This window comes from Eretmochelys imbricata, chromosome 14, assembly GCF_965152235.1.
Source record: "Eretmochelys imbricata isolate rEreImb1 chromosome 14, rEreImb1.hap1, whole genome shotgun sequence".
NCBI classification, from domain to species: Eukaryota; Metazoa; Chordata; order Testudines; family Cheloniidae; genus Eretmochelys; species Eretmochelys imbricata.
Window position 1 is genome coordinate 48,049,474 of NC_135585.1, and position 104,514 is coordinate 48,153,987.

The 104,514-nt window shown below is 51.0% G+C and overlaps 3 protein-coding genes and 1 long non-coding RNA gene across 6 annotated transcripts; 3 read left to right on the forward strand and 1 right to left on the reverse strand.

Annotated features, from left to right (window-relative positions):
* The first annotated feature begins 11,684 nt into the window (after positions 1–11,684).
* Positions 11,685–23,928, forward strand: LOC144275147 (uncharacterized). The gene is made up of 4 exons (XR_013347992.1): positions 11,685–11,790; positions 21,388–21,483; positions 22,245–22,360; positions 23,689–23,928. It is a non-coding gene; the product is annotated as an uncharacterized LOC144275147 (long non-coding RNA).
* Positions 23,929–42,777: 18,849 nt separating this feature from the next.
* On the forward strand, positions 42,778–68,814 carry LOC144274267 (uncharacterized). The gene is given in 8 exon segments (XM_077832931.1): positions 42,778–42,920; positions 42,922–42,958; positions 43,481–43,607; positions 44,350–44,463; positions 44,833–46,356; positions 65,112–65,160; positions 65,245–67,495; positions 67,682–68,814. Coding segments are annotated over 7 exon segments (4,230 nt in total). The 3' UTR covers positions 67,481–67,495; positions 67,682–68,814.
* LOC144274264 (uncharacterized) lies at positions 54,989–103,578 on the forward strand. 3 transcript variants are annotated; one of them, XM_077832928.1, is made up of 5 exons: positions 54,989–55,195; positions 95,758–95,845; positions 96,391–96,517; positions 98,202–98,315; positions 98,669–103,578. In XM_077832928.1, the coding sequence occupies exons 2-5, from the start codon at positions 95,822–95,824 to the stop codon at positions 100,288–100,290; spliced, it is 1,887 nt and encodes a 628-aa protein (XP_077689054.1). In that variant the 5' UTR covers positions 54,989–55,195; positions 95,758–95,821; the 3' UTR covers positions 100,291–103,578. The 3 variants fall into 3 exon arrangements, with proteins under 3 accessions (XP_077689054.1, XP_077689052.1, XP_077689053.1); XM_077832926.1 differs by lacking the exon at positions 54,989–55,195 and adding an exon at positions 92,471–92,594; XM_077832927.1 differs by lacking the exon at positions 54,989–55,195 and adding an exon at positions 92,471–92,594 and having other exon boundaries at positions 98,672–103,578.
* Positions 76,974–84,572, reverse strand: LOC144274272 (uncharacterized). The gene is given in 5 exon segments (XM_077832936.1): positions 76,974–78,648; positions 78,651–80,501; positions 80,869–80,982; positions 83,895–84,021; positions 84,483–84,572. Coding segments are annotated over 5 exon segments (2,175 nt in total). The 5' UTR covers positions 84,540–84,572; the 3' UTR covers positions 76,974–78,622.
* Positions 103,579–104,514: the final 936 nt, after the last annotated feature.

Here is a 104,514-nt window from a genome sequence, read left to right on the forward strand (position 1 = left end):
GAGCTTTCGTGAGCTACAGCTCACTTCATCAGATGCATACTGTGGAAACTGCAGCAGACTTTATATATACACAGAGAATATGAAACAATACCTCCTCCCACCCCACTGTCCTGCTGGTAATAGCTTATGTAAAGTAATCGTCAGGTTAGGCCATTTCCAGCACAAATCCAGGTTTTCTCACCCTCCACCCCCCCACACAAATTCACTCTCCTGCTGGTGATAGCCCTGACGATTACTTTAGATAAGCTATTACCAGCAGGACAGTGGGGTGGGAGGAGGTATTGTTTCATATTCTCTGTGTATATATAAAGTCTGCTGCAGTTTCCACAGTATGCATCTGATGAAGTGAGCTGTAGCTCACGAAAGCTCATGCTCAAATAAATTGGTTAGTCTCTAAGGTGCCACAAGTACTCCATTTCTTTTTGCGAATACAGACTAACACGGCTGTTACTCTGAAACCTGTCATAATAAAGAATGTTTTCAAAGGCAAAAAAGCCATTTATTGAAAATAAAATTCAGTTATTGAAAAGGAACACAATTGCTTGGGAAACAGAAAAGGCAAGGGAGTGGGGTGGGGAATGGTTCAATCACAGATTGCGTATGTCCTGTTCTCATACTCAGTCTTCCTGTCTGGAGTGCTGTGCAATGAGTGTTGCACTTCTGGCTGGCTAAAATGCATGGTGATGGGGGTTGAGTGCAGTGGGTAATAGTTTGCAGGGCTGGGTGGTGTGGTGAAGCTACAGGTGTTGAAGGCAGCTGGTGGCAATAAGAAAAGACAGCTACCTTTTCCGTAACTGGTGGTCTTTGAGATGTGTTGCTCGTGTCTATTTTACAATAGGTGTGTGTGCTTGCCACGTGCACTGGTGCTGGAAGTGTTTCCCCTAGCAGTACCCCCAAGGGGAGCACCCCTGCAACCCCTGGAGTGGCGCTTCCATGGCGCGGTATAGGGGGAGCTGCGTGCTCCCCCCACCCTCGGTTCCTTCTTGCCAGACATCTCCGACAGAGGGGAAGGAGGGCAGGATGTGGAATAGACATGAGCAACACATCTCGAAGAACACCAGTTACGGAAACGGTAACTGTCTTTTCTTCTTCAAGTGATTACTTATGTGTATTCTACAATAGGTGATTCCAAGCTATATCTGTTGGAGGTGGGTAGGAGTTCACAGATTCCCGGGACGGAATATGGCCCTGCCGAACCCGGCGTCATCCCTGGTTTGGGAGACAATTGCATAGGGTGAGGTAAACGTGTGAATTAAAGACCAAGTAGTGGCCCTACAAATGTCCTGGATAGGGACGTGGGCCACGAAGGCAGCCGATGAGGCCTGGGCCCAAGTCGAGTATGCCTTCACAATCGGTGGTGGAGGAACACTGGCCAGATCATAACAGGTGTGAATGCACGAGGTGATCCAATGGGAGAGGCCCTGGGTGGAAATCGACTGACCCCTTATGCACTCAGCCAAGGCAACAAACAGTAGAGATGACTTTCTGAACGGCTTAGTCTGTTCCAGGTAGAAGGCCAGTGCCCTACGCACGTCAAGCATGTGGAGCAGTGTTCCTCATTGGACGAATGAGGCTTGGGACTGAGTACAGGCAGGAAAATGTCCTGGCCCATGTGATAGGCGGAGACCACCTTAGGGAGGAATGCGGGGTGTGGGCGAAGCGGAACCTTATCCTTATGGAAAACTATGTACAGGGGTTCGGAGGTCAGAGCCCTGAGCTCTAAGACCCGCCTGGCTGATGTGATAGCAACCAGGAAGGCCACCTTCCATGAGAGGTGAGACCAAGAGCACGTGGCCAGAGGTTCAAACGGGGGCCCCGTGAGATGGGATAACACCAAGTTCGGGTCCCACTGTGGGACAGGGGGCCTAGCATATGGAAAAAGATGGTCCAATCCCTTAAGGAAACGTCCAGTCGTAGCATGGGAGAACACCATGTGTCCCTGCACCGGAGGACGGAAGGCCGATATGGCCGCCAGGTGCACCTTGACTGATGAGGGTGCCAGGCCCTAGGTTGTCTAGGATAAGCTGGATTGGGGCAGCCACTGGGGAAACACACTGCTCTGCAGCCCATCTAGAGAACCTGGACCACTTCACCAAGTAGGTGCAGCGTGTGGAGGGCTGTATGCTTTCCAGGAGGATGCACTGGACCCCCTCCGAACATATCCGCTCCTCCCCACCTAGCCACTAAGCAGCCACACCGTGAGGTGGAGAGCCGCTAGGTTGGGATGGAGGAGATGGCCCCGGTCCTGGGAGAGCAGGTCCGGGCGGAGCAGCAGTGGCCTCAGCATGGCCAGTGTCAGGCCCGTGAGGGTCCCGTACCAATGCTGCTGGGGCCATGCTGGGGCAATTAGAGGACCTGTGCCTTGTCCATTTTTACTTTCTCCAGGACCCTGCTGATGAGAGGGAATGTGGGGAAGGCATAGAGAAGCTGATCTGACCAGGACAGGAGGAGGGCATCTGAGATAGCACCCCGTCCCAGACCCCCCCAGAACAGAACCGGGGGTAACGCCTGTTCTGCGTCATCACGAACCGGTCCACCTGGGGTGTTCCCCACGCTTGGAAGAGCTGGTGAGCCACTTCTGGGTGGAGAGACCACTTGTGTTGGGAGGAGAAGTCCCTGCTCAAATGATCGGCCCGCGTGTTGCGGGCACCCGGCAGGTGGAAGGCCCTCTGGGAGATGTCATGGGCTATGCAGAAGTCCCACAGTCTGAGGTATAAACTGTTCAGGAAGGACAGGTACGGGAGGAAAGGTGGAGGAGTTTCACTGTATGTAAGAGAGCGGTATGATTCCTCAGAGCTCCAGTATGAAACTGGAGAAAAGCCTGTTGAGAGTCTTTGGGTTAAGTTTAGAGGCAAGCGCAACAAGGGTGATGTCGTGGTGGATGTGTGCTATAGACCACCAGATCAGAAGGATGAGGTAAACAAGGCTTTCTTCGGACAACTAGTTGAAATCTCCAGATCACAGGCCCTGGTTCTAATGGGGGACTTCAATCACCCTGACTTCTACTGGGAGAGGAATACAGCAGTGCATAGACAATCCAGGAAGTTTTTGGAGAGTGTTGGGGACAACTTCCTGGTACAAGTGCTGGAGGAACCGACTAGGGGCCGTGCTCCTCTACAGCTTACAAACCAGGAAGAATTGGTAGGGGAAGTAGAAGTGGGTGGCAACCCTGGGCAGCAGTGACCATGAGATGGTTGAGTTCAAGATCCTGAAAAAAGGAAGAAAGGAGAGTAGCAAAATACGGACCCTAACCTTCAGAAAAGCAGACTTACACTCCCTTAGGGAACTGATGGGCAAGATCCCCTGGGAGGCTAATATAAGGGGGCAAGGAGTCTAGGAGAGCTGGCTGTATTTTAAAGATGTCTTATTAAGTGCCCAGGAACAAACCATCCCAAAGTACAGAAAGAATAGGAAATATGGCAGGCGACTAGCTTGACTTAACAGTGAAATCTTCAGTGATCTTAAATTCAAAAAGGAAGCTGACAAGAAGTGGAAATTTGGACCGATGACTAGGGAGGAGTATAAAAGCATGGCTAGAGCATGCAGAGGTGTAATCAGGAAGGCCAAGGCACAATTGGAGTTGCAGCTATCAAGGGATGTGAAGGGTAACAAGAAGGGTTTCTACAGGTATGTTAGCAACAAGAAGAAGGTCAGTGAAAGTGTGGGACCCTTAATGAAAGGGGGAGGCAACATAGTGATAGATGATGTGGAAGAAGCTGAAGTACTCAATGCTTGTTTTGCCTCGGTCTTCACAGAGAAGGGCAGTTCCAGACTGCTGCACTAGGCAACACAGCATGGGGAGTAGGTGAGCAGCCCTCAGTGGTGAAAGAACAGGTTAAGGACTATTTAGAAAAGCTGGACATGCGCAAGTGCATGGGTCCAGATCTAATGCATCCAAGGGTACTGAGGAAGTTGGCTAATGTGATTGCAGAGCCATTGGCCATTATTTTTGAAAATTCGTGGCGATCGGGGGAGGTCCTGGACTATTGGAGTGCCTATCTTTAAAAAAGGGAAAAAAGAGAACCCGGGGAACTACACACCATCCAGCCTCACTTCAGTCCCCAACAAAATCATGGAGCAGGTCCTCAGAGAATCCATTTTGAAGCACTTGGAGGAGAGGAAGGTGATCAGGAACAGTCAACATGGATTCACCCAGGGCAAGTCATGCCTGACCAACCTGATTGCCTTCTATGATGAGATAACTGGCTCTGTGGATATGGGGAAAGCGGTGGATGTGATATATCTTGACTTTAGCAAAGCTTTTGATACAGCCTCCAACAGTTTTCCTGCGAGCAAGTTAAAAAAGTATGGATTGGATGAATGGACTATCAGGTGGATAGAAAGTTGGCTAGATTGTCGGGCTCAACGGGTAGTGATCAATGGCTCCATGTCTAGTTGGCAGCCGGTATCAAGGGGAGTGCCCCAGGGGTTGGTCCTGGGGCCTGTTGTGTTCAGCATCTTTATGAATGATCTGGATGACGGGATGAATTGCACCCGCATACAAAGGTCTATGCTTTAACCCTCAGTTCTCTGTGCTGACCTAAGGACTTCCTATGCTGTTTCCAGATGATTAATAAATCCTACTCTTTAGACAATGTTGTTTGAGTGTCACTGCAAATGCCAGATGAGGTGCATTAGTCTTTGAAGAGTGGACGAGTCTCCCCCAGGAGTCTAGCTCAGCTGGACTCGCTGAACAGAGCTCCTCGTGTGAAGCAGGAGTGCTGGAGCTCAGAGGCTCAGTGTAAGGAGGCGGTGAGACCCCCAAGGGGGTCTGGCACACTGAACTGATTCCTCTTAGAGATTGTTTCAAAGCTGGGGACATAGCACGGATCCTGTGGATCTGTGACACCTCCTAAGGTAGCCAGTGGGTGATGCTGACGAGCAGGATGTGTCCTAAGCCCTGCCCCTCTCACAGAAATAGGTGTCACAGTTCAGAGCAACTGCACCTGTATCTCCCCTCAGTGATTCAGCAAGGGCACCCACTCTCAGGCTCCCAGCTCCCCAGCCATTGCTTCGGTTGGGTGGAGACCCAAGTCATTCTCCCTTCTCACCAGGGTAAGTCCAGGCTGCGCAGTGCCCTGTCTTCACTGTGTAATTCCCAGCCCAGACAGGTTGCCCTCGGACACCTGCTTGCTTTCCCTTCAGAGATGGATACAGTGTAATTGCTACAGGAATAAACAACCACCCAGCTCTTTCTAAGCAAGCTTAGCTTTATTCTTGAGGTAAAAAGATGACATTAAAAATAATAGAAGGACCTACACACATGCTAATAAGCTTATCGGGCATCCCCCCACCCTAGGGGTTTCCTTGTGGTTCAAGCTCCTCAGAGCTTCAGCTCAGAACAAGCACCCAATGTTATGAGGCCTCAGCAGGCCAAGTCCTTCCAATCCTCCCCTAAGGATTGGGGCCCTCGGGGGGACCAGGGTTCTGTCCATTTGCTGGACCAGGAAGAAGGCCCTGTGTCATTTTAAACTCAGGCTTTTATCCAAAAAGCTTTGCTTTGTCTCTGGGTCTCTACAGAATCCAGTTCCAACTAGCATATGCAGACTTGGGGGGTGGGGGAAAGAGCGACTTCAAGGGTTGATAATGGGGGAAGTTCATTAGCATCCCCCCTCCCTACATACAATGCAACAGCAACACTCACACAACTGCAATTTTAAGACAATGGACCCCAAAAGTATTAACCCTAATTCAATGAGGTCTAACTTAATTCAAGAAAGTTTATTCTAATTCCATAAGGTGTGTTTAGATAACAAACATTCTGCTAGTAAGCCAGCAAACATTCTTCCAAAATCCATAGAGTCGCTTGTCAACCATCTTGAATAAGTTCTCAGTTCAGATCCCATGGGGCTGAACTTTCTCATGCCAATTCTTACCCCTGCTAGATCCCCAAACCTTTGCATATAAACTTGACCTGGTTCTCCCCCTCTCTCCTCCCATGCAGTGCCTAAGCTGCCCCAATGCTGGACGGAGGTTCCCCACCCCCTGAGTCAAGGTGAGCTGAATTCCCTCTCCCCTCTGGCTCAGGATCTTTCACCATCTCCCAAGCAGCTTCTGATCCACCGCTTGGGCATTTCTCCCCTGGCTGGGTGCCATAGATTGGCAGTGCTCTGCAGCTGCCTCTGTGTCCCTCCTTGTGGCCTGAGACACTGCCAACCTCATGGTCTGTACAGCTCCTGGGTCCCTCTGATGGGTTAGCAGAGAGTTTAATTCCCTGAGCTGAGCTGTAGGGCCCAGCGGATTTCCCTTTCAGTCAGTAGGTTCTGTCCCTTCTCTGGAGCAGCAGCGATCTCACCCACTTGCCTGCAAACCTGGGGGTGTCACCTAATCCCTCTGGGACATGGGCGGTGGGTGAGTGACCGGCTCAGGGAGGCTAGGCCCCTGGCCACCACTTCCACCTGAGGCCATGGTCCCCACTTCCACTTTCCCCCAAGGCCAGATCCCCCTGCAGCCGTGAGCACTGCCCAGAGCGCTGATTGGCCCCCCCAACCCCGAAGCACTGGGCTGGCAGATGGCATGCAGCCCCCCGGGGCACAAAGCGGTACCCAGCCTCAGAGCAGCAGCCCCCCAGAGCACGGGGAAGGCGCAGACACACACAACCCCCCCAGCCCTGGAGTGGCAGGTGGCAGGCAGCCCCCCTTTGCCCCCAGTTCTGGAGCACTGGGTGGCATGGCCCCAGTGCCAGGGCCCCCCCCGGCACTGGGCAGCCCCAGCTACACCAAGTCCCAGCTGCCCTACCCCCAGCCCCAGCCGGCTTCCCTTCCTGGGAGAGGAGCAGCCTGCCTGGGCTGGGGCCAAGTAGCAGCGGAGGGAGGGGGCCTCTGGGCGGGGCATGGGTGGGGCCATGCGGGGCCGGTTGGGCAGGCTCAGCCTTTCCCTGCCTATTGAACGCGCTGCCCATGCTCTGGGAGTCTAACCAGGGAATGTGACCCCCCCTTTCCCCATCAGCTGTTCTGTCTGCGGTTTTGCTCACATCCTTTTGCCTGTCTGGAGCTACCTGAGGGGGCTGATTCAGCCCTTCTGTGTTCACAGCCAGAACATCATTCCCCACAAGCAAAGAAGGTGGCAAACCGGACAGCACAGCTACAGCCCGCACCCCCGACCCTTCCTGGGGCGTAGAAATCTGTGACACAGGCAGCAGGAAGGCTTGTACACCCGGAGCCTCCATCCATAGTTCACACCCTGGGAGCGTCTGACGGTGTGGGGTTTCCCTGCGTGGGGCTTATCTATGGTCTTAGAAATCCCGGTATCTCTCCTTCCAGTGTATGTATGTCTCCCCATTAACCTTCCGCCACTCCGGTCTCCAGAGCCTGTACTCGGTCGCTGGGGGCCAGGGGTTGCTTGCACCTAATGCCCACATACGCCACCTGCCCACAGGGGAGGTAATAACACACGCTGCATTCAGTGTAATGAACTGAAGAGCCCCCATCCTGCTGCTGGATTTCTGCCTGCATTACTTTGATTCTTGTAAGGGGGGTTGTATGTTTGCTCCTTGTATGTGTTTTTCTTTCTTGAGGGCTGGAGGGAGTTTAGAGACTGTTTGTTAGGTGTATCTGGCTATCACGCTCCCTTTCTAAATTCCCTCACAGAACTCCCTTGTTTGCTGCTTCTCTTCACTAGCTCCTCTGGTTGTTTATGAGCTGGCTTTTTAACCCCCTGATCTCCCTGAATTAGACCTGCCCCCTCATCAAGAGATCCTAAAGGGATCAGGGGAGACGTACATGTGCTGGCTTTGGTCAAGGTACAACACCTAAAATAGCAGAGTAGCCGTGAAGGTGCGGGTGGTGCGATAGGCCAGACACCCAAGTACGATCCCACCCCAGACTCTAGGTAGATACTTGAGCATCCAGCCTCTCCAGCTGCCCCCACTGCCACAGCGACGCTGGTCTTTTTAACACACAAGCTCAGTCAAAGCTTACGGGGTACGTCTACCCCAGCTGGAAATTCCACCTTCAGCTGCAATGTAGACGTCCCCAGAGAGAGAGCTGGGGCTGTGTGTGGGATTCAGTGTGAGGGCAGAAGCAGAGCCGCTGAGCAAGGCAGCGGGCAGGGCAGTAGCAGGAGAGAGAGACAGTTTGTAGTGAAGGAAACTCACATGGTCACCGGGCTTCCTCCTGAAAGCTCCATTGCATGCGAGCAGGCAGGAGGGAGCAGATGCTGACTGTCAGCCGGGGCCTTAAGCAACAGTGGCAGGATTCTCCCCTGTCCTGCCACTCCTGCTGCCATTTACGCCTGGGCAGAGTGGGGGGTAAACCCTGCCAGCCAGACTTCTCCTCTCACTTACACCAACAGTGGCATTTAAACCAAGCTAGCCCTCACTTTGCACAGGTGTGAACGCCGACGCAAGGGGACAGGCAGGGGAGAATCAGGCCTGATGTGTACTAGCGGGAACAGGGTGGTGGCCAGGGGCACTAAAAGGGCTGCCACCCCTTCCTCCTGCCCCAGCTTTCAACCACTGCCAGGGACTGCTGCCCTTAGCTCCACTTTGTTCTAGTCACTAATGTTTTGGTCACTTAATTTCTGTCTTTCCTACTGGTTTCTGCTCTCTGCAGGACACCTTGTGGGCTGTTGTCATCAGTCTGGGATCACAGAAACATAGAAATACAGGGTTGGAAGGGGCCAAAAGACCTCATCAATCTAGGCCCTGAGCTGTGGCAGGACCAAGTAAACCCTAGACCATCCCTGCCAGGTGTTTGTCCAACCTGTTCTTAAACCCCCCCAGTGATGGGGATTCCACAACCTCCCTTGGAAGCCTATTTACAGTCCTCTTTGGAGCAGCCGTTAACAGATTGGAAGGCTGTTCTCAGATCCCCTCTCAGCTTTCTTTTCTCAGGACTAAACATGCCTAGTTGTTTTTTCAACCTTTCCTCAGAGGTCAGGTTTTCTCAACCTTTGATCATTTTTTGTTGCTCACCTGTGGACTCATCTTTCCTAAAGAGGGGCACCCAGAATTGCACTCAGTACTCCAGCTGAGGCTTCAGTGCGGGACAATTACATCCCCTGTCTTACACAGAACATTCCTGTTAATACTTCCCACACTGATATTAGCCTTCTTCACAGTTCTGTTACATTGTTGACTCCTATTATTATTTGTGATCTACTATGACCCCCAGATCCTTTGCAGCCGTACTACCTCCTAGCCAGTTATTCCCCATTCTGTAGTTATGCATTTGACTTGTCCTTCCTAAATGAAATACTTTGCACTTGTCTTAATTGAATTTCATTTCATTGAACTCAGACCAATTCCCAGCCTTGGTGTCTTACAAGCGGAACCTGCAGAGGAAACAAAGGCCGGCTGTAGTCAGAGCGTGAGCTGCAGAGCTATAAATTCTCGTTCAGCCTTGTCACATCCTGTGCAAGGGCTTCGGAAACAAATGAAACAATTCTACAGTTAAAAACAGCCACCACCCAAAATCCCCTTGAAACTGCACTTATGGTGCAAAGTCACTTTAACTGGCTGAGAGTGATCTGGAAGAGCTGCAGATCAGTGACACAGACAGTCACTGCAGCCGAGTGCAATGAGACCTTCAGCCTTGATACTCTCAGGGAGAACCCAGGTCCCATTTAAGTCAGCAGCAGAATTCCCCTTTGCCCTCAGTACTGTGCTGCGATAGGCGGCTGGAGGAGAGGCATTGGCTCATCCCAGTGGTGTCCCCAATGCATCTCTGGAAGGACCTAGCCACAAGCATCCCATGCTCTGTTTGTTCTGGTTTTGTACAGCACCTAGCGCAATGAGGCTCTGGTCTATGAGTGGGGTCCCTAGGCACTACTATAAAACTATTACTCCTCCTCTTCCCCTCCTCACAGTCTGTGAACCTCAGCTTCACACCACACTTCCCCTCCTCCCTTCTGCCTCTGCACCTTACCTCTGGGCAATCTCATTAAAAACCATGGCTTTCATTATCATCTTTATGCTGACAACTCCTAGATCAGCCTATCCACTCTGGGTCTGTTTCTGTCAGTCCAAACTAAAACCTCCAGTCTGTCTCCCTGTCTCTGTCCTCACTGGTATCCCACCATCAGCTTAAATGCAACGTGGTTAAAACAAAGCTCCTAATCTCCTCACATCCACCCTCCCACTCACCCTCCTTTCTCAGTCACCAAGGGCAGCCTCACAGGGGTGGTCACTCAGGCCATGAACTGGGCTTTATCTTCGATTCAGCCCTCTCTGTAGCCCCAAATTTACCACTTCTTCCTTTAAAAAATGTCTTCAAGATCTGGCCTTTCCAATCTGGCCTTTCCAATACAATTGACAGAGTTCAGCAGAAAAATAGAAGTCTGAACTCTCCCCTTGCCTAACCATTGCCAGATGGCAATGGCTGGATGGCACCATGGCACAGGTAGATTAACTATACAAATACAGGGAAGTGTCAGACTTTAGGGTTTCTGCAGCCAGACACAATGTCTGCACTAGAAACACTGTGGCAGCATAGGAGGAAATCCACCTCCCAAGGTCGACAGAAGCAATGTACCATGGACCTAGTACTGTCTTCGCCAGGGGTTAGGTTGGCTTAGCGCAGTGGTTCCCAAACTTGTTCCACCCCTTGTTCAGGGAAAGCCCCTGGCGGGCTGGGCCGGTTTGTTTACCTGCCGTGTCCACAGGTTCGGCCGATCGTGGCTCCCACTGGCCGCAGTTCATGGCTCCAGGCCAATGAGAGCTGCTGGAAGGGTGGTCAGTTTGTCCCTTGGCCCGTAACACTTCCAGCAGCTCCCACTGGCCTGGAGCAGCGAACCACGGCCAGTGGGAGCCGCAATCGGCCGAACCTGCGGACGCGGCAGGTAAAGAACCCGGCCCGGCCTGCCAGGGGCTTTCCCTGCACAAGGGGCAGAACAAGTTTGGGAACCACTGGCTTAGCGGCATCTCTCAGGGGTGTGGATTTTTCACACCCCTCAGCAACGTAGCTGGGTCGACCTAATTTTCAAGTGCAGACCTGGCCTGTGGCTGTGGGCCTGTGACAGCTCCTGCCAACATGGAAACTCCGTGAGCAAACACTCATTTAGAAAGAGTCCTCCCCCATAGAAGACCGCTCCTTGCCCAGGACATACAGATGGTCCACTGGGGTGGGGCGTGGGGGTGAGAGGCTGGTCCTGGCACAGGACAGAACCTGGGTTCTTTGGTGACCTAACTGCTCATTGGCAGACTGTCCAATATTGGGGTTTGTTTTTAAAGTGTCGCCTTAACTTAGAATCTCCAGGCTTTTGAACCTTAGTGGTTTTTGAGAAAACTACAGAATTCCCTTAGTATGGGGAGTTTTCCTCTTCAGTGATACTTCTCTCCCCTGCCGCCTTTAGCTCCAGTTTAACAAAAGCGCCCCCCTCCCCACAGTCTAGAAGTTTCCTCAGGTCTTTGAGAATGGTGCTGCGGGGCAGGGACTTTTCACGGTTTGTTCTGTAGCAGGAATTTTTGCAGGGTTTTAATCGCCAGATCAGGCCCAGATGGGGCTTAAAATGTCTCCACTGGACTCTGCCCTGGGCCCTTCAGCTCCTGCTGAAATAGCAGCCCAGCCTGGCCCAAGACTCTGGCCCTTTGTGCTCCAGAGTGGGAGGTGGATGAGTTAGTATCTGCAGCAGCTGAAGGGTTAAAGGAACCATCTCTCGTGTGTGGGGAGCTGCAGCCCCGGCACTTCCGCAGGGAGGGTGTTTGTGAGAAGAGAGGAAGTGTCCCAGCAGCAGAGAACAGCACAGCAAGAGCTAGGACTGGCAGAGTCTCTTTCCATATAGAATAAACGTATGGGCTCAAAGTTTTAGAACTGAAGGATGGAGCTTCCTGCGCTGAAAATGGGAGCTCAGGTCTGTACCTCCGTTCTGGAGACTGCAGAATGTGCCTGTGAAGGGCCTCACTGCACTGGCTGGTTGTGGGCTTAATCCCCCCGTGGGTCCCTGGTTCATGTGAGAATGAGAGCTACCCTGCCGGTGGAGAAGCGCGTGGCAATCGCACTGTGGAAGCTGGCTACTCCAGACTGCTACCGATTGGTCGCTAACCGGTTTGGAGTGGGAAAGTCGACCGTTGGACTCTGGGCAACATGCGTGACATCGTGGTAGGCTTTGCACAAATGGGCTTCCCTAACTGCCATTTCACTCTGCCACTAATTCTTCCTCCTCCTCCTCCTCAGACCACTGAGGGGGCACAGACCGGCCACAACAGCACCTTCTGCCTCAGCACTGCAGCCTTAATCCCAGCCAAGTGCCGAGGGCAGGTCAGAGGGCAGGGGCCTGGAGAGTGAGCCCAGCTCATACTCATCCTGCAGTAGTTTGTCATGTCCCATGGGGCTGTGCCTGGCTCCCCATTGCGGGCTGAGTGAGGGGCAGGCTCACTCTACAGCCCCTCCCCTGTTTGCACCAGGCTGGGTTTAGGGTCACAGTGCAGAGGTGGAAGATGTCGCTGCAAGTGGTCAGAGCCCCCAGGTCACAACGCCCACAGCAGGGAGCCAGGCCTTGCCCTGTGGGACAGAAAACACCACTGCAGGGTTTTGGGGGTGTCAGTACGCCCATGAACCCCTGATAAAACCGCCCTGCTGTGAACTTTTCCTCATCTCTGTGAGAATCCCATGTCTCATTCTTTACAACCCACTAGATGGGCTCTCTGGCCTGTGAGCCAGACATCAGCAACATTTGCTGTTTGCAGTCGGGATGCTCTTAGCAGGTATCTGAAGAGATGTGCAGCTTTCCGAGTCAGGGCAGACACTGTAAATTCCTCCAACCAACCCGAAGAGCTCTGGGATCTGCGTGCCCCCAGGAGTGGGTCATGGGGCTCCCAGAGGGGAATGTGCCCTAGACGTTGCCCCGCGGAGGTGTGCAGCTCCGAGCATGCTGAGATATATGGCTACAGCTGCACAAACCAGAAGGGGCAGGGGTCAGAGATAAAACCCGACTCTACCTACAGCCTGACAACGTGTGTCCCCAGACTGTGCCATCAAAACAGAGACACTCGGGCTGTACCTTCAAAATGAGATTGACTCTAGCTTGTCAGGGTAAGTTGAAAAGTCTGGACACCAATGGCTTCTGGGAAAACAATGCAGCAGAAACCAAGGTGCAGCACCTGGACCTTTCTAGCAGTTGGCCCCAAGCCCTTAAATTCTATTGCCTATATAGGGCTTGATCCTGCTTCTATTGAAGTCAATGTCAACACTCCCACAGAGCCCACAGAGCAATAAAACTACTGTTACTGCACTAAAAATCCTGCCTCTGGTGCTCCAACCTGAGCTGTCGCCTCTTGATGCTGGTGATGTGGCTGTTCAGGCACCTTAATTCTGGCACTTCACAGTGTTTGCACCCTTGACTTCGCCACCGGAACTTTTTTTTAATGTCGTTCTCTGCATGGAATTGAATCTCAGCTGTGCCATCAGGCAGTGCCAGCCTGCGCTGTACGGCCTGCCTGCAGAGTGCCCTCACTGCGGGCAAGGCAGAGTTCAGGGACAATAGCTTAGTCTACACTTGCAATTGAACAACAAAACTTTTGTCATTCACAGGTACTTAACCTGCCCCCCTCCCCGCCAACGATAAAAGTTTTGCTGTGGCAAGTGCACGTGTAAATGGCGCTTTGTCGACACAGCCTTGTCGCTAACAGCTGCATACTGTAGATGTAGCCTAAATGGTCTCCGGTTTACACTGTCTAAAGGACAGGAGAATTTGGCCAAAGCTTGCCACACAAAGCAAAGAGAGGTTTAAAATGGGAGGGGCTTTGAATCCTTAGCGTTCTCTAGCATTTATATTTACAGAAATTTACAGATAAATTTATATTTACAGAAATTTACAGATATATTTACAGATAAATGCCGGAGAGGGAGAGGAATTATTTAAGCTCAGTACCAATGTGGACACAAGAACAAATGGATATAAACTGGCCACTAGGAAATTTAGACTAGAAATTAAACAAAGGTTTTTAACCATCAGAGGAGTGAAGTTTTGGAATAGCCTTCCAAGGGAAACAGTGGGGGCAAAAGATCTATCTGGCTTTAAGATTAAACTCGATAAGTTTATGGAGGAGATGGTATGATGGGATAACATGGTTTTGGTAATTAAATATTCATGGTAAATAGGCCCAATGGCCTGTGATGGGCTATTAGATGGGGTAAGATCCGAGTTACCCAGGAAAGAATTTTCTTTAGTATCTGGCTGACGAATCTTGCCCATATGCTCAGGGTTTAGCTGATCGCCATATTTGGGGTCGAGAAGGAATTTTCCTCCAGGGCAGATTGGAAGAGGCCCTGGAGGTTTTTCGCCTTTCTCTGTAGCATGGGGCACGGGTCACTTGCTGGAGGATTCTCTGCTCCTTGAAGTCTTTAAACTTCGATTTGAGGACTTCAATAGCACAGATATAGGTGTGAGGTTTTTTTGTAGGAGAGGTGGGTGAAATTCTGTGGCCTGCGCTGTGCAGGAGGTCAGACTAGATGATCATAATGGTCCCTTCTGACCTAAATATCTATGAATCTATGAATTTCCAAAGCATCAGTAACCCTGACTTTCTACCTGGGTTTTGCGACATCCCCTCTTCTCCTGAAAGATCCCCTCAGGGCACTTGTAGCCCTCTGGTGAGTGTGTGTCACTCACACCCCCCTTGATGGCTGACCCACAGGGTTTGTGGGTTTTTACAGCTCTGAACTTCACAGACTGACTCTTTAGCTCCAGCTGTAGGGACTTGTGCGAAGAGCTGTAGGTCCCCACTTCAATCCCCAGTGAGTGTTGGGGTGGGTTAGACAGTTCCTGTCTGTGGGGCAGGGGATATGCTCTCCCTTCTACCCTTACAGCAATACACATCAGATTGGTTCATATTCTTCCCCCTCTCTCCATTGCCCCCTGCTCTCCCATCCCTTTTCCCCACCTCCAACCATTCCTTCTCTCCTTCCCTCTCCCTGTCCTTCCCCCTCTTTTACTCTCATTCAGTTTCAGGGATTTCCCCACCCACCCCCTGAATTTTCCCAACACCCCCCTTCTTAGTTTTGTGAACTAATTACATGCAGTGTTGCCACTTTAGTGATTGTTTGGAAATTTGAATTGAAATTGAAACATTAATACACACTTTAAAAGCATATAAAGTATATGATAAAATACCTGTATCTGAAAAAGTATACTAGATTTGAAAAGTATGAACACAGACTAGCTTCCTTATACAGCTTTTGGGTTTTTTGTGACAATGTCAGTGCATTCATTTAGGTGATGTTGGCCAACCTAATAATTTCAAATTATGATTTGTAAGCAAAGTCTAAATGAGCTCTCCCTGACAGCTAGTGATGAGCTGGGGGCTGGGGGGGGAAGGCTTCAGGACTAGATTGTATTTACAGTCACACCTAATCTACCTAGGTATCCAGCAAACAGAGCTATGTTGCCCAAGTGACAGATTTTGCCTGGGGTTGGGTTACAAACCACTTGACTGTGCGGGGTAATGAAATCTTGCTATTCTTATTGTATGAGTACAGGGCAGTAGAACTGCCCTTAGCCTGTGCTGATTGAGGGCATCAAGGGAGAGGGTGGGGACAGGTGTTTTGCCTGATGGTCTGCCTGAGTCACCAGTACTATTTGACCTGCCCCTCTCCCCTGTTTAAAGACAGAGCTGATTAGGCTTCATAGAGAGTCTTTTGGTTTGTTAAGTGACCACTAGAGCGGAAATCTCTGATAATCCGGTCTAAGTGCTTAGACCTGCTGTGGGACAGTGTTTCTGTGGAAGAGACAGCCCAGGTTCCCCCCACCGAGAGCTGAAATCACTGAGGATCGGGTGGAACTGCGAGAGATCGACTCTCAGAGGTCACAGTGGCAGGTGGCAGCGGAAGGTGACAGCACAGGGCCTTTGGGGCAGAGCAATAGAGCGAACGCTGGCATGACAAACAGTGGCCAGAGCATTGGACTATGTTTTAGTGACTTTTCTCCAGAAGCTAGATTTGTGACTGGGAAACTTATATAAATATATGTTTCCTAGTACGCCAAGATTTTTAAAATGCATTATTTGCCAAGGTCATTATCTCACATCATCGCTATCTCAAGAAGTCATTATCTTGGGGAGTTTCTGTACTAAACTTTTTTATTATTATAATTATGTTTTATGTAAAAACGGCTATATTGGGTCAGATTAATGGTCCATCTATCCCAGTATCCTGTCTTCCAGCAGTGACTGTTCCAGGTGCTTCAGAGGGAATGAACAGAACAGGGAATCATCGATTGATCCATCCCCTGTCGTCCACTCCCAGCTTCTGGCGAACAGAGGCTAGGGACTTTCAGATCATGATGTTGCATCCCTGCCCTTCCTGGCTAATAGCCATTGATGGAGCTAACCTCCATGAATTTATCTAGTTCTTTTTTTAACCCTGTTACAATTTTGGCCTTCACAACGTCCCTGGCAAAAAGTTCCACAGGTGACTGCGTTGTGTGAAGAAATACTTCCTTTCGTTTGGTATAAACTTACTGCCTATTAATTTCATTGAGCGACCCCTGGTTCTTGTGTTAAGTGAAGGGATAAATAACACTTCCTTATTCATTTTCTCCTCACCAATCAAGATTGTATAAGACTCTATCATATCCACTCTTAGTCGTCCCTTTTCCAAGCGGAAAAGGCCCAGTCTTCTCTCCTCATATGGAATCTGTTCCATACCCCTAATCATTTTTGTTGCCCTTCTCTGTACCTTTTCCAATTCCAATATATCTTTTTTGAAATGGGATGACCAGAACTACATGCAGTATTTAAGATGTGGGCATGTCATGGATTTATATAGTAAAAGTGGAGGAGCTTGGTTTGCCAGACTGATCAGCAAAGCCAATACTGACAACCTATATGAAAGGGTTGCAAAACACCATGCCTCTGGACTGCACCAACATGCAGAAAGCCTGATAAGCCAGTCACTGTCAAAGCCAATTTTAGAAGAACTTAATGAGGCTGTTAAGAATGCTGGAGACACAACTCAGTTTATGTGAACCAACATGGCTATTGCATCATACTTTCTATTTAAGCAAGAGATACCACACACTACAAACTAGAGGCCTATGTTAAGTGCATTGTCACTTGTTAATCCTGAAGTTGGATGCTGGTTAAGAACAAGACTGGCAAATGCTCACTCTTTTTCTGCAAAAAACGCAGCTGACTCTCTTGAAACATGTGGTGCAACAGTGAAAGACTCAGGAGTTGAAAAAGTGAAGAATTCTCTCACTATATTCAAAATATGTGCATACATGGCCGACAAATGCACCAATGCAAATAGGCATCAAGTACTAAGTCATTACGTATGTTATCTTGATGTCTGTGGTAGGCCAGTAGATGCATTCTAGATGTTCAGGTTATAGAAGACACATCAGCTGCATCTGTGACATCTTAGAAGAGTTAAATGCTTGTAAATTGAACCCCAAACAGATGGCTGCTTGTGCATTTGATGGAGCTACAAACTTCTCTGGAAGACATAGTGGAGTACAAGCTTTGCTCAGAGAAAAGTGTAACCCTAATCTTTCCTATACACATTGTAGAAGCCATCTACTCCAGCTAGCATTAGTACAAGAGGCAGAATTGTCAAAAGACATTAAAAAGCCACAAATTTAATGGCTTTTTTATACTCTTTTTTTCAGCGAGAGTCCAAAAGGACTGAATATTTTGGAAACAAATAGAAGATACACTGGGACTGAAGTTCAAATAAGTCCAACCTGGGAAAACCTGCTGGCTTTCTCATGACTGATTCTTGGCAGTTGTCTTAAAATTACTGCAACTGTTATTACTGGCTTTGAAAAGTATCCACTAAGATAGGACAGATCTAAGTCGCGAGGCTGGTGGACTACTTTTGTTACGAAGTTCAGAGAAGACTCTCGCCATTCTCTCTCTTGTAAGTCTATTGTTGAATCCACCTGGGTCATTAAACAATGTCATCCAGGCATCTGCTACAACAGTAGTAGATCTTTGTCCAGAAATAGAAGCTATCCTTGGATCAATCAGAGATATCCATTGAAAACGTACTGGAAGAAGCAAAGACTTCAGTCCAGAAGTTGACTAATGAAGGTACTCATATTGACTCCATAAGTGAAGAGGACAATAAATGTTTGTTAAGCCAGATGAAAAAGTACACAGACTTGATTCTTACAACTCTACAATAGAGATTTCTGGATTCTATTCAACCTCCACGTAGCTTTTACAGATGCCTGTCTTATAAAACACTCGCAGTGGAGTGGAGTGAGGCACTCCCAGCAATGAGGCTGCTATGTGATCAGGACAGAATAGAGAATTTTGAACACAGAATGGAATATCATACGATGAACAAATGAAGATTTAACTTCAACTTCTTTATCATTACTAGTGGTTGGACCCAATCTTTGTGCTGTGTTTCCTGGGATGAAAGAAGTAGGAATTCATCTCTTGCTAATCTCAGTCACAACAGCTACAGTTGAGCATATTTTTTCCTCATTGAATAGAATTTTGTGTTCTGAAAGAAGTCGCCTTCTGCCTGATCATGAGCATATCATGAAGGACTGGAAGTAACAGACACACAAGAAGACACCAAAGAGTGCAAAATTACAACAAGAAACCAAGACTGATGTGGACGTAATGCTTCATAGTAGGCTTGAGTAGCCAACTTTAATTTTTGTGACTATTTTAAAACATGAGATAAATCTAATAAAATGGTTGTGAAACATTTTCCAGCTTTTACTATGGTGCCATACAGCCCACCTTTACCCTCACAGTGTCAGCCCTCATCGGCCCTCACCACCACCACCCCCGAATATTCCAACACCCCCCCAATTTCAATTCCTGGGGTAAACACTGCGGGGAATATTTTTCACCACAACCTCCAGGGCGGTAATCTTACAGGTGGGCCCCTTCCAACTGAACAAACAGCATGAGCCAATTCCAGGAAGGGAAACACCCCATTGCTGCTGCAAGCGGGGCATAGTGTGAACTATGGAATAGTGTGAACAGTGGAAGCGGGGCAAGCGGGGCATAGTGTGAACAGTGGAAACAAAGCCTGTCCCACTGTCCGGAGGGAGCCATGGCTGCAGAGAGCCCCGTGGAAAGTCTCCAGGAGGAAGCGACATGTCCCGTCTGTCTGGAGTATTTCACAGAACCTGTCACTCTGGAGTGTGGGCACAATTTCTGCCGAGCCTGCATTGCCCAGTGCTGGGAGGGACCCAACACAGCCGCCTCCTGCCCTCAGTGCAGAGAAACTGTGCAACAGGGAAACTTCAGGCCCAACAGGCAGCTGGCAAATGTTGTAGAAATTGCCAAACGGCTGAGTTTCCAGGCAGCAAAGGGAGCAGGAGGGGACGGGGTGTGTGGGGAACACCAGGAGACTCTGAAAATGTTCTGTGAAGAGGATCAAACCCCCATCTGTGTGATCTGCAGAGAGTCCCGGGCTCACCGCACTCACAGAGTGGTTCCCATACAGGAAGCTGCCCAGGAGTACAAGGTACCAAGTTGCTGTCCGGTCTAATGAGTAATAACTTTGGATTTGAATTACAGGGAAATGGCATCACAAGTTGCCCGAGACAGGTGTAACTGTGTCATTCAGCTGTGTGTAGCCTTCATTGCATGAAATATGCTGTACAAATTAATGATATTCCAGCCTGGCAAAAAAGGCAAGAGATGAAGATTTTAAAATTGTCTGATGTGGGAAAGTTTTCTCTGAGCAGCTGAATCCTTTTCAAACCCAGCTCCCACCAGTAAAGTAAAGGAACTCTCTGCAGACTGGAAGCTATTAAATGACAAATGAGGTTTGACTCACAGGAGCGGCAGGCCAGTCGATGTGAGAGTGCTGCCTTCAGGCTGGAGAAGGGGGAGCTACAAGCTGTGGCTGTTATTACTGATTGTATCACAGTGTTTATTATTGTTATTTGCGTTCCAGCAGCCCCTACAGACCCCAGATGAGATCTGACTTTGATTGTAGGGGGCCCTGCACAAAACCCAGTAAGGGACAATCCCTGCCCTGAGCCATTTACTGTCTAACTGGATAAGAGAGTCAAAAGGTGGGAGGGAAAACTGAGGCACAAAAAGGAGAAGTGACTTGTCCAAGGTCACTCAGTAGGTCAATGTCAGAGCTGGGTATAAACCCCCATTTTCACAAGCCCAAGCCCAGTGCCCTAACCACTAGGCTATGTTGCCCCCTCACCCCCCAGCAGCACTGAGCAGTGATGAAGTGCAGACAGTAGGAGGAAAAGACTCCTTGATAAAAGCCCAAGGCCCAGCAGGGAGAGGAGGTTTCCCACTGCGATTCTGAACTCCCGTGTTGCTCCAGGAAGCGTTAAACTCAGATGCTGCTGGCCTGCACTAGAGGAGATCACCGGGGTAAACACTGTGTGGACTCCAAGCACCTTCAGGCCACACACAAAAGGGCTCCAGACAGTGCACGTCCATGCCAAGTACCACTGGGATTAGACTGGATTGTAGCCAAACTAACCCCAGGCTGGAGCTGACTGGTGCCAGTCTGACCTGTTCTGTTGTGTACGTGGGCAAGGACCAGCCTAAATGGTTCCACTAGTCCCACCAGGCAGCCTTTTGAAATCTCCCAGAATCCACTGCTTCCGGGATTTTTACTAGGGAATGGAAAAGTGGGGACCTGTCCAGGGGCCATTGCCACTGAAAGGGTTTAGGGCAGCACTGGGGCAAACCCCAACCGTTCTTTATACAAATCTGCCTGTCTAATTAGGGCGGCCACTGGGGCATCCCCAGAACATAGGACATGCCCACGCCTGCCTGCATGGGCCCTCCCACACCTGAATCGGTCAGCCTGCGTGGGCCCACCACCACCTTTGTCAGCGCACCCCCACTGGCATCATTCTACATGGAAGTGCTACTCCCACCCCTGCCCCCACCCCCACTAGTGTTCTCCTGCGTCCTCAATCTCCTCTTCTCTCTTTTTCATTGGCCAAAGCCACGTCCAGTGCTGGGTCCCTGCCGGACAGCGATAGGGCTCCACCAAACTGGGACTCTGCAGCTTCAAACCAGACGAGTGGCCTCCCGACGTCTCATGGGGTTTGCCCTGGCGCTTGGACCAGCTCTGCCCAACCAGTGCCATCCCCACGGCTTCAGGGCTGAAATCCCAGCCCATATTGAAACCCTGGTGGCTTCTGGGATTTGTATCACTTGGTTCGTTAAACCTTCTACAAAACAGATATATTGATTCACCCCCATGTGACTTTAGTGTCCTGTTATGTGCTGTACCACTAATCAATTCACAAATACCAGTAAAGCTTGGTTATAATTGAGTCTCTCTCTAATTACTGAAAAGACTGAACCTGAATTGGTAACAAGTCTGAATATGACATGCTCCTAGTCTGCATTGAGAAGGTTTCATCTCCTTGGTGGTCCTGATGACACAAAATGATTAGGACCAACAATCATCTTGGGTTTTGGATGGAAAAACAAACAGCTCCACACCCCTCTCAACCATTCAAATAAAAGCTCCCAAATCATTTCTGTTTCTTCAGGAAAGAATCCAGGCCCATTTGAAGGCTCTGAGGGAAGAGAGAGAAAAGCTCCTGGGATTTAAAGTGATTGGAGAGGGGAAAAGCCTGGAGTATCTGGTAGGTGCCTGTTGTTATTAACCAGCAGGGACTGGCCGTGGGAGGTCTGTTTGGAGGCAGACTCCTGTGTGGCCTTGGGGAATGTGGACTTGTGTGTGTTTCTCCCTGATCATGGATTGCTGGGTTAGATTCATTTGTAGACAAGTCCTTAGCTTCCATTTCAGTTGATGAGTTAATGTCTAGCCCTTGTGGCTTTCCCAGAAATCCTCTCCAGGTGAACTGAATGTCCCCGTGAGGTGCTGTCCACTGTGTCTGGTCATTTCGTGCATTAACATGTTTGTTTCTTTTTTGTCCCCTGGTGTCTCTGTCAGTGTAGTGCTGGCTCCTTCCTCCTGCTGCTCTGGGTCTGAATTCCCAGACATCATGAATAACATAATATGCTAACATGGCAGGCATGGAAACCTCCCTTTCAGAGATGTAGGGGCTGAAGGGGAAGCTGTGTCACCTCCCTGCGGGACTGGCTGCCTCAGGATAGTGGGGATGAAATATGGGCCTTTCACTGCTGGGGCCCTGGTTATCATTCAGCCCAGGGCAGCCGTGGTCAAGAGTCTTTCCCACCTGAGGACTGTTTGGAGACCTGTGTGGAATGAGCTGGGGAGGGGGGAGTTGGTGTCTCAGTCTAGTTCCTAGGGGACAGATTTCTACAGCTGGGGGAAGTCAAGAAATTCTAACTCCAGGCCCATTAGAGCAGCGACTCACTAGTAAGCACTTATCATGAGTCACACAATGAAATATAATCACGTGAAATTGTGTCTCTCCAGGTGGGAGAAGGGGAAGTTCCAGCAGCCAGAGGAGATTTCTCCTGAACTGGAAGAGCAAGTCAGCGATTCCTCCCAGAAAACTCTTGCGCTATTGGAGGCTCTGAGGAAGTTCGAAGGTACCTAGAAGGGATCTAGGAGGGGGAACTGGGATCAGTGTCTGAGACTGTGGGAAGAGAATGGCGCTGGTCTATTGGTTCATAATTAGATGATGCTTCTATTTAATTGTTGGATGAGAATGCCACACACTTAGGGTCCAAGACACTCAGATTGAATAATTCAACCCCTTATTTGTTCCAAAAGCATGTCTTGCTATTACAACTACTACTGAAGTAAAAATGACAGACATAATGAAAGAAATGCTGCCCAGCTACCTTCTCCAGGGGCATAGGCAGGTCATGATGCATTTCTCCTATGATGCTCCGACTACCCCTCACAATGTCTAACGTATTATACGCATCCAGATTATATATTTATTAGTTCTTTTCCAATCACCTTTGTGTGTTATGCATTGTATCGTCTAACTGGCAGGACTTTTGCTGTCCGAGCTATTTTCAAGTTATTCTCGTTTCTGATTCGTTCATTATCAGTCATTACACACTGATGTGCACGGGTCACTTTGACCCTTTTCTCCACATGGGATTTTTTGAACTTTGCTCACTGCTTCTTGGCAGTACATTTTGGGCGTCTGCTGTCTTTAAGCACATTGTGTGGTGAAAACATCTCCTTGTCCTACATAGCAATTTATGAACACATCACTTAATAACTAGGTCACTTAAGGCAACATTTCCCTTATATCAAACACAATGATTTCTGAAAATCTTATTTAATCCTATAAAAGAAAAGGTTCTACCAATCCCAAAGAATCGGACACATCATCTCCCAGGTTAATGAATGTTTCAGATCTTACCCAAATACATGCTACAGCCATTTTTTATTAACTAAACGAAACTTTATTAAAAACAAAAGAGAGAGAGAGTATGGTTAAAAGATGAATACACATACAGACGTGAGTTTGATTTATCGAGGTTCAGATCCATAGCAGAGATGGCGAGCTTTCTAGCTGTAAAGAGTTCTTTCAGAAATAGTTCATAGTCCAATGTCCAATATCACCTTCAGGGCGTACCAGCATAACTGAGACCTCAGTCTTGCGACTCAAACTTCCCCTGATGAAGCCTAAGCAGATCTGAGATGACAGAATCAGGACCCAAGGATCTTTTATACAAGGTCTTTTGACAAGTTGGGAGTTCAAAAGGATGTTGGTTCCATTGCTGAGAAATGCCTAAATGAGAGAGGAAAGAGGTTTCAGACCTTTTTATATTAAATACCCGAGCGTGTCTCTGTTTCTGTGTCATGATGAAAACACATTTCTAGGAGTTCAGAGTGGTGATGTTGTTATAAATATAAAAGCCTGAAATCTCACCTCTCTTATCTTTTCCCCCTCCAGACACTCTGCCGTCTGCACTGGAGAGAAAAAGAAGGCAACCATAGGAACCCACAGACAGGGTGAGATTGCAGCCTCTTCCCAGTACTGGCCCCTCTCTGTGGCCCCAACCCTGCTCCCCTTCCCCCGAGGCCCTGCCCCATGGCCAGGCCAGAAGCCAGAGCTGGGCTCCCACCCAGGGAGCCCGAGCAGCACTGGGTGCACCCTTCACCTGCCCTGGTGTGGCACACTCCGGGGAGCGGGGACATGGGGCGGGGACTGCTCTTAGGCCCCCCAGATACCCACCCAGGGCAGGAGGAGGGTCAAGGGCTCTCCCAAGCAGCCAAGGCTCCCAGCCTGGCCAGGGGTCACAGGCTTGGCGGGAAGAGGAGTAATGGGGCAGGGCCACGGAGTGGGCGGGGCCACTGGTGGTGGGCCCTCGTGTCCCACCCCCAACTTCTACGAAGGGTCCGGAACGCCTGGGGAAATCCAAAGCTGACATCACACAAACGATCTTGATACTGACCTTAGTGCTGAGTTCATGCCCATGCTGATGAACAGAAACACTCACTGAGCAGCACCCAAACAGAGCGCTCTGCCCTGCGGGCTGACACATCCCTCTGCTTCACCCCAGTGCAGGGGGTCTCCCCATCACTCTTCTCCAACATCCTGCCTTTCCTTTGGGCAGGGCTGGGCTCTCCCATGAGAGCTGCTCACTGCTTCATAGACTGGGAAGACGCTCTCTCTCTGACACTGCCATCTCCTCCTTTCTCTCTAGGCTGGGGATGGGGCTACCCCACCCAATGCCACCTGCTACTCTCTGGTTTTAAGCAGCTCTTCCCCAATACTGCATCTTCCTCTCTGTTCCCCAGTGTGGGAGTGGAGGCTGACTTTAGGGGACAGATCTTTCCTCTGAGATATAAAGCTGGTACCTGCCTTCTCTGCTCCTTCAATAAAAGCTTCTGACACCTTCCTGGCTGTGTCTCTGCCACTGGGAATGGAGCAGCCCCAGCAGGGGGAGCAGGGAGCTGGAGCTTCTGGAAGCAAATGAGAAACAGAGTGAGGAAGTGCAGTGACATCTCTGCTCAGTCCCAGGTGCCCAGGACAGAGGCAGCTCCCTGGGATCCAGGACTGTCCTAGCCAGAACAGGGCTGCTGGAGAGTGTAAGAAATGGTCCCAGCCTCCCCCAGGGCTGAGCTCTGCCCCTAACGCTCTGATTCTCTCTCCCCAGTGAATGTGACTCTGGATCCAGACACGGTTTTTCCCCAACTCGTCCTGTCTGAGGATGGGAAAAGTGTGAGATGGGAAAATACACTGCAGCGACTGCCCGACAACCCTGAGAGATTTGACTCTGTGTTCTGTGTGCTGGGCTGTGAGGGATTCACCTCGAGGAGACATTGCTGGGAGGTGGAGGTGGCGGTGGGGGGTGAAGGATGCTGGGCTGTGGGGGTGGCCAGAGAGTCTGTGGGGAGGAAGGGACGGATGAGCTGTAGCCCTGAGTGGGGGATCTGGGCCCTGGAGCGGTGTGAGGGTCAGTTCCAGGCTCTCACCTCCCCTGCGACCCCCTGCCCTAGAGCCGGGCCCCCAGCAGGATCCGGGTTTGTCTGGACTGTGACCGGGGGCAGGTGACATTTATCGATGCTGGTGACGAGGCCCCGATCTTCACTTTCCCGCCGGGCCCCGTCCCTGGGGAGAGAATCCGCCCCTGGCTCCGGGTGGGGGGTGATCCCGGCTCCGCCTGTGTCCCTGAGACATGGGGAGGGGGCGGGGGGAAATATTCCATGGGGGACCCTGAGATCAGCCTCTCTAGCCTCACACACCCTTGTCTCTATGACCTCTGCCTGTGGACTTTCTATCATGCCGCCTCTATGACCATGGAGGTTGCTTCCCTCTCAACTCTGCACCGCCTGGACTGTCAAACCATAGAGAGCATTGAGTGAGCGAGGTAGAGAAGCCGATCTCATCTCTGCCCAGGGATTGTGCAGCCTGTTTGTCACTGTCCTCTATGAGCCAGGAGGACTCTGGGGATCCTGGGTCTGACAGTGCCACTGAGACATGGGGGGGAACAGCCCACTGGGCATGGAAAAATGGGTCTCTCTAGCCACAGTCATCCTAGCCCCTATGCCCTGGAGGACTCCTGTCTACCCAACCCTCTGGCCTCTTAGCTCTATGGCCCCTGGAAGCTCCTCCCTCCTCCCTCCTCGCACCACCAGGAATGGGAGGGGGGAGAACTCCTAGGGGTGCAGGAGGGGGAAAGGGGCCCTGAGGAGCAGAGGTGGGGGCTGTGGGGTCACAACTACTGGAGGGTTGGGGGCAGAAGTGATGTGGGGTTGGGGGGCAGAATTAATGTTGGGGTAGGGACAGGCAGATGTGGGGTGGCAGGGACACCGAATTAGTTAATTGGGATTTGGCATTTTGGGAAGAAGCTGGGAGCTCTGCACCAGCCAGGAGCCTGGGAGAGGGAGACCAAGGGACTGGGGAGTGCGCATTCATCCCAATATCCAGTAGAAATGAGTGGCTAGCGTAGACTCCTCCTACATCGGTAGAAGGGTTTTGCAATCAGTGCAGTAAATCCACCCCTAGGCGAGGCAGTAGCTAGGGCAACAAAGAATTCCCTTGACCTATCTGCATCTACATCAGGGGTTAGATTGGCCTAACTACATCACACAGGGTGTGAAAGTTTTCACAGCTCTAAGCAATGTAGCTAGGCTGACCTAAGTTTTAGGTGTAGACCAGGTCTCAGGAAGAATAATGGTATGTCTACAGTCGCTACTACAGCAGAGCTACAGCTGGGTCACTAAAGTGCCATAGTGTAGATGCATCCTGCATTGACAGAAGTGTTTTTTCCATTGCTCTAGTTAATCCCCTTTTCTGAGAGGCTGCAGTCAGGTCACCAGAGGAATTCCATTGTCTGCACCAGGGGTTAGGTTGATCTAGCTATGGCAGTCAGAGCACACAATGTTTCCCAGCCCTGAATAATGTCACCAGATTGACCGAAGCTTTAAGTGTGGTGCAGGCCTAAGAGTGGTTTCCCTGGAGCTGGCTGAAAACACAGGGGCTGAGGGATGGGCTGGCAGCTTGGTGTGTGAGAGAGAGAAAGCCAAGAGAACCAATCGTGAGTGTGATCCCGGCAAGAAACTGAGTGACAGAGCTTGCTTCAGGCACAGGGTTCCCTGTGTTGGGGACACTGGGGCATGGCCAGTAGGTAACTCGAGGGGATGGAAGACCGCGAGTGTCGATGAAGCCCCCTCACACTAGGCCCAAGTGTCCTTGGCCCCCCCTCCCGCCTGGAGGCACTCGCAGCAGCTCTGCGTACTAGGCCCAGGTGTCCTTGCCCCCCACCCCGCCCCGCCTGGAGGCACTTGCAGCAGTTATGCTGAGGATCTGCAACAATATGTTGCAGAGTCAGACTGCCTGAAACTAAACAAGGCCAAACAGGGCAGATATGGAAGAACAATGCTGAATAAAGCAGCTTTATGTATGGTTTAAGAAATGATACAGAGCACAAGGGCACTAGCTGGGAACTGGATTGGCTGGCTATATGGATACTTGGGGCAGCTTGCTATTGGATAAGTATGCTGGGAAAAAGGATGTATAAAAGCCTGTGTAACTTCCTGCTTTGTGTGCAGGATTTGAGATTTTATTCTCCCTGTACCTTTTTGCAGCTGCAAATAAACTTTTCTGCTTCTCCACTCCGTTGTGATTATTGGGTGTAGCACAGCGGGTAGCAAACCAACCCAGCTGTTGTTCAGCCTCTCGGCACTGGGTGCCGGCAACACCTGGAAGGGGAGACGTGGAGTTCTGAGTAAAGAAACTGTCTGCAGTTGTTTGTTTCTATCATGTTCAGGACACAGGAATGTGTGGACATTGTTTGTAAATAATAAAGATTGCACCAAAGAAATACCTGACTCCTATAATCCATTTCTACTCCCAATGGAAGAATCTAGCAACGCCCCAAACACTGGCTGACTGCTCATGTCAAAGGAGCAAAGGTGCAACCCGAGTCAGAATCTAGACCTATGGCAGCAAATGCGTTGGTGGGAAACATTTTCGGGGAGCTCCAGCAGCAAAGAGCCTGTGCAGAGGGGCAGATCGCTGCTCATTGTGGGCTTGAGCATGTCCAGCTTTGTGTGATGAGCAGGCCCCATTGTCCCATCTCTCCAGCCTCACACTCCTCTGCCCAGAGTCAGCCAAACCCAAACTAGGATCCCTGGCTTGTATTTTCCCCCACCAGACCCAGTCCCCACAGTGATAATGAACTCAGTATTGGCCCAAGGAGAAAAAATGACAGGAAGAGACTGGGGCAGCTCGAACGGGGTGGAGGATTGGGGTGGGGAATGGGTTGGATTGTTACTTTCCTTTTTGTGTTTGGAGTTTTACAAAGTTAAAACCTAAAATCTTCTTTCTAGCTCTTAGCTCTTGTCTTGAATGGGCTGGGCTGTAACCTTTAGACTGCAATGACATAAATCTTAGAAGATTTACCATAAAATCACCCTGTGACAGTACACCCCATAAGGCTTTATGGAATTATGCTTATGAATGTATATATGACATAGCTGGAATATGTTTTATGCTACATATGCCATGTAACATATCTCTGTAAAGGTTATGATCTACTGAATCTATTCCTCCTCTTTGTATCCATGTATCATTTTTGTAGCTGAAGTTATGAATATTGGCTGTGTACTTGCCTGATTTCTAAGTAGCCTTAGTAAAAGCATTTGGCCAGCTTCTTGAAAAAGGAATGTGCAAGTTAAGTGCCCAATCAAGAATCACTTAAGCTAACAATGAACTTTGAGAGATGCCAATCCACATCTGACAGGTTTCAGAGTAACAGCCGTGTTAGTCTGTATTCGCAAAAAGAAAAGGAGTACTTGTGGCACCTTAGAGACTAACCAATTTATTTGAGCATGAGCTTTCGTGAGCTACAGCTCACTTCATCAGATGCATACTGTGGAATGTGGCTTGGCTGGTAAGGAACTCAATCATGCAGGGATATGTGACTTGCCCATGTGACTCGCCCATGTGACTCCAAAACTCCATTTTGTAACTGGATTCTACACAGGGAGAGGGAGGGGTGTCCACCCAGAGGAGAAAGTCTATACAAATCCCTGGGAGACCCCTCCATTTTGTCTTCAGCTGGCTCAAGAGATAGCCTCTCCACCCCCAAGGATACCTGGAAAGAAACTGGAAGAAAAGACAGTAACTACAGGGGGTGTGAGTGATTGCTGGACCCAGACTAGAGGGAGACTAGTCTGTAAAAGGAAGCTTATTGAAACATCTCTGAGGGTGAGGTTTTATCTGTATTCAGTTTTATTACTGTATTAGAGATAGATTTGCGTGTTTTATTTTATTTTACTTGGTGATTCACTTTGTTCTGTCTGTTACTACTTGGAACCACTTAAATCCTACATTCTGATTTAATAAAATCACTTTTTACTTATTAATTAATCCGGAGTATGTATTAGTACCGGGGATGGGGGTGCAAACAGCTGTGCATATCTCTCTATCAGTGTTAAAGAGAGTGAACAATCTATGAGTTTACCCTGTATAAGCTTTATACAAGGTAAAATGGATTTATTTAGGGTTTGGCCCCATTGGGAGTTGAGCATCTGAGTATTAAAGACAGGAACATTTCCTAAACTGCTTCCAGGTAAGCCTTGAGCTCTTAGGGGCTGTGGTTCAGACCTGGGTCTGGGTTTGCAGCAGGCTAGCGTGTCTAGCTCAAACCAGGCAGGGCACTGAAGTCCTAAGCTGCCAAGGCAGGAAAGCAGGGGCAGAAATAGTCTTGGCACATCAGTTGGCAGTTCCCAAGGGGGTTTCTCTGATCCAACCCGTCACACACCCTTCGGCTCAAGTTTTGCTCCAGATTAATGAGTTGTTGCCATTTTCATGCCTTGTCATTACCACACACCAGCTGCCTCTGACCTTAACCCAGGGAGCCGCTGTAGCCTGGCTGGTCCCAGGCGGGTGATTAGATGTTCAGCAACACACAACCAAGCCAAGGCTCCTCTGCACACACATTGTCACTGAAATAACTCAAGGGGGTTTAGTTCCCACCTATAGTTGTTTCAGTGCAAGTCTGTGTGTGGCTGTGGATGCCCTCATTGTGTGTTAATATAAGCCTTCTGCCAGGGGAAGCTGGCAGCAACCAGGGCTGGGTTCAATATCTAGGGATTCCTCTTCAACAATACAACACAGAACTGGCTCAAGCCCCCACCCAGCAACCTGGGAAAATTACACACCACCCCTGGGCACCTCTGGGAGGCAATACTTCCCCTCTCACAAGCACAGAGTCTGAGTGTAGAAAAGAAACTTTTAATGAAAGGAGGAAAATCACACAGCATTCATTTGGGAAAACGCTGCAAGCTGAATTAATAAACATAAAACCATGAGCAAAAGAACCACACTGGAGTACATTGGGCAGTGACCTTTTGTCTCAGGTTCTTAATTCAAGCAACCAAAAGTTCCTTTAATGTACCCATCCCTTCTCCCTCTGCCGCACTCACAGTGAAGACCCAGAATTTAGAGGTGCATCTGCAGAGTTCACCTCTCCCCCTGGTGGTGGTGGGGGGAGGTGCACCTTGCTTGGTCCGCTGTCCAGGCATTTGCTCTGTCACCTGCTGCCCTGCCAGCCACTCACAGCTCTACCTACCACTGCACCAGCTGCTCAGCCAGTTATTGGCTCCCCCGCCCCACACTCTCTGGGATATCTTCAAGTCATACCACTTAGCACAGCTCTCAATGATTTCAGCTGCTAGTGCGGGAGCCTCACTGGTAGCACAAGCAAGGCAGTCTATTGTATCAGAGACACTCTCCCAAAGCAGATCTAATGCTTAGACCTCATGATCAGTGATTTCAGCTCTGTTAGTGTGTAACAAGACTCCCCACTGAATCTTAACCAGCTCTGTAATTGCACAGTGGACACAGAAAGGATCAGATAGCATCCAGAGCTTACACCATCTAGTACACATATCTCACCACCCTCTCACACCTCCACTAGTCCATGTCCCCTGCCCAGCTAACGCAGTTTAGTTGAGGGTGAGCCACTCAATCAGGGTATGCCAAGCACAGTTCTGCTGTGTCACACCACAAGGATTACAACCCTTTAGTACCTCTGTCCCTAATAAGAAACTGAAGGCTTGGCTACACTTGCACCTGTAGAGCTCTTTGGGTTAAACCAGCCTCCGGAGAACGCACTAGGGAAAGCGCCGCAGTCTGTCCACACTGACAGCTCCAAGCGCACTGGCGTGGCCGCATTTGCAGCACTTGCAGCAGCATTGGGAGCGGTGCCTTATGGGCAGCTCTCCCAGCGTTCAAGTGGCTGCAACGTGCTTTTCAAATGCGGAAGGTGGGATGGAGTGTGACAGGGAGTATGTTGTGTGTATGTGGGGGGAGAGAGAATGGGTTTTTGGGATGCTGAGAGTGTGTCAGCAGGCTGTCTTGTAAGTTCAGACCCCCCTCCCCTCTCTGCCTCTCTCTCACTCACTGAAAGCAAACAGCAAATGTTTGCTTTTTCTCAGTGCAGATAAGCAGCTGGCTCTCTGAAACAGAGCTTTGAAAGGGCACTTCTGCATTCCTGTAGCTGATTTCACAACAATGAGAAGAGAGGCCACTTGACTTAAGGGGATTATGGGACGTTTCGGGAGTTCAATCAGAGCGCAGTAACGCAACTCCTCATTCACACTGACGCTGCAGCGTCTCACGCAATACACATCAGACGTTATCCCTCTCAGGGAGGTGGAGTACCAGGAGCACTCTAGCCAGGGAGTCAGAGCGCTCTAAGTGCCTTGCCGGTGTGGACGGGGAGTAAGGGAGAGCGCTCTGGGCAGCTTTATTGCAGTATAATGTGCAAGTGTAGCCAAGGCCTGACTTGTGATCCAACACCAGCCAAAAGTGACCATTTTGGCAAAGCACTCCCATCATGCTGAACACCTAGTCAGGATGGATGTGTCCATGCAAACAAGGTCAGCTCCTGAAGTCCTGTTCCCCAGCTCACCAGTAGGTGTCAGGGGAGAGCTCATTCAGACCCTGCTGACATTCCGAATGTCCTAGTTTGATTGAGGGCACGTCTACACAGCACCTGGGAGGTGTGATTCCCAGCTCGGGTACAGGTAAACATGCTGACACTGCGGGAGCGAGCACACTGCCAATAGCAGTGAGGCTATGGCAGCAAGAGGACGGATTGGACTAGCTGCTGGAGGGGAAGAAGCCCCAGTGCCCCATGGAAGGGGAGTCCCAGTGGTGCAGGGGGGCTGCAGCCAGCGCTCCAGGGCACAGGCTGGTGGAGGGGCTGCCTTTAGGTTGGACAGGTTGTGCTGGAACCCTATGTCCTGGCCCCAGCATGGGGATGGATTTCACCTCCCCATCCCCCGTGCACTTCAGATGGAGAACCCCTGCAGAGACCCAGTGCACTCCTGGCCAAAAAAACCTCCAGAACCAACCTCTGGAGATTGGTCAGGAATGCTGGGGGAGGGACCAGGGTGTTGAGCCGGTGCCAGAGCATGGACAGGACCAGTCGGTTAAGCACCAGCGCTCTCCCCCGGAGGGAGAGGCATTGGAGCAGTCCTGTCCAGCCCCGCAACCTCCCCGTCACCCTGCCCTGTGAACCAGGCCACTTCTCCGGCGGAGACGGATGTGGGGCAGAAAGATAAACGCCAAGATAGAGCAGCGAACCCGCGCTCCACCGGATGGCCTGAAGCATGGGTGGGAGGGAGCTCGCCCACCCTCCTCCCCCAACCACCAGGCCAGAGTTCTTGACCCAGTTGACCCGGGCAGAGGAGGCTGCTGAATAAACAGCTTGGCAGGCCTCCACCCACACCAGGTCATCCGGGTCCTGGACCATGAGGAGCATGTCGTCAGCGTACACTACCAGGACCAGCCGCACCTCCAGCTCACATAGCACCAACCCCATCAACCGCTTACAAAGGAGATGGAGGAAGGGCTCAATGGCCAGAGTGTACAGCTGACCCGACAGTAGACACCCTTGACGCACCCCTTGCCCGAAGCTGACCGGCTCGGTCAGGGTCCAGTTGAGCCTGACCAGACACTCCGCGTCAGCATACAGCGCCTGGAGAAACCCCGCAAACTGTGGCCCGAAGCCGAATACCCGCAGAGTGCCCAGGAGATACCCATGGTCCATCCGGTTGAACGCCTTCTCCTGATCCAATGACAGGAGGGCGAACGACAGACCAGATAAAGTCCAAGAGATCCCTACACCCAAGCTCCAAGAGATCCTGGACCAGATAAAGATTATCGAAGATGGTATGGCCTGGGACAGTGTAGGTCTGGTCAGGATGGACCACGTCCACCAACACAGACCGCAGCCACAACGAGATGGCCTTTGCCACAACCTTATAGTCCGTGCTGAGGAGCGAGACGGGACGCCAAGATCGCGGAGGTCCCCCTTCTTTGGCAGCAAGGTGAGCACCACTTGCCTGCATGACAGGTGGAGGACCCCACTCTCCAAGGACTCAGCCCAGAGGGTGGGAAGGTCTGGGCCAAGGACATCCCAGAACACGTGGTAGAACTCCACGGTCAGCCCATTCATGCCTGGAGGTTTATTGGTGGGCATGCAGTGGAGGGCTTCCGAGAACTCAGCCAGAGCAAGAGGCAGCTCCAGCCGGTCCTGGTTGCCCATGCTGACCATCGGGAGTTCGTCCCAAAGCACTCCGCAGGTATCAGCGTTGGTTGGATCCAGGCAGAAAAGGCTGGCGTAGACGGCCCAGGCCCTCTCACACATCTCCACCAACTCCATGAGGGGGGGTACTGTCAGCCACCAAAAGACAGATGATGTGCTTTTTAACCCCCCCTCTTCTTCTCCAGGGCATAGAAGAAGCGGGAGCCACAATTCATCTCCCGCAGGAAATGGATGCTGGATAGAACAAAGGCACCCCAGGCCTGAAGATCGTCAAGGGCCTGGAGCTCCTCCCAGTACACTCCACAGAGGGGTGGATTCCCGGGGCTGGCAGCCAGACACCTCTCCAGCTCTAAAAACCTCCCGCTCCAACTGCTCTATCACCACATCCCTCCATTGGCTGGCTCCCCGGGTGTGGCTATGGCAGAAGAGCCAGGCATGCACCTTCTCCACATCCCACCACCACTGCACTGAGGGAAAGGCCCACCTCTGGTCCTGCCAGGCCAGCCAGAACTCCTGGAAGGACGTCACAAAGCCCACATCCTCCAGCAGGCTGTTACTGAAATGCCAATAGGCCGGCCCCAGCCTCCCGGAAGCAAGCAAGGGCAGCTGGCTCCTTGAGAATCTCTGCAACTGGCTTAAATAATCATTTAGAGTGAGAAGTTTCTACTCATATCCAATCTCTTTAGTATATAAAGCTCAGATTGTATTTTGTTTATTTCCTAGGTAATCCACTTTGATATGCTTGCTATCCCTTATAATTACTTAAAATCTATCTTTTGTAGTCAAGAAGCTTGTTTTTGCTTTATCTAAAACCAGTGTGTGTGGGAGTCATAACTTGGAGCACAAAGCTGTGTATATTCCTCTCCACATTGAGGGAGGGGGAGAATTTCAGGAGCTTATGCTGTGCAGTTCCCTGTGCAGCACAAGATGGTATAATTTTGGATTTAAACTCCGGGGGAGGGGGTGCCTTAAGAAGTGGGAGGAGCCTTAGCTGTCCCTTCCCATGCAGAGCTGATCACAGAGTCTGTATGAACTCCAGCTGGGTGTGTCCCTACCTGTATGTGTGCTGGTAAAGTGCAGACTGAAGCCTGGGAGAGGGCTTGGCAGGCTGGTCACAGCAGTGCAGTGTATAGGGGGCACAGGCTGGTTGGATGTGGGAGCTCAGTGGTACCCCAGGTCCAGGTGGCAGCCCGGGGGGAAACCATCACAACCCCCACCCCATCTACTGCAGTGTCCTGTGTGGAGGTAAGAGAGACAGTTTCTGCCCCACTCACCCTGCACTGCATCCCTCTTGTGACTAAACCTCTGTACCCCATGTTCACCACTTGCTTATGGTTATGATATATAATGTACAAAGTATGCCTGGTGGGGGATCATTGGAAAACTCATGATCTGCTGAATATTACACTGTTGAAATGCGTGTAACACCAGTGCATGTAGAATGGTGAGATTTTACTCTGTTTGTTACTAGGGTGACCATATTCCAGGTTCTCAAAAAGAACACTGATGAGGAGGGTAGCTGGGGGAGGGTGACGTTTTGGGTGCTGGAGGGGGTACTCACAAGGTGAGGGCAGTGTCAGTCGCTGTCAGTGTCAGGGCTCTGGCACAAGCCCAATACACAGAGACAGCTGTCAGTCAGCGCCTACCTGTGGGACCCCCTCCCCAGGGCTGGGATCTGGGGCCTGGGTGGGAGGGATCTGGCAGCAATCAATCAGCTGCAGAGGCAAGGGACTGAACCAATCAGCTGTGGATGTAAGGGAATGGATCGATCGGAAGCAGACCAATCAGGGCTGTTTCTGAGCTGCAGTGCATCTGCTCTGCAAAACCCCTGGGCATTTGCTGTTATGGGAAAACCCCACTCAGCAGGCTCAAAAAAGAGGCTCTGTCTGGGAAAACTCAGACGTATTGTAACCCTATTTGTTACTCAAATATGTCGTAATTCTGGGGAACACCCATAGACAAACTCCTCAGAGAGGACCGACCATTGGTGTTAGAAAACTATTATCTGGCCATCCACCAATAGGAAGAAAGGGGTAAACAAAGAAATTTACAATTCATCTGAAGGCGGTTTGGAGCTAACGTATGCCACGGAGTTGCCTGACCTCATGACCCAGCAAAGACTTTTCCAGTATAAAGGGTGGGAGTATGAGGGGGGGGGAACCTCTGGCCATCTCCCCCCATCTCTACTCAGAGCAGCAAGATCCCTGGAAAGACAATCACTGAAGTGGGGGGAGTAGTCCTAGCTGGAAGGCTTTCCAGTGAGTATGGACTGCTGAAAGCTTTGGGGTGAGAGAAATCCTTTTGCTTGTAAGGGGACATCTACATGCCAAATCTAAGTTGACCTATATTATGGTTGACTTACAGCCACTACAGTAATTACTGTGGTAGCCAATATCCACACTATTCTCCTTGGGTCGGCGGGGCGCATCCTCACCTGGAGCGCTTCCACTGATGAAGGAGCAGTGTGGGGAGCTGAGACCCCGGTCTCTCAACTCCAGCCACAGCTCCCTCCCAGGAACATGGCTGCCCCACAAGCTCTGGGTGGGCTGCCCCCTGCTCTACTCCCCATTCCCCGGTGGGCTGCCCCCCCCCCCACATTCCTGTTTCCTGTAAAGAGTGAGGGAAGCCACCTGGGGCTTCTGCCCCACTCCCCCACCGTTCCCCTCCCAGTTTGACACCAGACCATTGGTAACTACTCTGAGTTAACTCTGAGATAACTACACTCTGAGTACAGTCTTTCAGCCAGTTGTGCACCCACCTTATAGTAATTTCATCTAGACCAATGAATTCCTCTCTGCTGGTCAGAACCAAGTGTAACCCAGCTGCCCCCTAGTTATTTCCCCCACCATCGATGTTGTAGATGTTGTCCCTGACGTGTTCCCAGAACTTATTGCACATTGGGTGCTGCTAGGGTGGCCAGGTGCCCGGTTTTCGACTGTAAAGTACAGTCAAAAGGGGGACCTGACAGTGTCCAGTCACATCTACTGACCGGACACCCAAAGTCTAGTTACTGCGGGTGGGGAGGCACTGGGTCATCACTCGCACCAGCCCCTACTCAGCCGGGGCTGCTTCCTACCTGCACTGGGCCACTGCAACTCCCTGCCCCGGCTCTACAGACAAGTCCCTCCTGACCTGGGCAGGGAGGGTGGGGAGAGGAGTGGATGGGGGGCAGAGCCTTGCAGGAAGAGGAGGGGCGGGGCAGAGCCTTGGAGGGAAGAGGAGGGGCAGGGGTGCAACCTCGGGGGGAAGAGGCGGAGCAGGGGAGGTTCCGGCACTCCTGCTGGACTGTCCGGTTTTTAAATATTACCAAGGTGGCAACCAAAGTAACTAGCTGAGAGGCTGTGAAAGATATTAGCAAACCTACAAATATCACTTATCACTTTTCACAGGAGCAGACTTACTAGCTAGCAATAAATAAATTATGATTTTCATGTGTATATGTGTAAGGGGATTGTTGGCATCTTACTGAAACTTAATGGGGGGGGGGGTGGTCAGTTGGCCCTCTCCTAGTACCAAAAGAAAGGGGAATGGCCAATGAGGAATCAAGATCCTGAAACTGACAATGGGGAGGGGCCAATGCTCTAGGTCAGCCTGATTGACAGGGCAGGCAAGCCAATGAGGGAGTCAGCAGCCCAGGTATCATCCTCTGTGTCAGCTGGAGCTAGTGGGACCAGAGCAGGGCCAGAGGCGCTAAGGAGAGAGCAGAGCTGGGCTGGGAGCAGAGCAGCACCAGCCAGAAGCAGGGAGGGGCAGCCCAGGGAGCTGAGCTGGAGGCAGAGCAGCAGCAGCGCTGAGGCAGAGGGGAGCTGGGGCTAGGGCAGTCCGGAGCCGGGTGCGGTGAGCAGCTGGAGAGAGTGAGGGGGACCCTGGGCTGAGGGCCCAGTGCAGGGAGGTGCCCCCAGCCAAGGGGCCTTGCAGGCCAGACTTGGAGAGGGAGCATAACCCCGACAGCCGGAGACTGACACTGGGAAGAAGGGTTCTGCCACCTAGAACCTGAAGGCACATGGCCACCACCAGAGCACGTGTCCAACAGGCAGCATCCTTGCAGCACTGCCAGGGGCTGGGCAGGAGGCCTGGCACATGTGAGGAACAGACTGTGAACTGCCCTGGCATCCCAGAGACACCTGTTTGTGGTTCTCCCTGTGCCCACAGAGCAGGATGATGCGTTTTCCTTGCACCTTTCCCATTTTTTCCTTAATTTTTTTTTTTTTATTACTTGCTGTTTAATAAATTGTATTTGTTCTGAACTCTACGCGATGGTCAGAGAAGAGGGCAGGGAAGTTTCCAGAATGAAGAGAGCACCCCACAGTGGGAACACCCTTGCCCCTGTCCTGAGTGATCATGACAAGGTTGGGGGTTGAGTCCCACAGGAATCCTGGGCCCAGCCTTGTCAGGTTTAAAAAGACTCTGCCTCACAGAACAGTGGAAGGAGAGTGCTCGAGGTCAGGCAGGTCTCTGGGTAAAGGGAGTGGGAGCAAGGACTCAGATCCTTCTCCTAGTTGATTCCACCGAGGTGGTGCATAAGCCAGGAAAGTTCCCCACCATAGCAGGACTGTTCCCTCACTTACTTATGTGCAAATCTCATGGGTTTTCCTAAAGTTAATTAAGTATTTTAGGAAAAAGTGTCAGAGCAGCCACCAGCAAGAGCTGCTGGCTGCACTCTGAGGCCACCAAAAATTTGGTCATGAGAACCCCTGGGCTAGATAATTGATTTGTGATGGTCCCTTCTGACTGTAAAAACAATGAGGCGTCCTTGTGGCACCTTAGAGACGAACAAATTTATTTGGGCATAAGCTTTCGTGGGCTAGAACCCACTTCATCAGATGATCATAAAGTTCATGAGTCTAACACAGGGGTAGGCAACCTAGGGCACGCGTGCCAAAGGCAGCATGCGAGCTGAATTTCCGTGGCACTCACACTGCTTGGGTCCTGGCCACCGGTCCCGGGGGCTCCGCTGCTGGCCTGGGGTACCGGCCGCTGGCCCCCTGCCAGCTGGGGTTCTGTCTGCCGGCCCCGCTGAGCCTGCTGCCAGCCCCGGGTCCTGGCCACCAGTCCTGGGGGCTCTGCTGCCGGCCTGGGTTTCCATCCGCTGGCCCCGCTCAGCCCGCTACTGGTCCCGGCCACCGGTCTGGGGGGCTGTGCTGCTGGCCTGGGGTCCCAGCCATTGGCCCGGGGCTCTACAGCTACGCCCAGCTGTGGCCCACTGACCCCAGCCTGGGGCAGTGAGGGGTGCAGACAGGGGCAAGAGGGAGCACAGCTCAGCACCCTCACCTTAAAAATTCCAAAAAATCACCAAAAAATTGTATTAAAAAATACAGCGCCACTGTACTGGGATATTTTTAAGTCCTGATTTGCTGCTTACATCACTCTCACGCCACGTGGACCAGCGCACTGCGTTTGACGTTGAGATTAGAACGTACTTGCAAGAACTGGAATCAGAATTTTCTCACAGATTTCAAGATTTCCAGCGACTTGGCCCAGTGCTTTCTTTTCTAATTAAACCGGCAAAGTTCAACGAAAGCAACGTGGATTTGTCTGTATTTCAGTGGATGGGTGTTGAAGATTTTGAAATGCAGCTCATTCAGTTAACAAGCTCAGAATTGTGGGCATCAAAGTTTGGAGATCTGCGGAGTGCACTTGAATCCACTGAGAGAGATCATGGGGCCTCTATTCTGCCCTGCTGGACACCCCTGCCAGTGAAATTTAACTGTTTGAAGAAAATTGCGTTTGCATTCAGCATTTGAATCCACATACCTGTGTGACCAGGTATTTTCACACATGAAATCTGTCCTCTGTCCCTCTCAGAGCCGGTTAACAACTGATCACTCAGAAGCCTGTGTGCACCTTAAAGTATCCAAATACGTGCCAAACATTGGAAAACTCAGGAAGGAAAAGCAAGGGCAAGGATCACACTAAACTGACAAGATCTGCACTTTAATTTCATTTTAAATGAACCTTCTTAAACATTTTAAAAACCTTATTTACTTTACATACAACAACAGTTTAGTTATATATTATAGACTTATAGAAAGAGACCTTCTAAAAACATTAAAATGTATGACTGGCAGGCAAAACCTTAAATTAGAGTGACTAAATGAAGACTCCACCCACCACTTCTGAAAGGTTGCCTACCCCTGGTCTAACAGAAGCCGGACACAGAGATGCTGCATTTCTTGGGTTTATCGCTAGGACCCAGGAGCAGCTGGGGGGCGGCTCTGGGGGGAGCGATCGCTGGGGTCAGTCCCCGGCAGCAGGAAGTGACTCGCAGCCGCTGCGGGGACTCCGGCTCCCAGGCTCCTGGTCAGATCCCCGAGCCCCGGCGGCTGGTGCTGGGAGCCCGGAGCCCGGGCTGCAGCCGGGAGGGGGGAACCTCCAGCCGGGCCCTACCCGCTGCTCCCCGGGATCCTCTCCCAGGGCAGAGCCCCCAGCCCGGCCAGGGCCCCTGCCCCGGGGGGCCCCGCTCGGAGGGAAGGTAAGAGAGACCCGCCCCCCCCCCGTCACCCCCGGGCTGCAGGGGGCGGGTTTGGCCCCGGGCTGCTCCCCGCGGAGCTGGCTGCGATTCCCTGCCCCGGGCCCGGGAAAGCTGCCGCCAGCCCCCGGCGTGTGCGGGGCCGGGGGGGAGCCACCCCCGGGGGAAGGGGCAGGATAGAAGGGGTCAGAAGAGGGGCGGGGGGCGTCGGCAAGCGGAGAGAACAGGGACGCGTGAGAGGGCAGGAGGCGGGTGAAGGGGGATCCAGGGCAGGATGGGATGGGGCGGGGGGGGCAGTGGTTGCGCTGAAGGGAGGATGGGGCAGTGCCTGGGAATCAGGCTGCGGAGTGGCGTGTGAGGGGGGGGGATTATGGGGCTGAGGGGAACAAGGCTGGAATAGAGGGAAGATGTAAATCGGAGTCACTGCGAAGGAAAGGGGGGCTGTAGGGAGGGGAGGCTGGGGGAAGATGCTGAGAGCAAGAGGAGACTGGCGGGGGAAGGGAGAGCCCAGGGGCAGGGTTAAGGTACAGGAGCAGCTTCCCCACCCCATGGGGTGAGGGGTCTGCCCTGCCCAGCAGCCAGTGGGGATTTCCCCCCCTAGAAATGGCCAAACCAGCAGTGGGGGGTGGGCAGGGTGACCATCCAGCCCGAATTGGGCAGGAGAGACCTGAAGTGCAGAGTGTAAGTCCCTGTCCAGGGCTGAATGACTCCCGCACACCATTTGTCCCGGATTTCTGCCCGAGGCTCAGGGGCACCAGCCTGTTCCCCCTTAGCCCCCCTTGGCCACACAGCCCCAGCCCCTGCTCCTTCTCTTTCCCCCTCCCCTCCAAAGTCCCACCGGTTGGCCAGGCCAGAAGCTAGATCTGGGCCATAATAAGAGTCACCCAGGGAGCCAAGGCTGCAGTGATAAGAGCTGCCTGGGGAGCCCAAGACCTCCACCTCCCCTGGGCAGGGAGCTGGGCTTCCTGAGAGCAGCCCCTGGCCTGTGTACCCACTCCCCAGGGCAGCTGGAGAGTCTGGGGCTCCCCAGGCAGCTCTTATCACATTCTGGCCTGGCCAGGGGGCAGGGCCTCAGGAAGAGGAGGAGGTTCAGGGCGTGGGGCCTTGGGGGACAGGAGGTGGGGCCATGGAGGGGGCAGGGCTTCTGCATATGTCGGGCTTTTGCCTTTTGAAAGGTAGTCACCCTAGGGGTAGGGGGCAGGCAGGAGACTTCCCCGAAAGGGCCAAGAGTTTACCATGCAAATGTCCACCCAGAATCCCTTCCCCCCACACACGCACACCCTGCTCCCAATTTCATATTTGCGTTTAAAGACAATCTCCTCATTTGGGGGGTCTGACACCTGGGTTGTCAGGACTGAACAGGTTCTGGTCTGATTTCAGAGCAGGATTCAGTGTCCAACCAGAGACACTGCGAGCTGCAAGGAGTGGAACTGGGGTTTTGTTCGGGTTCAGTTGCAGTCGGTGTGTTCATTTCCAGTTCAAGACACCCCAAAATAATTCTGTTACCAGGCAGTGCCCGAGAAGGGGGAGGGGGTTGTTTGGGAGCCAGCCCTGTGGCTTGCTTCAGTGGGGAACTGAATTTGGGGCATGGGGCCTGCCTCAGGTGGGACAACTGGAGGGAGGTGCTGCCCCAAGGGGTGAGGACAGGTGAGAGGAGGCCTGCCGAAGGGGAATAAAAATTGAGCAGCCTTTTTCCTTGGGCTTGAAGAGTTAATGTTAACGTCTGGGACCAGGGAGCCCCCCATTTCTTCTCTCCCACCTCCCTCCCTGCTCCTGTGAGCTGCCCCCTTCCCTTCTCCTTCCATTCCGGTAGCGGTCACATGTCTGGGTGTTGTTTTGATGTCTTGTTTTATAACGAGTGATATCAGAGTAGGTTTTATTTTATTTTGTCAACTATGGAGCTGAAAAATTGCTGAAACTTTATTTTAATTAGTGGACATTTTTTTTTTCCCGAGTTCGACTCCGATTCTGGTTGACTGAGTAAGAGGAAAAATGCTGGTTTAAGTCTGGTTCCAGTTCCATTAATAAATACCGGTTCAAAGTGGTTCTCTGGTTCTATTCTGGTGTGAGTGCTGGCGGGCAAATGAAATCCCCAGCTGCTGAATTGTGCCTGGGGTCTGCGGGGGCAGCTCAGCGAGGCCCAGTCATGGGGGGCGCCTCTGGTTTCTGCTAAGGCAGAGGAGGCTGGTGTCTGTCTCTCTCTCTCTGCTAATGATATTAGAGCCCGGGAGTTAGTTGAGCTTCCTGGGTCAGAATCTGCTGTCTCCTCCCTTGTGATCCTGGAGCCCAGACTGAGCAGCTGCTGCTCCCCCAGGAGGGGTCTGTGCTGGGGAGAGACCTCATTAAAGTCCTCTCTGTGCCCAGCCAAGATGGGGACTTCCCCTGGTGGCTGCAACTAGCCCCCTACGGCAACCCTGGGCTTTTCCCACACCAACTCCTGAGCCGGAGCCTGCAGGAGAGGAGAGAGAACTGAGGGAAAGTGCTGGGGCCGGGCAGGAAAGTGACTCCGCACAAAGGGCCCCTTTCAGGGACTTGCAGGTTAATTTTATAGAGGAGGGGCTCCCCATGAGTCTGCGGGTCCCCGAGCTGCTGTTCTCAGTGACACAGCCAGGCTCACCCTGGAGAGCAAACGCCCATGGGAACGGGACAGTCCCCAGTTCTCCCAGGCAGAGGAGGCAGGGATGGAGACAGGAAGGGGAATGGTGAGACCGAAAGGAGCAGCAGGAGCAAGAAGTGGGGAGGGAGGTTCCCAGCTCCCAGCCCTGTGCGGATCCCTTCCCTGCATCCTCCTGGGAACAAGGTGAAGAGCTGACACAGGGACACACTGCCCTCGGGGCCAATGTCAGGGGGAACCCCCCAAAGTGGTTCCTTTGAGTCTGCTCTTTTCTAGCATTTGTCTTAAATACTCTGTCCCTGTGGGGGTTTAAAACTGTCTCAGGGGCCTCAGTGCTGGTGGGAGGAGCCATGTCAGTGTTGGAATAAAGTGACTGAGGGTTTTCCCAGTATGGCAGAGTCCAGAGCGTCTGTCTGCAGAGAGAGAGCCTGGGGGGAGTCGGAGTGTGACATGGACTCAAGCCCCTTCTGAAATCTCCCCCATCATCCTTCTCACCTTGACAGGCTGAGGAATCGCATCCACGTTTCACTGGTGACAGGGCAGGGAAATGGCTGTGATGGAGCCAGCTCAGGTAGGGGATTTTCAGGCAGTTGCAGGAAAGGATGTTGTAGAGGGTGAGGGGCAGGAGAGACACGGGGTGTGATATACTCTCTGGGACACATTGAACCTAGGCCTGATTTTCTAAAATAGGCCCATTGGCAGGAGGGACATTCCCCCATTTCTGAAACAGGAAACACCCCCGTGGGCAGACCTGGGAAAACTGATCAGACTCCCAGTGCTGGAGCCTAGATCCATTACCCAGATGCTGCTGTAAAATACAAAGGGAAACTGGGGGGATTCCTGTCCTGGCTCAGAGCTCTGCTTCCCATATCAGCCTGTGGCTGGCAGGCGTGTGGGAAATGAGAAGACCCTGCCCTGCTCCATCTGCTGTGGGGGCACAAAGATCTCTCACCTTCTCCCCACCCCCTGAAGCCTCCTGGCTGCTCTGATTAAGGTGAGGGTAGGATTCTGCTTTTCTGGACCTCTTCCCCCGTGACTAGTGGGATTGTGGCTGAGGCAGCAGGTGCTGAGTGGGAGACTCTTGTTGCTTCAGATGCCGGTGACCTTTGAGGAGGTGGCTGTGTATTTCACCCAGGGGCAGGGGGCTCTGCTGGACCCTGCTCAGAGAGCCCTCTACAGGGACGTCATGCAGGAGAACTACGAGACGGTGACTTCGCTGGGTAAGCAATTCCCATCCCCTCGGTTATTAGAAGTTGTGGGGTCTGCTTGTCTGACTCTGGTCAGATTCTTCCCTGGTCAGTTAGATTTGAGGAGGAGGGTCGCAGAGTCCACAGCTCTACTGTGAGAGACTTTCATCTCCATAGTCCATTCGAGGGAACAGGAGAGTCAGAAGCCTAATGGACAGGCTAATTCATCCTCATCTCTCCAGCTTTCAAGGGTCCAGAAGCAGAGTATTGCCCTGCCTGTATTGTTTCTCCTTCACACACTGTTAATCTGCCATTTTGGTACGAGCTCCATCGCTGGGGCGGGCTCTCAGTGCTGCAGGCTCCGGGGTGCTGGGACAATCTGTACAGTGGGGGGCTGAGAGCCATGGAACCAAACTGTAAACCCTGGATAGAATGGAAACCACTTCAAGCCGGGGGGTCTCGCAGCTCCCCCAGCATCCCTAGCTCCAGCACCGATGTGCTGGTTTGGAAATAGGCAGGAGTTTAACACCAGAGCTGTGTGAGCCAGCAAGTCCCCCAGAGCTCATCTACCCTGAGAACTCCTCGTGAGGTCATGACAACACCCCTCCTCCCACCTCCCCCCCCCCCCCCCCCCGCGATGTCTGCTACTCCCAAAGGGTCTGAGTTACCACAATCCCACGTAGGGCCAGGCTAAACTCAGGGAATATTCCCTGTAACAAATACTCTACCAATGTACCATGCACCCTGACCTTGCTTGATTTCACTCCCTGAGCAGGATTTCCCATTCCAAAACCTGACCTGATCGCCCGGCTGGAACAAGGGGAAGAACCATGGGTCACGGGTCTCCAGGCCGCTGAAGAAAGGAAGAGTCCGAGAGGCACCTGCACAGGTGAGGAATCAGGGAAACTGAGACAGAAACATCTGGCGAGTAAAGGAAAAAGCTGGGACTCTCAAAAATGTGCTGTGAACGACAGTCCTCAGTTCTGCCCCCTCTCACCCAGGTGAGGGCTGCAGTCAGCAGGTGTCATATGATCAAGGCAAATATCAGTCATGGCTTCCCACCCACCCTGTTAGCTGTCAGGAATTTCCTCCCTCACTTTCCTTCCCTGGGAGTGTTTGGGTGGGATGAGGAGGCAGAATCCAGTGTATCCATCTCCCCAACAGTCACTGTGTTGTGTTTTCCCTCTTTGCTATTCCCCTTTCGGTCCCTTCTCCCCGGCAGAGGCAGTGACTCCTGTCTGGGTTCTCTCTCTCCCAGCAGGTGATAGGACAGTGCGTGAGAACAAGGAGCAGAATCAGCAGCAGGAAGGTCCTGGGAAAGTGAAACCGCAGGGGATGTTTTTGAGAAGAGCTGAAGGGAATTTTTCCCAGTGCTTGGAACAGGGAAATACCTGGGGAGATCAACACAGATCAAAGATGCAGCTGGGAAGCTATCCGGGGAAGAAACTGGATGAATCCATTCAAGGTGGTGGAGGTTGCAAAGATCCCAAGGAAACCACAGTCCAGCAGACAAACCACAATGAAGAGAAACCCTACAAATGCCTTGACTGTGGGAAAAGATTCCGTTTTAGTGCATTCCTTATTAGACATCGGAGAACCCACACAGGAGAGAAGCCCCATAAATGCCTGGACTGTGGGAAAAGTTTTGGTGAGAAGTCAAACTTTATTACGCACCAGAGACTACACACAGGAGAGAGACCCTATAAATGCCTTGAGTGTGAAAAAAGATTTAGTCAGAGATCACAGCTTATGGCACATCACAGAATCCACACAGGAGAGAAGCCCTATAAATGCTTAGACTGTGGGAAAAGCTTTACTAGGAAACCATATTTAATTATACACCAGAGACTGCACACAGGAGAGAGACCCTATAAATGCCTCAAGTGTGGGAAAGGTTTTATCGAAAGTTCATCCCTTACTAAACATGGAAGAATCCACACAGGAGAGAGACTCTTTCAATGCCATGAGTGTGGGAAAGATTTCATTCGTTGCTCACACCTTATTAAGCATCAGAGAATCCACACAGGTGACAAACCCTATAAATGCCTCGATTGTGGGAAAAGTTTCACTGACAAAACAAAACTTACTAGTCATGAGAGAATCCACACAGAAGAGAGACCACATAAATGCTTGGACTGTGGTAAAAGCTTCATTGAGAAGTCACTACTTATTATACACCAGAGAGTGCACACAGGAGAGACACCCTTTAAATGCCTTGAGTGTGGGAAAAGTTTTAGTCAGCGGTCACTCCGTATGGCACATCAGAGACTGCACACGAGAGAGACACCCTATAGATGCCTTGAGTGTGGAAAAAGTTTTAGCAAGAGTTCATACCTTACTAAACATGGGAGAATCCACACAGGAGAAAAACCCTATAAATGCTTTGAGTGTGGAAAAAGTTTTAGCCAAAGTTCATACCTTACTAAACATGGGAGAATCCACACAGGAGAAAAACCCTATAAATGCCTTGAGTGTGGGAAAAGTTTCCGTTTGCAGTCAGGCCTTAGTACACATCAGAAGACCCACACAGGAGAGAAACCCCATAAATGCCTGGACTGTGGGAAAACTTTCAGTCAGCGCTCACACCTTACTCAACATGGGAGAATCCACACGGGAGAGAAACCCCATAAATGCGTGGACTGTGGGAAAACTTTCGTTCAGCGCTCACACCTTATTAAACATGGGAGAATCCACATGGGAGAGAGACCTTTTAAATGCCTTGAGTGTGGGAAAAATTTCATTAAGAGCTCAGCCCTTACCAAACATCAGAGAATCCACAATGATGTAAGAGACCCTAGAAATAGCTTGACTGTAGGAAAAGATTCAAGTTGACTTCCCGCATCAGTGATCCACACAACAAAGAGACCTTGAATGTCAGAGAAGGTTCCTTTTGGTGCTCCCAGAGTATCAGGCATCCGCAAATCCACACAGGGAAGAAACCTCTGAGATATTCTCAGTGTGGAAAATGCTCCAAGTGGAGCTAACACCACATTGGACATGGGAGTCTCCTCCGCACAGCAGGGAAATTCTCTCAAGGCCCTGACTAGGGCTAGCCATGGTGACAAACCCATTTCCTCGTTCCCACAAACATCAGGGGCGTTTGGCTCCCAAGGACCCAGCTGCCCATCACTGCGGTGAGGATCCAGCATCAGCCGAGCTTCAGCTGGTCAGTGACCCTCTGGTTCTGCCTGGTCGAAGCAAACCCCAAGCAGAGGAGGAGAAGCCCCCATGAGCTCCCCCTCCTGCTGCAGCCCTGGCTGCTGAGCTGATGGGCCAGAGGTGGGGGAAGGGAGAGAGAAACCCCTCCAGTCGCTCCCGCTGCGTGGCTGAAGTTCCCCCCTCTCTCTTCTCTTCCCAGCCAGGATCCCCCTGGCATGGAGATGAGGAGAAGGACACTTGGGCCAGGCCCCGTCTTCAGTCTAGACCCCTGTCCCCACCCCCCATCTTCCACCAGGCCCTGGGCTGGGCTCCCCTACTGACCTGGGGCTGGTCCCTGCAGGGGGAGTGTCCCTGGGGGTTGGTAACTCCTCCCCTACCCAAATTCCCCATAGTGCTGGGCTCTGGGGAATCAAATATTGAGGGACCAGGCAGATGGGTTCTGGGGATGACACTGGGGATTGAATGGTTGGGGCTGGGGGAGCTGGGAAGCAGGGGGAGCTGGGTGCTGGGGCTATTGAGTGTTTGGGGATGATGGGATAAGAGGTGAGGGAGAGCACAGGGGTAGAGAGGTGCTGCCTCTCATCACTCTCCCCCTCTGCCCCTTCTCCCTGCCCCCTCTGCATTCAGACAGCACCATTAGCAGAGACAGATTCCTACTGGGCATTTTCTTGGAAGCCTGGATTTCCTACCTCTGCTACAGCAGCATCAGCCGCTGAGAGGGAAGCAGCGTTGCCTAGTGGAAAGAGCACTGGCCTGGGACTCAGGAGACCTAAGCTCTATTCCCCACTCTGCCAGCGGCTTGCGGGGTGACCTTAGAGCAGGTGTCCCCAACACGGTGCCTGTGGGTGCCATTGCACCCACCATGGCATTTTTGTGCTCCTGCAGGACACCCCGCTGCTGAAATGCCACCGAGAAGCGTTGCCGTTTCTCGGCAGCATTTCGGCAGCGACGCTTCTTAACCGGCGGTGGCATTTTGGCGGAGGGGTGTCCGGCGCCCGCCACAGTCTTCTGTAAAAGGTTGGGGACCTGTGCCTTACGGTGAGGGAATCAATTGGGAGTGATAATATCAGCCTCCGAGTGTCTGTCTAGGGCAGGAAAAGTTGGGATTAGCTAGTGCCGTCTCCTTTGTTCCTCCACCCTTTTTGCTAGTCTAGACTGACCCTGAGCAGTTTATTCCAACCCCCATTAGCAAAGTGATGGTTAGAGTCACTAAGTGCCCTCTTTGCAGTGAGATTGTCTCATTCCCAGACATCCTCACACTGCTCCAGGTTATGCTGAAAAGCATTTAATTATTTTGTTCTTATACACCAGAATTCAATAGATTCTAAAACAGCTGGAGCAGGGATAGTAAAATAATGTGGTGTTTTATCTTCTGTGTAGTTTGAGAGGGACTGGATGAGTCTGGGGGATTCCCTCCTGCCCCCATCAACCTCACCCGTCTTCTCTCACAGAGCAGCCTCTGCCCAAGCTGTGGAGAGTTTATCCTTTTCCCTTTCTACCCCTCCACCTTCATCTGTGTCATTTACCGCAGTGTCCTTTGCCCACCATGCTTAGGAATCACGCTTTGATTTTTTGATCCTCAATCAGGCCCCTGGGTGCTGGCGAAGAAAATGCCACATTCCTGAAGGGGGAATTCAAATGAACCCCAAAGCACAGTTTCAATCCGAGCCTCCATCTATTGGTAAAGTGGCATCTGGAGTTTTTCCAGCCAAATCCAGATCATCTGTAGACAGGACGTTTTTGGTTAGGTTTGTCTTTTTTTCCTTTTTCTTTTATTATGATGATGCTAAAACTTATTTAATAACACAGCCAAATAATGCGGCTGTGGTGAATAAAGCAGGTTTAGCCTGTTCAGAAGAAAATGGGTAAATTTGTTCTCCAGATTCTGAGTTTTAAGGTTCTCTGGGATTTCACTTTATGAATGGGGAAATGGTTTGTAGCCCACCCTGCATTGTGGGGTTTTCTCTCTTTCCCAAAGGCTATTCTGTCACATATTTTAATATTAGATTAGTTGAAAGAATGGAGCTCAGATGTGACTTCAACAGACAAATGATCATTTGCCAAAATAGCCCATTCTGATTTTCTTTTCATGTTTCCCGAGCCTGTGTCATGAGATTTTCTTGTTCTTTGAACAATGACAATTATTAGTATCTATCAATAAAAACACTGAGGGCGAGTGCTGGATACGCACTCCGAGAGTCAGAGACTGAAATGGGGAAGGAAGTGATTGCCTGATCCCAGCAGAGATGTGAGATACAATTAGGACGGGGAGAGGGTGGGTGGGTGGCCAGGTCCTTGAAAGGGCACTCTTTGCTCTTGTGAGCCAGAGAGCTGAGGCTGAGAACTGTGAACTCACTGCACATGTCCCAGAGAGAGAGGAAATGTCCTACAAGTGCTGGGTGAAGTCATCCTTGAACTCTAAAGGGCTACTAATGATGCCCCAAGAGGACTGATGGGGAGAGGGGTCGCTGTCTCCCCATTGCTGAGAGGAGGAGGGAAGGCAAATGCCTCTCTCATGGATTGTGAGTGTTTTTCTACTAGCTTTAACTTGTTCCTCTTCCCCTGGGGCCGATGTGTGGCTGGAGCACCAGTGTGCTGGGCTGGGGCTGAAACGCAAGGTGCCAAGCTGGGTTGTTGGATGGTGGTAGTGGGGGTGGGGATTTAGCTTTTATTTCTTGCTTTGAAAAGAATAAAGTAGAATTTAGTTTCTCAAACTCCCAGTGTCCCTTGTCTTTAATAATGTGGCGGGAGCCGTGGGTCTTTAATGGACACAGCAGCAGCCTGGGAGGTGTTATTTTGCCATCCCTGAGCGCCAAATATTGCAGGTTCTGGCTGTGATGTTTTTCCAGGATGCCCTGGACTGTGAATCTCCTTGCTATCCCACCGCTCCCTGTGCCTCAGTGCAAGGAAGACATGCTTCTGCTGAACTGCGTGTCAGTTCCCTGTCACCTCCAGCCTTTTAGCTCCCCACCCAAACTCCCCAGGGCTCTGCCAGTCCTTACTTTGCATTGCAGGTTAACACTAGGCATGACCTCGTCCTCCAGCTCCTCTGATGTGTCCTTCTGCAGTGTCCAGCCCCTCTCCACTGGACACTCAGAAATTCCCAGGTAAGCCGGCCCCAAAGGGACAATACCAGCTTGTTTGATTCAATTGAGGATCAGCCCCAATATAACATCACAGCACTGAGATATAGTTTTAGTGAAAACAAACAGGAGATTATTACCAAGCAATAAGACCAACTGGTTACACATCAAACACAAGCTATAACAGGAGCTTGACTTTAACAAGTAAAATCCACGGCTAAAGCATTCTCCCGTGGTCACCAGTCACCACCGCTGGGATCCCCCTTTTTATGAATGCAAAACGTGCTCTCCTGTTTGCTTCCTGAAGGCTTGCAGGGTGCAATTCTTGTCCCCCAGATATAGTCCAGTAAACTGCTGAAGTGTACCTCCCTCCCATTGATTCTTCTCCAGTGTGCTTTTTCTGTTGGTCCTGTATGCAAACTGGGCTTCAGTTGTGTTCACCTACAAGTCATCATTTACATATGAATCGTGGGAAGCAGATGACTCGATATCCCTTTGTCTGGCAAAACTTGTTTGTCTACCCTGCTTTGATTCAGACTTTAAAACATATTTTCCAGTATATAAACATAGTTCCTTAAAGATCATCTGCTCACACTTCTTGTAATGATCATGAGGAACAGTGTGACATGAGCCTTTATTGGAGACCACCCATGACCCATTGTGGGTAAATACTATGAAAGCAATGCATTAGGTGTAGTGAGTTTGTCAGGCCTGATAGGCGTTGCTGTCATAGAACGATGCTCCCTTTTCCAGTTGACATTGAGGAGCTCTTAGGGTCATGCCAGAGCTTCCAGTTCTTCAGGTTTTCAGACTCTTCTATGGGTCTGTGGGGAAAATTTGTCATCTAAAAGGGAAGTCGCCTCTGGCTGGCATTTCCCATTTGCCTGCCTCCCATGGAAGGAGAGTCAAGCTGCCTGGGGAGGCATTTTTTTGAACCTAGGTAGAGCAGTTGTGGGTAGGAATGATAATAGTGTGTTTTGTCAAAGGGCTGTGAGATCTATTGATGAAAAGTGCTATCTGAGAGCCAGGCAATGTTCAGATTTATTTTTGACCTAGCTCAGTTCAGTCTCCCAGATCCTAATGGAGGAGGCAGCAGCTCGTGACCCAGGATGAACAAAGGGAGAGTTGGAGCACGGCCTCCTCTCTCTGAGCAGGGCCCAGACCCCTCTGGACACAACAGCTACTGAATCAACTCCCTCCACTCCCCACCCCTCCAGACCCCTATCCTGGAGGGATCAAGGGAAGTCCAGGCTGGATTAAGGCATAGGCAACCTAGGAATGAGTCTGGGGCTCCATTCATTGGCTGGGGGTGGGGGTGGAGAGGGCCCTCAGGAGTCTGCCCCACAACAGGGGTAAGAAGGAGCTGTGTTCGCTACCCACTCGGGTTTGGTTTAGGCTCACCCCCATTTCAGGCAGGGGGTGGGAGGAACACGGCTGAGAGAGTGATGTTGAGAGCTGGTCGGTGCGAGGGCTGAAATTGACTGAATGATGCTATAACCTCACAATGCCACTCACTCAATTTTGGACCCAGTGCCCCTCTCCCATTATGATGCGTGTTATGTTGTCAGACGTTTGGCTGCATGTGTGTGTTCTGTTAGTGTGCTGTCCCAGCTCTGCGCAGGTAGCTGGCACAGCAGACCTCGAGCGAACCGCCCAATGACCACAAAATCCGTTAAGGTACGAAGGCACCCAGCCAGGTTTATTATCGGCAAAGCACGGTCCTAGTATCCCTCAGATTCTACCGGACCACTAATGCATGTACGCTCATAACAACGAACCCAGCTCAGTCAGTTGGAGGGACTTTCCACTGCCCCCGAGGCTGGACAAAGACACTTCCTCTGAGATGCATTTTTATACACCAATACGAACAAGTTACGTATTGCTCCTGACGTTACCAGGGTGCCACCCTCTGACATATTAGGGTGCTACCCATTGCCTTGTACGTGTTGGTTCGATCAAAACATCCCTATTGATCATGCTGCCATCATGACCTTATCTTTAGGATGGGTCAGTATGTTCCTTCTATCTCTGGGGAATGTGCTGGTATTGAGGTGTTCTGGTACCACCTTTCTAGAATGTGTTTGCGTGCATGGCCTGTGCCTAGTACTTCTTAGGTATGTGTGTTTCTGTAATATCAGCCCTGTTCTTGCCAGATTCTGTGAGCAGAGCCTGCCTCTTCCTCACAACTTAACATTGTTTATATCAGCCAAGTTTTGACTACTTTAGCCCAGGCCTCAGGCCTCATACCAGGCCTCTGATACATGGACTTATGTTTCAGGCCCTCTTCTTACTACATTCCCCCACTTTTTTGTTTTTTTATGGGGAGGATGTTTACCCATCATCCCAGAAAAACATAATGCATGGACTGAAGATGACCCAGTGGGCTAAACACTGTTATGTGGTCAACTTACTTTGCCATCCATACATTCATGCCCCGTCTGTCCCTTGATCTGCACATTCCTTCATATGATCGATGGACAGATTTTATTTTCCAATTGATTGTAGTCCCTTATAGTGGGCCTGGGAATGTTAGGCCCGGGACCATGACTGAGGAATGTAGTATTATGATTGAGCCTTAGAGGCACGCCCAAATAATTAATATATATGAATAATATGGATATGGCGTATATATTTGTAGCTTATATGGGTATATAGGTATGTGTACATATGACACCACCTTATATCCAAGCATAACCATGTTTTTCCAGTCTGCTGGTGTACTCTGGCCCTTTAACTTTGGTGACACAGATAGAAACACACTCCTATTAGAGCAATTGCAGTTATCACCTGTATCATCATTAGCAGTCAGCTGAGTGTTTTGAAATACTGGGCTAGGCATTGTTATAGGGTGTTCCACAGTGTTATGTATAGGAGAAGTAAAACATGAATTTGAAGTCGTGACACTACAAATGATGCCTTTATATATAAATGTCTTAGTTACTACACAGTACTGCCCATGTATGTGATAAGTTACTCTTACTGCTGGTGGTCACCCTCTGGTAAGCTTTGCTGGGCAGGGAACAAGAGCTGCTAGCTTCTCTGTTCCATGGATTGCATTGCTCTGTGACACACCAGTGGTTGACATAGATCCAGGTAAAAGAAAAGGAGTACTTGTGGCACCTTAGAGACTAACCAATTTATTTGAGCATAAGCTTTCGTGAGCTACAGCTCACGAAAGCTTATGCTCAAATAAATTGGTTAGTCTCTAAGGTGCCACAAGTACTCCTTTTCTTTTTGCGAATACAGACTAACACGGCTGCTACTCTGAAATAGATCCAGTTGTTTTTTATGGGTGCTGCCTTTCAGATAACCTACTGAATGGACAGTAACCAATGGATCAAGTATTGCTGTGTCAGGATGTAGTATTGATATCCAGACACGGAAGAAGATTGTTTTGAATAACATGCGCCTCTGTTAGGATGCAGTGTCACTGACCCAAATTATGACTGGTACGGACAGGCAATTTGTGTACCCAGTTTGTAGGTACTATAACTTTTCTGTTTGTTTGTTTAACGCTTTGTTCTTTCCTTGCCTTCATGTTGTTTGCGGCCATTCATTTGTTAATTTTTACCTGTGCGGTGATTACACAGTTTCGCAATGTTATGTGCCTTGTCAATGATGTACAGCAATACAGTACTCATACGGTTGCTTTTACATAGTAGCCAAGTTTAACTTAACAGACAGTGGTTTTTAGCTGATTGCCAACTTAGTTGTCATAGAGTCATAGAATATCAGAGTTGGAAGGGACCTCAGGAGGTCATCTAGTCCAACCCCCTGCTCAAAGCAGAACCAATCCCCAATTTTTGCCCCAGATCCCAAATGGCCCCCTCAAGGATTGAACTCACAAACCTGGGTTTAGCAGGCCAATGCTCAAACCACTGAGCTATCCCTCCTCCATATAGCCATTGTCCATATATGGTAGACTGAGGTGTATTTGACCAGTCTCTTATTTATAAAGCACTTCATTTTTCATGATGCTTGCGGGTTCCTTCACTGTATACTGATATCTTCTGGTGTTTTTGTGGTACGATATCTTCTGGTCTTTTTGGTCTGTAGGATGCAACCTTAAACAGCTTACGTTAGTTAACATAATAAAGTTTTTTGTTTGGTTGTTTGACATTTCTCTTGTTTTTAGTAACCCAAGTTTAAAACACAGATTAATTTAGTGTGTTTACAATGTAATAGGGACCAAGTCTTTTATAACTCAAGCTATACTTTTGCAATTGTTGTGTAGACATTCACTTTCACTTGAGGTGCATTACTAATATTTTACACTAAGTGGAATGCTTAATGGCTAAACTAGATGCTCACAATCTTCCATGAGAAGGTGCATTGCTTTCCCTTGCTGAACAATTTTTGAGCAAAAGAGTTAGTAACTTAATTTTTACCAAGCTTTTTAGACGTAATTTGCTTGTGATGCCAATTTCACTTTTGTTAACTGCTTAGAAACACAAACGTTAGCAACCACTACTTCCTTTTAACATAAGTTAAAAGAGAATAAAAATTAAACCAAAATGAATTTTAAATACAGGTCGATGCAAATAATTTGAAGGTATAAAAGTTTTCTGACACTTGGTTCTGTTGTGGGAGACAAAGGTGGAAGTGTGTTGAAAAGGTGGAAACCAGTTCAGTGACAGTATTGTTTGCTACTTTCCCCTCCTGTGCACTTACTTGTCCCATTCTGACAGGCACCAATGAAGGTTTAGGTTTTACCGGAACCTGGCTTTTATCATACAGGGATGGTTGCAATGTGGTGGACACTGTTTCAAGCAAGGACTCAGATCCTTCTGCTATTCGATTCCACCAGGGTGGTGTATAAGCCAGGAAAATTCCCCACAATAGCGGGACCATTCTCCTGCTTATCTCTGTGCATATTTATTGGTTTTTTTGTAAAGTTAATTAAGTATTTCAGGGGAAAGCATCAAAGCGGCCACCAGCAAGGGTTGCTAGCCGCACTCTTGAGGCCACCAAAAATTTGGTGGTGAGAACCCTTGGGCTAGATGCTCAGGACGGGCCCTTCTGACCTTCGAGCCTGTGAGTGTAACAGAAGCGGGGCACAGGGATGCTGCAGCGCGGTGGGTTGATCGCTAGGACCCAGGAGCAGCTGGGGGGCGGCTCTGGGGGGAGGATCGCGGGGCTCAGGCCCGGCCGCAGGAAGTGACTCGCAGCCGCTGCGGGGACTCAGGCTCCCGGCGAGATCCCCGCGCCCCGGCGGCTGGTGCTGGGAGCCCGGAGCCCGGGCTGCAGCCGGGAGAGGGGAACCTCCAGCCGGGCCCTGCCCGCTGCTCCCCGGGAGCCTCTCCCAGGGCAGAGCCCCCAGCCCGGCCAGGGCCCCTTCCCGGCCCGGCCCCTGCCCCGGGGGCCCCGCTCGGAGGGAAGGTAAGAGAGACCCGCCCCCCCCCCGTCACCCCCGGGCTGCAGGGGGCGGGTTTGGCCCCGGGCTGCTCCCCGCGGAGCCGGCTGCGATTCCCTGCCCCGGGCCCGGGAAAGCTGCCGCAGCTCCCGGCGTGTGCGGGGCCGGGGGAGCCCGGGCCGGGCTGGGGGCTGGGACAGCCACACGGGGATGGACGGCGCACTGAGGAGGGTGGGAGCCGGGGTACAGGGGGTAAAAGACCCCCAGATGGGGTAAGCCAGCTGTAGTGCTTGCAAAAATAAGGGGGGGCGGGGGCAGAGGGGTTTTTCCTCCCCCTTTTGACAGGATCTCAGCTCCCATTTCCCCGGCCGTGTCCTTAAAGGCCCAGTGCATCGCAGAGCCTGGACAGGGCCCCTCTCCCCTCCTGTATACGATGTTACTGAGCTGTTAGAGGAGACTTGATCCAGTGCAATATTTACAGACCCTCCCCCGCCCCGAAAAAATATCATTGTCACACTGACTTACTTTTAGTGTTTAAAAGAATCCAGTCCACAGTTTCTATGTTTGCATAACGCTGCCCAGTGCTTCATAAATGTGTTTTAGCCAGGGTGGCTGTTCCTCTGTGTTTGACTCCTCTTGGCATCCAGTCTATGATGTTTCACTCCTTTAAATTATTTCCTTATAAAAATATTCTTTTTATTACTCTGAGCTCTTCATCCTAAACTTCATTAGCGTTGTGCGGATGGACGTCATTGTGCCCTGGAATTCATATTTTTAATAGCAAATAATCATGGGAAATATTAATAGATGCTAGTATACCTTCAAATCAGCGGCACTGCTGTGGGTACCACAGTATGCCAACATTTTTATGGCTGACTTAGAACAACACTTCCTCAGCTCTCGTCCCCTAATGCCCGTACTCTACTTGTGCTACATTGAAGACATCTTCGTCAACTGGACCCATGGAAAAGAAGCCCTTGAGGAATTCCATCATGATTTCAACAATTTCCATCCCACCATCAACCTCAGCCTGGACCAGTCCACACAAGAAATCCACTTCCTGGACACTACGGTGCTAATAAGCGATGGTCACATAAACACCACCCTATACCGGAAACCTACTGACCGCTATTCCTACCTACATGCCTCCAGCTTTCATTCAGACCACACCACACGATCCATTGTCTACAGCCAAGCTCTACGATACAACCGCATTTGCTCCAACCCCTCAGACAGAGACAAACACCTAGAAGATCTCTATCAAGCGTTCTTACAACTACAATACCCACCTGCTGAAGTGAAGAAACAGATTGACAGAGCCAGAAGAGTACCCAGAAGTCACCTACTACAAGACAGGCCCAACAAAGTAAATAACAGAACGCCACCAGCCGTCACCTACAGCCCCCAACTAAAACCTCTCCAACGCATCATCAAGGATCTACAACCTATCCTGAAGGACGACCCACCACTCTCACAGATCTTGGGAGACAGGCCAGTCCTTGCTTACAGACAGCCCCCCAACCTGAAGCAAATACTCACCAGCAACCACACACCACACAACAGAACCATTAACCCAGGAACCTATCCTTGCAACAACATAGGGCTCTGGCCACCACTTGCCAGGATACAGAGTGTCAGTCATTCTCTGTGCCCAGGCAGCAAGTCTGCAGTCACCCCTGCCCTGTAGGGGTCTTCACAGTGATCACACACCTGTGTCCCACCACCTTGATGCTTGAGTAACACATTGGGGAAATTGAGGCGCACACACACAGTATTCCAAGAAAACATTAAGAACATCCCCACTTCATCACACCCTGGGATATCAGTTGGCTGCTCAGCACAAGAACATGCTCGTGGCTGATGTGTGGGAAGGGTTTTCTGAGAAGTGTTTTGAAAGGAAGGAGACCCTGATGTTCTTCACATCCGATGAACCCAGGTGCTTCTGCTACGTGTGGCCACATTACAGAGACAGGGCTAGATTCACAATGGCATGTAGGCATCCAAACCCCAGGCTAAGCACATAAATCTGGGATTAGGAGCCTAAATCCCAGTTTAGGCTCCACTGAGAAATACAAAACTCCTGACAAACCCCCTAGATGCCAAAGCTCACTCAGAAGCAGCTATATTATCAGAGTAAAAGTTCCTTAGTTCCTGCCTCTGAGCATGCGCCCTGCTGCCTTCTCCAGGGTATCTGGACCTAGATATCAGTAATGGCTACCACTAGGAAATTGTGCTGGCAGCCGTTTGTGCTGTAACTCTAGCGGGTTGGGTGGATGTGAGAGGTTTTGCCTACAGCACAGTGATATGTTAATGGGGCTTGACAGATAACCCCAATGGCCTAGCAGGGACAGCTCCATGAGCAGAGCCCTGGCTGGGGCAGACATAAAGGGGTTTTGTCTAGAGCCCAGTGAGAGGTTAATCTGGCCCTGCGAATCACCATAGGAAACTTGGTGGCAAAGCACTGACAAGTGACACCTCTATGATCTGAGTTAGGGGAGCAGATCTTGTAGACCAGACCCAGGGCTAGTAGCCAGCGAGCCTGGTGTGTAGACAAGAGACCGTCTCTGCCAAACTGCGGCCTGATCCAATCTCTTACCAGAGCGAATCACGCACAGAATCACTGTCACCGTGAAATGTGTCTCCTGATGTTTTGGGCAGCCTTTCTAGGACCAGGACCCCCTCACCTCAGAATCCCTGTTGATACTGGGGACTCTTAACAATCGTGGGTCCCCATAGAAATGCCCCTTCTCCCCCGTCCCCAGGATCCGGATGTCTCCTTTCGTTGTCCCATTGACTCTGTGACATTTATGGATGATGCCCCCATAGTGCTGTGGCCAGAGGACGTGGAGGCTCTGAGGGGCAGGGTGTGGGGCACGGAGGTTTCAGTGGAATGGGTTTATTGGTAGGGCCCAGAAGGATTTGGAGTGGTGTATCTTAGAGGTGAAAAGAAAAGGAGGACTTGTGGCACCTTAGAGACTAACGAATTTATTTGAGCATGAGCTTTCGTGAGCTACAGCTCACTTCATCAGATGCTGTAGCTCACGAAAGCTCATGCTCAAATAAATTCGTTAGTCTCTAAGGTGCCACAAGTCCTCCTTTTCTTTTTGCGAATACAGACTAACACGGCTGTTACTCTGAAACCTGTCTTAGAGGTGAGTTCTTCTTCTTCCATGTCTTTTCTTTTTCTTCTTCTGATTCTTTCTGCTGGTCTTCTCCTTGGACCACAGTTTATATAGTGAAACTTGAGTCCTGCTTTACTATACCATAACCAATCATTTTACTAAAATTTTACTAACCAATCCTAACATATTGTAACAAAATTCTCTCACCAATCTTACCCCACCACCTTAATTAATTTACACCTACCAAAATTTGTTTCTGTCTGTTACATAATTATCAAAGAACCAGACAGAGACCAAACAGATAAACATAGAGAAGTGGGGACCATAAAGACAAAACAATAAAGAAATGAGGATTTCACAATCACAACTATTGATAAGTGGTCTCTTGCTAGACAGGATGCCATCAAACTAAGTTTTCTTTAACCATCTTAAGATCTGTTTCTTTATCTGGTGATAGTGGGTGCCATTAGGACAGGGTCTCCTTTTTAACATCCTGATATTACATCCTTTTATTGTAATTTAGATCGAATGTGAGGAGTGACTTCCTCCTTCTTAGCTCATGGCTGCTGCTCTCCTAATATGGCTGCAGACAGAGGCCTTAGGCCTCACAATATGGCAACAGGAAAAGGCCTTATCATTACAGGAGCAATCAGTGGAGTCTCTCGTTCGTGGCAGCAGGAAGGGAATCACACTCGTTGCAGTCACTGGTCACTGCTGTGCAGAATCCCCATTCCTTGCAAAATCCTGGAGCCCTGGCTGCAGACAGGAGAGGTGTATAGTGTAAGACAGTAACATTCCTGCTGTGCCCCCGGAGCCTCTCCCAGGGCAGAGCCCCCAGCCTGGCCAGGCCCAGGCCCCAGCCCCAGCCCCTGCTCCCAGGGATGGTGCCGCTTGGAGGGAAGGTAAGAGAGACCCTCCCATTCCCCCCCACCCCTGGAAGCGTTGCCCCTCAGTCACCCCTGGGCTGCAGAGGGAGGAGGCTAAAGAGGTTCAGGGGATGTGTGGGCAGGCGGGGGAACAGGGATGCTTTAGGTGGCAGGAGGCAGGTGATGGAGATTCAGGCAGCAGGATGGGGACAGGGATTTTGGGGCGATGCAGGGGAGTCAGGCTGCAGGTAGGAATTATGGGGCTGAGGGAACCGAGGTTGGAATGGAAGGACAATGTGGTGGGGGGGTCACTGCGAGGGAAAGGTGGATGTGGGGAGGGGAGGCCGGAGGGAGAATGTGAGAGCAAGAGGAGGCTGGCTGGGGAAGGGAGAGCCAGGGGGCAGGGAAAAGGGAAAGGGATGATAAGAGATGCAAGCAATGGCAGCCCCGCTGCCCCATGGGGTAGGAGAGTATGAGGGGCTGCCCCACCCAACAGCCAGTGGGGAACATTTTTCCTGGAACTGGTCCAACAAGCGTTGCGGGTGAGCAGGGGACTAACCCCTCAGGGCTCAGAAGCTACAAGGCAAATATCCACAGCAACCGCTGCCCCTCCCAGGCACCCACCCCCTGCTCTTATTATTTGATTTTAAAATAAAAAAGACACACTCATGATTTTGGGGTCTATCTCCTGAGTGTTTTGGGCTGCCCAGGGCCCTGGTCTGATTTACGTGCATGATTCAGATCTCAGCCACGCTGGTGACAGACCAGAGTCACTGCTGGCTATGGCAGTGGGTGAGTGTGGATGGGCCAATGAGATCAGCCTCTGCCTGCTGTTACCAGATTTGCCCGTTACTATGGGGTATGTTCATTTATTAGGGTTACTCTTCCGGGGACGGAGGGTTCTGTACTTCTATCAAGTGCTTGTGTCACTTGTGTTCTCATCTGGAGCTCTACTTCTCCCTTCTGCAAGTCCCCTCCCAGTGGAGCTGTCCTGCAGGACCTAGGTTCCCCAGGGCTGGGTTCTTCCATCCCAGAATCAGATGAAGACACACACACACTAACAGAGCAAGTCTGAGAGGACCGGGTTAATCAGCACTCCCAGGCTGACCCCTTATATGCCCCTGGACTCAGCAGGCTGGGTTGAGCAGCGTTTCCAAGCTGCCACCCTCCTATGCCCCAGTTTCAGCACGTCCCTATCCCCACTTCCACTTTACAGTTGTTCTGGTAGTAACCCACTTGATGAGAAAACGCCACCGGATTTTTGGGTGCTGCAGGGATCTTTAGTTTAGGTATGAGGAGGAGCATTGCTGCAGAGCAAATGAGGAAGCCAAAAACACCGACGGGGTTGGGGCGGGGGGAGAGGGAAGCAACCAGCTTAGTCATGAAAGTTATTTGTTGCCAGGTAATAACCATAGAGGAGCCAAACAAAAAAAAAAAACAGTTATAATATTAAATATAACTTAAATTTGATTATAAAAGTCAGGTTTAGAAAACTATAACTGATCACACGAGTCAGGGTCAGAGGGCTATACCTAGAGAGAGAGAGAGAGAGACAGGTTCTCACCACTCCATGATGCTTGAATCGATCGGGGTTCCTAGGTGGTGGTGGCAGCTGAGGGTCCAGAGTGCTGGAGACAGGCAGAGCCCCCAGCATGATCAGTCAGAAGATGGAGTTCCAATGGAACTGAAACAGATTTTGGATCTAGGCATCAGAAAACTTACTTGAGTTTGGGCAGGGGGTTTGGTAGGGAAACAAGAATGGTTCAAGGGAGAACACTAGATTTGTTTATGTGTAAACTGATGGCTCAAGGGAATATACCAAAGTTGTATTGTTCAGGCTAGACAATAGTTACTGATCATTCCTGGTTATGGGCAGTGTTCCTTCAAGGGAGCTCACAATGCAATTTGGCAGCTTCAGTATTCTGGATACCAATAAAAGATTTATTAAAGCTAACATTAAAAAAAAATTACATAATACACAGGTTAAGAAAAGAGTCTGTGTACATCTGAGTATAGTGCTTAGAAATATCCACTAATACGAAGTTTGTTTTAAAAGTCAAAGATACATGAAGTACATAGTCAGCAATAACTCAAATTTAGGGGAATAAATTTAACAATACAGTTTAGATATTAGAATCCGAATACTTGGATACATCACTCATGAAATGAGTATACAGAGAGTTGTTTGTCGAAAGCAAATATATCATTGAGTGTAAATTGTCTCTCGGTAATTGAGAATTTGCAGGCGTGGGTTCGTTAACATCTGGAGCAGAGATTCCCCCATCATGCAGTGCTTCCCTGCTTTTCTGGTCCCAGAGTTCAATGTGGTTCTTGCCTTGGAATCTCTGTTCTCCATTCTGTATGCTAATGGAGGTGCTTCCTTGTCCCATCTTCTATGAAAATGAGGCTAGGGGAGTTGCCTTAATCCTGTCACCCTTGTCCGGAGGGGTTTAGGTGTGTCTCCCACCACCTTTTCATTGCTTTCTGTAAGTCTTTCTTCTGATTGGTTTTGGTTCAAGCAGAGGCACCGGGGCGGGGTGGTCCTTGAAGAGTCAGACAGGCCGGATACTGTGCCCTGGTTCCCCAAGAACACAGAGCTGATAGGTAGCACTGCCTGCCCTGGGGCTGGGGGCAGAGTCCAAGGCAGCTCGTTAATTGGGTGTTGCCACCAGAGGGCTCTGGTTATTGCTAAGGGAGAGGAGGAGGCGGGTGTGTGTCTCTCTCTGCTCAGGATATTAGAGCTCTGGAGTTGAGCTCCCTGGGTCTGAAGCTGCTGCCTCCTGTATTTTGACCTGGGAGCCCAAACCTAGAAGCTGCTTCTTATCCAGCAGAGGAGAGACCTTTGTTAAATCCCCATCTGTGCCCAGCCCAGTTGGGAACTTGCTGTGGTGGCTGGAACCAGCCCGTGGGGCAGCCCCGGGCTCTGCCAACACGAGCTCCTAAGCTGGAGCCTACAGGTGATGGGGGGGACCTGGGGGAAAGGGCTGGAGCCGGGCAGGAAAGTGGCTCTGCTCAAAGGGCCCCTTTCAGGGACCTGCTGGTGAGTTTGACCTACGTGGGGAGGGGGCTCCCTGTGTGTCTGTGAGTCCCAGAGCTGCTGCCCTCATGGATACACCCAGGTTCAAACCTCTGTTAGCAGTGGCTGATCTGCCTAATGAGATCAAAGCCCACAACAATGGAGCAGTCACCATTTCTCCTAAGGCGAGGGACAATGATAAAAAAGAAGAGAGAAGAGACTGGAAGGGGCACCAGGAAAAACAAATGGGGAGGGAGGTTCCCAGCTCCCAGACCTGCCCAGATCCATTCCCTGCACCCTCCTGGGCAGACTGACTCTCCTGGGAACAAGGGGAGGAGCTGAGAGAGGGAAAACCAGTTGCTGACTCTGCTGAACACAGCACTACTTGGGAGGGAAAGGGGAGAGTTAGAGGGAGTGACACAACAATGTCAGGGGGAATCCCCCAAAGTGGCTCCTTTGATTCTGCTCTTTTTCCGGTATTCAGCTCAGAGATGCTGTTACGGGGAGAGTTTAAAAGTGCCCCAGTGGGTTTAGTTCTTCTGGGAGGGGCCTGGCCTGGATGGTAATGAACTAATTGGATTTCTTCCCAGCATGGCAGAGTCCAGAGCATCTGTCTGCAGGGAGAGAGCCTGGGGGGAATCAGGGTGTGACATGGACTCAAGCCCCTTCTGAAACCTTCCCAATAGCCCCTCTGGCCCTGACAGATTTCACTCGAGATCATCCCGTCTTCCAGGAGACAGGGAAGGGAAATGGCTGTGATGGAGCCAGCTCAGGTAGGGGATTTTCAGGGAGCTGCTGGGCAGGGGGAGGGAGAGGCAGGGAGGAGACAGGGTGTGATAAACCTGCTGATTTTCTGAGTAGGAGGGGGCATACCACCGTTTTCCAGACTCCCAGTGCTGGAGCCTGACCCCACTGGCCAGAGGCTGCTGTGAAATATGAAGGGAAGCTGTCTGGATTCTTATCCCTGTCCCTGACTCAGAGCTCTGCTTCCCATATCAGCCATATTATATGGCTGGCAGGTGTGTGGTAATTGGTAAATGAGAAGACCCTGCCCTGCTCCATCTGCTGGGGGGGTCAAGGAGCTCTTACCTCCCCACCCCATGAAGACTCCTGGCACTCTGAGCAGGATGGGGATGGGATTCTGCTACTCTGGCCCTCCCAGAGCTTCTGAGATGTTTTTTTTTCTTTCTTCCTTTCCCATGTGACTAGTGGGATTGTGGCTGGGGCAGCAGGTGCTGAGTGCGGGTCTCTTGTTGTTCCAGATGCCGGTGACCTTCGAGGAGGTGGCTGTGTATTTCACCCAAGGGCAGGGAGCTCTGCTGGACCCCAATCAGAGAGCTCTCTACAGGGACGTCATGCAGGAAAATTATGAGATGGTGACCTCGCTGGGTAAGGGATTCCTGTCTGCTCAATTATTATAAGTCATGGTGTCTTCATTTCTGACTCGGGTAAGGTTCTTCCCTGGTCAGTAGATTGAAGGAGAATGGGTTCCATAATGTGCAGCTGCCATGTGAGAGAAACTTTCAATGGGACACGGGTGTCAAAACCTAATGGAGATGCTAAACCATGCCCACCCCTCCTGCATTCAATAGGGCAGAAGTCGTTCATTGTCCTGTCTGTATTGTTTCTTATTGACACATAAAATCCCTCTCCCTTTCCCTTCTTGAGAATAGCTCCAACCCTGGAGAAGACTCTGGGCTCTGCAGATTTAGAAATAGGAAATGGTATATCTCCAGAGCTGTGTGCGCGTCAGCAAGGCCCCACAGCACACAGATCCTGGGAACTCCTTGTGAGGGTGTAACAATTCCCCTCACCTCCCCAGATGTCTGCCTCTCCCAAGACGGCTCAGTGACCATATTCCCGTCCTGTTGGATTCCGTGCTTCCCCAGCAGAGCATGGGGAGAGATACCACTCATGGAATGCCCTTTGTGACAGACACTCTCTCAATCCTCCATGAGCCCTGATCTGGTCTGATTTCCCCCCTGCACAGGATTTCCCATTCCCAAACCTGAGCTGATCTCCCACCTGGAACGAGGGGAAGAGCTGTGGGTGCCCGATCTCCAGGCCTCCGAGGAAAGAGAGATCCCAAGAGGCCCCCACACAGGTGAGGACTGACACAGAAACCATCTGGGGAATGAAGGAAAACGTTGAGAATCCCAAAAATATGGCGTGAGTAAGAGCCCTTAGTTCTTCCTCATCTCAGCCAGGGCAGGGCTGTAGTCAGCAGATATCGCTCATGGCTCTCCACCCGTCCTGTTCGCTGCAGGAGTCTCCTTCCCAACGTTCCTTCCCTGTGAATATTTAGGTGGGATGTGGAGGCAAAATCCAGTTGCTCAGTGTTTACAGTGTTAGCATGTTGGGTTTTCCCTTGGTGCTATTCCTCTTTCTCCCCAGCACAATGACTCCTGTCTGGATTGTCTCTTTCTCCCAGCAGGTGATGAGAGAGTGAATGAGAAGGAGGAGGGGAATCATCATGAGGAAGTTCCTGGGGAAGTGGAACCACAGGGGACCTTTGTGGGAAGAGCAGAAGGGAGTTTATCCCAGTGCTTGAAAGAGGGAGAAGCCTGGGGAAATTGGCACAGGTCAGAGAGGCAGCTGGAAAACCACCCAAGGAAGAAAGTGGATGAATCCATTAAATGTTGGGGAGGAGACAAGGATACCACAGCCCAGCATACAAATCCGAAGGAAGAGAAACACTATCGGTGCCTCGAATGTGGGAAAGGATTCATTCTGAGATCACACCGTGTGACACAACAGACAATCCATACTGGAAAGAAACCCCTTCAATGCTTGGACCGTGGGGAAAGCTTCAATAACCTCTCACTTCTTAATAACCATGGGAGGAGCCACATGGGAGAGAAACCCTATCAATGCCTTGAGTGCGGAAACTGTTTAAATTGGAAGTCAGCATTAATTACACATCAGATAAGCCCAACACGAGAGAGACCCCATAAGTGCTTAGACTGTGGAAAATGTTTCATATGGAGGTCACACCTTGTTAAACATCGGGCATTCCACATAGGAGAGAGACACCACAAGTGCTTGGACTGTGGGAAAAGTTTCATACAGAGGTCAGACCTTATTAAACATCAGGCAATCCACACGGGAGAGAGACCCCATAAATGTTTGGACTGTGGGAAAAGTTTCAGGAACAGATCAGCCCTTTCTAAACATGAAGCAATCCACACAGGAGAGAGACCCCATAAGTGCTTGGATTGTGGGAAAAGTTTCATACAGAGGTCAGACCTTATTAAACATCAGGTAATCCACACAGGAGAGAGACCCCATAAGTGCTTAAACTGTGGGAAAAATTTCATGAGGAGGTCAGACCTTCTTAAACATCAGGCAATCCACACAGGAGAGAGACCCCATAAGTGCTTGGACTGCGAAAAAAGTTTCCTATGGAGGTCAGACCTTGTTAAACATCAGGCAATCCACACTGGAGAGAGACCCCATAAGTGCTTGGACTGTGGGAAAAGTTTCATACGGAGGTCAGATCTTGTTAAACATCAGGCAATACACACAGGAGAGAGACCCCACAAATGCTTGGACTGTGGGAAAAGTTTCATACAGAGGTCAGACCTTGTTAATCATCAGGCAATCCACACAGGAGAGAGACCCCATAAATGCTTGGACTGTGGGAAAAGTTTCAGAAACAGATCAGCCCTTTTTAAACATCAGGCAATCCATACAGGACGGAGACCCCATAAGTGCTTGGATTGTGGAAAAAGTTTCATACAGAAGTCAGACCTTGTTAAACATCAGGCAATCCATGCAGGACAGAGATCCCACAAGTGCTTGGTCTGTGGGAAAAGTTTCATACAGAGGTCAGACCTTGTTAAACATCAGCTAATCCACACAGGAGAGAGACCACATAAGTGCTTGGACTGTGGAAAAAATTTCATACGGAGGTCAGACCTTGTTAAACATCAGGCAATCCACACAGGAGAGAGACCCCACAAGTGTTTGGACTGTGGGAAATGTTTCATTCAGAGGTCAAACCTTGTTAAACATCAAGCAATCCACTCAGGAGAGAGACCCCACAAGTGCTTGGACTGTGGGAAAAGTTTCACACAGAGATCACACCTCATTAAACATGGGAGAATCCACACAGCAGAGAGACCCCATAAATGCTTGGACTGTGGGAAAAGTTTCAGAAACAGATCAGCCAGTGTTAAACATCAGGCAATCCACACAGGAGGGAGACCCCATAACTGCTTATGCTGTGGGAAAAGTTTCACACAGAGCTCAGACCTCATCAAACATCAGGCAATCCACACAGGAGAGAGACCCCACAAGTGTTTAGTCTGTGGCAAAGGTTTCATATGGAGGTCACACCTTGTTAAACATCAGGCATTCCACACAGGAGAGAGACCCCACAAGTGCTTGGACTGCGGGAAAAGTTTCATACAGAGGTCAGACCTTGTTAAACATCAGGCAATCCACACAGGAGAGAGACCACATAAGTGCTTTGACTGTGGGAAAAGTTTCAGAAACAGATCAGCCCTTTTTAAACATCAGGCAATCCACACAGGAGAGAGACCTCATAAGTGCTTGGACTGTGGGAAAAGTTTCATACAGAGGTCAGACCTTATTAAACATCAGGCAGTTCACACAGGAGAGAGACCTCATAAGTGCCTAGACTGTGGAAAAAATTTCATGAGGAGGTCAGACCTTGTTAAACATCAGGCAATCCACACTGGAGAGAGACCCCATAAGTGCTTGGACTGTGAAAAAAGTTTTCTACGGAGGTCAGACCTTATTAAACATCAGGCAATCCACACAGGAGAGAGACCCCATAAATGCCTGGACTGTGGGAAAAGTTTCATACGGAGGTCAGACCTTGTTAATCATCAGGCAATCCACACAGGAGAGAGATCCCACAAGTGCTTGGACTGTGGGAAAAGTTTCAGAAACAGATCAGCCCTTTTTAAACATCAGGCAGTCCACACAGCAGGGAGACCCCATAAGTGCTTGAACTGTGGGAAAAGTTTCATACAGAGGTCAGACCTTGTTAAACATCAGGCAATCCATACAGGAGAGAGATCCCACAAATGCCTCGACTGTGGGAAAAGTTTCATACGGAGGTCAGACCTTGTTAAACATCAGGCAATTCACACAGGAGAGAGACCACATAGCTGCTTGGACTGTGGGAAAAGTTTCATACAGAGGTCAAACCTTGTTAAACATAAGGCAATCCACACAGGAGAGAGACCCCACAAGTGCTTGGACTGTGGGAAAAGTTTCACACAGAGATCACACCTCATTAAACATGGGAGAATCCACACAGGATCTAAACTTCTTTGACACAGGGAGAGAAAGGTTTCAGAGTAACAGCCGTGTTAGTCTGTATTCGCAAAAAGAAAAGGAGTACTTGTGGCACCTTAGAGACTAACCAATTTATTTGAGCATGAGCTTTCGTGAGCTGCTCACGAAAGCTCATGCTCAAATAAATTGGTTAGTCTCTAAGGTGCCACAAGTACTCCTTTTCTTTTTAGGGAGAGAAAGGGTTAAGCAACTTGCATGTAATTGACCCAGATTCAACCTTTAGAGATATGTTAGAAAAGTGTTTCCACATTAGATAAGCTTGAGCTTTGAAATGTAAACTTGTGTTGTTAAAGACATGGAAGGAGATGGTAACTGTAGCAGTCTATGTTTACCTTTATCTTGTTAGAGGTTAACAATGGAACCTAACGGTTCCTGTCTAGGGCTGTATTCTGTTAAGTCAGAGATCAAAAGGGAATATTAACATGTAAATGAAACTTGGGTGTAATAATGTCATTGTCTGCATGTCTCTTTAAAGTTTGTGGTTAACTGTCTATGAACTGCTTTATGGATAATTACCTTATGTTAATCCCTGAAATTAATTACTGGTGATGTTTAGGATATAGAAGCTTACTTCAAAAGCCTAGTGAACAATAGTTCACCCAAGGACTGTGTGCTGATGAGAGGCTGCAAAAATCTGTATAAAAACTCTTGGGACCTGATCTTTTTATCTCAGATCTTCTTAAGCTTTATTTGGGGGAAGTTCGAATCAGAAGACTGAGATCTCCAGTCCAGCTGGACCTCCCTGATATCGAACATTTGGACATTGGACTAGAACATGATGAAATGATTCTGAAAAGGATTCTATTCAATTCTAAAGCACCATCTCTGCAGTGAAACTGACCTAAGGACTCTAATCATGTCTGTGTGTATAATGATCTTTTAACCAATACTCTCTCTCTTTCCTTCTTTTAATAAATCTTAGTTTTGTTCATAAGAATTGGCTGTAAGCATGCATTTGGGTAAGAACTGAAGTATTCATTAACTTGGTGGGTGATGTGTCTGATCCTTTGGGATTGGTAGAACTTTTTATAAGATGAACAAGATTTTTAGTAATCCCCATCATGTTGAAGTGGGATGTCTGGGAGGCAGCCCCAGGCTGGGTTGCTTCAAGGGAGCTGTGCTTTGGCCTCTGTGTAGCTGGTACGGTATTGTAGAAGCTGTTTGGTTGCTGGCTTGGTGAATTGAAATATTGGAATATCCACCAATTTTGAGGATTGTCTGCCCCATTCTTTGCAAAAAGAAAAGGAGGACTTGTGGCACCTTAGAGACTAAAACATTTATTTGAGCATAAGCTTTCATGAGCTACAGCTCACTTCATTGGATGCATTCAGTGGAAAATACAGTGGGGAGATTTATATACATAGAGAACATGAAACAATGGGTGTTAGCATACACACTGTAATGAGAGTTACATCTACCAATGTGATATATGCCATCATGTGCCAGCAATGCCCCTCTGCCACGTACATTGGTCAAACCGGACAGTCTCTACGTAAAAGAATAAATGGACACAAATCAGACATCAAGAATTATAACATTCAAACACCAGTCGGAGAACACTTCAATCTGTTCGGTCACTCGATTACAGACCTAAAAGTTGCAATTCTTCATCACTTAAGATGAGCTATTACCAGCAGGAGAGTGGGGTGGGGGGAGAGAAAACCTTTTGAAGTGATAATCAAGGTGGGCCATTTCCAGCACATTTCCAGGAGTTAACAAGAACGTCTGAGGAACAGTGGGGGGGGGAGGGGGAATAAACAAGGGGAAATAGTTTTACTCAGTATAATGACTCAACCACTCCCAGTCTGTATTCAAGCCTAAGTTAATTGTGTCCAATTTGCAAATTAATTCCAATTCAGCAGTCTCTCGTTAGAGTCTGTTTTCGAAGGTTTTTTGTTGAAGGATAGTCACTTTGAGATCACAAATTGAGTGACCAGAGAGATTGAAGTGTTCTCCGACTGGTTTATGAATGTTATAATTCTTGACATCTGATTTGTGTCCATTTATTTTTTTACGTAGAGACTGTCCAGTTTGCCCAATGTACATGGCAGAGGGGCATTGCTGGCACATGATGGCATATATCACATTGGTGGATGTGCAGGTGAATGAGCCTCTGATAGTGTGGCTGATGTGATTAGGCCCTGTGATGGTGTCCCCTGAATAGTGGGCACAGTTGGCAACGGGCTTTGTTGCAAGGATAAGTTCCTGGGTTAGTGGTTCTGTTGTGTGGTGTGTGGTTGCTGGTGAGTATTTGCTTCAGCTTGTGGGGCTGTCTGTAGGCAAGGACTGGCCTGTCTCCCAAGATTTGTGAGAGTGATGGGTCGTCCTTCAGGCTAGGTTGTAGATCCTTGATGATGCGTTGGAGAGGTTTTAGTTGGGGGCTGAAGGTGACGGCTGTCTGGGGAAGACAATGGGGACTGAATGGTTGGGGCTGGGGGAGCTGGGAAGCAAGGGGAGCTGGGTGCTGGGGCTATCAATTTTTTGGGGCTCATGGGATAAGAGGAGAGGAAGAGCACAGGGGTAGAGAGGTGCTGCCTCTCATCACTCACCCCCTCTGCCCCTTTCTCCCTGCCCCCTCTGCTTTTAGACAGCACCATTATCAGAGACTGGTTTCCACAGGGCCTTTTCTTCGAAGCCTGGATTTCCCACCTCTGCTACAGCAGCATCAGCCTCTGCGAGGGAAGCAGCATTTCCTAGTGGATAGCAAACTGGCCTGGGACTCAGGAGTCTACTGGGAATAAATGGGGAGTAATCATATCAGTCTCCGAGCGTCTGTCTAGGGCAGGAAAAGTGGTTGGGATTAGCTAGTGCGTCTCCTTTATTCCTCCACCCCTGTTCTAGTCTAGACTGACCCTGAGCAATTTATTCCAATCCCCCATTAGCAGAGTGATTGTTAGAATCACTAAGTCCCCCACTTTGGGGTGAGATTGTCTCATTCCCAGACATCCTCATATTCCTCTAGCTTATGCTGAAAAGCATTTAATTATTTTGTGCTGTTTCTCCCTTATACACCAGCATTCAATAGATTCTAAAAAAGCTGGAGCAGGGATTGTAAAATAATGTGGTGTTTTAACTTCTGTGTTGTTTGAGAGGGACTGGGTGAGTCTGGGGGATTCCCTCCTGCCCCCATCAACCTCACCTGTCTTCTCTCACAGAGCAGCCTCTGCCCAAGCTGTGGAGAGTTTATCCTTTTCCCTTTCTACCCCTCCCGCTTCATGTGTGTCATTTACCACAGTGTCCTTTGCCCACCATGCTTAGGAATAAAGCTTTGATTTCTTTGATCCTCAATCGGGCCCCTGAAAACTTGAGAGAAAATGTCACATTCCTGAAGGGGAAATTCAAATGAACCCCAAAGCACAGTTTGAGCTTCAATCCCTATTGCTAAAGTAGCATCTGGAGTTTTTCCAGACAAATCCAGATCATTTCTAGATAGGAAGTTTTTGGTTAGGTTCGTCTTTTTTTCCTTTTTTTTTTCCCCCCCCATTACGATGATGCTAAAACTTTTGTCAATAACACAGTCAAATTATGTGCTGGTGCTGAGTAAAGCAGGTTTAGCCTGTTCAGAAGGAAATAGGTAAATTTATTCTCCAGATTTTGAGTCTTAAGATTCTCTAGGATTTCACTTCATGAATGGGAAAGTGGTTTGTAGCCCACCCTGGTTTGTGTAGGGGGGTTCTTTTTGGTGAAGCCTGTTCTGCCACGTATTTTGATATTAAATTACTTTGACAGGATGTAACTCAGATTTATTGGGGACTTCAAAAGACAAATGATCACTTGCTAGAATAGTCCTTTCTGATTTTCTTTTCACGTTTCCCTAGCCTTTGTCGTGAGATTTTCTTGTCCTTTGAACAATGAAAACGATCAGCATCTATCCGCAAAAACACTAAGGTTGAGTGCTGGATACGCACTCCGAGAGTCAGAGACTGAAATGGGGAAGGAAGTGACTGCCTGATCCCCGCAGAGATGTGAGATACAATCAGGATGGGGAGAGAGTGGTTGGGTGGACAGGGCCTTGACATTGTCTGATTAAAATATGACCATGTAGAGCATTGTTGCTACCACTGTGATAAAATTGCAATGAATCTTACACAAAGTGTGCTGTGTAAGGTGTCAATGGAAAGGGCATGATTTGCTGAATATGACTATGCTACTTGTATGTATGTACCATTTTTGTATTTGAAGTTATGACTAATGGCTCTATACCTGTATTACAAAAATGTTTGCTCCTGGGTAACACCCACAAGGTAGTTCACCTGCACATCTTGGAGGAACTATTCAAGTTGAGTGGCCCATCAAAAGAACACTTAACTCACAATGGCAGATGCCAACCTGCGCTGAACGGACTTTATGTAATGGCCTCTTCTGTGAGTGACTAAACGAAATCAGGCATGGACATGTGACTTGCCCATGTGACTCCACACACCATCTTGTTCCTGTGGTTTGCCACAGTGAGAACAATGAGGTTCCCTTCACCTGAGAGAAGTTATAAAAGGCCCTGGAAACATCTCTGTTTTGCATTTTTCCTGCTCAAACCTGTGGACTATGGACTTATACTAATGGGAGCATTCTAACCAAAGGACTGAGGACTTTCCAATGATTTGGAAGCAGCCAGAGACTTGACTTAAGCCAGCAGTTTATTCCATCCCTGCTACAAGCCTGAACCAAGAACTTTGCATTTATTGTATGTATTTGATTCCTTTAATCAAATTTTAAGTCTCACCTTTCTTTCTTTTTCATAAATAAGCCTCTAGATTTTAGATACTAAAGGATTGGCAACAGCATGATTATTGGGTAAGATCTGAGTTATATATTGACCTGGGTGTTTGGCTGGTCCTTTTGGGATCAGAAGAACCTGCTGTTTAATTAAATTAATTGTAAATAACCACTCATTAAGTTCAGAGTTTTTGGTGGTGATATAAGGGCTTGAATGCCTAAGGAAACTGCTTTTTGGACGTCTTGTTAGCCAGTGTGGTAAAACAGAAGTTTATTTTTGTTGCTGGTTTGGTATATGTCATGGGAGAATAATCACCAGTTTTGCGGTGTGTCTGCCTCATTTCTCAGCAGTTTGTCCTGAATTTGGTATTTTCAGTTGTGACCCATGGAGGCACTGTTACAGGCACAGTTTGCTCTTGTCAGCCAGACAGCTGAGGCTGAGAACTGTGAACTCACTGCACATGTCCCAGAGAGAGAGGAAGTGTCCTAGGAGTGCTGGATGAAGTGATCCTTGAACTCTAAAGGGCTACCAATGATGCCCCAAGAGGACTGAAGTGGAGAGGGCTCGGCGTTTCCCCATTACTGAGAGGAGGAGGTCAGGCAAATGCCTCTCTCATGGATTGTTAGCGCTTTTCTACCAGCTTTAATTTGTTCCTCTTTCCCTGGGGTGCGTGTGTAGCTGGAGCACCAATGTGCTGGGCTGGAGCTGAAATGCACCATGCTGAGCTGGGTGTTGGATGGGGTTGGGGGGGCGGGATTTAGCTTTTATTTATTGCTTTGAAAAGAACAAAGTAGCATTTAGTTTATCAAACTCCCAGTGTCCCTTGTCTTCAATAATGAGGGGGAGGGGAAATGGTCTTAAATGGACTCTGAGGTTGTCCGGCTGTCACCCATTGATGCAGCTGGGGAAAAGGCTGGTATTCTGGGGTGTATTAATGTGTATTAATGTGAGTGTTGTGTGTAAGTTTGCAGGAGGTCGTTGTCCTGCTCTGCTGGGCACTGGGGAGGCCTCAGCTGGAGTCCTGTGTCCAGTACTGGGCACCACACTTTAGGAAAGAGGAGGACAAATTGGATCGAGTCCTGAGGAGAGCAACAAAAATGGTAAAAGGTTGAGAAAACCCGACCTGTGGCGGAAGGTTAAAAGAAGTGGGTCTATTAGTCTTGAGAAAAGCAGACTGGCCATGGTCTGCAGACCTGCTAAGGGCTGTTATACAGAGACTGGGGATCAGTTGTGCTCCGTGGCCACTGAAGGGAGGATGAGAGGTAAAAAGTGTTAAACTGCAGCAAGGGAGATTTAGGTGCGAGATTAGGAAACTTTCTAACCATGCAGGTATTTAAGCTCTGGAATAGCTTCGAAGGGAGCTTGCGGAATCCCTGGCATTGGAGCAGGGTGGGTTGTTTGTTTGTTTTTTAAGCCCCTTGGAGGTGTTATTTTGCCATCCTTGAGCTCCACAGGCTGAAGGTTCCGGCTGTGACGTTTTCTCAGGGTGCCCAGGACTGTGAATCTCCTTGTTGCCTCAACGCAAGGGGGACGTGCTGCTGCTGAACTGGGTGTCTGTTCCCTGTCACCTCCAGCCTTTTAGCTCCCCACACAAACTCCCCAGGGCTCTGCTAGTCCTTACTTTGCCTTGCAGGTTCACACTAGGCACAACCTTGTCCTCGAGCTCCTCCATCATGTCCTTCTCTAGTGTCCAGCCCCTCTCCACTAGACACTCAAATTTCCAGGTAAGCCGGCCCCAAAGGGATCATACCAGCTTGTTTCAAGATTAGATACAGGCACTAACTGTGAAATATCAGTATCACCAGGCTTTTTAACATAAAGTGTGTTGTCATGTAATGAAACAGTAGAACCACGAAGGCTTTTACAACATGTGTTCTTATGTATCACTCCTAATAGGTTCAAGGGTTTTTCCAGAAAACCCTGCACATTGTACATTTTTACAGTTCTTGGTATCCACACCACAGTCAGAAAAGTTAACATTAGCATTAACATTAAATTTATTACAAATTTATAACATTAAATTATATACAAATTTATTACATTCACAATCAGTTTTGTTATGCCTTTGGCTCAATACCATTGGGGTTTTGGCATTTTAGGGTTAACCTAAAAAGAAAAGGAGGACTTGTGGCACCTTAGAGACTAACCAATTTATTTGAGCATAAACTTTCGTGAGCTACAGCTATGAAGTGAGCTGTAGCTCACGAAAGCTTATGCTCAAATAAATTGGTTAGTCTCTAAGGTGCCACAAGTCCTCCTTTTCTTTTTGCGAATACAGACTAACACGGCTGTTATTCTGAAACCTAGGGTTAACCTGTGGCTTTCATTAGCACATAAACTTTTTCCCTTTCTCCCTGTTCCCGAGGGTCAAAATTTGAACTCTTTTGTGTAAGAGAATCCATTGGCTGGCTGGGTGAATCCTCTGCTAATGGCCGTGGGCAAGTCTTTCTCCCCCCAGTCAGTCCGGTAATTTGCATCAACACAGACACTAGCTTGTTTACTAGTTTTCAGATCCCCAAGTATTACCAATCTCAAGGCTGGACTCTGTCTTAAAGAGATACTATCCATTTTCACTAGCATGTTAGACTCAAGGTTCTTTTGTCCTTCCATTACCAACCTCTGCTTCCACATGGAATCAGATGTCAAGTCCATTACGAGACTACAGGTCATATTCAAATTGTCTAGAGATGAGAGTTTACCTGCTGTCCCCTGCATCCTTGTGGATTCAGTTATAGGGCTGTTCTGCTCTGAAAAACCAGTAACCCGATCTTTCCTCACTACCTGAGTCACAGACTGCTTACTTAAAGAATCGACATGGAGACATTCATGTTCCAACAACATTGTCTCCCCAACAAGCTGTCTAAGTTTATAGGGCTGTTTAAACTCCCTAACAATTTTTTTTTCATCTGAAATCTTTTCAAAGCAAGGCCAGTGGATTCATATACATTTGAAAGACTCTGGCCCTTACAGTGTGGTTCCCCTCCGCCCTGGAGAGGGACGAGCTCCTCTGGACACCAAAGTGGGCGGAGCCAGCGAATCCTGCACCCGCCCCCTAGAGGTCAAGGCGCAGGACAGGAAATATAAAAGCCCAACCCCAGAGCTCATTACAGGAGCAGCTGCTGGAGAGGCTAGATGCCTGTAGCCTAGCTGGGAGACCCCAGCAACCAGCAGCAGACCAGAAGGCTGGCCCGCTTGACCAGAGCCCGGAGGAGCTGCCAAGCCTACCCCTCGCCAGTTTCCCTGAAGATCCCATGGTGCTGGACCCCCCCGGAGGACACCATCCAGAACCAGGTACCTCTGGAGGGGGAGTTCAGAAGTAGCCCATGGGCAGCCGACCCTAGTCTGGCTGCAGCACTGCCAAAGCCTATGTCAATGTGTTGGAGCCAGGATCCCTCCCTGACTCACTCAGCAGCTGGCCTTCTGCCGCTGCTAGGGCCCCGGGCTGGGACGCAGTGGAGTGGGTGGGCCTGCGTCCCCCCTGCCACCCAGCTTGTGGGTGGCAGTCTCCCCCTCTCCCAGGCCCCACTGAGCCAAGAGCCTGGGCTTATCGTTTACCTGCCGTTGCTCAGCCTATGCCTGAGGTCCTGAGCCATTGACTCTTTGCTGCCCTGCTCAGACCCGGGGCCTGCTAATTATATAACTGTTTGCTCACCCCCTGCCTGAGGACCTGAGCCCGTGACTCACTATAGGCTGCTGACCACGGGCCGTGCGTGAATAACTGTCTGTGTTTGCCTCTACTGCTGCCATGGCGAGAGACTCCCGCGGCCAGGCTAATTCCCTGTCACAACTGGAAGGAAGTACCGAGGCGGTGTGGTCCCCCACCTCCCCGGAGAGGGATGGGCCCTGGCGAAACCCCTCCACACGTGGTGGAGAATGTGGGCAGTGATCCCCCGATCCTGGTGAGAAGGGATTGGAGGAGGAACGTGCCCGGGATGACCACGGATATGGACAAGCTCATTAAGTTCCTGGCCGTGAGCCAGCAGCAGGCAGCCCATCTCCAGCAGCTGGTGCAGCAGTTAGGGGTGCAGCAGCAACAGCTGATTTTGGAGCTGGGGTGCCAGAACCGGGACCACCAGCAGCAATGCCTGCAGCAGCTGGTGACTCCGCTCCCCCGTCCTGCGGAACCCCAGCCGGGAGATGCCGCTGGGACGTCCAGCATAGCCCCGCCGATCTGGGTGACCGAGATGGGCCCCAACGATGACCCCGAGGCCTTCCTTGTGACCTTTGAGAGGGTGGTGTGAGTTGCGGGGTGGGTCTGAGACCAATGGGCCACCCTCCTGGCTCTGTGTCTGACCGGGACTGCCCAAACTGTGTAATGCGGGCTATCGACAGAGAAGGCACGGGACTACTCGGGTAAAGGCAGCAATTCTGGATGCCTTGGACATCAGCCCAGAAACCTTCTGGCAGCAGTTCCGGAGTCTGACCTACCCTACAGGCGCCCGACCTCAGTTGGTGGCCCTGGAGCTTAGGGAGGTGTTGGATGGGGCAGGGGTGTGGACAGGGGTTGGGGCAGTCAGGGGACAGGGAGCAGGGGGGTTGGATGGGGCGGGAGGTCCCAGGAAGGGGTGGTCAGGGGACAAGGAGCAGGGGGGATGGTTGGATGGGTCAGGAATTCTGAGGGGGGCAGTTAGGGGGCAGGAAGTGGGAGGGGATGGATAGAGGGCAGGGGGCCAGGCTGTTTGGGGAGGCACAGCCTTCCCTACCTGGCCCTCCATACAGTTTTGGAACCCCGATGTGGCCCTCAGGCCAAAAAGTTTGCCCACCTCCTGACCCAGATTGTCCCTGGGGAGCTCCACTTTCTGCCTTGCACACATCCCTGTAAGAATCTGGACAGCCTGGAGAAGAAAGACCTTTCCTTGAATCCATACTAATGGCTTCCTCTTAGAGAAAACAGGCTGACAGGGTCACTAGCCATGTGGGCTTTTCCTCTCATGGCAGAGAGTGAGGAACGCATTTTGAGACTTTGACCTCCGAGTCTCACGCACAACGCCCACTTGCTTTGAAATTAGCTCTTTTCTGTTAATGTTCCTCATTTTCATTCCACAAGGCTTCTTCCTCGTTTGATGGGTTATTTCATTACAGGGGTATACACAATGCAAATGTTTGCTACTACATTATAACAAGGTATAGTTAAATGAAAAAATGCAAGTAACATCCTATTGGTTGTCATGAAGTTTAAACGCCAACTACACACGTATACATTTAACAGTCACTTTGATCTATCCTATCCTAATACACAAGTGAATTGGTCTAGGGCTCTGGCACCTGCTCTGCCAGTGTCAGACAGTTTACACCAGGAAACCTGGTGGAGGGATATAGAGATGCTCTGGCTAATCCCAACCACGTTTCCGACCACAGAGAGAACCTCAGAGAATGAGGCTACATAGGCAGAGGTGAGATCTCCCCGTGTCCCACAAAAGGCCCTGTGGGAATCGGCCCCTCTCAGTGGTGCTGTCTGAATGCAGCGGGGGCAGGGAGAAGGGGCAGAGGGGGTGAGTGAGGAGAGGCAGCACCGCTCTATCCCTGTGCTCTCCCTCTCCTCTTATCCCATGATCCCCAAACACTCGATAGCCCCAGCTCCCCCAGCCCCAACCATTCAACACCCAGTTTCCTCCCCCTAACCCATCGGCCCGGTCCCTCAATATTTGATCCCCCAGAGCCCAGCACCCTGGGGGATTCAGGGAGGGGAGAAGTTATCAGCCCCCAGGGACACTCCCCCTGCAGGGAACAGCTCCAGGTAAGTGGGGGAGTCCAGCCCAGGGGCTGGTGGAAGATGGGGGGTGGGGACAGATGTGTAGAGTGAAGATGGGGCCTACCCCAAGTGTCCTTCTCCTCCTCTCCATGGCAGGGGGGTCCCAGCTGGAAGAGGAAGGGAGAGGGGGGAATTTCAGCCAGGCAAGAGGGACCAGTTGGAGGAGTTTCTCTCTCTCTCTCTCCCTTCCCCCGCCTGTGGCCCATCAGCTCAGTAGACAGGGCTGTAGCAGGGAGGAGGGGCTGATGGGGGCTTCTCCTCTGCCTGGGGTTTGCTTAGACCAGGCAGAGCCAGATGTTCACTGACCGGCTGCTGCTGGATCCTCACCCCAGCGATGGGCAGGTGGATCCTTGGGAGCCAAATGCCCCTGATGCGTGTGGGAACGAGGAAATGGGTTTGTCACCATGGCCAGCCCTTGTCAGGGCCCTGAGAGAATTTCCCTGCTGTGTGGAGGAGTCTCTGATGTCCAACATGGTGTTAGCGCCACTTGGAGCATTTTCCACACTGAGAACATCTCAGAGGTTTCTTCGCTGTGCGGATTTGCTGATGCTGATACTCCAGGAGCACCAAATGAACCTTCCCCGACGTTCAAGGTGTCTCTGCTGTGCGGGTCACTGAAGCGTGAAGTAAAATTGAATCTTTTCCTGCAGACAACCTATTTATAGGGTCTCTCTCCCTTGCAGATTTCTGATGTTTGGTGAGCTCTGAGCTCTTACTGAAGCTTTTCCCACAGTCAAGGCATTTATAAGGTCTCTCCCTCGTGTGGATTCTCCCATGTAGAGTAAGGTGTGAGCGCCGAGTGAAAGTTTTCCCACAGTCCAGGCATTTATGGGGTTTCTCCCCTGTGTGGGTTTTCTGATGTGTATTAAGGGTTGATTTCAAACTGAAACTTTTCCCACACTCAACGCATTTATAGGGTCTTTCTCCTGTGTGGACTCTCCCATGTTTAGTAAGGGATGAACTTTCCATAAAACTTTTCCCACATTCGAGGCATTTATAGGGCCTTTCTCCCGTGTGAATTCTCCTATGGTTAGTAAGCGCTGAGTTTGTGATAAAATCTTTCCCACAGTTGAGGCATTTATAGGGCCTTTCTCCAGTGTGGATTTTCCCATGTTTAGTAAGGTATGAACTTTCCATAAAACTTTTCCCACACTCGAGGCATTTGTACGGTCTTTCTCCTGTGTGAATTCGCCCATGTTTCATAAGGGATGAACTTTCCATAAAACTTTTCCCACACTCAAGGCATTTATAAGGTCTGTTTCCTGTATGGATTCTCCTATGTTTAATAAAATACGAGGTCTGACCGAAAGTTTTCCCACAGTCCAAGCATTTATGCAGTTTCTCTCCCGTATGGGTTCTCTCATGTCTAACAAGGTGTGATGCAGTAATAAAAACTTTCTCGCACTGAAGGCATTTATGGCGTCTCTCTCTTGTCTTCAGACACGGATGTCTAATAAAGTTTGAGTGCTGAATGAAACTTTTCCCACACTTAAGGCATTTATATGGTCTCTCTGCCATATGGATTTTCCTATGATTAGTAAGATGTGAGTGCTGACTGAAGCTTTTCCCGCAGTCCAAACATTTATGGGGTCTCTCTCCTGTGTGGGTTTTCTGATGTGTATTAAGGGTTGATTTCAAACTGAAACTTTTCCCACACTCAAGGCATTTATAGGGTCTCTCTCCCGTGTGGATTCGCCCATGTAGAGTAAGGTGTGAGCGCCGACTGAAAGTTTTCCCACAGTCCAGGCATTTATGGGGTTTCTCTCCTGTGTGGGTTTTTTGATGTGTATTAAGGGTTGATTTCACACTGAAACTTTTCCCACACTCGAGGCATTTATAGGGTCTCTCTCCCGTGTGGATTCGCCCATGTAGAGTAAGGTGTGAGCGCCGACTGAAAGTTTTCCCACAGTCCAGGCATTTATAGGGTTTCTCTCCTGTGTGGGTTTTCTGATGTGTATTAAGAGTAGATTTGAAACTGAAAGTTTTCCCACAGTCCAGGCATTTATGGGGTTTCTCTCCTGTGTGGGTTTTCTGATGTGTATAAAGGGTTGATTTCAAACGGAAACTTTTCCCACACTCAAAGCATTTATAGGGTCTCTCTCCTGTGTGCAGTCTCTGGTGTATAATAAGACATGGCTTCTCACTGAAGCTTTTCCCACAGTCTACGCATTTATAGGGCTTCTCTCCTGTGTGGGTTCTCCCATGGCTAATAAGGTTTGCACTGAAACGGAATCTTTTCCCACACTCAAAGCATTTGTAGGGTTTCTCTTCACTGTGACTTGTCTGCTGGATTGTGGTTTCCTTAGGATCCTTGCATCCTCCGCCACGTTCAATAGATTCACCTAGTTTGTTCCTAAGATAATTTCCCAGCTGCATCTCTGATCTGTGTTGATCTCCCCAGGCTTCTCCTTGTTCCAAGCACTGGGAAAAATTCTTCTCAGCTCTTCTCAAAAATATCCACTGCGGTTCCACTTTCCGAGGACCTTCCTGCTGCTGATTCTCCTTCTTGTTCTCACTCACTGTCCTATCACCTGCTGGGAGAGAGAGAATCCAGACAGGAGTCACTGCCTGTGCCTGGAGAAAGGACAGAAAGGGGAATAGCAGAGAGGGAAAACACAACACAGTGACTGTTGGGGAGCTGGAGACATTGGATTCTGCCTCCATATCCCACCCAAACACACCCAGGGAAGTAAAGTCAGGGAGGAAATTCCCAACAGCTAACAGGATGGGTGGGAAGCCGTGACTGATATTTGCCTTCATAATATGACATGGGCTGACTGCAGCCCTGACCTGGGTGAGATGGGGCAGAACTGGGGGCTTTTGCTCACGGCACATTTCGGGAGTCCCAGCTTTTTCCTTCTCTCACCAGATGTTTCTGTCTCAGTTTCCCTGACTCCTCACCTGTGCGGGCCCCTCTCAGGCTCTCTCCTTCCTTAGTGGCCTGGAGATCCGGGACCCACGGCTCTTCCCCTCGTTCCAGCCGGGCGATCAGGTCCGGTTTGGGACTGAAGAATCCTGCGCAGGGGGTGAAATCAGGCAAGGTCAGGGAGCATGGAGCATTGGTAAAGTATTTGTCACAAGGAACATTCCCTGAGTTTTACCTGATCCTACATGGGACTGTGGTAACTCAGACCCTTTGGGAGCAGCAGAGATCTGGTGTATGTGTGGGGGGGGTGTTGTTATATTCTAACTAGGAGGTCTCAGGCATGGGCAGCGGATATCAGAGGCAGGGGGAGGCTGAGCCTCCCCAAACAGCCAGGTGTGGCCCCGCCCACATTCCACCCCCAGTCCCCCTCCTGCTTCCTGCTCTGCAGGCGGCCGGCTCTTCCGGGGCTGGGAAGGATGGGGCTGCGCTGCCCGGCAACCTGGCACTCTGGGGGGCCTGGGGCCACGCTGCCCGGCAACCATATTTCCCTCTAAGGTGCATGCCTGCAGAGCCATGCATGAGATAATGAAGGGCCACACACCTAATTAGTGGAGCCGTGCAGGTGTGACTCCGCTAATTAGGTGCCTCCTGGACCCTGGAGAGAGGATGTGGAAGGTGAGGGAAATAGGGGGTAGGTGGGGGGAAATAGGGAGTGGGTGGGAGTGTAGAAACTAAGTTTGGAGTGTCTCAGGACTCCCACCCCCAGCTGGGCTGCATGCGGCAGCCGGGCAGAGACGCGACTTTCCCCAGTGGCCGCCTCTCTGCAGCTCCAGCTGGGCTGTGGCGGCAGGGAGAGAGTCTGATTCTCAGTCTCTCCCAGCCCTAGCTGGACTGTAGGGGTGGGGAGAGACTTCTGTTGGAGAAAAAACACTGTTACTGCTTCCTGGAGTTAGTTTTTTGAAAAGAATCCAAATAAATCATCTCTTCTCCTCTGCAAAACGGTCATTAAAAGTCACATTTAATAACGTTTTTTGTGATCACAAAAGTGACAATGTATTAGTTCTGCCTAGCTTTTGCATTGGATGCCATTTCAGAATTACTTAACTGGTAGATAGGTTAATTAATGCTACTTCCACCAGCTGCTTAAAACGTTTGGATTTCACTTTGCTTGGAACATGTATTGCAGCTTTAAAGTTTGATTTGCAGTATCACTCTTGTATTTTCTATCCTGTCACGTCCCAGTCCCAGCTCCAGGGTTGCAATGGCCTGGAGAGATGCCTCTCCTAATGGAAAGCACTTGGATTCCAGACAAGTGATTTCCATTAAGCTTTCACATTTGTTTGGGGAGAGGATTGGAAACCATTAAGGCCAGATCTTTGCTATCTGGTCTAGTTCTGGCTCTTCAGAGTACTCCCTTTGACTCATAAGTAGTAAGCACTAGGGCAGTGATCTCCAACCTTGTTACTCCCAAGATCACTTTTTGAATTTAAGGGCAACCCAGGATCTGCCCTGCCCTTTCCCCAAGGCCCTGTCCCACTCACTCCATTCCCCCTGCCTCGTCACTCGCTCTCCCTCACCCTCGCTCACTTTCACCAGGCTGAGGTAGGAGTTGGGGTTTGGGAGGGGGTGTGGGCTCTGGGCTGGAGACGAGGGGTTTGCAGTGTGGGAAGGGGCTCTGGGCTGAGTCTGGGGTTGGAGTGCAGGAGGGGGCTCTGGGTTGGGGCACAGTGTTGGGGTGCAGGCTCTGGGAGGAAGCTCTGGGTTGGGGAAGTGTTGGGGTGCAGGAGGGGGTACAGGGTACTGGCTCTGGGAGGGGGGTCAGGGCTGGGGCAGAGTGTTGGAGTGTAAGAGGGGGTGGGGGTGCTGGCTCTGGGAAGGGGGTCATGGCTGGGGCTGAGGTGCAGGAGGGTCTTCGGGTACAGGCTCCAGGAGGGGGCTGAGAGCTGGTTTGGGATGCTGGCTCTGGGAGGGGGATCAAGGCTGGGCTTTGGGGTGCAGGAAGGGGTTTGGGGTGCTGGCTCAGGGAACGGACTCAGTGCTGGAGTTTGGGGTGCGGCCTGCCGCTGGGCAGCACTTACTGCTAAGGCAGGCTCCCTGCCTACCCCAGCCCCACACCGCTCCTGGAAGGGGCCAACGTGCCCTGTGGCCCCTGGGAGGGGGCGGGCAGAACGTTGCTCGGCACGCTGCCCCTCTCTGCAAGCACCGCCCCCGCAGCTCCCATTGGCCACAGCCCCATCCCCAGCGCCGAGCCACTGGCCCACCCAAGAGTCAGGCCGGCCCCAGAACCAGGCTGGTCCGCTGGCTCCCTCAAGCAGCAGGCCAGCCACAGCGCCTCACTCCCTATCCCCCTGAGCAACAGGTGGGCAGCGGGCGGTGCGTGGCCCTTCCACCCATCCCAGAGGACACGGCAGGCAGAACGGTGGCCTGGCGTGCAGGAGTGCTGGGGTGGCACCCCAGTGCTGGGCGGCCGAAGCAGGCTCCCTAGAGAGTAGCCTGCCTGGGTGGGGCCTAGTAGCTGCACTGCAGGTAGGAGGATGCAGAGAGTGGGCAAGGCCACCCATGGCTATTTAGGTAGGCACAGCCTTCCCTTGCCTACATTACACAGTGCCCATGATGCAAGGGGTTCTCAGCCTTTTTCTCTCTGAGCCTCCCCCCTCTGCACCCCAACGTGCTATAAAAACTCCTCAGCCCACCTCTGCCAAACCAACTGTTTTTCTGCATATAAAAGCCAGGGCCTGCATTAGGGGATAGGGAGCAGGGCAATTACGTGGAGTCCCACGGAACATGAGGCCCCGCAAAGCCAAGTTGCCCAGGCTTTAGCTTCAGCCCTGGGCTTCTGTCCCATGCAGTAGGGCTTCCACTTTCTCCCCTGGGCACCAGGAAATCTAATGCTGCCCCTGCTTGGCAGCCCCCCTGAAACCTGCTCATGGTCCCCCAGGGCGCCCTGGGCCTCTGGTTTAGAACCACTTCACTTTGCAACCCATTCCTTCCTAATCCATCCGGGCAGTCAGCTATGCAGACCCCACAGCTTCTAATAAGCAAAGGCACAGGAATTCCTTACCCAGGGAGGTCACTGTCTCGTAATTCTCTTCCATGACATCCCTGTAGAGGGCTCTCTGAGCAGGGTCCAGCAGAGCTCCCTGCCCCTGGGTGAAATACACAGCCACCTCCTCGAAGGTCACCGGTATCTGGAACAACAAGAATCCCCCACTCAGCACCTTCTGCCCCAGCCACGATTCCCCTATTCATCAGGGAGGAGGCCTAGAGTAGCAGAATTCCACCCCCACCCTGCTCAGAGCAGCCAGGAGGCTTCAGGGGGTGGGAGAAGGTGAGAGCTCCTTGTACCCCCCAGCACACGGAGCAGGGAAGGGTCTTCTCATTTACTACAAACCTGCCAGGCACAGGCTGATACGGGAAGCTCCAGCACTGGGAGTCTGGTCAGTTATCCCAGCCCTGCCCAGGGGGATTGTGTCCGGGTTCAAAAGTGGGGGGACTTCCTTCCCCACCCCACGCCAATGGGCCTGTTCAGAAAATCAGGCCCGGATTGAATGTGTTCCATCAGATTTATCACACCCTGTCCCCTCCCTGTGTCTTTTCTGCCCCTCTCCCTCTACAACAACCCCCCTGAAGCTACCTGAAAATCCCCTACCTGAACTGGCTCCATCACAGCCATTTCCCGTCTCTGTCCCCTGGAAGATGGGACCATCTGGAGAGAAACCTGGATGTGATTCCTCAGCCTGCCAGGGTGAGATGAGCAATTCGGGAGGGGGGGGTCAGAAGGGGCTTGAGTCCATGTCACACCCCGATTACCCCCAGGCTCTCTCCCTGCAGACAGACTGCCACGCTGGGAAGAAACCTAGTTAGTTTATTACCACCCAGGCCAGGCCCCTCTCAGCAGAACTAAACTCACTGGGGCACTTTTAAACTCTCCCTGTAACAGTGTCTGAGCGCAATGCTGGAAAAAGAGCAGAATCAAAGGCGCCTCTTAGGGGGATTCCAAGTGACACTGTTCCCAAAGGCAGCATGTCCCCCCACTCTCCGACCAGCCCAGTGATTCAAGAGAAATGAACTGGCTTTTCCTCTCTCTGCTCCTCACCATGTTCCCAGGAGTATCACTCTGCCCAGGGGTGAAGCAGGGAATGGATCTGTGCAGGTTTGGGAGCTGGGAACCTCCCTCCCCAGTTCCTGCTCCTGCTGCCCCTTTCAGTCCCTCCACTCACCCTTTCTGTCCCCTTCCCTCTTTCCCTCCCCACTGCCTGGGAGAACTGGTGACTGCCCCCATTTACATGGGTGTTTGCTCTCCAGTAGACAGATCTGCTCCTGGGACAACTAACTGGGGTTTGAACCTCGCTGTGTCACTGAGGGCAGCAATTCTGGGACCCGCAGACACGTGGGGAGCTCCCCCCGCAACCCCCACATACCCCACTCCTATCCAGTACAAAACTCACCAGCAGGTTCCTGAAAGGGGCCCTTTGTGCAGACTCACATTCCTGCCCAGGCCCAGCCCTTACCCCCAGGTCTCTCTCCTCACCTGCCAGCTCTGGCTCAGGGGCTGGTGTCAGCAGAGCCTGGGGCTGCCCCAGGAGCTGGTTCCAGCTACCGCTGAAAGTGCCCACCTGGACTGGGCGCAGAGGGGCTTTAATGAAGGTCTCTCCCAGGCCCTGACTCTGCTGCTCAGTCTGGGCTCCCAGCTCAAAATGGAGGCGGCAGCAGCTTCTGACCCAGGGAGCTCAACTCCAGGGCTGTAATTACATGAGCAGGGAGAGACACACACACACCCCGGCCTCCTCCTCTCCCTTAGCAATAGCCGGAGCCCTTTGGCGGCAGCAACTAACAACTGAGCCTCCCTGCCCTGCCCCTGCAGCCCCCAGGACCAGGCAGGCAGAGGCTGATCCCACTGGCCCATCCGCACTCGCCCTCTGCCAGCGTCAGCAGTGACTCCGGTCTCACACCGGTGTGGCCGAGATCTGAATCCGGCCCGGAAATCAGACCAGGGTCCTGGGCAGCCTCAAACACTCAGGAAACAGACCCCAAAATCAGGAGTCGGTCTTTTTTTATTTTTAATCTAATAATAAGCGCGGGGGGTGGGGGTTTGCACAGAAGGAAGGGGGATGGCTGTGCAGATTTGCCTTGTAGCTTCTGTGCTCTGAGGGGTTGTTCGCCAGCCAACGCACCCCCATGCTTTTTTGACCATTTCTAGGAGAAAAAAAATCCCCACTAGCAGCTGGGAGGGGAATCCCCCTCGCCCCCCACACCCCATGGCGCGGGGGAGCTGCCTGGTATCCCTGGCTCTCCCTTCCCCAGCCAGTCTGCTCTTGCTCTCACCGTCTCCTCCCTCGTAGTGCCCCCCCCCCACATCTTCCCTTTATTCCAGCCTCGTTCCCCTCCGCCCCATAATTCTCCCCTTGCCCCCTAACTCCCCTGCAGCGCCCTGTCCTCCCTTCAGCCACCCCTCCCCAATCCCATCCTGCCCCCTGCATCCCTATCCCCATCCTCCCGGCCCCTCACACATCCCTGTTACCCCCGCCTGCCCCCCCCTTTAGCCTCCTTCCCCTGCAGCCCGGGGGTGACGGGGGGGGGCGGGTCTCTCTTACCTTCCCTCCGAGCGGGGCCCCCCTGGGGCAGGGGGCCCTGGCCAGGCTGGGGGCTCTGCCCTGGGAGATTCCCCTCTCCCGGCTGCAGCCCGGGCTCCGGGCTCCGGGCTCCCAGCACCAGCCGCCGGGGCTCGGGGATCTCGCCGGGAGCCAGAGTCCCCGCAGCGGCTGCGAGTCACTTCCTGCGGCCGGGCCTGAGCCCCGCGATCGCTCCCAGACGCATCCCAGCTGCTCCTGGGTCCTAGCGATAATCCCATCGCATGCAGCCGCCGTGCCGCAGACCCTGCCTCCTGGGGCCCCACTTACCCTGGGCACAGTTGGGGGCATCGTGCAGAAAAGCCACAGGATCAATGGGAGGACAGAAAGGAGACTTCCCTCATCCTGGGGAGTGGGGGACAAGAGGGCCTTCTATGGAGACTGGGAATTGTTCCAGAGAGTCCCCAATATCAGGAGGACAGAGGTGATGTGGGGTGCCTCCTGGGCACCGACAGCTTCTCACAGAGCTCTGTAGACATCCTGCACAGAAACCACAGGATCAACGGGGGGACAGAAAAGAGACGTGCAGATCCTGGGGAGGGGGGAGAAAGGGGGTTTCTAGGGAGATTCAGGGTTGTTCCAAAGGATCCAGGGGTGACGGGGAGCCTGGAATACTCTGTGTATGATTCGCTCTGGTAATAGACTGGCACAGGGAGCAGTTGGTCACAGCTGATCTCGTCTCCACACCCCACTCATAGGCTACCAGCCCTGGGCCTGAGCTCCCAGCTCTGCTCCCCTTGCTTGGGTCATGGAACTGCCAGAGCTTTACCACTGGGTTCCTCTGGTTATCTGTGGTCCAGATAGAGCCCGGGGTGGGTTAAGCAAAACCCCTCATATCCACCCTCCAATGCACTATTCTCTTTGCCCTTGCAAGAGCTACTAATGTAAGTACACTCCAACCTCACAAGAAGCACAGTGGGGACATGCAACGGCAGTTTAATTCCAATGCTTTAATAAAAGGAGCATAACTTGTTGCACAGAAACTTGCCACTGAAGGCATACCCTTGGATATCTCATCCTTCTTCCTCAGCCTCCAGAGAAAGAGACTATCTGCTGTGCACCTGAGCAGCCCTTTATATATGGCTCTCGCTGGCTCTGATTGGCTGCTGCAACAAGCCTCCCCTTGATTGGCTCTCTCAATAAGCCTTTTCCTGGCTGGGTTCTGCACAGCCTCTCCAAGGCTGCTTTAACCCTTCTGTTAACCCACCACAGGAAGCGGTGCAGGTTGCTGCATCTAATCAATTCAAAAATTTCAGGGAATGTCTTAGGCAGCCCTATGGAGATGGTGGATGATGTGGGTGAAAATTGGAAAATTATAAGGGGAAATAGGGGACCTGTGGGTAGATGCATCTGCTTCAACCAGGCCTGCACGAGTTTATAGAGCAAAGAGCCAGCTGATGGCAGCCACTAAGGCCTGGCTCAGCAAATGGACTTTGATGATGCAAACGCCAAATTTGAGAAGTCTAGAAAATCACTGGAACAACAGTAGGATTCACAAAGCCTGAGTTGATCACCTAGTGCTCCCTGTACAATCATAGAATCATAGAATATCAGAGTTAGAAGGTACTTCAGGAGGTCATCTAGACCAACCCCCTGCTCAGAGCAGGACCAGTCCCCAACTAAATCATCCCAGCTGGGGCTTTGTCAAGCCTGACCCTAAAAACATCTAAGGAAGGAGATTCCACCACCTCCCTAGGTAACGCATTCCAGTGCTTCACCACCCTCCTAGTGAAAAAGTTTTTCCTAATATCCAACCTAAACCTCCCCCACTGCAACTTGAGACCATTACTCCTTGTTCTGTCATCTGCTACCACTCAGAACAGTCTAGATCCATCCTCTTTGGAACCCCCTTTCAGGTAGTTGAAAGCAGCTATCAAATCCCCCCTCACTCTTCTCTTCTGCAGACTAAACAATCCCAGTTCCTTCAGCCTTTCCTCATAAGTCATGTGCTCCAGACCCCTGATCATTTTTGTTGCCCTCCGCTGGAAGCTTTCCAATGTTTCCACATCCTTCTTGTAGTGTGGGGCCCAAAACTGAACACAGTACTCCAGATGAGGCCTCACCAATGTCGAATAGAGGGGAACGATCACGTCCCTTGATCTGCTGGCAATGCCCCTACTTACACAGCCCAGAATGTCGTTAGCCTTCTTGTCAACAAGGGCACACTGTTGACTCATATCCAGCTTCTTGTCCACTATAACCCCTAGGTCCTTTTCTGCAGAACTGCTGCAGAGCCATTTGGTCCCTAGTCTGTAGCGGTGCATAGGATTCTTCCGTCCTAAGTGCAGGACTCTGTACTTATCCTTGTTGAACCTCATTGTGGGTGGGTTAATTAGCTCTCCTGCTGGCTTAGAGCAGGTACACAAGAGCAGCATTTCTCAAATGTGGCCACCATGGCCACATGCGGTGACCAGGGGCTTTTCTTGGGGACACAGCCTCCTGGGTGGTAATTTGTGGGGGGAGGAGGCAAAGCCTTCTGGAGCCACAAATGCTGGAGGAGCAGGAAGCCAGTTGTGAGTTCCCCATCTTGTTGGGGGCCGTGGGGCTTGGGTTTCTGGCTTCAGCCCTGCAGTGGTGAGTGGCAGGTTCCAGCTATGGGGCTTCAGGGTCCAGCTCCGGCCCTGGGCTCAACCCCCTCTCCCCATCTCTCCTGCCCCCCACTGTCTCCTCCGGCCCTGGGTTCTGGCCATGCAGCAACAGGCTCCAGACCTCAGCTGCAGGGCTTTGGGTCCCGGGCTCACTATCACCTCCACCACTGTTGGTCCCCACTGACACCCTACTCACTTTCCATCCTGGGCTTAATTTGTCCCCCAGCTTGCTGAGTCTGAGTAAGTCTGCTGTGAAAAGTGATACTCATATGTTTGTTAACCACGTTTCGCTGCCTCCCAGCTTGCTAGCAAGTCTGCTGCTGTGAAACGCGATCGTAACAAACATGCAAACATCACTTATCACAGCAGCAGACTTACCAGCTAACAAGTCTTTTAAAAGACTGTGTTTCTATTCTCTGTAGGTTCAGTAAAGAATAGAGGCAACTCAACTATATATTATTTTTATTATTCTCTAAAAAAAAAAATCCTACAAAATAAACTACAATGATTTGGACATGTATATATGCATATTTATTTGTTTTTCATAAAGTGAATTAAGTGTTTTAGGAAAAATTATCAGAGTGGCCACCAGCGGGAGTTGGTGGCCATGCGCTGAGGCCACCAAATTCTTGTTCTGAGAACGCCTGCCCTAGAGAGCTTACAGGGGTGCAGCTGCATCAGTAGCCATAGCCTAAGAGTGCTGTCTAATCTCTTGATTTATTTTTGGCCTAGCAAAGTGAGATCCTGCACTCAACTCGGTGGCACTGGTCTGTTTCGATGGCTGCATCTGATCAATTCCAACATTTCAGGGGATTTTCTAGGTGGCCATCAGAAGAAGGCGGATGATTTTGGTGACAATTGGGAAACAATGAGGAGGAAACAGGTGACAAACCTGAGTGGGCAGAGCACCTGTCCCTAACCCAGAGCAACAGGAGCTTCCCTGCAGACATCCAGGTGCCCGACGGGGAGCTGCACTCAGTGCCCACAGGGGGGAGCCAGCTGGGAGATGGGCAGAGGGGATCCCTGGGAGAGGGGCAGACATGAGGGGGTTTAAATAGAGCTCAGGGCAGGTTCATCTGGTCCTACAGGTAACCAGCAGAACCCAGTGGCAAAGCTCTGACAGCTCCATGACCTGAGCCAGCGGAGCAGATCTGGTAACTCCAGCCCAGGGTTGGTAGCCAGTGAGCCTGGTGCGGAGACAAGAGGCCAGCTCTGACCAACTGCTCCCTGTTCCAATCTGTTACCAGAGCGAATCACACACAAAGTGTCCCCTGCTCCCTGACACCCCTGGATTCTCTGGAACAACCCAGAGTCTCCATAGAAACCCCCCTTCTCCCTCCTCCCAGGGATCTGCATGTCTCCTTTCTGTCCCCCCCATTGCTCCTGTGGCTTCTGTGCACAATGGCTACATAAGGCTGAGAGAAGCTGCCCAGGGGAGGTGGGGTCCCCAGGAGGCAGGTTGTGGGGCACGGGGGCTGCATTAGATGGGTTGATCTAAGTCAAGGAAAGTGTGAGCCCCTTACTGAATGAGGGAGGCAACCTAGTGACCGAGGATGTGGAAAAAGCTAATGTACTCAAAGCTTTTTTTGCCTCTGTCTTCACAAACAAGGTCAGCTCCCAGACTACTGCACTGGGCAACACAGCATGGGGAGGAGGTGACCAGCCCTCTGTGGAGAAAGAAGTGGTTCAGGACTATTTAGAAAAGCTGGACATGCACAAGTCCATGGGGCCGGATGCGCTGCATCCAAGAGCTAAAGGAGTTGGCGGATGTGATTGCAGAGCCATTGGCCATTATCTTTGAAAACTCATGGCGATCCGGGGAAGTCCCTGATGACTGGAAAAAGGCTAATGTAGTGCCAATCTTTAAAAAAGGGAAGAAGGAGGATCCTGGGAACTACAAGCCAGTCAGCCTCACCTCAGTCCCTGGAAAAATCATGGATCAGGTCCCTAAGGAATCAATTCTGAAGCACTTAGAGGGGAGGAAAGTGATCAGGAACAGTCAGCATGGATTCACCAAGGGCAAGTCATGCCTGACTAATCTAATTGCCTTCTATCACGAGATAACTGGCTCTGTGGATGAAGGGAAAGCAGTGGACATGTTGTTCCTTGACTTTAGCAAAGCTTTTGACATGGTCTCCCACAGTATTCTTGCCAGCAAGTTAAAGAAGTATGGGCTGGATGAATGGACTATAAGGTGGATAGAAAGCTGGCTAGATTGTCAGGCTCAACGGCTAGTGATCAATGTCTAGTTGGCAGCCGGTATCAAGTGGAGTGCCCCAAGGGTCGGTCCTGGGGCCGGTTTTGTTCAATATCTTCATAAATGATCTGGAGGATGGTGTGGATTGCACCTTCAGCAAGTTTGCAGATGACACTAAACTGGGAGGAGAGGTAGATACGCTGGAGGGTAGGGATAGGATACAGAGGGACCTAGACAAATTGGAGGATTGGGCCAAAAGAAATCTGATGAGGTTCAACAAGGACAAGTGCAGAGTCCTGCACTTAGGACAGAAGAATCCCATGCACCACTACAGACTAGGGACCGAATGGCTTGGCAGCAGTTCTGCAGAAAAGGACGTAGGGGTTACAGTGGACGAGAAGCTGGATGTTAGTCAACAGTGTGCCCTTGTAGCCAAGAAGGCCAATGGCATTTTGGGATGTATAAGTAGGGGCATTGCCAGCAGATCGAGAGACGTGATCATTCCCCTCTATTCGACATTGGTGAGGCATCATCTGGAGTACTGTGTCCAGTTTTGGGCCCCACACTACAAGCAGGATGTGGAAAAATTGGAAAGAGTCCAGCGGAGGGCAACAAAAATGATTAGGGGACTGGAACAAATGACTTATGAGGAGAGGCTGTGGGAACTGGGATTGTTTAGTCTATGGAAGAGAAGAATATGGGGGGATTTGACAGCTGCTTTCAACTACCTGAAAGGGGGTTCCAAGGAGGATGGACCTACACTGTTCTCAGTGGTAGCAGATGACAGAACAAGGAGTAATGGTCTCAAGTTGCAGTGGAGGAGGTTTAGGTTGGATATCAGGAAAAACTTTTTCACTAGGAGGGTGGTGAAACACTGAAATGCGTTACCTAGGGAGGTGGTGGAATCTCCTTCCTCAGATGTTTTTAAGGTCAGGCTTGACAAAGCCCTGGCTGGGATGATTTAGTTGGGGACTGGTCCTGCTTTGAGCAGGGGGTTGGACGAGGTGACTTCCTGAGGTCCCTTCCAACCCTGATAATCTATGATTCTATGATCGCTAGGACCCAGGAGCCGCGCAGTGGGTTGATCGCTAGGACCCAGGAGCGGCTGGGGGGCGGCTCTGCGGGGAGCGATCGCGGGGCTCAGGCCCGGCAGCAGGAAGTGACTCGCAGCCGCTGCGGGGACTCTGGCTCCTGGCGAGATCCCCGAGCCGCGGCGGCTGGTGCTGGGAGCCCGGAGAGGGGACTCTCCAGCCGGGCCCTGCCCGCTGCTCCCCGGGAGCCTCTCCCAGGGCAGAGCCCCCAGCCCGGCCCGGCCCCTGCCCCGGGGGGCCCCGCTCGGAGGGAAGGTAAGAGAGACCCGCCCCCCCCGTCACCCCCGGGCTGCAGGGGGCGGGTTTGGCCCCGGGCTGCTCCCCGCGGAGCCGGCTGCGATTCCCTGCCCCGGCCCGGGAAAGCTGCCGCCAGCCCCCGGTGTGTGCGGGGCGGGGGGAGCCAGCCCGGGCCTTGCTGGGGGCTGGGACAGCCACACCTGGGGGACGGGGGCTGAAGAGGGGCAGGGGGGTGTGTGGCTAAGGAACAATTGCCGGGGGTAACGGAGATGTGAGGCCGGGGGCAGGAAGGGGAAACAGGGGCAGGATGCGATTGGGGTCGGGGCAGTGGTTGCACTGAAGGGAGGCTGGGGTGTTGCAGGGGAATCCAGACCGGGGGGGTGGGGGGGGTGAATTATGGGGCTGAGGGGAACGAGGCTGGAGTAGAGCGAAGATGTGAGGGGGGGTGGGCTCTGGGAGGGAAAGGGGGGGATGTGGGGAGAGGAGGGAGACTGTGAGAGCAAGAGGAGACTGGCTGGGGAGGGGAGAGCCCAGGGGCAGGGAGAAGGTGGAGGGGTGGGGAGAGATACAGGGTAGCTCCCCCACCCCATGGGGTAAGGAAGGGTGAGGGGGCTGCCCTGCCCAGCGGCCAGTGGGGATTTGTTTCCCTAGAAATAGTCAAACCAGCACTGAATTGGGCAGGACAGTCCTGAAGTGCAGAGTTCAAGTCTCGATCCAGGGCTGAATGACTCCCAGACACCATTTGTCCCGGATTCCCTGGGCCAGGGCTCCGTCCCTGCCTAAGGCTCAGGACCAGCGCCAGCCTGTTCCCTGTGGGGGGGATTGAGGTGTTATGAGGCCCCGCCCCTTACTCCTCCTCTTTCCCTGAGGCCCCGCCTCCTGGCCAGGCCAGAAGCCAGAGTCAGGCTATAATAAGACCCACCTGGGGACCCCAGGCTGCTTTGAGGAGCCCCAGAGCCTCCACCTACCCTGAGCAGTGGATCCTGGGGTGGGATACACTCTGGGGGATGTTCTCTTGCACCCCAGCCCCCTCTACAGGGCAGGTGGAGGGTCACGGATCCCCATAGTGGCCCCGGGCTCCCTGAGCGTCTCTTATCATTCCATGGCCTGGCTCTAGCTTCTGGCTTGGCCAGGAGGTAGGGTCTCGGGGGAAGAGGAGAAGCAGGGGGTCCGGCCTCCAGGGAGAGGAGGGGTGAGGTTACAGAGGGGATTGAGGCTCCTGCATGTGTCCTCCTTTTGCCTTTGAAAAGGTGGTTGCCCTAGGGATAGGGGGTGGGCAGGAGACTTCCCCCACAGGGCCAAGAATTTACAAGGCAAATGTCCACCCAGAACCCCTCCCCCTCACACACACCCTGCTCCCAATTTCATGTTTGTGTTTAAAGACAATCTCCTTATTTGGTGGGGTCTGGATCCTGGGTTGACAGGACTGAACAGGGGCTGGTCTGATTTCAGAGCAGGATTTGGTGTCCAACCAGAGTCACTGTGAGCCGCAAGGAGTGGAATTGGGATTTGGTTTCATTCGGTGGCAGGCAGTGTGTTCGGTTCTGGATCAAGACACCCTGAAATGTTTCTGTGCCCCAGAAGTGGAGGTGGGAGTGAGCCTTGTTGCTTGCTTCAGTGGGGAACTGAATTTGGGGCATGGGGCCTGCCTCAGGTGGGACATTGGGAGGGAAGAACTGCCCCAAGGGGTGGGGATGGGTGAGAGGAGGCCTGTCTAAGGGGAAGAAGAATTGAGTAGCCTTTTTCCTTGGGCTTGAAGAGTTAATTTAATTTCTGGGACCAGGGAGCCCCCCACTTCTTCTCTCCCACCTCCCTCCCTGCTCCTGTGGGCTGCCCCCTTCTCTTCTTCTTCTACTGGGACAGGCCATTCCGGTAGCAATCACATGTCTGGGTGTTGTTTTGTTGTCTTGTTTTTGTAACAAGTGAGATCAGAGTAGGTTTTATTTTATTTTGCCAGATATTGAGCTGAAATATTGCTGAAACTTTATTCTAACTGGTAGCCGTTTCACCCTGAGGTCGATTCAGATTCACTGAGTAATAGGAAAAATGCTGGTTTAAGTCTGGTTCCAGTTCCATTAATAAATGCCGGTTCAAAGTGGTTCTCTGGTTCTGTTCTGGTGTGAGTCCTGGTGGGCAAATGAAATCTGCAGCTGCTGAGTTGTGCCTGGGGCCTGCAGGGGCAGCTCAGCAAGGCCCAGTCATGGGGGGCGCCTCTGGTTACTGTTAAGGCAGAGGAAGCTGGTGTCTGTCTCTCTCTGCTCATGATATTAGCGCCCGGGAGTTAGCTGAGCGTCCTGGGTCAGAATCTGCTGCCTCCTCCCTTGTGATCCTGGAGCCCAGACTGAGCAGCTGCTGCTCCCCCAGGGGGTCTGTGCTGGGGATAGACCTCATTAAAGCCCTCTCTGTGCCCAGCCAAGATGGGGACTTCCCCTGGTGGCTGCAACTAGCCCCCTAGGGCAACCCTGGGCTTTTCCCACACCAACTCCTGAGCTGGAGCCTGCAGGGGATGGGGAGAGACCCTGGGGGGAAAGTGCTGGGGCCGGGTAGGAAAGTGACTCCGCACAAAGGGCCCCTTTCAGGGACTTGCAGGTGAGTTTGTAGGGGAGGGGGAGGGGCTCCCCATGAGTCTGCGGGTCCCCGAGCTGCTGTTCTCAGTGACACAGCCAGGCTCACCCTGGAGAGCAAACGCCCATGGGAACGGGAGTCACCAGTTCTCCCAGGCAGAGGGGAGAGGGAAGGAGACAGGAAGGGGAATGGTGAGACTGAAAGGGGCAGCAGGAGCAAGAAGTTGGGAGGGAGGTTCCCAGCCCTGCCCAGATCCATTCCCTGCATCACCCCTGGGCAGAGTGACTCTCCTGGGAACAAGGGGAGGAGCTGACAGAGGAAAAGCCAGTTCCTGCCCTGGCTGAGTCATCCTGCTGCTGGTGAGACATGCTGCTGTGGAGGCCAATGGCAGGGGGAATCCCCCAAAGTGGCTCCTTTGATTCTGCTCTTTTCTAGCGTCTAAAAGAGTCTTAGGGGGTTCGTGCTGGTGAGAGGGGCCGGGTCGGTGTTGTAATAAAGGGACTGAGGGTTTTCCCAGCGTGGCAGAGTCCAGAGCATCTGTTTCCAGGGAAAGGGGGTGTGACATGGACTCCAGCCCCTTCTGAAACCTCCCCCATCGCCCCTCTCGCCCTGACAGGCTGAGGAATCACGTCCACGTTTTGCTCCAGATCATCCCATCTTCCAGGAGACAGGGAAGGGAAATGGCTGTGATGGAACGAGCTCAGGTAGGGCATTTTCAGAGAGTTGCAGGAGGGGGTGTTGTAGATGGGGAGGGGCAGGAAAGACACAGAATGAAGGAGGGAGGGGACAGGGTGTGTAAACCCCCTGTGACACATTGAACTTGGGCCTGATTTTCTAAAAAAGGGCCATTGGTGGTGGGGGGGGGATTGCCCCATTTCTGAAACAGGAAACACCCCCCTGGGGAAGGCTGAGAAAACTGAGCAGACTCCCAGTGCTGGAGCCTGGACCCACTACGCAGAAGCTGCGGTGAAATACGAAGGGAAGCTCTCAGGATTCCTGTCCCTGGCTCAGAGCTCTGCTTCCCGTAACAGCCTATGGCTGGCAGGTGTGTGGGAAATGAGAAGGTGCTGCCCTTCTCCGTCTGCTGTGGGGAACAAGGAGCTCTCACCTTCTACCCACCCCCTGAAGCCACCTGGCTGCTCTGAGCAGGATGGGGGTGGGATTTTGCTTTTCTGGGCCTCCTCCCCTGTGAATAGTGGGATTGTGGCTGGGGCAGCAGGTGCTGAGTGGGGGATACTTGTTGTTTCAGATGCCAGTGACCTTCGAAGAGGTGGCTGTGTATTTCACCCAGGGGCAGGGGGCGCTGCTGGACCCCACTCAGAGAGCCCTCTACAGGGATGTCATGCAGGAGAACTATGAGATGGTGACCTCGCTGGGTAAGCAATTCCCATCCCCTCTGTTATTAGAAGCCTTGGGGTCTGCATGTCTGACTCTGGTCAGGTTCTTCCCTGGCCAGTTGGATTGGTGGGAGAGAGTTGCATGGTCCACAGCTCCAGTGTGAGACACCCTTTTATCTCCACATCTCCTTCCAGGGAACAAGGGAGTCAGAAACCTAATGGACAGGCTAATTCGTCCCCATCTCTCCAGCTTTCAAGGGGCCAGAAGCAGGGTATTGCCATGTGTAAAGAGGCTGGTTCTGGCGGGACACAACTGAGAGTGCCAATTCAGGACAAATTGCTTAAAGCAGGGCAGTTACGGCCCAAAGCTGGGATTTCTGTGCACACCAAGGCAAACCAAACCAGCCAAAGAGAGAAGACTTTGGTTTTACCTCACTGGCTAACCACAAGTCACACAAGCAATTCCCTTAGACACTCCAGTTTCCTAGTGTCTCTACCAGTGCCACTCATTATGGGAACAAATGGTTATGAAAACCAATACCCCAGTAAAAGAAAAAAGGTTCTCTCGATCCCAAAGGACCAAGCCCCAGACTCAGGTCAATATACAAATCAGATCTTACCCACAAATCACGCTGTTGCCAATCCTTAGAATCTAAAATCTAAAGGTTTATTCATAAAAGGAAAAAGATATAGATGAGAGCTAGAATTGGTTAAATGGAATCAATGACATACAGTAATGGCAAAGTTCTTGGTTCAGGCTTGCAGCAGTGATGGAATAAACTGCAGGTTCAAATCAAGTTTCTGGAGGACATCCACAGCTGGGATGGGTCATTCAGTCCTCCGTTCAAAGCTTCAGTGTAGCAAAGTCCCTCCAGAGATCAGAAGCAGGATTGAAGACAAGATGGAGGAGCTGCAGCTGCTTTTTATATTCTCTTGCCATGTGGTCTGTCTTTCTTTGTTTCAAAGACAAGCTGTCCATCACCTGGCCTGGAAAAACCTCAGAGTTCTGTCCATAGGCAGGTCCCTGCATGCCTTGCTGAGTCGCAAGGCGTGTCTGCCTTCTCTCAGTGGGTCAATTGTATAGCGGATGGTCCTTAATGGGCCATCAAGCAGGCTAGGCAGAGCTGGCACCAACTTGTCTGGGGTGTCACCCAGAAGCATAGCATAAGTTTGGAATACAGACAGTATAGAGACGATACTTATATCTTTAAATACAAAAATGATACATGCAAACAGATAGCATAATCCTAACCAGCAACCCATAACCTCATCTTAGATACCTTATTTGACCCCCTTTATACAAGATTTGGTGCCACTTTGGGACCTTGGTTGCAACAATGTTCTATACGGTCCCAGTTCACGTCAATAACGTCACACCCTGTCTATATTATTTCTCCTTCATACAAAACTGTTCACTGGCCCTCTTGGGACTAGTTCCATAGATGGGGAGGGCTCTAGGTTCTGCAGGCTTGGAAATAGGCAGGAGTTTAACACCCGAACTGTGTGTGTGTCATCAAGTCCCCCAGAGCACACCTATCCTGAGACCTCCAAGTGGGGGTGTAACAACACCTCCTTCCCAGCTCCCAGATGTCGTCTGCTCCCAAGAGGTCTGAGTTACCACAGTCCCATGTAGGGTCAGGTTAAACTCAGGGAATGTTCCTTGTCACAAATAATCTACCAAGACTCTATGAGCCCTGAGCTTTCCTGATTTCACTCCGAGCAGGATTCCCCATTCCCAAACCTGATGTGATCGACCGTCTGGAACGAGGGGAAGAGCCATGGGTCCCTGATCTCCAGGCCGGTGAGGAAGGGGAGAGCCTGAGAGGCACCTGCACAGGTGAGGAGTCAGGGAAACTGAGACAGAACCATCTTGTGAGTGAAGGAAAAAGCTGGGACTCCCAAAATGTGCCATGAGTGAGAGCTCTCAGTTCTGCCCCATCTCACCCAGGTCAGGGCTGCAGACAGCAGGTGTCGTATCATCAAGCAAAATAGCAGCCACGGCTTCCCACCCATCCTGTTAACTGTCGGGAATTTCCCCCCTGACTTTACTTCCCTGGGAGTGTTTGGGTGGGATGTGGAGGCAGAATCCAATGTCTCCAGCTCCCCAACAGTCACTGTGTTGTTCGTTACCCCGTGCTATTCCCCTTTCTCCCTGTCGTAGGCAGTGATTCTGAATTCTCTCTCTCCCAGCAGGTGATAGGACAGTGAGTGGGAACAAGGAAGAGAATCAGCAGCAGGAAGGTCCTCGGAAAGTGGAACCGCAGGAGATAGTTTTGAGAAGAGCTGAAGGGAATTTTTCCCAGTGCTTGGAACAGGGAGAAGCCTGGGGAGATCAACACAGATCAGTGATGCAGCTGAGAAACTATCCCAGGAAGAAACTAAATAAATCCATTGAACGTGGCGGAGGATGCAAGGATCTCAAGGAAACCACAGTCCAGCAGACAAGTCACAATGAAGAGAAATCCTACAAATGCCTTGACTGTGGGAAAAGATTCCATTTCAGTGAAAACTTTCTTAAACATGGGAGAACTCACACAGGAGAGAAGCCCTATAAATGCCTGGAATGTGGGAAAAGCTTCAGCGAGAAGTCAAACTTTATCATACACCAGAGATTGCACACAGGAGAGAGACCCTATAAATACCTGGAGTTCGGGAGAAGTTTTAGTCCGAGGTCACTCCTTCTTCCACATCAGAGACTGCATACAGGAGAGAGACCCTATAGGTGCCTTGAGTGTGGGAAAAGTTTCAGTTTGAAATCAACCCTTAATAGACATCACAAAACACACACGGGAGAGAAACCACATAAATGCTTGGACTGTGGGAAAACTTTCAGTCAGCGCTCAAACCTTATTAAACATAGGGGAATCCACACAGCAGAAAGACCGTATAAATGCTTGGATTGTGGGAAAACTTTCGGTCAAAGCTCGTACCTTATTAAACATAGGAGAATCCACACAGGTGAGAGACCGTATAAATGCCTTGAGTGTGGGAAAAATTTCATTCGTCACTCACACCTCACTAAACATAGGAGAATCCACACAGGTGACAAACCCTATGAATGCATCCACTGTGGGAAAAGTTTCATTGAGAGAACAAAACTTACAAGACATCAGGCAATCCACACAGGAGAGAGACCCCATAAATGCTTGGACTGTGGGAAAACTTTCAGTCAGAAGTCACAACTTATTATACACCAGAGACTGCACACAGGAGAGAGACCTTATAAATGCCTTGAGTGTGGGAAAAGTTTTAGTCAGAGCTCAAATCTTATTACACATCAGCGAACTCACACAGGAGAGAGACCTAATCTATGCCTTGAGTGTGGGAAAAGTTTTAAGCACAGTTCATCACTAATTAATCACAGGAGAATCCACACAGGAGAGAGACCCTATAAATGCATTGAGTGTGGGAAAGGTTTTATAGAAAGTTCATCCCTTACTAAGCATGGGAGAATCCACACAGGAGAAAGACCCCATAAATGCCTCGAGTGTGGGAAAGGTTTTATAGAAAGTTCATCCCTTACTAAACATGGGAGAATCCACACAGGAGAAAGACCTTATAAATGCCTTGAGTGTGGGAAAAGTTTCAGTTTGAAATCAACCCTTAATTCACATCAGAAAACCCACACAGAAGAGAAACCCCATAAATGCCTGGACTGTGGGAAAACTTTTGCTAGGCACTCATCCCTTATTAAACATGGAAGAATCCACATGGGAGAGAGACCTTATAAATGCTTTTACTGTGAGGAAAGCTTCAGTAAGAGCTCAGAGCTTACCAAACATCAGAGAATCCACAAGGGTGAGAGACCCTAGAAACAGCTTGACCGCAGGAAAAGATTCAATTTGACTTCACATGTCGGTGACCCACAGAATAGAATGTGGGGGAAGCTGCATTTGGTGGTCCTGGAGTATCAGGCACCTGCAAATCTGCACAGTGAAGAATCCTCTGAGATATTCTCAGTGTGGAAAATGCTCCAAGTGGAGCTAACACCATGTTGGACATCAGAGACCCCTCCACACAGCAGGGAAATTCTCTGAGTGCCCTGATTAGGGCCGGCCATGGTGAGAAACCCATTTCCTCGTTCCCTCACACATCGGGGGCATTTGGCTCCCAGGGATCCGTCTGTTCATTGCTGGGGCGAGGATCCAGCAGCCGAGCAGCAGCTGGTCAGTAACAGACTCCCCAGGCAGAGGAGGAGAAGCCCCGATCAGCCCGTCCTCCCTGCTACAGCCCTGGCTGCCGAGCTGATGGGCCACAGGTGGGGGATGGGAGAGAGAGAAACTCCTCCAGACGCTCCCTCTGCCTGGCTGAAGTTCCCCCCTCTCCCTTCCCCTCCCAGACGGGGTTCCCCTGCCATGAGGATGAGGAGAGGGACACTCTGGCCAGGCCCCACCTTCACTCAACATACTGTCCCCATCCCCCATCTTCCACCAGCCCCTGGGCTGGGCTCCCCCACTTACCTGGGGCTGTTCCCTGCAGGGGGAGTGTCCCTGGGGCTGGTTACTCCTCCCCTCCCTGAATCCCCCAGGGTGCTGGGCTCTGGGGGCTCAAATATTGAGGGACTAGGCTGATGGATTCTGGGGAGGAAACTGGGGATTGAACGGTTGGGGCTGGTGTAGCTAGGAAGCAGGGGGAGCTGGGTGCTGGGGCTATCGAGTGTTTGGGGATCATGGGATAAGAGGCGAGGGAGAGCACAGAGGTAGCAAGGTGCTTCCTCTCCTCACTCACCCCCTCTGCCCCTTCTCCCTGCCCCCACTGCATTCAGACAGCACCACTGGGAGGGGCTGATCCCCACAGGGCCTTTTGTGGGAGGCCTGGAGATCCCACCTCTGACTCTGCAGCATCAGCCTCTGAGCATCTGTCTATGGTAGGAATCGTGGTCAGGATTAGCCAGTGCATTTTTGTGACCCTGCACTGGGTTTCGTAGTGTAAACTCACCCTGAGCATTTTATGTGTAAGACTAATGTTTTGTCATGGATATTTTTAATAAAAGTCACGGACAGGTGACCTGTCCGTGACTTTTACTAATAATATCCATGACAATATGGGGAGGGAGAAGGCTCCATCACTCATGCTGCTGGGGCTCTGGGGTCTTATGGTGGCTGGGCAGCTGCGGGGGCTCTGTCTGGGAGTTCCCCCCATCATTCTTGGCTCGGAGCTCCTGGGCCTCCCGCCACCTGTGGCAGCTGGGAGCTGTGGGGAGCCCCAGCCGCCCATGGTGACTCAGGGCCATGGGAGCTACCCACGGCGGCCGGGAGCAGCTCTTGGCTGCCACAGGTGGCAGGGGGACCCCGAAGCTCCGAGCCACCATGGGCTGAAGTCACAGAGGTCTCTGGAAGTCGCAGATTCCATGATTTCCACAAATCCATAACAAAATCATATCTTTACTTATGTGTTCTGACCCCCTCCCATTCGCAGAGTGATCATTAGTCCCTGAGTTCCCCCTTTGGGGCTGGATTTTCTCATTCCCAGATAGTCAGTCTCACATTACTCCAGGCCCTGCTGAAAAGCATTAAAGTGTTTGTACATTTTCTCCCTTATGCACCAGAATTAACTAGATGCTAAAAAAGTAGGGAGCAGAGACAGTAAAATGTGGTGTTTTAGCTTCTGTGCTATTTTAGGGCAATGGGGTGAATCTGAGGGATTCCCTCTTTCCCCCAGCACCGTCACTCTCCACACTCAACACAGCAGCTTCTGTCCCAGCAATGGAGAGTTTTATCCTGTCCCCGTTCTACCCCTGCACCTCCCAAGGTGTCACTTTCCGCTGTGTACCTGGCTCTCCATGCTTAGGAATCACAGTTTTGATGTCTATGATCTTAAGTCAGACTCTGGAGGGCTTGAGAAGGAAGTGTCACAGACCTGGGAGCGGGCGGGGAAATCCCAATGAACCTCAAAGCACAGTTTGACTTGTAGCCCTGTTTCCATCTATTGGTAAAATTGCTTTCAGTTTTTGTTTAGGCTAGTCCAGATCATTTGTAGATGGGAAGGTTTTTTGTCTTTCTTGCTCATACTTTAATTATATTGATGCTCAAACTTTTGCAACTAATACAACCAAATAATGAGGCGAGAAATGAAGCCTTTTTAGCCACTTCAGAAGAAAATAGGTACCTTTTTCCCCCCTGATTTTGAGTCTTAAAGGATTCACTGAGATTTCACTTTATGAATGTGAAAGTGTTTTATAGATTGTGGGTTTTTCTCTCTTCGTGAAGGCCGTTAGGTCACATACTTTGATATTGGTTTAGTTTGACAGGATGTTGCTCAGATTTGTTGAGGACTTCATGAGACAAATGGTCATTTGCCAAAATCGTCCTTTTTTAGATTTTATTCTAATCTTTATATAACCCTTTGTCATGAGATTTTTGTGTGTGGTTTGAACAACGACAGTGATCAGTGTCTCTCAGCACAAGCACTGATGGTGCGAGCTAGAGTCACAGTGCGAGAGGCTGAGACTGAAACGGGGAATGAAGTTACTGCCTGATCCCTGCAGAGCTGTGAGATACCGTTGGGAGGGGGAGAAGTTGGGGGAACAGAGCTGGGAAACTGCTGGGTTTGCTCCTCAGAGCCAGACGGCTGAAGCTCAGAACTGTGAACTCGCTGCACCAGTGCCAGAGAAAAACTAGAATTGGACTGTGAGTGTCGCGTGAAGCTGCCCCTGAGCTCTAAAGGGCCATGGACAACATCCCAAAAAGAATGATGGGGGAGGGGGCAGCATCTCCCTACTGCTGAGATGCCAAGATTGGGTACATGCAAGAAGGGAGCCAGGGATGTCAACAGACCTGGCCAGCCTTGGAGCCAGGCCGACCCCCAGCATTGAGGCCAGAGGGAAATGGGGAACCTGACAGCCCACCTGGTCACCGTGACACTGCATCCCGTATTCTTCACAGAGATACTATTACAGGGGTGGGCAAACTTTTTGGCCTGTGGGCCACATAGGGGTTGCAAAACTGTATAGAGGGCTGGGTAGGGAAGTCTGTGCCTCCTCAAACAGCCTGGCCCCTGCCCCCTATCTGACCCCGCCCACTTCCCAACCCTTGACTGCCCCCCTCAGAACCCTCCACCCATCCAACCCCCCCTGCACCTTGTCCCCTGACTGCCCCTCCCAGGACCCCTGCCCCCCCGGAACCCCACCCCTCTATCCAACCTCCCCACTCCCTATCCACACCCCCACCCCCTGACAGGCCCCCTGCAACTCCCATGCCTGTCCACCCCCCCTTTCCCCGTCCCCTTACAACCCCCCCCCCCCGAACCTCCGCCCCATCCAACCGCCTCCTGCTACCTATCTCCTGACGGACCCCCAGGACCCCCTGCCCTTTATCCAACCCCCCAGCCCCCTTACCACGTGCCACTCAGAGCAGCATGTCTGGCAGCCGCACCGCTCGGCTGGAGCCAGACACGCGGCTCTGCAGGAGCGTGCAGCCCCGCCACCCAGAGCGCTGCCTGCATGGCGACATGGCTGCGGGTGAGGGGGGACAGCAGAGATGGGGCTGGGGGCCCAAGAGCCGGGCAGGACTGTCCCGCGGGCCGGATGTGGCCCACAGGCCGTAGTTTGCCCACCTCTGTACTATTATGATATGGTTATGGCACAAGTAGGATGTATTTTATACAAGATAGGACATGTGAGATATCATTGAAAAGGTTATGATTTACTGAATATGATTATCCTATTTGTATGCATCTATCATTTTTATATCTAAAGTTAGGAATATTGACTGTGTATCTGTATTACAAATGTGTTTACACCTGGGGAACGCCCACTAAGCAAAAGATTGGCAGTCTAAATGGATGGCTGGGAAGGGCCATTGGAGAGAACAATAGATCTTCAACGAAGCTAATCTCCCACCAGGGAGCCTTCCTGAGGAAGCTACAAACCACCTCCAAGTCATGGCTGCTGGGATGCTACAGGGTCATGTGACCAGATCACCTGGTACTGGACTCCATCTTGGAGAACCAGTGTTTTTCCACTGAAAGGCCTGGGACCAAGCTTGGCGACAAAGGGTTCTCACCATATGCAAAAGCTATTTAAGGCAGGGGAGTGA

Coding starts and splice junctions, on each gene's coding strand:
- LOC144274264 (XM_077832928.1), top strand. CDS start 95,822: ATGGCTGTGATGGAACGAGCTCAG. Junction 95,846..96,390: donor CTGTGATGGAACGAGCTCAG/GTAGGGCATTTT, acceptor TTGTTGTTTCAG/ATGCCAGTGACCTTCGAAGA. Junction 96,518..98,201: donor TGAGATGGTGACCTCGCTGG/GTAAGCAATTCC, acceptor CACTCCGAGCAG/GATTCCCCATTCCCAAACCT.